General features: G+C 45.8%; 1 long non-coding RNA gene across 2 annotated transcripts; it reads left to right on the top strand.

Moving 5' to 3' along the window:
• The first annotated feature begins 128,422 nt into the window (after positions 1–128,422).
• On the top strand, positions 128,423–129,332 carry LOC119313048. Of its 2 annotated transcripts, none has more exons than XR_005151496.1 (3): positions 128,423–128,546; positions 128,628–128,727; positions 128,845–129,332. It is a non-coding gene; the product is annotated as an uncharacterized LOC119313048 (long non-coding RNA). The 2 variants fall into 2 exon arrangements; XR_005151495.1 differs by lacking the exon at positions 128,845–129,332 and adding an exon at positions 128,794–128,834.
• The last annotated feature ends 14,847 nt before the right edge of the window (positions 129,333–144,179 follow it).

Here is a 144,179-nt window from a genome sequence, read left to right as displayed (position 1 = left end):
AGAATCCGCGATCCTCGGTGACGGGAGGGGAGACCTCAGAACTCTTTAAAACCACCTTCTAGGCGTCCTCATGCTTCGTTTCAAAGAGCCGGGATAGAGTCTGGTGCCGGGCCGGGTCGAACTCCCACAAATTGAAGTCCCGTCGTTGACACGAGAGGATCTGGCGGAAGAGCATGACCTCGACCACGTTGACAAGCTTGACCTTCTTGGTCACCAGGTCTCGGACGTAGGTTTGGAGTCCGGTCACCTCTTTCGGATTGCCCCATGACAGGACCGTCTCTTTCCAAGATGTGAGCCGGGTGGGGATGCCGGATCGAAATTCGGGGGCCGCTGCCCATTTAGGGTCACGCGGCTTGGTGATATAAAACCACCCAGATTGCCATCCTTTGATGGTTTCCATGAAGGCAGCCTCGAGCCAGGTGACGTTGGCTATCTTGCCCACCATGGCGCCTCCGCATTCCGCCTGTCGGCCTTGCACGACCTTCGGCTTGACGCTAAAGATCTTCAGCCATAGGCCAAAGTGGGGCTGGATGCGGAAGAAGGCCTCGCACACGACGATAAACGCCGAGATATTAAGGATGAAGTTCGGGGCCAGATCGTGGGAGTCCAGGCCATAGTAGAACATGAGCCCCCGAACGAACGGGTGAAGAGGAAAACCCAGTCCGTGGAGGAAATGGGGAAGAAAAACAACCCTCTCATGGGGCCTGGGGGTGGGGATGAGTTTCCCCACATCTGGAAGCCGGTGCGCGATGTCGTTAGACAAGTATCCGGCCTTCCTCAGGTTTTTGATTTGTCCCTCCGTGACGGAGGAGGCCATCCATCTGCCTCCCGCTCCAGACATGGTTGGAGAAGGTTGAGGTGGGAAGTGCGGGCTTGGGCGCTGGAGCGCGAGCGCGCATGGACGAATAAGCAGAGGAGGAACAGGGCGTGAATGGAAAGGGCAGATTCTTATCCCCTTATATGGGCGGCCAAAACTACGGGCCCTCCACAGGCCTAATAAAACTCGCTTATCTCCCAAGCGCCGCGGTCAATGGCGCGGTTGGGTTACCCACACCCGTATTGATGTGAATCCCGGAATAAGGGGACACGATCTCTGCTTTGACAAGACGTGCCAGGGAAACCGCCTCACTAAACGCGCTGAGGTGGAACAATAAAATGAATAAAGAGCCTGGCTGTGGCATGATGTCACGCCACGGAATACGTCAGCAGATCCGATTGATACAAATATTATTCTCTCTACGAAGGAATGTGGAACTTATTTTGCAGAGCCGGACACTACCCTGGTGTTCAACATCTTCTATGAAATATTCGGAGGAGGAACCCGCCTTGCAATGCCGAAGACAACTTGCGCACCGGAGTCGTCATCATTGAAGCCTGGTTCAGGGGCTACTGAGGGAGTCCTAGATTAGGGGGTGTCCGGATGGCCGGACTAAGACCATTGGACGGACTCCCGGACTATGAAGATACAAGATTGAAGACTCCGTCCCGTGTCCGGATGGGACTTTCCTTGGCGTGGAAGGCACGCTTGGCGATACGATATGCAGATCTCCTCCCATTGTAACCGACTCTGTGTAACCCTAGCCCTCTCCATTATCTATATAAACCAGAGAGTTTTAGTCCATAGGACGAACAACAATCATACCATAGGCTAGATTCTAGGGTTTAGCCACTCCGATCTGGTGGTAGATCTACTCTTGTACTACCCATATCATCAATATTAATCAAGCAGGAGTAGGGTTTTACCTCCATCGAGAGGGCCCGAACCTGGGTAAAAACATCGTGTCCCTTGTCTCCTGTTACCATCCGCCTAGACGCACAGTTCGGGACCCCCTACCCGAGATCCACCGGTTTTGACACCGACACCAACCTTGTCACTTCCCCATGCATGCATGGTATATTAATGTCCTTGGTTGCTAGTACGAGGCAAACACCATCAATTTTGCCTCGATTAGTGTTAGTGGTCTTTTGCAAATTGTAATTTTTGATATAGTGGCCTTGTGTACAAAAAAATGGAGGTAGTAACTATATTTGACTTCCATCCCCATTGCGGTGGCGTCGACGATATCTCGAACGTTGTGGTTTGGCGAAGTGCGTTCGACGGAGAACACCATTGAGGGAGACCACGGTAAGTCGTTCACAGTTGTTGCCTGCAAGCCGAGACAACCGCCTTATTTGCATCCAGGAAGTCCGTTGAACCAAAGGACATGTAAATGTACTAGTACTACTAGTACACAATACCGTCATCCGTCCAGCTTAGTGCGGTGAGGTGGTTTCTTGAAGAAGACGATGGGGAAGCGGAGTCAGCGAAGAGTGAAATGATGGTTGCTTCGTTCGTGCTTTGTGATTTGACGCCTCCCTCCTTTTTGATTTGTGATAGAAAGGACAGGGGAGTAGACTCTGGGCTCTATACTATACATGCATCCAAGCACGGGAGAAAGAGGAGAGACGTTCCATTTTTCTATTCCTTCAATCAATCAATCAAGGAGCTTCGGTTCCATCTTTTTGGCTTTGGCAGCACCTCCACAATCGTTCCCACGATGCCAAAAGCTATTTTCACATTTGGCTACACATTGTGGATGCCCTTAACCGTACCACTTGGTTTTGCTCCTGTGTGCTATCTATACAAATCTCAATAATTATATTGATCTAAAAAATTTTATAATCAATATTAGTAAAAAGGAGGTGATTTTGCCACGCGGATGGCGGGGGAGGTTTCTTATTTTTAGAGGACGTTGTCCTGGCGGTTTGCTAACATGCGGTCCCACATGTTAGTGCTTTACCAAGCCGATCCGCATCCCACATGAGGCAGAACAACGACAGAAGCAACCCATGGTTAACTTGAAGAAGATGAGGGAGAAGCGGATTCAGCAACGAGTGAAATGATGGTTGCTTCGTCCCTCCAACTTATTTTTTTAGCATTATTACTTCGTCCGTCCAACTTAACTGCGGGAAAGGTGCAGCTTTGTGATTTGACGCCTCATTGCTCATTACTACGCCGGTGCCATGACTGGGGTGCTTCACCCCGGCTGCTCTGCATTGTATTTCGATATGGCACGTGGAACCGGTAGCTTGATGTCCCACATGTCGGCGAAAGGGACTATAAGATTTATGAAAGCGAGTGCTCCACTCTTACGATGGAGGAGTACAGGACACGGCGGCCCAGTGAACTGTCACTGGTACTGTATAGTACTATAATTTTGCTATTTCGCATGATCCATCGATACAAACCCGATTAAACAGGAAAGGGAGGGATTTTTCCCGCGCGGTAAATGATACTGGCCTTACATTTCAAAGGCAATTTTAACGTATGCAAACTGAATAATTAAGTAACTATATGATATCTAGTAAAACTAAAAACACATATGATTTATTGTGTTAGAGTGTAGTAGTAGTGCTGTATTGCCTAGTTGTTAGATGTAACATGCGAGAACATGTAGAGATGTAGTTTTGGATGGCTTATTGAGAGAAAAGTGTAATACGGTCACCGAACTTCAGAATAAGCTGATTACGGTCACTATATACGTTTTGCGGTGATTATACGGTCACTTGCTCACGGTTCAGCATCGGATTGCACTCTGTTGACCGCCAAATAGTCTTCATGGCACCATGTTGACTAGTTAAATTGACCATGTTCCTTTTGGGTCCCGCCTGTCTGTTCGCATAGGGAAAAGGTCAGATAAAAACAAATTTACACAGGCGCGGCAAGAGTCCAACCAGTGCGCGGGAATCACCTGGTTATGTATGTGTCTGTAAGGGCCTGATGTGTGCGCTTGCACGTGTAGGTTGAGCACTTGAGCGTGAGAGTGTGTGTTGGTCGTGTGGTGTACTGGTGTGTGCATGCATGCGTGCGTGTGTGTGTGTGTGTGTGTTGCGTGCGTGTGTGGCTGCATGTGTACGTGTGAGTGCTGCGTGTGTGCAGTTCGTGTGCATGTGTGCGTGTGTGTATAATCACCACACCAGCTCCTGTGTGTTAAAACAGACAGCTCGGCATACCAATACAAGGCCACCTTGTCTGCTGTGCCCGCGGTCATGACTTCGAACCACTGTCCCATATTTTTTTGTCATTTGTTTTCATTCTTACTAGCAAGATGCCCGTGCGTTGCACGTAACATCAAGATGCATCTGTATGACTAGTTTATCTTGTGAGAGAAAAGGATGAATGAGGGAAGGCCTTATTCGCAAATTTGGAGAGGGGTGTGGGTATCCGGAGAGGCACACCATCATCACCAACTCTGTTTTTTATAAGAGTGGTGATGATGGTGTGCCTGTCATCCTGCAATATAGGCCGCCCAATTTATATCTAACAGATAGGAAGGAAACAATGGCAATTTTGCAAAAAGATACCCACACACCTCTTCAGATTTGCAAATAAGGCCTTCCCTCGTTCATCCTTTTCTCCCACAAGATAAACTACTCATACAAATACATCTTGATGCGTGCAACGCATGGGCATCTTGCTAGTATTTTATAATAGTGTAGATGTAGAGTACATACAAGCCGACGGGTGGGCCCAATGGTAGTGAGATAATGTGATGCAAGACTAGAGGTGCCACGTGGAGCGTTTAATTGGTCAACTAGTCGTGTCTTGAGCAAACACAGAGTTGTACGGTGAGCCCGTGACTGTATAATAACCACAAAACATAAATGATGACCGTAATGAGTGGATTCTAAAGTCCAATGTACGTATCATGCTTTCGCTTCAAATACAATGATCGTCACTGTATATATCACAAGAGAAAGATGAAACATGCGTGAATGTGCAGGGGGCTTACTTTTAGAGGACCTAGAGATAGTTTGTTTGTGTACGTGAAAGGGGCGTAGAGGGGGGGTATGCAATGGAGAGAGAGATGCTCTTCGTTTCTCTTTATTATGACTAACTGTATATATATATATATATATATATATATATATATATATATATATATATATATATAAATTCATAGTGCGGAATAAATATCATTGTGGGCACCATGCAATGCAAATTAGTGTTCATACTCCTCCATATAACTTTGTAATGTTGTATATATGTAGAAATTCTAAAATAATTTTTTGGCCACACTTTATTCAAAAGGAATGTTGTACGCGAAATAAACGTGAAGAGAGGGATTTTTAGATCAATGGGGTACTTGATGTAACATGTGTGGATGTGTAGTTGATGCATTTGGCAGGGCCTAGAGAGGTATGTGTGTCTATTACATATTCGAGAGAGGCATGGATAGAGGGGCCGGTGGGGGGGCGTGGGTGAGATAGCACAAGAAATGAGAGTGGTCTAGGGAGAGAGACGAATATGACATCACGGCGAGAGATTCCCTTGAGTGTGTATATGCAAGGGGGGAGGGGATAGAGGCACAAGGAGAAATTTTTTTGTGTGGTGTCTGTGTTGGTATGTGTGGGTGTGAGAAGATAACGAGACGTGGGGGCAGAGGGTGTGTCACCGCGTGAGGTCCGGTGGGTCGAGGTGAGGCCCTTCATTCAGTTCGGTCCTGCGCCACAATGGTCGGCCCATGACGCATTTAGGGAGACCCATGGATGACTAGTCGTACAAGACAAAGATAGCAGAATTGTGAAGGACTCTGTGTCCACTGACAAAGCCGGATAGGATTTGTAACCCTAGGTTCTCAGACTAAGGTAACCCATTATCTTTGATATTACTATTCATCCAACCTAACTTTAAGGGGCATCCTACAGAATGCTCTTCTAGAATCATACTCGTCGATTAGGAAGAGAGGTGTGAGACAATGCGTGAGAGACAGGCCTAAAAACAATGTGCGTACAGGAGACACGTAGGCAGGTCTATGTATATAGAAAGGGTCGATGGGGATTGTGCGTGTGTATGCTTGCGAGAGGAGGAGTGCCTGTGATAAAGGTTAGTGAAAACAGTCGTAAATGGTTACGGGAGGGAGGGAGGGTTATATCAAGAGCATGTCTGCGAGAAAGACACCTCGGGAGAGAGTGTGTGAGCATGTGTGAGAGACCACCGATGGAGAGTGAAACTACACATAAAAGACTGTTGTACACATTGACTAAAGATATAAATTGTATCCAAATATTAGGATGGGATCATGATATTTGCAATTCGCGTATGGAACGGTCATTGATCCATCAGACATCTAGATTTTATCGAATTTGAGCATGTTTATGTTATTATTCGACACATTTGACCCACATAGTTAGTATTTTGAACTCCAGACAATGCATCGCTTTAGCAATCGAATATAAACGTGAGTATAGTTCATATTGTGTGTGTAAAGCACATTATACATACGAAAGTTACTCAATGAAAATTATAAATAGCTAACTAGCATACATTTGAATTCAACTTAAGGTGGTTTAAACAAATCGAATTCAACATGAAGTCCATTCAATTATTTGAATTTGATATCATGGCATTTGTAAATCGTACCTAAATTATGGGGGCACCAACCTTTGCTCTGATTTTGTACATAATAGCATATGTAGTCATGTACAAAATATATTCAAATTTAGCTCCTCCATTCGAAAATAATCGTAGTTATAGGATTTTCAAGTGTCAAAAATTCAAAAAGAAGCGGATAATTTAATGAGGTTTTCAGATGTACAAAGTCAAATTTAACGTTGTCTATTTAGGTCAATCCTGAAAGTTCAAGAGTACTCTAAACGTGAATGCTTATGTTTCAAAATTTCAAACGAAGCGCCAAAAGAGTCTCTACTCGCCCGAAACCGCATGAGACCAATGTTTCGTAGTACAAGGAAATTACTTTTCTAATAACTCCGACCCGTGAAACCTACCGGCCCGACGTCCAATGGTCTAAACCGGGGTAGGTTTTTAGCTTCATCTAGACGCCACGCAACCGCCTCCGAAAAACATTCATACACAATGGCTTCCTAAGCACACATGCGCGCGGCCGAAATCGCTCCTACCCACTATTTGGGACACCTGGGATTACCATCCTACCCCCGACTCACAGTAGGTCCGAAATTTAAGAGGAAGGGGGGCAAAGTTTGTACTTTCCCCAAATTTCAAACAACTGCGTCCCATCTTCTGTTCAAAAAAGCCAAAAACAAGCGCGTCCCAGACCGAAACATGGTTCTTCCTTAGCTCCCCCCTCCCCCCACCCACCCATCTGATTCCCCATTCGTACTCCATGGGTGCAAAAACTACCTCTCCACCAGCCGCGAAACCCGGCGTCCTCCGTCCACCACCCCATCCCACCCATCAACTGTCGCCCTCCTCCATCACGCCGGAGCCGATACCTCGACGTCGTCGTCCACCGCAACCTCAACCACAACGCCCTCCACGGCTAGTAGTTGAAGCCGAGGCCGAGCCGTCCGTACCCGAGCTAGTTCAACCACGCTGTCCTGCGCCTCACCGCTGCCGCTCCAACTTCGCCACCGTCCACCGCACCGGAGTTGTTCCTGCTACGCCATCCTTCGCCGCCTCGGATGTGCTTCCCATTCGATGATATACAGCCACGGCAACACAGTCAACAATTTTGCCATGGGTTTGTCCAAGGATCCACGGTTCTCCAAAACATCGGTTCCCCGGGGAGAAAAAAGAAGATCGCTGCGACATATGGAGGAGACCACACTGGCAAACAATAAGGGTACTCCTCTTCCCTTATTCATGCAAATCTTACGTGTCTACTTGCACGGTATTCATCCCACAGAAGACACTCGTTGACCGCTTCTTATTGATGCTAGATGTTCCTAGTAACTCGCGATGCACAAGGTTTCTCCTCATATACTATTTCACCTTAGCTAGAGGTCCGTCGCCCCCCCTGTATTTCAATTCCTGGTCAGTTGATTCCCAATTAATGGAAGCATTCCCCGGCGTAACAGACGCTAGTCCGCCTATTATGCCGGGGAAGCAGCGCCTCGGTGTTTATCTTAGGGGCGTGTGGGACCTAGAGTTATTGGCGCCCAATCTGGAGGTCGGCCGGTATTAAAGGGATGGCCTGGAGGCGCTGCCAAGCACGGTGGTGGTGTGAGGTCGAGGGGTGGGCGGGGCGGCGGAGGCAGGGGTCTAGGCCGGTGGTCGCTGGCGGTTCGAGAAAGATCATCAACAGTGACTGGCGGGAGGTAGACAAAAGCCATCTGCCCGTTCCTTATAGATCGGACGGTTCATTAAAAAATTGACTAACCTATTTATTTTCTGTCCACTGTTATCTTGATATGACCACATGTGGTGGTGTGCTGGAGGAGTACCTGCATTTCCTGTGCTCATATATTACAAAATCATACGGAGTAGAATCTAATTTTGTTTGCCATGCAATGTTGTAGAGCTATCATATGTCTCCTGCCATTTATTTTTCAACCACCTGCTATCTGCTACTATTACTGTTGGGGAACGTAGTAATTTCAAAAAAAATCCTACGTACACGCAAGATCATGGTGATGGCATAGCAACGAGAGGGGAGAGTGTTGTCCACATACCCTCGTAGACCGTAAGCGGAAGCGTTATGACAACACGGTTGATGTAGTCGTACGTCTTCACGATCCGACCGATTCAAGTACCGAACGTACGGCACCTCCGAGTTCAGCACACATTCAGCTCGATGACGATCCTCGGGCTCCGATCCAGCAAAGCTTTGGGGATGAGTTCCGTCAGCACGACGACATGGTGATGATGATGATGCTCTACCGGCGCAGGGCTTCGCCTAAACTCCGCGACGATATGACCGAGGTGGAATATGGTGGAGGGGGCACCGCACACGGCTAAGGAACGATCCGTAGATCAACTTGTGTGTCTATGGGGTGCCCCCCGCCCCCGTATATAAAGGAGCCAGGGGGGAGGAGGCGGCCGGCCAAGGAGGGCGCGCCAAGGGCGGGAGTAGGACTCCCTTCTTTCCAAGTTGGGATAGGAGAAGGGGGGAAGAGGAGGAAGAGGGGAAGGAAAGAGGGGGGGCCGCCCCCCTTCCCTTGTCCTATTCGGACTAGGAAGGAGAGGGGCGCGCGGCCCCCTCCTGCCTCCTTCCCTCTTCTCCCTCGAGGCCCATGTAGGCCCAATAACCCCCCGGGGGGTTCCGGTAACCTCCCGGTACTCCGGTAAAATGCCGATTTCACCCGGAACGATTCCGATGTCCAAATATAGGCTTCCAATATATTGATCTTTATTTCTCGACCATTTCGAGACTCCTCGTTACGTCCGTGATCACATCCGGGACTCCGAACAAACTTCGGTACATCAAAACTTATAAACTCATAATAAAACTGTCATCGTAACGTTAAGCGTGCGGACCCTACGGGTTCGAGAACTATGTAGACATGACCTAGAACTATTCTCGGTCAATAACCAATAGCAGAACCTGGATGCCCATATTGGTTCCTACATATTCTACGAAGATCTTTATCGGTCAAACCGCATAACAACATACGTTGTTCCCTTTGTCATCGGTATGTTACTTGCCCGAGATTTGATCATCGGTATCCAATACCTAGTTCAATCTCGTTACCGGCAAGTCTCTTTACTCGTTCCGTAATGCTTCATTCCGTAACCAACTCATTTGGTCACATTGCTTGCAAGGCTTATAAAGATGTGCATTACCGAGAGGCCCAGAGATACCTCTCCGACAATCGGAGTGACAAAACCTAATCTCCAAATACGCCAACTCAACATGTACCTTCGGAGACACCTGTAGTACTCCTTTATAATCACCCAGTTACGTTGTGACGTTTGGTAGTACCCAAAGTGTTCCTCCGGTAAACGGGAGTTGCATATTTCTCATAGTTATAGGAACATGTATAAGTCATGAAGAAAGCAATAGCAATATACTAAATGATCAAGTGCTAGTCTAACGGAATGGGTCATGTCAATCACATCATTCTCCTAATGATGTGATCCCGTTAATCAAATGACAACTCTTTTGTCCATGGTTAGGAAACATAACCATCTTTGATAAACGAGCTAGTCAAGTAGAGGCAAACTAGTGACACTATGTTTGTCTATGTATTCACACATGTATTATGTTTCCGGTTAATACAATTCTAGCATGAATAATAAACATTTATCATGATATAAGGAAATAAATAATAACTTTATTATTGCCTCTGGGGCATATTTCCTTTAGTCTCCCACTTGCACTAGAGTCAATAATCTAGTTCACATCATCATGTGATTTAACACCAATATTCATATCTGTATATGATTAACACCGATAGTTCACATCGTCATGTGATCAACACCCAAAGGGTTTACTAGAGTCAATAATCTAGTTCACATCGCTATGTGATTAACACCCAAAGAGTACTAAGGTATGATCATGTTTTGCTCGTGAGAGAAGTTTAGTCTACGGGTCTGTCACATTCAGAGCCGTATGTATTTTGCAAATATTCTATGTCTACAATGCTCTGCATGGAGCTACTCTAGCTAATTGCTCCCACTTTCAATATGTATCCAGATTGAGACTTAGAGTCATCTGGATCGGTGTAAAAGCTTGCACCGATGTAACTTTTTACGATGGGCTCTTTTATCACCTCCATAATCGAGAAGTATTTCCTTGGTCCTCACTAAGGATATTCTTGACCGCTATCCAGTGATCTACTATTAGATCAAAATTGTATTCCTTTGCCAAACACAAAGCAAGGTATACAATAGGTCTGGTTCACAGCATAGCATAATTTATAGAACCTATGACTGAGGCATAGGGAATGACTTTTCATTCTCTTTCTATTTTCTGCCATAGTCGGGTTTTGAGTCTTACTCAACTTCACAGCTTGCAACACAGGCAAGAACTCTTTCTTTGACTGTTCCATTTTGAACTACTTCAAAAAATTTATCAAGGTATGTACTCATTGAAAAACTTATCAAGCGTCTTGATCTATCGATATAGATCTTGATGCTCAATGTGTAAGTAGCTTCACCGAGGTCTTTCTTTGAAAAACTCCTTTCAAACACTCCTTTATGCTTTGCAGAATAATTCTACATTATTTCCGATCAACAATATGTCATTCACATATACTTACCAGAAATGTTGTAGTGCTCCCACTCACTTTCTTGTAAATACACGCCTTTCCAAAAGTCTGTATAAAACAATATGCTTTGATCAACTCATCAAAGCGTATATTCCAACTCCGAGATGCTTGCACCAGTCCATTGATGGATCGCTGGAGATTGCACATTTTGTTAGCACCTTTAGGATTAGCAAAACCTTCTGGTTGCATCATATACAACTCTTCTTTAATAAATCCATTAAGGAATGTAGTTTTGACATCCTTTTGCCAGATTTCATAAAATGTGGCAATTGCTAACATGATTCGGACAGACTTAAGCATCGCTACAGTTGAGAAAATCTCATTGTAGTCAACACCTTGTCGAAAACCTTTTTGCGACAAGTCGAGCTTTGTAGATAGTTACACTACTATCAGCATCTGTCTTCCTCTTGAAGATCCATTTATACAATATGGCTTGCCGATCATCGGGCAAATCCACCAAAGTCCACACTTTGTTCTCATACATGGATCCCATCTCAGATTTCATGGCCTCAAGCCATTTCGCGGAATCTGGGCTCATCATCGCTTCCTCATAGTTCGTAGGTTCATCATGGTCTAGTAACATGACTTCCGGAACATGATTATCGTACCACTCTGGTGCGGATCTTACTCTAGAAGACCTACGAGGTTTGGTAGCAACTTGATCTGAAGTTTCATGATCATCATCATTAACTTCCTCACTAATTGGTGTAGGAATCACTGGAACTGATTTTTGTGATGAACTACTTTCCAATAAGGGAGAAGGTACAATTACCTCATCAAGTTCTACTTTCCTCCCACTCACTTCTTTCGAGAGAAACTTCTTCTCTAGAAAGGATCCATCTTAGCAATGAATAACTTGCCTTCGGATCTGTGATAGAAGGTGTACCCAATAGTTACCTTTGGGTATTCTATGAAGACGCACTTCTCCGATTTGGGTTCGAGCTTATCAGGTTGAAAACCTTTTTCATATAAGCATCACAACTCCAAGTTTTAAGAAACGAGAGCTTAGGTTTACTGCTAAACCATAGTTCATACGGTGTCGTCTCAAAGGATTTAGATGTTGCCCTATTAAACGTGAATGCAGCTGTCTCTAATGCATAACCCCAAAACGATAGTGGTAAACCGATAAGAGACATCATAGATCGCACCATATCTAGTAAAGTACGATTACAACGTTCGGACACACCATTACATTGTGGTGTTCCAGATGGCGTGAGTTGCGAAACTATTTCACATTGTTTCAAATGAAGACCAAACTCATAACTCAAATATTCGTCTCCACGATCAGATCGTAGAAACTTTATTTTTCTTGTTACGATGATTTTTCCACTTCACTCTGAAATTCTTTGAACTTTTCAACTATTTCAGACTTATGTTTCATCAAGTAGATATACCCATATCTGCTCAAATCATCTATGAAGGTTAGAAAATAACGATACTTGCCACGAGCCTTAACACTCATTGGATCGCATACATCGGTATGTATTATTCCCAATAAGTCAGTAGCTCGTTCTATTGTTCCGGAGAATGGAGTTTTAGTCATCTTGCCGAAAAGGCACGGTTCGCAAGCATCAAATGATTCATAACCAAGTGATTCCGAAAATCCATCTTTGTGGAGTTTCTTCATGCGCTTTACACCGATATGACCCAAACGGCAGTGCCACAAATAAGTTGCACTATCATTATTAACTTTGCATCTTTTGGCATCAATATTATGAATATGTGTATCACTACGATCGAGATCCAACAAACTATTTCATTGGGTGTATGACCATAGAAGGTTTTATTCATGTAAACAGAACAACAATTATTCTTTGACTTTAAATGAATAACCGTATCGCAATAAACATGAACAAATCATATTCATGTTCAACGCAAATGCCAAATAACATTTATTTAGGTTTAACACTAATCCCGAAAGTATAGGGAGTGTGTGTGGCCTAGGCCCGGGGGCTCCTGTCGGTGTACTAGAGTAGGGGTACCCTAGTATCCCGAACTTGTGCACGGGCAGTTGCAGCACCCCGCGGCAAGGCTTGCCGGGCGACCGCCAAGGTCCTCCGTGGTTCCTTTGGAGCCATTCAAGAACAAAGTATTCAAACCAAGGAGACAAGGCCCCGGCAAGAGGAGCTTGCCGGGAAGGCCAACCAAGACATCTCAGGGAACTTGCCGCGACGTGCCACGCGTCCCGGCAAGGTCCGATGAGCGACAAGCTTCCAGACGCGACAAGACAACGACCGCGGCAAGGCGCTTGCCGCGGCAAGCTACCACTCTGTACCCGCGCTCCAGCACATCCACCAACGTGTCGCCCTGGGGCCTTTCCAGGCACGCGTGGCAAGAGGCTGTGCAACCAGCGGTGCGCGGTGGCAACCGACGCTGACAAGATTGCCATCATGGCGAGCGGTGGCGTCCCTGACGGTCCCTTTTTGCACTATTTGGGCGACGTAGACGGGCATTTAATGCCTTTGTCCCCTGCCGTCAGGGTTAGGTAGAATACACTATACAGGTAGTTGTACCAACCGCAATTCCTTTTCGGTTTTTACCCTTGTCCCCATTGCCACCTGTCGGTGACCCCTTTAGCTTATAAAAGGAGGCCCATGCGCAATGTAGGGGAGGGTTCGGTTCAGTTCGAAGGTAGAAAAACACTCATGCTCGGTATCGTTAGCAGCTGGTGTGTACTGTAGCACTCAGCGCTCCCGAGCAAGAACTCAATACACTCAGACATGCAGCAGTAGGAGTGTTATCTCTCCGGAGAGCTCCGAAGCTGGTTAAACTGCTCGTGTGCTTCGCCTCGATCCGCTCTTCATGCGATCTCCGCCCCCCGCCGAACCGAAAGGGGCTCGGAGCGCTGTTGGGCCAGGCCCAAAACAGGGCACGGGCACACGCGGCCTGGGTTACGCCGTATCTCACTCCGTATCCACCGCGCCCTCCTCGAAAGGCACGCGTCGAATGCGGCGTCGTGGGATAGATCGTGGGTGGTTTCTTTATTCGGAAGGACGGAACGTCCGCCCCCTCCCTCTTTATAAGCAGGGGAAACAGGGGCAGTTCGCCCATCTCGCCGGTTGCTACTCCAATTTCACAAATCTCCGCCGCTCCCCCCTTCTTCCCGAAGCTGAAAGAGAGCAGCGCTCCGCCCCCCACCGCCACCGGCACCACCAACGCCGTCGATCTCCTGCACCACCTCCACCATGGCTCCGAAAGCCGACAAGGGGAAGGGCGTGAAGTCAGCCGAGGCGCAGCGGCTCGCGGCGCTGCGAAAGGAGCGGGCAATCTTCCCCCCTCAGCTTGCCACGAAGGAGCTGAGGGAGTACTACTACCTCTTCTGGTCGACGGAGACGTGAGCGCATCCGCGCACGAAGGTACTCTCAGCTGCCGCTTCGGAGCTGGCTCCGAATGGATATCCCTTCTTCGCGTTGTTCTTCTACGGCGGGCTCTGCCCGCCTTTCTCTGAATTTTTCTATAATATTATGAACACCTACGGGTTTCGCCTCCTTGACTTCACCCCCAACGCCGTTCTGACCATGGCAGTTTTCGCACATCTCTGCGAAAACTATGTCGGAGTCCATCCAAATGTAGCTCTTTTTCGCCACTTCTTTATGCCCCGAGTTGAGAGAGGGGAGCCTTTATCCGGCGGAATCGCCTGGATTTCGAGAGTTGGCAAGAAGGAAGCTTATCTGGAGGGAGAGCTCCGCAGCAAGTGGGAGGAATGGAGAGCAGAGTGGTGCTGGATTGTCGAGGAGAACACGCAGCCATTTACCGCCCTGCACCAAGCCCCAGTAGCGCGCGGGAACGATTGGAGCAACGTGGCCCCGGAAGACGATAGGATGAAGATTGCCGTCACCCGGATCTTACGCCTTAGGCTTGCTGGGCTCACCATAGGCGCCGTTGGCGCAGATTTTCTTCGCCGCCGCATCGCCCCCCTGCAGGAGAGGAGGAGACCCGCCTGGGAGTTCCAGAACGCGGCGGATATCATGAGGCTGTGCCTGGGCCTCAACTTCAACTTCACTGTCCTGGAACTGGACGCGATGCTCCTGGAACTGTTCAAGCGCGATCCTCAACATCCATTCATGTTGCCGAGGGGTGTCGTTCCACTGTGCAACAACTCCTCGCTTGATTGCATCCGTGCAATGATGCCGCTGTGCGATTCGCATGGAATTGTTCCAACTTGGCAAGAGCCTGCAGACGACGTCGTGCAGGAGTTCTTTGACGGCTTGGTAGAAGTGCCGGTCCGCCCCGATGAACAGAAGAGCCTTACTCGCGACACCACCGATGCGGAGATGCAGCGCATCGCCACTAGGCTGCAAGAGGCGGCGGCAGCAGCTGCTGCGGGCGAGTTTGGATTCACCGTGGAGGAGGCAGAGGCAGCAGAGGCGGCAAGCCTTGCCGAGCGAGAGGAGCTTGGCGGCGAGGGAGAGCTTGTCGGGCCTGAAGCTGAGTCGAGCGAGCCTGGCGAGGGAGAGCTTGTCGGGCCTGAACATTTAGACAGCTCGCCGCAAGCGGAGCCCCCAGCTCCGCCAAGAAGGCGTCTCCGCAAGGCCGTGGACGTAGAGGGGCGGCAGACGAGTCAACAGCCGCCATGCCGCGTGACACGCTCTACCGCGGCAGGCACTGTTGCTGCGGGAGCGCCTCACGCCGCTGTGGCAACTGGAGCGGGGTCTTCCCGGTCCACCGCTACTGCTCCTGCCAAGCGGACAAGGGAACCTACTCCTCCGCCTCGTCGCACCGGAGGCGAGCCGGACTTCGATCTCTCCGCGCTCAGCTCCGACGAGGAAGAAGAAGAGTAAGATTCTTTGCTGTACTTGTAATTCTTCAATTCTTGCTGTTTTGTCTTGTATCTGATTTGCTTTACTCCGAACCAATTCCTTTTCAGGACTCTGGCCCAGAGAGCGCCGAAGAGAGCCAAGGTCCCAGTGATTGTCATTGAGGACGAACCCACCGCGACAGCAGGGGACGTGTCTGAGACCACCTTGTCGGACCCGGCAACTTTCCCCAAAGCTGCCCCCAGCGCAGCCCGCAGCGTAAGGATATAGTTTACTTCCTGCTGTCAGGCGCGCATGGGTGCTCTTTCTTTGCTGATATCTGACTGTTGGTTTGTGTAGGAGCAGAGCAGCCTCACCAGGAGTGCCAGGAAGCCGCTCCCGAAATGCCATCTGCTTCGACTACGCCGCTAAGGGAGGATTCCCCGGCAAGGGAGCGTTCTCCGGCAAGGGAGAATTCTCCGGAAAGGGATAGCACCAGCGACCCCCCGGTGGCGGAGACCGCGGCTGCAGATCCTAGTACGGGTAATCCTCTTGCTTGAAAACTTCCCTTGGGTTCTTCTTCTTCCGATTTTCTTTTTGAATATTTGCTTGACTTTTCTCCCCTCTTCGGTCGTCAGATCCATCTGTCACGGAGCCGATGGAATCTGAGGTCGCCGGCGAGGAGAACGCGCGCGGCAACAATGACGACGCCGCTGCCACCGAAGAAGAGGCCGGCGCTGATGATCCCGCCGGCAAAGAGGCCGCCAAAGCTGCCGCCACAGAAGCTGGCGAGGGATTCGGTGATCGCACTGACGGCCCCGAGGCCGCAGGAGCGTCAGGCGCTACACCGACCGCTGATCCCTCCGCCGCTGCTGCAGCGCCAGGCTCCGAAGAGCCCCAGCCTGGCGCCTATTTGAAGGCCGGCGACGGTATCTTCATCAAGCTCCCCTGGGCGTCAAGCTCTAGGGCGCCGGTCGAAGGAGAGATCTTGGATGGAGAGGTGCTCGCCTCCACTGGGCTGACGCTGGTCGACGCGCCAAGTAGCAGCAGCGACGAGCCTGAGGAGGAGCGGCTGCTGCGGAAGCTGTTGTCGCTTTACCGCGCCCGACAGGCCAAGCTGGAATCCCGAGAAGCGCTTGTCACTAAGGCGGGAGTGGACATCGAGAAGCGCACGGAGGAGCTCCAGGGTCTCAGGCAGGAAGCTCTCCGATCCCTGGCAGAGGAGCGGGAGCAAGTCGCCGGGGAGCGGAAAGCCTTCCTCCTCGAGAAGGCTGAAGTTGAAGAGCAACAGCGGCTTGTTGCCGAAAAGCTATCTGCGCAGGAGGGCGAGTTGGCGCAGCGCAAGGTCAACCTTGACAGCCACGAGGAGGAGCTTGCCGCGTGCGAGCAAGCAATTGGCGGGGCTCTCAAGGAAGCGGAGGATGCTGCCGCAGCCGCCGAGGCCGCCAAGAAGGAGCTGGAGACGAAGATGGCGCAGCTGGAGGCCGATCTCAAGGCGAGCGGCGAGGAGCTTGCTACGCTCAAGCGTGAGCACAAGAAGGACGCCGCCGCTCATGGCGAGCTGCAGGGTTGTCTCGCTGAGAGGAGCAAAGAGCTTAGCGCCGCCAAGGACTCCAACGCAGATCTTGAGTTGAAGCTGGTTACTTTGACTCAGACGCTGGACGGCGCCAGGGAGCAGGAGGTGGTCTTGAAGGAGAAGATCAAGGCCGACGAGGCGCTGCTGGCGAGTGCTGCTGCCGCCCTGAACAGTTTCAGGGAGAATGTGGAGCACTGGACCGAGGGTCTCGTGGATGTTGCCGCAGCCATCGACGGGGAGCTGGCGCAGCTGGGGATGGAGGATTTTGGGTATTCCTCCAATGAGCACCTCCAACCCAGCGCCAAGCTCAGCTTGTTCTTCAAAGGCGTGGCGACGGCCCTCCAGCGACTCCGGGAGAAGATCCCAAAGGAGCTGGCCGACGAGTCGCGCAAGATCTGCGCAGGAGCTCTTCAAAAGGTGCTTGTGAAGGTGGCCTTCCGCAACCCAGGCCTCAACCTCACCAACGTCCTCAGGTCCTTGCCGCCGGATGCTGATCTGGAAGCGCTCAAGACCCTTGTCGCACCCATTGTGGACAAGGTGAGCGGGATCAAGAGGGTTAAGGGCGATCGCGTAGATTAGGCCTCCCGTCTTCTCTTTTTCTTTGTCGCTGCTGGGCATGTCATGAGAACAATCTGTTACAGCTGTGACAAGCTATCTTGTAATATAACTCTATTTTGGGTAGAGACTGCTGTGTTATTTCCTTTACTTGATTCCTTCCTTTGTATGTTTTTGCCCCACGCTTTCAGGGAACTTGTCGGCGCAGGCACCTTGAGCCGCGAGCGCTGAGTGCGGGACGTCAGCAGCCTGCTGGCGGTGCCGCTACCAACAAGAAACCTTGTCGCAACTAGTCGCTGCTCACTTAAGTCGTTGAGCGGACTCGAAACAAAGTAAGGGCACAACTAGCTACGAGTTGGTTCCTCCGCGCACAGGTTTTCCATACAAAGCACAGTCGTTCGAGGAAAATAACTTAAAAATTTAAAACTGATTGCTCAAACTTTAGCAACTTAGCTTTTCTGTCGTTTGCTTCCCGATAAGGCGAAACTTCCTCGAGCGACGCTTGGTCCACACCATTATCTTCTCCTTTCCCCCCGGCAAACTTGTGGGCGAGGGAACCTTCCTTTTTTTGAGAAAGAGAAAGAAGAGAAAATAAAGATATGGAGCCTTATGGCTCGTTATTGCTTACCAAGGGTAGGCGCTGCTCAAAGTGTCAGATAACATATGAAAAAAGGTAGAGAGCATGAAATTAACAAGATGTGCGGAGCACATGAGCTTTACTTAGGCACAGGGTCTACGCCCGACTTTGTACAAAGGATTATATGCAACATCAGCAAGACTTGTACAAAAGGTGGTTGCCGGAACAGGTTCCGGCAACCGCGCCCTACGGGTAAAACTTACGAAGATGCTCAATGTTCCAGGAGTTGCTCACCGGAATGCCATCTTCGGTCTCAAGGCGGACAACGCCAGGCCTAGTGACTCGTTTCACCCGGTAAGGGCCTTCCCACTTTGGCGTCAACTTGTTGGAATTCTTGGCGGACTGAACGCGCCGAAGAACAAGGTTGCCCTCCTCGAGACTTCTGGCATTAACTTTGCGGCTATGGTAGCCGCGCAAAGCTTGCTGGTATCGAGCAGCTCGTATAGCAGCCTGAAGACGGTCCTCCTCAAGGAGCAGCGTGTCATCTTGTCGCAGCTGCTCTTGCTCAAGCTCATCATAAGAGAGCACTCGAGGTGACCCGTATACGAGTTCCGTGGGGAGAACTGCCTCTCCTCCGTAGACTAGAGCGAAAGGTGTCTGGCCAGTGGCTCGATTTGGCGTCGTCCTGATCGACCAAAGAACCACCGGCAGCTCCTCAATCCAGTTCTTTCCGCACTTGTGCAGCCTGTCGAAAGTCCTGGTCTTGAGCCCGCGCAGCACTTCAGCATTCGCCCTCTCCGCTTGACCATTGCTTCTCGGATGAGCAACAGAAGCAAAGCAGACCTTGGCGCCAAGATCTTGGACGTACTGCATGAAGGTGCGGCTCATGAATTGCGTGCCGTTGTCGGTGATGATCCTGTTAGGGATCCCAAAGCGGCAAACAATCGACCTGAAGAACTTGACTGCTGACTGTGCTGTCGACTTCCTCACTGCTTCCACTTCCGGCCACTTTGTGAACTTGTCGATTGCAACGTACAAGTACTCAAAGCCCCCGACAGCTCGGGGAAAGGGGCCGAGGATGTCGAGCCCCCAGACCGAAAATGGCCAGGATAAAGGGATCATCTGGAGAGCTTGAGCTGGCTGGTGTATCTGCTTGGAATGGAACTGGCACGCCTCACACTTGGTTACTTGTGCAGTTGCATCCTGGAGGGCTATCGGCCAAAAGAAACCTTGCCGGAACGCTTTGCCGGCAAGTGCTCTTGCGCCAATGTGGTGGCCACATATGCCTCCATGTATCTCTGCCAACAGCTTTTGTCCATCTTCCCGGTGAATACATTTCAATTTCACGCCGTTGAGTCTTCTTCTCTACAGTGTGTTGTCGACGAACTGGTACATACTTGACTGCCGGGCTACTCTTTCCTCTTCTTCTTGCTCTTCGGGAAGTTCTCCTGTCCAAAGGAAACGGACAATCTGCTGTGCCCATGCTAGAGCCTTTGGCTCGACAACAAGGACTAAAGGCACATCTGCTGTTGCGGGAACATCCGCTTCTACGGCAAGAACCTGCGGCTCAGCCGGAGCTTGACGTTCCCCGGCAAGCTTGCCGGAGCAAAACTTGTCGGGAGCGTCTGCTTCAACGGAACAAACCCTAAGGCTTGCCGGAGCAGACTGCTCCTCAGCACCCTTGGTGTTGATTTTGAGGACCTTCTTGGCGGCGGCTTCGGGGAGCTCTGCCGGAAAATAGTCACCAGAAATCAACTTCCTCTTCTTGCTCTGTCCAGTTGATGGTGTTATAGATGGTTGAGTCAGTTTGAGCACAAAGATCCCTGGTTCCACAGGTAACTTAAGTGCGGCGCACTTCGACAGGCCATCGGCAATGTCGTTCTGAGCTCTCGGAACATGTTCCATCTGTAGGCCGTCAAAGTGCTCTTCTAGCTTTCTCACTTCATCAACGTAAGCCTCCATCAACGGACTCTGATAATTCTTGTTCACTTGGCGGACGACAAGCTATGAGTCACCCCTGACAATGAGCTTCTTGATCCCAAGGTCTGCTGCGATCCTGAGACCGGCAAGCAAGCCTTCATACTCTGCGGTATTGTTTGTTGCTTGCTCCTTGGGAAAGTGCATCTGGACTACGTACTTGAGGTGCTCTCCGGTGGGTGCGACAAGTAGCACGCCCGCACCGGCGCCTTGCAGCGAGAAGGCACCATCAAAGTACATCAGCCACTCTTTGCTTGCTTCCTTAACGGGGATGCTCGTTTCTGGAATTTCTTCATCTTGTGTTGGCGTCCACTCTGCTATGAACTCTGCCAATGCTCTGCTTTGGATAGTTGAAGTGCTCTCAAACTTGAGGCCAAAGCTTGACAGTTCCAGTGCCCACTCGACAATCCTGCCTGTTGCTTCTGGATTTTGCAGTATCCTCTTCAGCGGAAAACGAGTGATGACTGTGATCTCATGTGCTTGGAAGTAATGGCGCAGCTTTCTCGAGGCCATGAGAAGGCCGAAAAGCAATTTCTGCACACCAGAGTACCTTGACCTAGCCCCCTGCAGAAGGGAACTGACAAAGTAAACTGGGCGCTGCACCATTCTTTTCTGCATCTTCTCACGCACCTGCGCAGATCCATCTTTGTCGGGACCAGAGCTTGCCGGTGAAGTCCCCTGCTTGTCGCTGGATGCATCTGCCGTGGTTGCTGGCTCATCATCCGCCTTCCTCTCCGCTACTAACGCAGCACTAACCACTTGATTGGTTGCCGCTATATATAGCAGCGACTTCTCTTGTGGCTTAGGTGCGACAAGTGTTGGAGTGGAGGACAGGTATCTCTTTAAGTCTTGCAGTGCAGCCTCCGCTTCCGGAGTCCATTTCATTGGACCTGCCTTTTTCAATATTTTGAAAAATGGCAGGGCGCGTTCAGCAGACCTAGAGATAAACCTGCTGAGAGCAGCTACGCAACCAGCAAGTCTTCGTACATCCTTGACGCGCTTTGGTGCTTCAATCTGCTCAATGGCCTTGATCTTGTCGGGATTGGCTTCAATTCCCTGCTGAGACACGAAGAACCCAAGAAGCTTGCCGGAGGGGACTCCAAACACACACTTCTCGGGGTTAAGCTTGAGGTTGATCTTGCGCAGATTTGCAAAAGTTTCGTCTAAATCTTGAATCAGAGTCGCCTTGTCCTTGCTGTTGACCACTATGTCATCCATGTAGGCTTCCACATTTCTGTGTATTTGCGGCTCAAAAGCGTCATGGACTACCCTGGCAAATGTTGAACCTGCATTCTTTAAACCGAAAGGCATCCGTACGAAAAAGTATGTGCCACATGGGGTGATGAATGCGGTCTTCTCCTCATCCTCTTCTGCCATGAAGATCTGATGGTATCCTGAGTATGCATCAAGAAATGAAAGCAAGTCACATCCAGCCGTGGAGTCAACAATCTGGTCGATGCGCGGCAAGGGAAATGGGTCTTTGGGACAAGCTTTATTGAGATCGGTAAAGTCGATACAAAGCCTCCATTTCCCGTTTGCCTTGCGCACGACTACAGGATTGGCCAACCACGTAGGATGGAGCACTCCTCTGACAAGGCCTGCTGCTTCAAATTTCTTGATTTCTTCTGTGATGAACTCTTGGCGCTCCACAGCCTGTTTCCTGACTTTCTGCTTGACGGGCCGCGCATGAGGACAGACGGCAAGATGGTGCTCGATGACTTTCCTGGGAACACTGGGGATGTCAGACGGTTGCCATGCAAACACGTCGACGTTCGCCCGTAGGAAAGCAACGAGCGCGCTTTCCTATTTAGGGTCGAGAGTGGCACTGATGGTGAAGGTACCACCAGTGCCGTCCTCCTTGGCGGACACCTTCTTGGTCTCTGGTGGAGCTACCATTGTCTTCTTACACTTGCCGGTGGAGCTCGATGGTGCGTCCTCGATGGTAGCGCAGCACTCCGAAGAGGTGCGCTTGCCGGAGTGGGCATCAGAACTCTTGCCGGACTTGGTCTTCTTCTTCCCCCCGGGAGCTTCAACGGCAAGTGACCTGCGATCTGTTGCCGCTGCTGCTTCCCGGTAGATCTTGTCGGCGCAGATAAGAGCATCCTTCTTGTCGCCAGGGACAGAGATGACACTTATCGGGCCTGGCATCTTCAGCATGTTGTATGCATAGTGAGAGGCTGCCATGAATTTAGCGAGTGCTGGACGGCCGAGTATCCCATTGTAAGGCAATGGAAAGTCAGCAACGTCAAAAGTGACAATCTCAGTCCTGAAGTTTAACTCGCTGCCAAATGTCACCGGCAACGTAATTTTTCCCTTCGGCTTGCTTCTTCCCGGATTGATTCCTTGGAATGTGCCGGTCTCTTCGAGCTCGCCATCAGGGATCTGGAGTTTCTGGAGTACCGCGGAGGAGATCAGGTTCAAGCCGGCCCCGCCGTCAACGAGCATCTTAGTGACCTTGAGGTTGTGGATAGTTGGTGAAACCAACATCGGCAAGCACCCGACCGCAGTTATGCGATCAGGGTGGTCCTCAATATCAAAGATGATAGGCGTGCTGGACCATTTCAGAGGCTTGCGTGACTCGACGGGTGGTTCTGCCGCATTGACTTCCCACACCCACTGCTTGAGCTGGCGGTGTGAAGTATGCAGAGAAGCACCGCCGTCAACGCACAGGACCTCTGTGGCTTTCTGGAACTCCTGCTCATCGGTCTCGTCGTCATCCATATCTTCATAATCTTCGTCATCCTCATCCTTGTCGTGGCCACGGGGAGGTCTGTCTCCTTGCCGCTGCTTGGCCTTGCCGCGGCGTCCTCCTCGGCCGGGGCGTTTCTTGCCGGCTCCTCCAGCACCTTCCTGGGCTTTTTCCTTGTCGCGTCGCTCGTATTCAGCCTTTTGCTGCTCGACAAGCTGCTCAACCTTCTTGCAGCTCTGGAGGTCATGGCCCTTGGTGCGGTGGATCTTGCAGTACTGCTTGTTGGTGCCGTCCTGCTTGTCGGCGACCGCCACAGCCTGGTAGTTGGTGCCTGCGGAAATCTCCTTGCCGGAGCTACCAGCTTTGGCTTTCTTGGCGCCACCTCCGTTGCCGAACTGCTCAACGACTAGCATATCTTTGCCTTTCTTCTTCCTGTTGTTCCGCCACCGGTTTTTCTTTGCCGGGGCAGTATCTTCACTATCAGATCCTCCTGCTTCTGTATTCTCTCCGGGGAGTTTCCTCCCTTCCTCAGCACGTGCACACTTGTCGGCCAGGGCATATAGCTCACTGACGTCTCTGATCTTGCACATCGCCATCTCCTCCCGCATCCTGCGGTTTCACATGTTCTGATGGAACACGCTGATTACCGTGGCAGGGTGGACATCTGGGATGTTGTGCTGTACGCGGCTGAATCTCTAAATGTACTTGCACAGGGGCTCTCCTTCCTTCCGGGTGAGCAGATGAAGGTCGCTCTCTTGGCCATGAGGCTTGTGGCCGCCTGTAAAGGCGCCGACAAACTGATGGCACAGGTCTGCCCAGGAGGATATGGAGTTGTCCGGCAAGTGCATGAGCCAGGATCTGACATTGGGCTTGAGCACCAGCGGGAAGTAGTTGGCAAGGATCTTGTCGTTCCGCCCCCCGGCAGCTTGCACCGCAATGGTGTAGATGCTGAGGAACTCTGACGGATGCGACTTGCCGTCGTACTTCTCTGGTACGTCTGGCTTGAAATTCTTCGTGCTAGGCCACTGGACTTGCCGCAGCTCACGAGTGAACGCAGGGCAACCTACCGCGTATGGCAAATCGCCTGGTTCCCCTGGCGCATGCATGTCGACAGAGGGCCCAGCGCGCTGGTCCGATTGACGCCGCGCTTCTCTTCGGCGCTCGATGCGAGTACGAGCGTCTTCTTGCTGTCGTTTGTGAAGAATTTGGCGCTGATCGCGACGAGCTCGTGGATCCGATGACGCAGTGGAGTCGCTGTCGAGGTGGATCGGGCGAGTCGGCGATCTTGGCCTTCGGGGTGAAGAGTGCACGGTGGTTGCACCCCCACCGGTTTTGTCGCCATCGGCTCGTGCCTGGCAGTCCTGCCGCGGCAGCGACGTACTCGGCTGCCGCGTAGTGTCGCCGTTGGCGAAGCCGATGAGACTCTGAATGGTGGCCCTCCATTCGTCGATCTTGTCTGCCATTGGAGGGTAATCTAGGAGCAGTTGAGCTCGCGCCAAAGCTTTTGCTCGAGTGGTGGGCGGCAGTGGCGAACGGAGCGAGGAGCGGGATATGCTCGGACTTCTAACTAAGTTAGAAGGAGCAGTATCTCGTCCGGGCGACCGTGTCTCGCTCGTGCCAGCATGTTGGCGTGCATGTTGGTCTTGAGCACTCCGAGATCCACCAGCTCGATCTTGGTCCAACAAACGTATGGTACTGCGAATACCATGACGCTGTCGGTCTTGCGCCTCCTGACATGGGCGCGGTGCATGTACGGATGCCGAGGTCTGCGCAGCCTTGTCCTTGGACCTGGCAGCACCGTGAGCTCCCTCGTTGATGTCCGTTCTTCCACCGGCGTCTACCCCACCACCCGTTCGCTCCGGTGGTGGTGGGATCGATGTGGACGGAACAGTTGCCGCCGAAGTCTTCTTCTTCGGTGGCATGTCGATGAAGAAAATGAAGATCTAGCTCGTGTGAACGCCGGATCAGGTTCACACAACCTCGACACCCCCTACCTGGCGCGCCAAAGATGTCGGGGAAACTGATCCACGAGCACCTATGGGACCGGCGGACCGAGCCCCTTTCGGTTCGGCGGGGGGCGGAGATCGCACGAAGAGCGGATCGAGGCGAAGCACACGAGCAGTTTACCCAGCTTCGGAGCTCTCCGGAGAGAGAACACTCCTATTGCTGCATGTCTGAGTGTATTGAGTTCTTGCTCGGGAGCGCTGAGTGCTACAGTACACACCAGCTGCTAACGAGACCGAGCGTGAGTGTATTTCTGCCTTCGAACTGAACCGAACCCTCCCCTACGTTGCGCATGGGCCTCCTTTTATAAGCTAAAGGGGTCACCGACAGGTGGCAACGGGGACAAGGGTAAAAACAGAAAAGGAATTGTGGTTGGTACAACTACCTGTACAGTGTATTCTACCTAACCCTGACGGCAGGGGACAAAGGCATTAAATGCCCGTCTACGTCGCCCAAATAGTGCAAAAAGGGACCGTCAGGGACGCCATCGCTCGCCACGATGGCAATCTTGTCAGCGTCGCTTGCCACCGTGCACCGCTGGTTGCACAGCCTCTTGCCACGCGCGCCTGGAAAGGCCCCAGGGCGACACGTTGGTGGATGTGCTGGAGCGCGGGTACAGAGTGGTAGCTTGCCGCGGCAAGCGCCTTGCCGCGGTCGTTGTCTTGTCGCGTCTGGAAGCTTGTCGCTCGTCGGACCTTGCCGGGATGCATGGCACGTCGCGGCAAGTTCCCTGAGATGTCTTGGTTGGCCTTCCCGGTAAGCTCCTCTTGCCGGGGCCTTGTCTCCTTGGTTTGAATACTTTGTTCTTGAATGGCTCCAAAGGAACCACGGAGGACCTTGGCGGTCGCCCGCAAGCCTTGCCGCGGGGTGCTGCAACTGCCCGTGCACAAGTTCGGGATAGTAGGGTACCCCTACTCTAGTACACTGACAGAGTGTGCGATGATGATCATATCAATCTTGGAACCACTTCCAACACACATCGTCACTTCACCCTCAACCAGTTTCTGTTTATTCTGTAACTCCTGTTTCGAGTTACTAATCTTAGCAACCGAACAAGTATCAAATACTCAGGGGTTACTATAAACACTAGTAAGGTACACGTCAATAACCTGTATATCAAATATACCCTTGTTTAGTTTGCCATCCTTCTTATCCACCAAATATTCAGGGTATTTCCGTTTGCAGTGACCATTTCCTTTGCAGTGTAAGCACTTAGTTTCAGGCTTTGGTTCAGCTTTGGGCTTCTTCGTGGGAGTGACAACTTGCTTGTCATTCTAGTTGAAGTTCCCTTTCTTTCCCTTTGCCCTTTACTTGAAACTAGTGATCTTGTCAACCATCAACACTTGATGCTCTTTCTTGATTTCTACCTTCGTCGATTTCAACATCACGAAGAGCTCGGGAATTGTTTTCATCATCCCTTGCATACTATAGTTCATCACAAAGTTCCAGTAACTTGGTGATGGTGACTAGAGAACTCTGCCAATCACTATCTTATCTAGAAGATTAACTCCCACTTGATTCAAGCGATTGTAGTACTCAGACAATCTAAGTACTTGCTCACTAGTTGAGCAATTCTCCTCCATCTTTTAGGCGAAGTATTTGTCAAAGGTCTCATACCTCTTGACACGGGCATGAGTCTGAAATACCAATTTCATCTCTTGAAACATCTTATATGTTCCATGACGTTTCAAAAACGTTTTTGTAGTCCCGGTTCTAAGCCATAAAGCATGGTGCACAAAACTATCAAGTAGTCATCATATTGAGCTAGCCAAACATTCATAACATTTGCACCTACTCCTGCAATAGGTGTGTCACCTAGCGGTGCATCAAGGACATAATTCTTCTGTGCAGCAATGAGGATAAACCTCAGGTTAAGGACCAATTCCGCATCATTGCTACTAACATCTTTTCAACTTAGTTTTTCTCTAGGAACACATATAAAAACATAGGGAAGCAAAAAACATAGGGAAGCAACAATGCGAGCTATTGATCTACAACATAATTTGCAAAATACTACCAGGACTAAGTTCACGATAAATTTAAGTTCAATTAATCATATTACTTAAGAACTCCCACTTAGACAGACATCTCTCTAGTCATCTAAGTGATCACGTGATCCAAATCAACTAAACCATGTCCGATCATCACGTGAGATGGAGTAGTTTCAATGGTGAACATCACTATGTTGATCATATCTACTATATGATTCACGTTCGACCTTTCGGTCTCCGTGTTCCGAGGCCATATCTGTATATGCTAGGCTCGTCAAGTATGACCTGAGTATTCCGCGTGTGCAACTGTTTTGCACCCATTGTATTTGAACGTAGAGCCTATCACACCCGATTATCACGTGGTGTCTCAGCACGAAGAACTTTCGCAACGGTGCATACTCAGGGAGAACACTTCTTGATTATTAGTGAGAGATCATCTTAAAATGCTACCGTCAATCAAAGCAAGATAAGATGCATAAAGGATAAACATCACATGCAATCAATATAAGTGATATGATATGGCCATTATCATCTTGTGCTTGTGATCTTCATCTTCGAAGCACCATCGTGATCACCATCATCACCGGCGCGACACCTTGATCTCCATCGTAGCATCGTTGTCGTTACGCCATCTATTGCTTCTACGACTATCGCTATCGCTTAGAGATAAAGTAAAGCAATTACAGGGCGTTTGCATTTCATACAATAAAGCGACAACCATATGGCTCCTGCCAGTTGCCGATAACTTCGGTTACAAAACAAGATCATCTCATACAATAAAATATAGCATCACGTCTTGACCATATCACATCACAACATGCCCTGCAAAAACAAGTTAGACGTCCTCTACTTTGTTGTTGCAAATTTTACGTGGCTGCTACGGGCTTTAGCAAGAACCGTTCTTACCTACGCATAAAAACCACAACGATAGTTCGTCAAGTTGGTGCTGTTTTAACCTTCGCAAGGACCGGGCGTAGCCACACTCGATTCAGCTAAAGTGAGAGAGACAGACACCCGCCAGCCACCTTTAAGCATGAGTGCTCGCAACGGTGAAGCCAGTCTCGCGTAAGCGTACGCGTAATGTCGGTCTGGGCCGCTTCATCTCACAATACCGCCGAACCATAGTATGACATGCTGGTAAGCAGTATGACTTGTACCGCCCACAACTCACTTGTGTTCTACTCGTGCATATAACATCAACGCATAAAAACCTGGCTCGGATGCCACTGTTGGGGAACGTAGTAATTTCCAAAAAATTCCTACGTACACGCAAGATCATGGTGATGGCATAGCAACGAGAGGGGAGAGTGTTGTCCACGTACCCTCGTAGACCGTAAGCGGAAGCGTTATGACAACGCGGTTGATGTAGTCGTACGTCTTCACAATCCGACCGATTCAAGTACCGAATGTACGGCACCTCCGAGTTCAGCACACGTTCAGCTCGATGACGATCCCCGGGCTCCGATCCAGCAAAGCTTTGGGGATGAGTTCCGTCAGCACAACGGCGTGGTGACGATGATGATGCTCTACCGGCGCAGGGCTTCACCTAAACTCTGCGACGATATGACCGAGGTGGAATATGGTGGAGGGGGGCACTGCACACGGCTAAGGAACGATCCGTAGATCAACTTGTGTGTCTATGGGGTGCGCCCCGCCCCCGTATATAAAGGAGCCAGGGGGGAGGAGGCGGCCGGCCAAGGAGGGCGCGCCAAGGGGGGAGTCCTACTCCCACCGGGAGTAGGACTCCCTTCTTTCCTAGTTGGAATAGGAGAAGGGGGGAAAGAGGAGGAAGAGGGGAAGGAAAGGGGGGGCGTCGCCCCCCTTCCCTTGTCTTATTCGGACTAGGAAGGGGAGGGGCACGCGGCCCCCTCCTGCCTCCTTCCCTCTTCTCCCTCGAGGCCCATGTAGGCCCAATAACCCCCCGGGGGGTTCCGGTAACCTCCCGGTACTCCGGTAAAATGCCGATTTCACCCGGAACGATTCCGAAGTCCAAATATAGGCTTCCAATATATCGATCTTTATGTCTCGACCATTTCGAGACTCCTCGTTACGTCCGTAATCACATCCGGGACTCCGAACAAACTTCGGTACATCAAAACTTATAAACTCATAATAAAACTGTCATCGTAACGTTAAGCGTGCGGACCCTACGGGTTCGAGAACTATGTAGACATGACCTAGAACTATTCTCGGTCAATAACCAATAGCGGAACTTGGATGCCCATATTGGTTCCTACATATTCTACGAAGATCTTCATCGGTCAAACCGCATAGCAACATACGTTGTTCCCTTTGTCATCGGTATGTTACTTGCCCGAGATTTGATCGTCGGTATCCAATACCTAGTTCAATCTCGTTACCGGCAAGTCTCTTTACTCGTTCCGTAATGCATCATTCCGTAACCAACTCATTTGGTCACATTGCTTGCAAGGCTTATAAAGATGTGCATTACCGAGAGGGCCCAGAGATACCTCTTCGACAATCGGAGTGACAAAACCTAATCTCGAAATACGCCAACTCAACATGTACCTTCGGAGACACCTGTAGTACTCCTTTATAATCACCCAGTTATGTTGTGACGTTTGGTAGTACCCAAAGTGTTCCTCCGGTAAACGGGAGTTGCATATTTCTCATAGTTATAGGAACATGTATAAGTAATGAAGAAAGCAATAGCAATATACTAAACGATCAAGTTCTAGGCTAACGGAATGGGTCATGTCAATCACATCATTCTCCTAATGATGTGATCCCGTTAATCAAATGACAACTCTTTTGTCCATGGTTAGGAAACATAACCATCTTTGATAAACGAGCTAGTCAAGTAGAGGCATACTAGTGACACTATGGTTGTCTATGTATTCACACATGTATTATGTTTCCGGTTAATACAATTCTAGCATGAATAATAAACATTTATCATGATATAAGGAAATAAATAATAACTTTATTATTGCCTCTAGGGCATATTTCCTTCATTTACAGTGCACTAGTTCTGCACACACTTCACCCATACTCTCACTATTGTGTTTTTATGCAAGGGTATTTCAGAATCTGCCTCGAGAGAAGCAGAAGAGAAAAGACAAAAGTTGCTCCAGCTTGCTATGCGGGTAGGCACGACACGTTACATCGCTATAAAGGGTGCAGCGTCAGCAGATGGAGACGGTAAACATAGCTCTGGAGTTGATGACCTCGCTCGCAATGAACCACCATCCCAGGTGCTTGCTTTAACTTCGCGGTGTCATATGTGGTTGCATGTTCCATATGGTGTCGAGCTTGTATTCAAAAGGCTGAAGTCGGTCTTTATTAAGGTAAGGAAAGATATTTTTTACATGAACCACCATCCCTTGAGCACCAGAAGACAAATATCTAGTCAGGGCACTGGCCGAGCCAGTGACAAGCCCAACAAAGACATGCATCACCTGGGAGCCAACTAAAAAGCCACGATGGTGGCGAAGCAGTCCGCCTCCCACCAGGCTCTCAGGTCCTAGATGATCATGCTCACCACTCCAGCCGGATGACTAGCTTGTATTTCTTCCAATTTGGTTAAATTGCATCTGCTTAGCTTACACATTATACCTAGAATATGACATGCCTTTCTGTTTTTGGTACATACTAGTACATCTGTCTATTAACCATGTTCTTACATCAAACTAATGTTCTTTTGTATCCCTCATCAATCACTTATGATGAGGCAGCCAGGCAAGTGGACTACTCCTCATTTAAAGAATGCAGCATCAGCCTCCCGACATGATTCTCAAGAAACAGTAAGGGTAGATGAAGGTAGTGAACGTAGTTGTGTAGTTGATTACCGCATTTCCCCTACACTAGCATCGCAGGTGCTTGCTCTAACTTGGCAGCGTGATATGTGGTTGCATGTTGCATATGGTGTCTAGATTGTAATTCTTCCAATCTGGTTAAACTGCATGTGCTATTCTGCTTAGCTTATACATTATACCTATTAATGTGACATGCCTTCCGGTAATTAGTACATAGTACATCTGTCTATTAAGCATGTTCTTACATAAAACTATTTTTTTTGTATCCCGCATCAATCAATATGATGAGACACCTTTAGTATATGCAGTGTGATATTAGTTTCATCTTTCATATGATTTATAGCATGCGCTGCTTCTAATTTGTTGAAATGCCATTTATGATGGGACGCTTTTAACTTGGCAGTGTCATATTGGTTGCGTCTTTCATGTGGTGTCTAGTTTGCATTGCTTCTTATTTGTTGGAATGGTCTCTGCTTAGTTTACACAAACAGTTGTGAACAAGCCATGCCGTCCTGTTTTTCATACATGTTCCATGCTGGTATCATGTGTTTGCCTTACATCAAAGTAGTGATTGTCAGTATCATGCATGAATGATTTCTGAAGAGAGAATTTTATTACTTTTTATTGTCAGTTTTACTTGATAATTCAAAATCAATAAAGTGGAAGGAAGTTAGCAAGGCAGCGGATAAAGGTGCTCCTTCCAAACAGAGGTTCTCAGATTCTACTCCTCCACCCCCCCAAGATGATTTCCATGACAACACATGCATAGACACTCAACGTAGTTGTGTTGATGATGAGCACGTCTCCCCCAGTGCACCATCACCGGTGCTCCCTCTAACTTGGCACTGTTATATGTGGCTGCGTGTTATGTGTCATGTCTAGTTTGTATTGCTTCTAATTTTGTTGAATTCCATCTGCTTACTTTACACATTATACTTGAATAAGACACGTGTTCCTGTTCCTAGAACATACAATATCTGTCTATCACACCATGTTCTTACATCAAATTACTACTGTTGTGTAACCTACAACAATCACTTATCATAAGACACGTTTGACTTGGGAGTGTGATATAGGTTACATCTCGCATTCTTTTCTAGCTTGTACTACTAATTTGTTGAAATGGCACTTATGACGAGAAAGTTTTAACTTGGTAGAGTGATATTCGTTGCATCTTTCATATGGTGTCTAGCTTTCATTGCTTCTAATTTGTTGAAATGCTTTCTCCTTAGTTTACACATCATAAGCTGTGAATATACAATGATGTGAATATGCAATGGCACTAATGACGAGAGACCTCTAACTTGGTAGTGTGATGTTGCTTGCATCTTCCATATGATATATTTCTTGTACTGCTTCACATTTGTTTAAACGCCATTTATGATGAGACACTGTTAACTTGGCAGAGCGATATTTGTAGCATTTTTCATATGGTGTCTACCTTCCATTGCATTGCTTCTAATTTAGTGAAATGTCTTTTGCTTAATTTACACATCACAGTTCTGGATATCTCTTCCGTCCTGTTTTTCGTACATATTACATCCTCCTATCATGTGGTTGTCTAACATCAAACTTCAGTTTGTCTGTATCACGCATCAATTAGTTCTAAAGAACTAAATTGTTATTCGTTTTTCTTGTCGTCTTAACTTAACATGGCATAGAGAAAGAGGAAGAAACACAGAATGGCAGGGAATGGGAAGTCGAAGAATCATGCAGATTCTGCTGGTACTAATGGTGTAATAGAAGGTCAAGTCCAGCGGAAAATTCTACAAATAGGGTATCCCATGCTACACGAGCTGCAGAAAAAGCCAAACAGAAACAAATAGCTGCCACCAAACAAGCAGAGAAAGCCCTAGATCTTGCAACACATTCTACAGTACTACCAGCTGCATGAGTTACTCGTGCGTCAACCGAGCTAGCAGCATGTTCCCAAGCTCCCTTGCCACCTGACACTACTTCCCAAGCACTCTTGATACAAGACGAGTTGGCAAGATTAGATGAACCTTGTGAGCTTCAACATCAATAAGGTAGTTGCATGCTTCTTTATATGTAGTCTCAAAGTTTGATGTACACTAACACTTCCTATGTTCGTTGTTGGACTAGCACCTAGGTGCAAGAGGAAACAAACATCAGGGATAATGCTCGATAGGTTAACTAAATCTAGAGGAGGAAGAATAGAGATCCATTTTGAGGCAGGTTTAAAAAGTCCACGTGATGCTACATAGTCAGGCAAGTTAGTATCAGAGGCAGTGGTTGCCATTACGTGTCATGTATGTATCCTCCCAACATGGATTCAGTACAGGAATGACAAAGACAAAACCCAGTTCAACACCTTCCTTGACCATTTATGTATGGAAACTACTAATATTGTCTTGCTCTATCCCATACTTTCTAGGTTGCTAATAATGAGACTCCCATATTTTCAACAGATGAGGTTCAAGTTGGATAGCCAAGATAATGCAACCAGACAAGCTTGCACCCATGTTTTCAAGTCTGCTCTATGACAGTATCGGTATAACTTGAGGAAAACTCACTTTGAAGGCAAGGCTAACAGTGAACTTGCCCAAACATCTCTAGTGGAAAATATATCGGATGAAGACTGGAGAGGCCTCGTTAAACACTGGTCTGATCCGAAGTATCAAGTACATTATATATATGTGATCAGATCACATGTTGAAGTCCTATTTACGCATGTGCCACACAAATCTATCTTCTTGTAGGTGAACTGTTCAAAGAACAAGGCCAACCGTACGAAAGTGAAATTCCAACAGACGACAGGATCTCGTAGCTATATTGCACACCGCGAGGCTCTTGTAATTAGCTGCTATTTCACTCTTTTCGCTTTACCATATTATCAGATCTACATTGACTTGTTCCAAATGTAGAGGAAAGCCCGCAAGGACTAAAAAGTACCTGAACCAAATGATGTGGAAATCTTCAAGGACCGTCGCACCAGCAAGAATAAGGGCATGACTAGTCAAAGCCGCTGTTGTAAGTCCTTAATCCTCATGCCTTTTAACAACTACTTAATCCGATTTGTGCCTTGAACTGCATGGTTTGCAGCCAATGTCTATTCTTTTCAATTTTATACACAATTGTTTAGTGTATCATTGCACCTTAGAAGGTTTAAAAGAGAGGAGTGATGTTCCTTTGATCTTGACCTGTAATCCAGTTCCGTGCTGGACTTGCCCACGCAATGTAACAATTGCTTGTTTGTCTATTCTCAGTCGTTTTGTGATATGAATGATGCCATACTATGCTTACCGTATTATAAACTTTGTCTCTTTATCCTTAGCCCTCAATACAATGTGAAGAAATAGACAATGCATTAGCGATGGTACATGGTCATATGTTTGGAACCTGGTTTTATTATGTACTTTGCAATAAGATACAACTAATATTTTACATGGGTTCACCAGAATAACTTCTGTATATAGACCAAAGCTATTTTGTTTGGTTTTGGTGCCTCCTTAATATCTTTTGTTCTGGTACTACTAATGTAAAAACTCAACTTTTCAGCAAGCTATGGAAAAAATGGTGGAATTCCCACCTTCTAAAGGTGGCGAGGCGACTATAACCGCAATGTCAGCTCTTGCTGTAGTGGGTCAGTACATGTCCATTAACAGTGCCAAAAGCACGTTCTTGCGTAATACTGGGTTGGTTGTTAAGGCAATCTCGTCCAAACTGCCTCATGATCAAGATATGCAAGCTTAAAACAATGTTGTATCTGCTCTCCAGACACAAGTCCATTCCCTAACAGAGACCCTTTGTGAAACAAGGAGAGACATTGTTCTATGTCTTCAAGATATGCATGGTTTTGAAACCAGACTATCAGACATTTGCTATGTTGTTCAGGAGCCTAGGAGAAATGAAGGCGAAGGTTATGGTGCTCCATCGGACAATACAGTATGAAAACGTAACAGTCAGGTCAAATGAACTGAGCTTTTGAACTTCTGGTGGTGCATTTATCTGTTAGACTGTTAACTTTTATGCCAACCTTCCTTTTGTTTTATAGTTGTAATTTGTTTTCGTGCAATACAAAATTTGTTCTTAACATGTAGCCACCGGCTGAAGAAAACAACAAGCCATTTTTGTATAGTGTAGGGTGTTCTCTATATTTGCACTGGTGGCGATCTTTGATGCCGAGTGGATGTAATCTGTGCAATCGCCTTAATAGCCTAGCATTAGTTTCGGCCTTATTTATTTCCTACTCTTCTTTTTCCCTGGTTTGCTAGTGGCCGCAACAACCATGGTCCATATACGGACCGTGGTAACCTTGACCCTGCTATGGGTCGTAGCATCCATGGGTCTACTACAGGCCGTCTATAAATGGGCCTCCAACAGGGCCGTAGAATCGGTGGGCCTCGGGCCATTGGATAAATGGGTCTACATGGGCTGTAAACATGTGTAATTGGTATTGGCCTAACATGATAACGGGCCATTAACAGGCCAGAGGACAACAAAGGCTTAATTCTGTCACAGGCATAACGGGTCATTAATGGGCCAGAATATAGGACGGCCTAGAAACGGGGCAACGGGTTAACAGGCCAGAAACGGGCCGACTCTTGCCACGGGTCGAATTTAGCCCATTAGGGGAATAGGCCAGTAATGGGCCGGAAGTAATCGAGGGCCGGAAAGGAGCCGAAGAACGTTTGGGCCGTCAATAGGCTGAAAGCTAACACTGGCTGGAAATGGCCCATGTGAATCATGGGTCGTTAATGGGTACAAAGAAATTTACTGTTCATTATGGGCTAGAGACACCGTGGGCCTCTAAAGGGCCTAAACATACGAAGGCTTCATATGGGCTGAAAGACGTCGTGGGCCATACATGGGCCGAAAGTGAAACGGTCTGGTGTTATATTCGACGGCCTACATGATGTTGTTGGGCCGATTTCCGTTAGGCCCTAACGGGCCATAAGTTACCAGGAAAATGGGCTATTTGCGAAGAGACCATTAACAGGCTTTTCATGGGCCAGCCCGTTAACTTTTGACCAAGTCAAACGGGCCAGTTTTGTAAGCTAAATGGGCCAATGGTGGGCCGTCGCACGTGTCGACATATCATAGGAGCCTATCTGACCCACTGACGAGCTGACATGTGTTTCATCCGGCCAATCAGAATTTTACACGTGGAAATTTCCCATTGGTCCGGGTTGTTAACAGGTTATCGGATCCAAAACCCGACCCGATAGCTTAACGATGTTCTATTACGATGGATGCCACGTGTCAGTCACCCTTGACGAAAGCACTTCTATGACGCGCGATTTATCGTCATAGAAGTGGACACTTCCGTGATGATAATTTTGGTAATGTCATGGAACACTTCTACGACAGCACAGGTATGACTATCTTGATTCTGTCATAAAATTGTCATGGATGTACATGCATGACAAAAAACGCGACTACTGTGACAAACACGTATCATCACGGAAGTGTATTTTTTTGTAGTGCAAGAAAGACGCATGGGAGTGATCGTGGTGTGAGTTTGTGTGGAGTGGTGGACACGGTGCTAGGATAGCAAAGACACCCGAAGATGCGAAGACCGTCATAGGACGGTGGTGCACCGAAGAGAAGGTGAGGGGCGTAGTTCCACCTAGGATGATACGGAAAATGTTAACTAGAAGGGTAGCAGTGGCAAGAGCATCAGGCTAAAACCGGTCGAGCACGTTAGAGTGAAAGAGTAACATGCGAACGCGGTCATTAAGAGTGCAAGGAATGCGCTCGGCGCGGCCGTTCTGCTGTGAGGTGTATGGGCAAGTTAATTGGAAGATGGTTCCGTGAGAGTCCAGAAGGGTGCGGAGAGCAATGTTATCAAACTCTTCCGTTGTCGATTTGGAGTGCAAGTATGGGGCGACCGAACTGTGTGGTGACATAGGAATAAAAAAGACGTGAGTGTGGCTAAGGCATCGGATTTGCGACGAAGAGGAAAAGTCCAGACATAATGAGAATAATCATCTAAAATCACCAAATAGTATAGGTAGCCCGTGTTACTTGCAACGGGAGACGTCCAAACATCACTATGAAGTAATTGAAACGGAAAAGTGGAAACAGTTGTAGACGCACTAAAGGGAAGACGAACGTGCTTTCCTAAACGGCAAGCCTCACAAGTATGCTCGTCGAGCTTATTGCATGAGAAAGAAAAAATCCTAAGAATTTTACGCAAAATGGTGGGGTTGGGGTGGCCGAAGCAAGCATGCCAGGTCGACACCGGCGGCAAGGGCGACGGGAGTGGAGGTGGATGCGCCAGCGTGCACGGGATAAAGCACATCGGGGTGTCACATCGGTGAAGTACCATCCAGGTACGAGCATCCTTCAGAGAAAAACCAACACCGTCAAATTCAACAGTAAGTGGGTTCTCACGAGTAAGATGACGAAAGAAAACTAAGTTCGTGACTAATTCAGGCGAAACAAGAACACTAGACATAGTGATGTGTGTGGAAGTGGAGGGAAAACTAGTGCTACCAATATAAGTGATAGGTAAGGAAGAACCGTTGCCAACGGTGATACGAGTGTGTGTATGAATAGGAGTGGAGGAGGTTAGGTTATTGGGATGAACTGTCATGTGCGCAGTAGCACCTGAGTCCATGTACCAGTCGCCTCCACCACCATAGTTACTCAGCGACGGCGCAGAGTGCAGGGCGGCCAGGAGGGCGGGATCCAATGGCGCAGGGACCGCCGGTGGGAGGAGACCCCTGTAGGGCGGCGACGGGGCGGGCGGACCATAATCGCCAAGAGGTGGTGGTGCGAGGGGGGCACCATAGCCGGTGCCTGTAGGCTGGTAGGGCGCGCCGAGGAACGCCTGGTGGCTGCAGGGAAAGGATCGACAAGACCAGGCGCAGGAGCCCGTGGGACAGGTGATGACCCACAAGTGGAGGGGATCTATCGTAGTCCTTTCGATAAGTAAGAGTGTCGAACCCAACGAGGACCATAAGGAAATGACAAGTGGTTTTCAGTAAGGTATTCTCTGCAAGCACTGAAATTATCGGTACCAGATAGTTTTGTGATAAGGTTTCGTAACGGGTAACAAGTAACAAAACTAAATAAGGTGCAGCAAGGTGGCCCAATCCTTTTTCTAGCAAAGGACAAGCCTGGACAAACTCTTATATACAGGAAAACACTCCCGAGGACAAATGGGTATTACTGTCAAGCTAGTTTTCATCACGCTCATATGATTCGCGTTCGTTACTTTGATAATTTGATATGTGGGTGGACCGATGCTTGGGTGCTGCCCTTCCTTGGACAAGCATCCCACTTATGATTAACTACTCTCGCAAGCTGATGACCCACAAGTGTAGGGGATCTATCGTAGTCCTTTCGATAAGTAAGTGTGTCGAACCCAACGAGGAGCAGAAGGAAATGACAAGCGGTTTTCAGTAAGGTATTCTCTGCAAGAACTGAAATTATTGGTAACAGATACTTTTTGTGATAAGGTAATTTGTAATGGGTAACAAGTAATGAAAGTAAATAAGGTGCATCAAGATGGCCCAATCCTTTTTGTAGCAAAGGACAAGCGTGGACAAATTCTTATGTAGAGAAAAGCGCTCCCGAGGACACAAGGGAATTATCGTCAAGCTAGTTTTTATCACGCTCATATGATTCGCGTTCGTTACTTTGATAATTTGATATGTGGGTGGACCGGTGCTTGGGTACTGCCCTTTCTTGGACAAGTATCCCAGTTATGATTAACCCCTATTGCAAGCATCCGCAACGACAAAAGAAGTATTAAGGTAAACCTAACCATAGCATGAAACATATGGATCCAAATCAACCCCTTATGAAGCAATGCATAAACTAGGGTTTAAGCTTCTGTCACTCTAGCAACCCATCATCTAATTATTACTTCCCAATGCCTTCCTCTAGGCCCAAACAATGGTGAAGTGTCATGTAGTCGACGTTCACATAACACCACTAGAGGAGAGACAACATACATCTCGTCAAAATATCGAACGAATACCAAATTCACATGACTACTGATAGCAAGACTTCTCCCATGTCCTCAGGAACAAATGTAACTACTCACAAATCATATTCATGTTCATAATCAGAGGGGTATTAATATGCATAAAGGATCTGAACATATGATCTTCCACGGAATAAACCAACTAGCATCAACTACCAGGAGTAATCAACACTAGTAGCAACCCACAGGTACCAATCTGAGGTTTTCAGACAAAGATTGGATACAAGAGATGAACTAGGGTTTGAGAGGAGATGGTGCTGGTGAAGATGTTGATGGATATTGACCCTCTCCCGATGAGAGGCTCGATGGTGATGATTTCCCCCTCCCGGAGGGAAGTTTCCCCGGCAGAACAGCTCCGCCGCAGCCCTAGATTGGTTCCGCCAAGGTTCCACCTTGTGACGGCGGTGTTTCATCCCGAAAGCTTGATTATGATTTTTTCCAAGGTAAAAGACTTCATATAGCAGAAGATGGTCACTAGAGGCCTGCCAGGGGGCGTGCCCAGGGGGTAGGGCGCGCCCCCCACCCTCGTGGCCAGGGTGTGGGCCCCCTCTGATACTTTCTTTACCCAGTATTTTTTATTAATTCCAAAAATAACTTCCGTGGAGTTTCAGGACTTTTTGAGTTGTGCAGAATAGATCTCTAATATTTGCTCCTTTTCCAGCCCAGAATTCCAGCTGCCGACATTCTCCCTCTTCATGTAAACCTTGTAAAATAAGAGAGGATAGGCATAAGTATTGTGACATAATGTGTAATAACAGCCCATAATGCAATAAATATCGATATAAAAGCATGATGCAAAATGTACGTATCAACTTCCCCAAGCTTAGACCTTGCTTGTCCTCAAGCGGAAGCCGATAACGAAAAGTATGTCCATATGTTTAGAGATAGAGGCGTCGATAAAATAAAATACAGACCTGAGGGCGTCATGATGATTCTTATAACAGCAACATATATAAATATTGTCATATGATTTCTTATACGAAAGTAACAATCTATTCACAATGTCAAGTATGAATCAGAAACTTCATTGAAAACTAACAAACTGTAATCTCGGTCATTGAAGCAATTGCAATTTATCATAACATCGGAAAGATTCAATATAAGAGCTTTTTAGCAAGTCCACATACTCAACTATCATTTAGTCTTTCACAATTGCTAACACTCATGCAATACTTATGGGTATGAAGTTTTAATCGGACAGAGAGAAAGATAGGGGCTTATAGTGTTGCCTCCCAACCTTTTACCTCAAGGGTAATGTCAATAATAATAGTTCATTCTAACTTACATCCAATTATATATATATATATATATATATATATATATATATATTAGGATCTTTCCAACACAAGGTGCTTGCCAAAGGATAAAATATAAAAAGGAAAGGTGAAGATCACCATGACTCTTGCATAATGTATAAGACAAGAATAAAAGATAGGCCCTTCATAGAGAGAAGCAGAGGTTGTCGTGTGCTTTTATGGTTGGATGCACGGAATCTTAATGCAAAAGAACGTCACTTTATATTGCCACTTGTGATATGGACCTTTATTATGCAGTCCGTTGCTTTTATTGCTTCCATATCACAAGATCGTATAAAGCTTATTTTCTCCACACTAATAAGTAATACATATTTAGAGAGCAATTTTTATTGCATGCAACATGACAACTTACTTGAAGGATCTTACTCAATCCATAGGTAGGTATGGTGGACTCTCATGGAAAAAACTGGGTTTAAGGATATTTGGAAGCACAAGTAGTATCTCTACTTGGTGCAAAGAATTTGGCTAGCATGAGGGAGAAAGGCAAGCTCAACATGTTGGATGATCCATGACAATATACTTTATTTCGAATGTAAGAAAACATAACCCATTACAATGTCTTCCTTGTCCAACATCAATTCTTTAGCATGTCATATTTTAATGAGTGCTCACAATCATAAAAGATGTCCAAGATAGTATATTTATATGTGAAAACCTCTCTTTCTTTATTACTTCCTATTAATTGCAACAACGACCAAAACTATGTTTGCCAACTCTCAACAACTTTTATTCATCATACTCTCAATATGTGAAGTCATTACTCTCCATAAGATCAATACGATCTCTTTTATTTCTTTTTATTCTTTTTTATTCCCTCAAGATCAAAGTAAGATAAACAAGCCCTTGACTCAACACTAATCTTTATTATATATAGCTCACGGACTCAATTACATAGTGGAATCATAAAGCAAAACTCAAAACTAGATCATTCTAAAACTTTATTCTACTAGATCAAGATATTACTAAAAGGATCGAACTAAGTAAAACGGTAAAGATAGGAGTGTGATGGTGATACGATACCGGGGCACCTCTTGGCAGTTGCCAAGGGGAGTGCCCATACCCATGTGTTTATGTCTCCTTCTTCGGAGGTGGTGATGATGAAGTTTTTGATGGTGTAGGCTTGTCGTCCATCTTCCAAGGCATAGGCTCACCATCATAGAAGTATGATCGAGTCTCCGGGATCCTCAAATCTGCAGCCAAAATCATCCTCTTGAATCTATACTCATACTCACAGTTTTGGTTTTGCAGGTCATAGATCTGGGCTTGGAGGTGCTCGATTTTCTAATAAAGCTTGAAGATGGTTTCCCCAATGTTCTTGGCATCCAGCTTGTGGTTGTTGGTAAACTCCACGATCATCATGTGGTTGGCATTGAGTCCGTGTTCCACCATCCCTTGGCACTTGTAAACTTGTTGTTCCATTGCTTCGAGCCTTGTCTCCACGCTTCCGGTCCTCCTTGGTACCTCAACATCGCGGATGTGCAGCACCCCCTCACGCATCTCAATGGGTTGAGGGTGTTGCAGCACCTCCGCGAGGTAGGGGTTGATGACCTTCTCGAAAAACTTGACCTTGGGGGCGCTTGAAGACGTCATGGTGACCTAGATCTGTCAAAAAACAACTCGAAACAAAGACAGAGGATATTTGCGTGATACGATGGTGAAAACCTTCGAGAAATTATATAATGAATTTTTATCGACCAAAAGAAGTATCGTGCAAGAAAACAGAGCCGAGAGAGCACACGAGGTGCCCACAAGGCAGGGGGCGCCCAGGGTGGTAGGGCCCTACCACCCTCGTGGACGCCTCGTGTCCTTCCCGGACTACTTCCTATTTTCCTATTTTCTTAAATATTCCAAAACGGAGAAAAAGTGCTATTAGAACTGTTTTGGAGTCGGTTTACTTACCATACCACATACCTATTCCTTTTTCGAGTGTGAAACATTCTGGAAAGTGTCCCTTATGAATTCCTCCGGGGTTACAGTTTCAACAACATTAGTTTCAACATTTATGGGATTACTTGAGATATAATGTTTGATCCTTTGACCGTTCACCACCATTGGACTTGTGCCTTTGAAGTTGTTGATTTTTATGGCACCGGAATGATAGACCTCCTCGATAACGTAAGGGCCTTCCCATTTAGAGAGGAGTTTTCCTGCAAAAAATCCTAAACGAGAGTTGAAAAGCAACACATAATCACCTACATTAAACTCACGCTTTTGTATCCTCTTGTCATGCCATCTTTTAACTTTTCTTTAAATAGTTTGGCATTCTCTCATAGGCCTGAGTTCTCCATTCATCAAGTGAGTTAATGTCAAATAACCTCTTCTCTCCGGCAAGTTTGAAATCATAATTGAGCTCTTTAATGGCCCAATATGCCTTATGTTCTAGTTCGAGAGGTAAGTGACATGCTTTTCCATAAACCATTTTATATGGAGACATACCCATAGGATTTTTATATGCAGTTCTATAAGCCCATAATGCATCATCAAGTTTCTTGGACCAATTCTTTCAGATCTATTAACATTCTTTTGCAAAATCAATTTAAGCTCTCTGTTATTCAGTTCTACTTGGCCACTAGATTGTGTGTGATATGGAGATGCAATTCTATGATTAACATCATACTTAGCAAGCATTTTACGAAAAGCACCATGAATAAAATGTGAACCACCATCAGTCATTAGGTATCTAGGGACTCCACACCTCAGAAAAATAACTTCTTTAAGCATCTTAATAGAGGTATTATGATCAGCACTACTAGTTGGAATAGCTTCTACCCACTTAGTGACGTAATCAACAGAAACTAAAATATGTGTATACCCATTAGAGGAAGGAAACGGTCCCATATAATCAAAGCCCCAAACATCAAATGGTTCAATAACAAGAGAATAATTCATAGACATTTCTTGACGTCTACTAATATTACCGATTCTTTGACATTCATCGCAATACAAGAGAAACTTACAGGCATCCTTGAATAGAGTAGGCCAATAAAAACCGGATTGCAAGACCTTATGCGTAGTTCTATCTCCAGCGTGGTGTCCTCCATAAGCCTCAGAATGACACTTGCGTAGGATCTGTTCCTGTTCATGCTTAGGTACACAATGTCTAATAACACCATCTACTCCTTCTTTATAAAGGTGTGGGTCATCCCAGAAGTAATGTCTTAAATCATAGAAAAACTTTTTTCTTTTGCTGGTACGTGAAACTAGGTGGTATAAATTTAGCAAAAATGTAATTAGCATAATTAGCATACCATGGAGCAGTACGAGAAGCATTTATGACAGCTAATTGTTCGTCACGAAAGCTATCATCAATAGGTAGTGGGTCATCAAGAACATTCTCTAACCTAGACAAGTTGTCTGCAAAGGGGTTCTCAGCTCACTTTCTATCAATAATATGCAAATCAAATTCTTGTAGTAGGAGAACCCATCTAATAAGTCTAGGTTTAGCATATTTCTTTTCCATAAGATATTTAATAGCAGCATGATCAGTGTGAACAGTTACTATAGAGTCAACGATATAATGTCTAAACTTATCACAAGCAAATACAACTGCTAAAAATTCTTTTTCAGTAGTAGCATAATTTCTCTGGGCACTGTCTAGAGTTTTACTAGCATATTGAATAACATTTAGTTTCTTATCAACTCTTTGTCCTAGAATAGCACCTATGACATAATCACTAGCATCGCACATAATTTAAAAGGGTAAATTCCAATCAGGTGGCTGAACAATAGCTGTAGAAATCAAAGCTTTCTTAAGTATTTCAAATGCTTCTACACAATCATCATCGAAGACAAGAAGAATATCTTTTTGTAAGAGATTAGTCAGAGGCAAGTAAATTTTAGAGAAGTCCTTAATGAACCTCCTATAAAAACCGGCATGACCAAGGAAACTTCTTATACCTTTAATGTCCTTAGGACACAACATCTTTTTTATAGCATCAACTTTAGCTTTATCAACTTTAATACCTCAAGACAAGATTAGTTTCTTTATATCTCTGCAAAAGTTGATCAAGGTTGCTCAAGCAATCATCAAAAGAAGATCCATAAATGGAGAAATCATCCATGAAAACCTCAACAATCTTTTCGCAAAAGTTAGAGAATATAGCCATCATGCATCTTTGTAAGGTAGTAGGTGCATTACATAAACCAAAAGGCATACGTCTATAAGCAAAAGTACCGAAAGGGCAAGTAAAAGTGGTCTTTTCTTGATCCTCTTTTGACACAGGTATTTGAGAGAAACCAGAGTAACCATCTAGAAAGCAAAAATGTGTATGTTTGGATAATCTTTCTAGCATTTGATCAATAAAAGGCAAAGGGTAATGATCCCTTTTAGTAGCTTTATTTAATTTGTGGAAATCAATTACCATCCTATAACTTGTAATAATTCTTTGCGGGATCAATTTCATCTTTATCATTAGGAACGACAGTAATACCTCCCTTCTTAGGGACACAATGGATAGGACTTACCCACTGACTATCAGCAACGGGATAAATTATACCTGCCACCAAGAGCTTTAGTATTTCTTTTCTTACCACTTCTTTCATCTTAGGATTTAACCGTCGTTGGTGATCAACAACTGGTTTGGTGTCTTTCTCCAATTTTATTTTGTGTTGGCATAGAGTGGGACTAATGACCTTAAGATCATCAAGAGTATATCCAATAGCAGCACGGTGCTTCTTCAAAGTTTTCAATAATTTCCCGTCTTCTTGCTCCGAAAGGTTAGCACTAATAATAACAGGATATATCTTCTTTTCATCAAGATAAGCATATTTAAGAGTATCAGGTAGTGGTTTCAGCTCAAACACGGGATCACCCTTGGGTGGTGGAGGATCCCCTAGAATTTCAACAGGCAAGTTGTGTTTCAAAATAGGTCCATGTTTAAAGAATACTTCATCTATCTCCCTTCTTTCATTCATAAACATATCATTTTCATTGTCTAGAAAATATTGTTCAAAAGGATCATTAGGAGGAATGGCTATAGAAGCAAGACCAATAATTTCATCCTTACTAGGCAATTCTTTATCATGGGGTTGTCTACGAAATTTAGCAAAATTAAAGTCATGAGACATATCCCCTAAACCAGTCGTAACAATATCCTTTTTGCAGTCTATCTTAACATTAACAGTATTCAAGAAGGGTCTACAAATATAATGGGACCAAAGTTATCTTGTGGAGAGCCAAGAACAAGAAAATCAGTAGGATATTTAACTTTCCCACACAAGACTTCAACATCTCTAACAATCCCAACTGGTGAAATAGTATCTCTATTGGCAAGCTTAATTGTAACATCGATTTCTTCTATCTCAGCAGGTGCAATATCATGCATAATTTCTTTGTATAAGGAATGAGGTATTGCACTTGCACTAGAACCCATATCACATAAGCCATGATAACAATGATCTCCTATTTTAATAGAAATAACAGGCATGCCTATAACAGGTCTATGTTTATTTTTAGTATCGGGTCTAGCAATTCTAGCAGCTTCATCACAGAAGTAAATAACATGCCCATCAATATTATCAGACAAGAGATCTTTAACCATAGTAATATTGGGTTCAACTTCAATTTGCTCGGGTGGTGTAGGTGTACTAGTATTACGCTTACGAACCACAGTTGAAGCTTTGGCATGATCCTTTATCCTAACATTGAAAGGTGGTTTCTCAATATAGGTAGTAGGAACAATAGGATCATTATAAGTGATAGTCTTTTCTTCAACTTTAATAGGTGCAACTACTTTTACTTCAATGGGAGGATTATATTTAAACCACTTCTCCTTAGGGAGGTCAACATGAGTAGCAAATGTTTCACAGAAAGAAGCTACTATCTCAGAGTCAAGTCCATATTTAGTGCTAAATTCATGAAAAGCACCGGTATCCATAAAAGATTTAACACAATCAAACTTAGGTGTTATACCTGACTCCTTACCTTCACGAGATCCCAATCTTCTGAGTTGCATTTAATTCTTTCCAATAAATCCCATTTTAATTCTATAGTCTTCATCATGAAAGAGCCAGTACAAGAAGCATCGAGCATGGAGCGATTGTTGAGAGAAAGCCGAGCATAAAAATTTTGAATAATAATTTCTCTTGAAAGCTCATGATTGGGGCATGAATATAACATTGACTTATGCCTCTTCCAAGCTTGAGCAATGCTTTCTCCTTAGCGAGGCCAAAAATTATATATAATTACGATCAAGATGAACAAGATGCATAGGATAAACCTTCTGATGAAATTCCAATTTCAATCGGTTGTAGTTCCATGATCCCATATCATCACATAGCCTAAACCATGTCAATGCCTTTCCCTTCAAAGATAAAGGGAAGACCTTCTTCTTGATAACATCCTCGGGCATACCTGCAAGCTTAAATAATCCACAAACTTCATCCACATAGATTAGGTGCAAATCGGGATGCAATGTTCCATCTCCTGTAGAAGGATTAGCTGGCAGTTTCTCTATCATACCCGAAGGAATTTCAAAGTAAACATTTTCAGTAGGTTCAGTACGTTGAGGAGAAACTCTTTGCTCTACTGGTCGGGGTGAAGATACCCCGAACAAACCCCTCAAAGGGTTACTTTCCATTGTAACAAGTGACAGTAAATTTCAGCACACTATATAAATTTTTCCTTACCAAGTTCCACTTACCAAAGGCGCTTCACTCCCCGGCAATGGCGCCAGAAAAGAGTCTTGATGACCCACAAGTGTAGGGGATCTATCGTAGTCCTTTCGATAAGTAATAGTGTCGAACCCAACGAGGAGCAGAAGGAAATGACAAGCGGTTTTCAGTAAGGTATTCTCTGCAAGCACTGAGATTATTGGTAATAGATAGTTTTGTGATAAGGTAATTCGTAACGGGTAACAAGTAACAAAAAGTAAACAAGGTGCAGGAAGGTGGACCAATCATTTTCGTAGCAAAGGACAAGCCCGGAAAAACTCTTATATAAAAGAAAACGCTCCCGAGGACACATGGGAATTATGATCAAGCTAGTTTTCATCATGCTCATATGATTCGTGTTCGTTACTTTGATAATTTGATATGTGGGTGGACCGGTGCTTGGGTGCTGCCCTTCCTTGGACAAGCATACCACAAATGATTAACTACTCTCGCAAGCATCCACAACTACGAAAGAAGAATTAAGGTAAACCTAACCATAGCATGAAACATATGGATCCAAATCAGCCTCTTACGAAGCAACGCATAAAATAGGGTTTAAGCTTCTGTCACTCTAGGAACCCATCATCTACTTATTACTTCCCAATGTCTTCCCCTAGGCCCAAATAATGGTGAAGTGTCATGTAGTCGACGTTCACATGACACCACTAGAGGAAAGACAACATACATCTTATCAAAATATTAAACGAATACCAAATTCACATGACTACTTATAGCAAGACTTCTCCCATGTCCTCAGGAACAAACATAACTACTCACAAATCATATTCATGTTCATAATCAGAGGGGTATTAATATGCATATAGGATCTGAACATATGATCTTCCACCGAATAAACCAACTAGCATCAACTACAAGGAGTAATAAACTCTACTAGCAACCCACAGGTACCAATCTGAGGCTTTGAGACAAAGATCGGATACAAGAGATGAACTAGGGTTTGAGAGGAGAAGGTGTTGGTGAAGATGTTGATGGAGATTGACCCCCTCCCGATGAGAGGGTCGATGGTGATGACGATGGTGATGATTTTCCCCTACCGGAGGGATGTTTCCCCGGCAGAACAGCTCTGCCGGAGCCCTAGATTGGTTCCGCCAAGGTTCCGCCTTGTGGCGGTGGTGTTTCGTCCCGAAAGCTTCTTCTTCATTTTTTCCAAGGCAAAAGACTTCATATAGCCAAAGATGGGGACCGGAGGCCTGCAGGTGGCCAATGGGGATAGGGCGTGCCCCCCACCCTTGGGGATGATGGGTGACCCCCCTCTGGTATTTTCTTCGCTTAGTAATTTTTTATTAATTCCAAAAATAACTTCCGTGGAGTTTCAGGACTTTTGGAGTTGTGCAGAATAGGTCTCTAATATTTGCTCCTTTTCCAGCCCAAAATTCCAGCTGCCGGCATTCTCCCTCTTCGTGTAAACCTTGTAAAATAAGAGAGAAAAGGCATAAGTATTGTGACATAATGAGTAATAACACCCCATAATGCAATAAATATCAATATCAAAGCATGATGCAAAATGGACGTATCAACAGGCATATCATAGGCATGCACGACACCCGTACACGGGTTCTGCCCGGCTGCCCACGATAGAGGGGGCTGCTGGTAGCGGGGCGCCCCAGCACCCTAGGCCGGCTGCTCCTGCTGCTAGCGGCGACCCCCGCCGCCTCACCGGTTGTGCCAGCCCACTCCGCCTTGTGGCTACTGGGGAGGTGCGGGGCGCGGGTGCTGCGGGCAGCAGCGGGTAATACCCGGTTGGCGCAGGACCGCGCGGCTGGGTCAGCACGACCGCTAGAGCGGGGCAGCCGCGGGTGGTGCCGGCGGTGCGGGCAGTTTGCTGGATCTGCTGCTTCACCTTCGTCATCTGGCGCTCCTTGAGCTTGAGGTACGCGATGACGCGCTGAACATTGGGCTTGCGGCAGCAATGTGAGGTTAGAAGCCCCATTGCCGAAATCCACGTTGAGGCCAGCGCTGAGGGTGCTCAGCATGAGGTCATCAGAGACTTTGGCACCAATGTCGCGAAGCTCATCAACGAGCATCTTGAGCCGCATGTAGTACTCATCAATGGTGGAGTTATCCTGGTGACAGCCGAAGAACTCCCGCTGCAAGAAAATAAGGTGCTGAAGTTTGTGGTTGGTGAAGAGCATATTGATCTTGGTCCACACGGCGCAAGCGTCGTCGTCCTCGACGACAACCATGTGGAAGATGTCCTTCGAGACGGTTTGATAAAACCATCAGATGAGCGTGGCCTCAATGGTGGACCACTCCGGATCGTCCTTCATGTAGTCACTGTCCATGGAGCCATTGATGTTCTCGGTGAGGTAGTACTCGCGGAAGACAAGGTTGAAGTAGGTCTTCCACACGTAGTATGAGGTGCTGGAGCCATTGAGGCGGATGGGGACCCGGGCCACGATGTTGAGGTCGCGGATGGCGGCGGCGGAGGGCTCAAGGCCGACGAAGGGGTTCAACGAACGGGTGGTGGAGGAGCCCGGGGAGTCCATGGCGTGGCTATGGTTATGGGAGTGGCTAGGGCTAGGGTTGGAGGGAGATGGGTAGCAGCGGGGGAGGGGGGAGTGCGGCAGCTGCGGGGGGCGGTGGCTGCATGGGGAGAGGTGGAAGCAATGGCGGGGAAGGGTGGCGGCGCGATGGGGTAGCAACAGCGGCGCGACAAAGAAGGGGCCCGGCGGCGGCGGCTGCGGTTCGGCATGGGAGGGTGAAGCGGAAGCGGCAGTGGCATTGGAGGAGAACGCGGCGGCGGCGGTGGCGGCGCGAGCGAGCGGGCGCAGCGGCAGCGGCGGCTTACCCTAGGGCAGGACCTTGAGAGATGATACCATGTAGAGAGATGGTTTGGCAATACAATTCTCATTATATTGATTGGGTTGCGGGTGCACATATACATAGAGTACAAGTAGGCCTCAATCTCAACTATACACAACTTGGAGGTGGGCCATGATATACAACACATATGTATTCAAGATATCCAAAAGGCATCACTTCAAACACAAAGTTTGATTCAAATCAAGAAAAATATAGCATGTGTTAACTTGTGAATCGAGGCCAACCAATGGCTTACGCATGAACTCAAGCAATGTCTTCACCGAAGAAATCACCACCACCACCACCGTGCATGTGGACACCACCACCACCATCCTCTCGGCCACACCCTTCGCCACCACCACCACCCTCTTCGCTACCACCACCATCCTTTTGGACACAACCTCATAGGTCAACCAGAGCATGTTCTGCACTAGAGTGGTACGGTAATCATGTCCTGGAAGTCATGTTACTACACCATGATGAACCTATGAACTATGAAGAAGTGATGATGATCCCATATTGGCTTGAGGCCATGAAATCTGAGATAGGATCCATGTATGAGAACAAAGTGTGGACTTTGGTTGACTTGCTCGATGATCGGTGAGCCATAGAAAATAAATGGATCTTCAAGAGGAAGATGGATGGTGATGGTAGTGTTACTATCTACAAAGCTCGAATTATCGCAAAAGGTTTTCAACAATTTCAAGGTGTTGACTATGATGAGATTTTCTCACTCGTATCGATGCTTAAGTCTGTCCGAATCATGTTAGCAATTGCCATATTTTATGAAATCTGGAAAATCGATATCAAAACTGCATTCCTTAATCGATTTATGAAAAAAGAGTTGTATATGATGCGACAAGAAGGTTTTGTCAATCCTAAAAGTGCTAACAAAATGCGCAAGCTCCAGCGATCCATCTATGGACTGGTGCAAGCATCTCGGAGTTGGAATATACGTTTTGATGAGTTGATCCAAGCATATAGTTTTATACAAACTTGCGGTGAAGCATGTATTTACAAGAAGGTGAGTGGGAGCACTACAACCTTTCTGATAAGTATATGTGAATGACATATTGTTGATCGAAAATGATGTAGAATTTTCTAGAAAGCATAAAGGAGAGTTTGAAAGGATTTTTTCAAAGAAAGACCTCGGTGAAGCTTCTTACATATTGGGCATCATGATCTATAGAGATAGATCAAGACGCGTAAGAAGATTTTTCAATGAGTACATACCTTGACAAGATTTTGAAGTAGTTCAAAATGGAACGGTCAAAGAAGGAGTTCTTGCCTGTGTTGCAAGGTGTAAAGTTGAGTAAGACTCAAAACCTGACCACAATAAAAAATAGAAAGAGAATGAAAGTTATTCCCTATGCCTCAGCCATAGGTTCTATAAAGTATGCTATGTTGTGTACCAGACCTATTGTGTACCTTATCATGAGTTTGGCAAGGGGGTACGATAGTGATCCAGGAGTGGATCACTGGACAGCGGTCCAAGTTATCCTTAGTTACCTAAGAGGACTAAGGAAATATTTCTCGGTTATGGAGGTGATAAAGAGTTCGTCGTAAAGAGTTACGTCGATGCAAGCTTTTACACCGATCCGGATGACTCTGAGTCTCAATCTGGATACATATTGAAAGTGGGAGATTTTATCTAGAGTAGCTCCATGCAGAGCATTGTAGACATAGAAAATTTGCAAAATACATACGGATCTGAATGTGGCAGACCCGTTGAATAAACTTCTCTCTCAAGCAAAACATGATCACACCTTAGTACTCTTTGGGTGTTAATCACATAGCAATGTGAACTAGATTATTGACTCTAGTAAACCCTTTGGGTGTTGGTCACATGGCGATGTGAACTATGGGTGTTAATCACATACAGATGTGAACTATTGGTGTTAAATCACATGGCAATCTGAACTCGATTATTGAGTCTAGTGCAAGTGGGAGACTGAAGGAAATATGCCCTAGAGGCAATAATAAAGTTGTTATTTTATATTTCCTTATATCATGATAAATGTCTATTATTCATGCTAGAATTGTATTAACCGAAAACTTGATACGTGTGTGGATACATAGACAAAACATTGTGTTCCTAGTATGCCTCTACTTGACTAGCTCGTTAATCAAAGATGGTTAAGTTTCCTAACCATAGACATGTGTTGTCATTTGATGAACGGGATCACATCATTAGGTGAATGATGCGATGGACAAGACCCATTCATTAGCTTAGCATTATGATCCTTCAGTTTTATTGCTACTGCTTTCTTCATGTCAAATACATATTCCTTCGACTATGAGATTATGCAACTCCCGGATACCGGAGGAATGTCGTGTGTGCTATCAAACATCGCAACATAATTGGGTGATTATAATGATGCTTGAAAACCCACAAGTATAGGGGATCAATTGTAGCCTCTTTCGATAAGTAAGAGTGTCGAACCCAACGAGGAGCTAAAGGTAGAACAAATAATTCCTGAAGTTCTATCGACCACCGATACAACTCTACGCACGCTTAGCCTTTGCTTTACCTAAAACAAGTATGAAACTAGAAGTACTTTGTAGGTGTTGTTGGATAGGTTTGCAAGAATATAAAGAGCATGTAAATAAAAGCTAGGGGCTGTTTAGGTAAAGAAGCAATAAAGTTATTATAGAGAGTATGGGAAAGTGGTGCTAGGAGTTGTGGAATTGTCCCTAAGCAATTGACTACTTTACTAGACCGATAGCAAGTTTTATGTGGGAGAGGCCACTGCTAGCATGTCATCCCTGACTTGGAATTCTATGCACTTATGATTGAAAATATTAGCAAGCATCCGCAACTACTAACGTTCATTAAGGTAAAACCCAACCATAGAATTAAGATATATTGGTCCCCCTTCAATCTCGTATGCATCAATTTCTATGCTAGGTTGAAGCTTCTGTCACTCTTTCCCTCCAATACATAGTCCTATCAACATACAACTAACCCTATGGTGTGATCCACGCGTGCGCTCATATGATGGGCACCAAAGGACAGCAACATAACCACAAGCAAATTAAACCAATCATATCAATTCACCAATTACCGAAAGGACAACGAAAATCTACTCAAATATTATAGGATAGCAACACATCATTGGATAATAATATGAAGCATAAAGCACCATGTTCAAGTAGAGGGTACAACGGGTTGTGGGAGAGTGGACCGCTGTAGATAGATGGGGGAAGGTGATGGAGATTTTGGTGAAGATGATGGAGGTGTTGGTGTAGATCACGGTGATGATGATGGCCCCGGTGGCGTTCCAGCACCACCAGGAGAGAGGGGGAGAGAGCTCCCCTTCTTCTTCTTCTTCTTCTTCTTCCTTGACCTTCTCCCTAGATGGGAGAAGGGTTTCGCCTCTGGTCCATGGTCTCCATGGCGTGGGAGGGGCGAGAGCCCCTCTGAGATTGGATTTGTCTCTCTGTCTCTCTCTGCTTCTGTGTTCCCAGATTCTGCCCTTTCACCGTTTGTTATATCCCCGGAGATCCGTAACTCTGATTGGATTGAAACTTTGAACATGATTTTTTCCGGATATTATCTTTCTTGTGGCGAAAGAAGGGCAACAACCGCCTTACGGGGTGTCCACGAGGGTCAGGGGCGCACCCACCCCCCTGGGGCGCGCCCCCCTGCCTCGTGGGCCCCTCGAGCATCGTCTCGCGTTGAATCCACTTCCCAAAATTCATAAATATTCCAAAAATAATCTCCGTCATTTTTATCCTATTTGGACTCCGTTTGATATGGATTTTCTGCGAAACAAAAAACATGCAACAAACAGGGACTGGCACTGGGCACTGGATCAATATGTTAGTCCCAAAAATAGTATAAAAAGTTGCCAAAAGTATGTAAGAGTTGTAGAATATTGGCATGGAACAATCAAAAATTATAGATACAACGAAGACGTATCCACATCCGCAAGCTTAATTCCTGCTCGTCCTCGAGTAGGTAAATGATAAAAAAGATAATTTTTGATGTGGAATGCTACCTAGCATAATCTTGATCATGTAATCTAATCATGGCATGAATATTAAGACACGAGTGATTCAAAGCAATAGTCTATCGTTTGACATAAAAGAATTTAATACTCAGGCATCCCAACAAACAATCATGTCTTTCAAAATATCAATGCTAAAGAACGTTATCCCTACAAAATCATATAGTCTTTTATGCTCCCTTTTCTTAACACAAGGTAACCCTCATGTTCATCCCGGTGTGAGCCAAGCAATTGCTTCATACTTTTTAACGCGCTTCAGCTTTTTCAACCCTCGCGCAATACATGAGCACAAGCCATGGATATAGCACTACAGGTGGAATAGAGTATGATGGTGGAGGTTGTCTGGAGAAGACAAAAAGGAATAAAGTCTCACATCGACGCGGCTAATCAACGGGCTATGGAGATGCCCATCAATTGATGTCAATGCGAGGAGTAGGGATTGCCATGCAACGGATGCACCAAGAGCTATAAGTGTACGAAATCTCAAACTGGAAACTAGGTGGGTGTGCATCCAACTTGCTTGCTCATGAAGACCTCAAGCATTTGAGGAAGCCCATCGTTAGAATATACAAGCCAAGTTCTATAATGAAAAATTCCCACTAGTATATGTAAGTGAAAGCATAAGAGACTCTCTCTATGAAGAACATGGTGCTACTTTGAAGCACAAGTGTGGTAAAAGGATAGTAGCATTGCCTCTTCTCTCTTTTTCTCTCATTTGTTTCTCTTTATTATTTATTTTTATTTTTTGGTGGGCTTCTTTGTTCTTTTTTTTTATTTGGGCTTCTTTGGCCTCTTTTATTTTTCATAAAGTCCGGAGACTCATCGCAACTTGTGACAGAATCATTACTTCCATCATCCTTTCCTCACATGGGACAATGCTCTAATAATGATGATCATCACACTTTACTTACTTACAACTCAATATTACAACTCGATATCTAGAACAAAGATATGACTCTATATGAATGCCTCCGGTGGTGTACCGGGATGTGCAATGATCTAGCATAGCAATGACATCAAAAAATGGACAAGCCATGAAAACATCATGCTAGCGATCTTACGATCATGCAAAGCAATATGACAATAAATGCTCAAGTCATGTATATGATGATGATGGAAGTTGTATGGCAATATATCTCGGAATGGCTATGGCAATGCAATAATAGGTAGTGGTGGCTATTTTGAGGAAGATATAAGGAGGATTATGTGTGATACAACGTATCGTATCACGAGGTTTGGATGCACTGGCGAAGTTTGCACCAACTCTCGAGGTGAGAAAGGGCAATGCACGGTACGGTAGAGGCTAGCAAATTGCGGAAAGGTAAGAGTGCGTATAATCCATGGACTCACATTAGTCATAAAGAACTCATATACTTATTGCAAAAGTTTATTAGCCCTCGAAGCAAAGTATTACACATGCTCCTAGGGGGGAGGTTGGTAGGAGTTAACCATCGTGCGCCCCCGACCTTCACGCAAAGATAAACAATCAAAATACAATGCGCGCCAATTTGGTTACATAGTTAGGAGACCATACGTGCATGCTTCGGGAATCACAAACCTTAACACCAATATTCTTACTAAACACAACCATTTACTAGAACCTCCCACATATTATCATCTCTATATCGCAAAACTATTGCAAGGAATCAAACATATCATATTCAGTGATCTACAAGTTTTATGTAGGATTTTATGACTAACCATGTGATTGACCAATTCCTGTCATCTCTCTAAATAGATATAAGTGAAGCAAGAGAGTTTAATTCTTTCTAAAAAAGATATGCCCATGCTCTAACAAATTTAAGTGTAGCAAAAGAGCATTCTACAAATGGTGGTTTTCTATGTGAAGAGAAACAGGCAATCCAAACTTCAAATGATATAAGCGAAGCACATGAAGCATTCTATAAAGCCATACTCAAAAGATTTAAGTGAAGTGTAATGAGCATTATATAAATCAACCACGGACTATCTCGTACCAGCATGGTGCATAAAAGAAAAGTGAAAACTAAATGCAAAAGACGCTCCAAGATTTGCATATATCACATGAATGAAACGAATCCGAAAACATACCGATACTTGTTGACGAAAGATGGGATGCCTTTCAGGGCATCCCCAAGCTTAGACACTTGAGTCTCATTGAATATTCACTTGTGGTGCCTTGTGCATCCCCAAGCTTGAGCTCTTGCTTCTTCTCCTTTTCCTCATATCGAGACCTCCTCGATCTTCGAACACTTCATCCACACAAAACTTCAACAGAAAGCTCGATAATATTTGTTAGTATAATAAAGCAAATCACTACTCTAAGTAATGTTGCAAACCAATCCATATTTTGTTTTTGCATTATAGACACTGTAATATAATTTTTCCATGGCTTAATCCACTGCTAGAAATTGATAGCTTCATCAAAACAAGCAAACTATGCATCAAAAACAGAATCTGTCCTAAACAGGGCAGTCTGTAGTAAAATGAACATTCACCATACTTATGCTACTCCAAAAATTCTGCTAAAATTAGGAACAATAAAAAATTTGTATAGAAAGACAGTGCAAAAGGTTTCATAACCGTTTGAAGTTCCAGTAAAAAAACGTAAAATCGCGCACTGCAGCCAAAGTTTCTGTCCTGCACCACACAAACCAACAAGCATTGTAAACATCCTAAAGGCAAACCTTGGCACGTTATTTTTATTATATAAACTTTACAAAAGCACATAAAAGAAATAAATGACTCTCTAAAACTTCTGGGTTGTCTCCCTGGCAGCGCTTTCTTGAAAGCCATCAAGCTAGGCATAAGGTGCTCAAGTAATAGATCCACCCGGATCCTAAGGTATATCAAAGCCAATTTTAATTAACAATGATTTGTGATTTAGTAGTGAGCACAAAGTAATATATATCATGTAATGACGAAGTCTAACTCTCTTCCTATGCATCGGTATGTCATAAAAGAACAATTCATGCACACATAGTAAAGGCCAATGCATAGTATAAACCATTTCTTGCAATTTTATCATATTGGAAACATAGAGAGGTGGAGATATAGTTCCTCTTGCATAATAATTGCAAGTAGGAGGAGCAAGCACATATATATTATATCTATCAAAATCATCATGTGTAGTAGTAAAATGCAACCCATCAATATAATCCTTAATAAGCACAAACTTCTCCGATATAGTGTAGCCGGGAGAATTTAAAAAGATAATAGGACTATCATGCGTGGGTCCAATAGCAACAATTTCATGTTTAACATAAGGAACTATAGCAAGTTCATCTCCATAAGCATAATTCATATTGACATCTTGGCCACAAGCATAGCAAGCATCATCAAAAAGGGATATTTCAAAAGAATCAACAGGATCATAACAATCATCATAGCAATCATCCTTCGGTAAGCACAAAGGGGAATTAAACAATGTATGAATTGAAGAGTTACTCTCATTAGAAGGTGGGCACGGGTAGCTAATCCGCTCTTCCTCCTTTTGTTCTTCGCTCCCCTCATCATCTTTTTCATCCAATGAGCCCACAGTTTCATCAATTCCTTTTTCCATAGACTCCTGCAAAACATTATTCTCTTCTTGGACAGTGGAGGACTCCTGAATATATGGTTTAACATAGGCATTAGAAGCATAATTATCATAACAATATTTGAGTATGGCAAAAAATTTAGATTTGTAAAGAGTAGCATCATACTTTCCAATCAAAGAAGCAATTTCATAAGCACCCTTAAAAGCAACAAATTCTTCAATTTGTTGAACATCATAGTAATTATAAACACCCTTAGCATACGAAGATACGATTCCATTATCACTAAACTCACATTGGTAGGGAAGGTGTTTCATAGGGTCTTCAGAACAACAAGTAAAATCATATATTTCACATAAATTCCAAGCATAGCGTAGCAAACGATGAATTTGGTCCAGTAAAAGTTTCCCTTTTTCAGATATGTGGTGTCGCACATAACAAGCATGCTCATCTAAAGATTTTCCCTCAACTAAACTAGTTGGGGTTTCATCACGAGCACATAGGGATCAAAGATGATCCAAGTAAAAACCTTCAGTAGTGTGATAGATTTCGAGTGGTTCTTCAACCATTGGTGTAGTAGGTACAACTAATTTTTTTTTGGTATTTTGCATTTACTACCCATAACTAAAGATAGAAAATAACTAAGAACAGCAAATAAAAATTACTTAGTGATAAAGCAAACAAGCACACACGAGAATATCCAGCCCACGCTATGACTCCTCGGCAACGGCGCCAGAAAAAGGTCTTGATAACCCACAAGTATATGGGATCAATTTTAGCCTCTTTCGATAAGTAAGAGTGTCGAACCCAACAAGGAGCTAAAGGTAGAACAAATATTCCCTCAAGTTCTATTGACCACCAATACAACTCTACGCACGCTTAATGTTTGCTTTACCTAAAACAAGTATGAAACTAGAAGTACTTTGTAGGTGTTGTTGGATAGGTTTGCAAGAATATAAAGAGCAAGTAAATAAAATCTAGGGGCTGTTTAGGTAAAGAAGCACTAAAGTTAGTATAGCGAGTGTGGAAAAGTGGTGGTATGAGTTGTGGAATTGTCCCTAAGCAATTGACTACTTTACTAGACTGATAGCAAGTTTTATGTGGGAGAGGCCACTGCTAGCATGCCATCCCTGACTTGGAATTCTATTCACTTATGATTGGAACTACTAGCAAGCATCTGCAACTACTAACATTCATTAAGGTAAAACCCAACCATAGCATTAAGATATGTTGGTCCCCCTTCAATCCCGTATGCATCAATTTCTATGCTAGCTTGAAGCTTATGTCACTCTTGCCCTCCAATACATAGTCCTATCAACATACAACTAACCCTATGGTGTGATACACGTGCACGCTCATATGATTGGAACCAAAGGACAGCAACATAACCACAAGAATATTAAACCAATCATAGCAATTCACCAATTACCGAAAGGACAACGAAAATCTACTCAGACATCATAGGATGGAAACACATCTTTGGATAATAATATGAAGCATAAAGCACCATGTTCAAGTAGAGGGTACAGCGGGTTGCAGGAGAGTGGACCTCTATAGATAGATGGGGGAAGGTGATGGAGATGTTGGTGAAGATGACAGAGGTGTTGGTGTAGATCGCGGTGAAGATGATGGCCCCGGCAGCGTTCCGGCACCACCAGGAGAGAGGGGGAGAGAGCCCCCTTCTTCTTCTTCTTCCTTGACCTTCTCCCTAGATGGGAGAAGGGTTTACCCTCTAGTCCATGGTCTCCATGGCATGGGAGGGGCGAGAGCCCCTCCGAGATTGGATCTGTCTCTCTGTCTCTTTCTGTTTCTGTGTACCCAGATTCTGCCCTCTCACCGATTGGATTGAAACTTTGAACATGATTTTTTTTCCGGATATTAGCTTTCTTTCGGCGAATGAAGGGCAACAACTGCCTTACGGGGTGTCCACGAGGGTCAAGGGCACGCCCACCCCCCTGGGACGCGCCCCCCTTCCTTGTGGGCCCCTCGATCATCGTCTCGCGTTGATTCCACTTCCAAATATTCATAAATATTCCAAAAATAATCTCCGTCAGTTTTTATCACATTTGGACTCCGTTTGATATGGATTTTCTGCGAAACAAAAAACATGCAACAAACAGGAACTGGCACTGGGCACTGGATCAATATGTTAGTCCCAAAAATAGTATAAATATTTGCCAAAAGTATGTAAGAGTTGTAGAATATTGGCATGGAACAATAAAAAATTATAGATATGACAGAGACGTATCAATGCTCTACAAGTATCTCCAAAGGTGTTTGTTGGGTTGGCATATATCGAGACTAGGATTTGTCACTCTGAGTATCGGAGAGGTTTCTCTGGGCCCTCTCAGTAATGCACATCATAAGAAGCCTCGCAAGCAAAGTAACTAATGAGTTAGTTGTAGGTTGATGCATTACGGAATGAGTAAAGAGACTTGCTGGTAACGAGATTAAACTAGGTATGAAAATACCGACGAGCGAATCTTGGGCAAGTAACATACCGATGACAAAGGGAATAACGTATATTGCCATTACGGTTCGACCGATAAAGATTTTTGTAGAATATGTGGGAACCAATAAGAGCATCTAGGTTCCGCTGTTGGTTATTGACCAGAGAGGTGTCTCAGTCATGTCTACATAGTTCTCGAACCCGTAGGGTCCGCACGCTTAACATTCGATGACGACATTGTATTATATGAGTTCTGTGATTTGGTGACCAAATGTTGTTCGGAGTCCCGGATGAGATCACGGACATGACGAGGAGTCTTGAAATGGTTGAGAGGTAAAGATCGATATATAGGACAGTAGTATTCGGGCACCGGAAGTGTTCTGGAGGGTACCGGGTGCATAGGGTCACCGGAAGGGGTTCCGGGCATCACATCGACAACTACATGGGCCTAATGGGCCAAGAGTGGGACAGACCAGCCCCTAAGGGTCTAGTGCGCCCCATGTAGGCCGAAATAGAGGGGGGAGGAAAGAGGAGAAGAGAGAAAGGAAGGGGAGGGATTAGGCCTCCCCCTTCCTTCTCTCCCCCCTCCCACTTCCTTCCCCCTTCGGGAATTATGGTAAGGGGGGAGAATAGGATTTGGGCCCCAAGTAGAATTCCTCCTACTTGGGCGCCCCCTTGGCTGCCCCCTCTCCATCCAACCTATATATATGAAGGGGGGAGGCGCCTAGAACACACAATATTGCTTCCTAGCCATGTGCGGCACCCCCCTCCACAGTTTACGCCTCCGGTCATATTCACGTAGTGCTTAGGCAGAGCCCTGCACGGATCAGTTCACCATCACTGTCACCATGCCTTCGTGCTGATGCCACTCTCCCTTGACACTTTGCTGGATTAAGAGTTCAAGGTACGTCATCGAGCTGAACGTGTGTAGAACTCGGAGTTGCCGTATGTTTGGTGCTTGATCGGTCGGAACGAGAAGAAGTTCGACTACATCAACCGCGTTAGCACATGCTTCCGCTTTTGGTCTATGAGGGTACATGGACACACTCTCCCCCTCTCGTTGCTATGCATCTTCTAGATAGAGCTTGCGTGAGCGTAGGAATTGTTTTAATTGCATGTTGCATTTCCCAACAGTGGCATCCGAGCTAGGTCTATGCGTACATGATATGCATGAGTAGAACACAAAGAGTTGTGGGCGGTGATCATCATACTGCTTACCACCAATGTCTTATTTTGATTCGGCGGTATTGTTGGCTGAAGCACCCCGGACCAACCTTACATGACCGTGTTCATGAGACTGGTTCCACCGATAGACATGCAACTAGTTTTGCATAAAGGTGGCTGGCGGGTGTCTGTTTCTCCTACTTTAGTTGAATCGAATTTGAATGCGGCCGGTCCTTGTTGAAGGTTAAAACATCAAACTTGATAAATCACCGTTGTGGTTTTTATGCTGTATGTAAAAACGGTTCTTGCTAGAAGCCCATAGCAGCCACATAAAACTTGCAACAACAAAGTAGAGGACGTCTAACTTGTTTTTGCAGGGCATGCTTGTGATGTGATATGGTCAAGACATGATGTGATATACTTTATTGTATGAGATGATCATGTTTTGTAAAAGTTATCGGCAACTAGCAGGAGCCTTATGGTTGTCCCTTTATTGTACGAAATGCAAATGCCATGTAATTGCTTTACTTTATCACTATGTGTTAGCGATAGTTGTAGAAGCAATAGTTGGTGGGACGACCACGACGCTACGATGGAGATCAAGGTGTCAATCCGGTGACGATGGAGATCAAGACTATGCTTTGGAGATGGAGATCAAAAGCACGAGATGATGATGGCCATATCATGTCACATTTTCTTTGATTGTATGTGATGTTTATCTTTATGCATCTTATTTTGCTTAGTACGATGGTAGCATTAGAAGATTATCCCTTAACTAAAATTTCAAGGTATAAGTGTTCTCCCTGAGTATGCATCGTTGCGACAGTTCTTCATGCTGAGACACCACGTGATGATCGGGTGTGATAGGCTAAACATTCACATACAACGGGTGCAAGCTAGTTTTTCACATGCGGAATACTTGGGTTAAACTTGACGAGCCTAGCATGTACAGACATGGCCTCGGAACAGTGGAGACCAAAAGGTCGAACGTGAATTATGTAGTAGATATGATCAACATAGAGATGTTCACCATTGATGACTATTCCATCTCACGTGATGATCGGAGAAGGTTTAGTTGATTTGGATCACGTATCATTTAGATGACTTGAGGGATGTCTATCTAAGTGGGAGTTCTTAAGTAATATGATTAATTGAACTTTAATTTCTCATGAACTTAGTCCTGATAGTATTTGCAAAGCATGTTGTAGATTAATAGCTCGCGTTGTAGCTCCCCTATATTTTTGATATGTTCCTAGAGAAAACTAAGTTGAAAGATGATAGTAGCAATGATGCGGATTGGGTCCGTAATCTGAGGATTATCCTCATTGCTGCACAAAAGAATTATGTCCTTAATGCACCACTAGGTGACAGACCTATTGCAGGGGCAGATGAAGATGTTATGAACGTGTCGCAAGCTCGATATGATGCATACTTGATAGTTTAGTGCACCATGCTTTACGGCTTAGAGCCGGGATTTAAAAAATGTTTTGAATGCCGAGCATATGAGATGTTCCAAGAGCTGAAATTTGTATTTTAGACTATGCCCGTGTCGAGAGGTATGAGACCTATAACAAGTACTTTGCCTACAAGATGGAGGAGAATAGCTCAACCAGTGAGCATGTGCTCAGAATGTCTGGGTACTACAATCACTTGAATCAAGTGGGAGTTAATCTTCCAGATAAGATAATGTTTGACTTAGTTCTCTAGTCACTATCACAATGTTACTAGAACTTCATGATGAACTATAATATGCAAGGGATGACGAAAATGATTCCCGAGCTCTTCATGATGCTGAAATCGGCGAAGGTAGAAATCAAGAAAATATGAAGTGTTGATGACTAACAAGACCACTATTTTCAAGAAAAGGGAAAGGGAAAGATAGGGAACATCAGGAAGAACGGCAAGCAAGTTGCCTCTCCCATGAAGAAGCCCAAAGCTGGACCTAAGCCTGAAACTGAGTGCTTCTACTGCAAAGGGAATGGTCACTAGAAGCGAACTACCCCAAATACTTGGCGGATAAGAAGGATGGAAAAAGTGAACAAAGGTATATTTGATATACATGTTATTAATGTGTACCATACTAGTGTTCATAGTAACCTCTGGGTATTTGATACCGGTCCAGTTGCTAAGATTAGTAACTCGAAACAGGAGTTACAGAATTGAGAGAGACTAGTTAAGGGCGAGGTGACGATGTATGTTGGAAGTGATTCCAAGATTGATAAAATCACCATCGCACACTCCCTCTACCTTCCGGATTAGTGTTAAACCTAAATAAATGCTATTTGGTGTTTGCGATGAGCATGAATATGATCATGTTTATTGCAATAAGGTTATTCATTTAAGAATAACTGTTATTCTGTTCATGGGTAAAACCTTCTTTGGTCATTATCGGTGTCAAAACCGGCGGATCTCGGGTAGGGGGTCCCGAACTGTGCGTCTAGGCAGATGGTAACAGGAGACAAGGGACACGATGTTTTACCCAGGTTCAGGCCCTCTTGATGGAGGTAAAACCCTACGTCCTGCTTGATTAATATTGATGATGTGTGTTACTAGAGTGGATCTACCACGAGATCAAGGAGGCTAAACCCTAGAAGCTAGCCTATGGTATGATTGTTGTTCGTCCTGTGGACTAAAGCCATCCGGTTTATATAGACACCGGAGAGGGCTAGGGTTACACAGAGTCGGTTACAATGGTAGGAAATCTACATATCCGTATCGCCAAGTTTGCCTTCCACGCCAAGGAAAGTCCCATCCGGACACGGGACGAAGTCTTCAATCTTGTATCTTCATAGTCTTGGAGTCTGGCCGATGATGATAGTTCGGCTATCCGGACACCCCCTGGTCCAGGACTCCCTCAGTAGCCCCTGAACCAGGCTTCAATGATGACGAGTCCGGCGTGCATATTGTCTTCGGCATTGCAAGGCGGGTTCCCCCTCCGAATAATTTATAGAAGATTGTGAACACCAGGATAGTGTCCGGCTCTGCAAAAATAAATTCCACGTACCACCGTAGAGAGAATAATGTTACACAAGATCAATCTGCTGACTTATTATGTGGCGTGACGTCACATCACTTCCAAGCCTTTAATCAAATTGTTTTTATTGTTCCACCTCAGCGTGTTTAGCGAAGTGATTTCCTTGGCACGTCTTGTCGAAGCAGAGATCGTGTTCCCCTTATCCCGGGATTCCCATCAATACGGACGTGGGTAACCCAACCACGCCATTGATTGTGGCACTTGGGAGATAAGCGAGTTTTACCAGGCCGGTGGGGACACATGTTTTTGTCCGCCCATATAAGGGGATAAAGATCCAACCCTTTTACCTGCGCCTTCTTCCTCCTTGGCTTATCCATCTCCGTGAACTCGAGCTCCAGCGCCCAAGCCTGCACTTTTCACCTCAACCTTCTCCAACTATGTCCGGAGCGGGAGGCAAGTGGATGGCCTCCTCCGTCACGGAGGAGCAGATCCAGAAGCTGCGCAGCGCCGGATATCTGTCCAGTGACATCGCGCACCGGCTCCCCGACGAGGGAGAGCTCATCCCCACCCCCAGGCCCCATGAGAGGGTAGTTTTTCTTCCCCATTTCCTCCGCGGACTGGGCTTCCCACTTCATCCCTTTGTTCGGGGGCTCATGTTCTATACGGCCTGGATTTCCATGATTTGGCCCCGAATTTCATCCTCAACATCTCACCGTTTATCGTCGTGTGCGAGGCCTTCCTCTGCATCCAGCCCCACTTCGGCTTATGGCTCAAGACCTTCAGTGTCAAGCCGAAGGTTGTGAAGGGCAGCCAAGCGGAGTGCGGAGGCGCCATGGTGGGCAGGATGTCCCACGTTACGTGGCTAGAGGGCACTTTCGTGGAAACCATTAAGGGGTGACAATCGGGGTGGTTCTATATCACCGAGCCGCGTGACCTTGATTGGGCAGCGGCCCCCGAATCCAGATCCGGCATCCCTACACGGCTCACCTCTTGGAAAGAGAGTGGTCGGATCTGGGGTGATTCGGAGGAGCTGACCGGACTCCAAGCCTGTATCCAAAAGCTGGTGGACAAGAAGCTCAAGCTTGTCAACGTAGTCCAGGTCATGCTCATCCGCCGGATTCTCCCGTGCCAACGACGGGGTTTCAACATGTGGGAGTTCGATCCGGCGCAGCACCAGACCCTGAGCAGGCTCTTCGACACTACATACGAAGATGTTTGGAAGGTGCTGTTCAAGGGCGCCGAAGCTCCCGCATCCGCTACCGAAGATCGCGGATTCCGCTCGCAGCGTCCAGCTGACGAGGTAAGTGATTATGTCACTTGTTTTCCATAGTTTGACTCTATGCGGGATCTAACCTCCCTCTGCCTTTGACAGGACTGGCTGGCGAAGGCCGAGCGGACTATCTGTCCGGCCCCATTGCCAGAGGACCCAGCGGACACCCGCCTAACGGGGCTGCTGGCTCCGGCACCCCACGTGGTGCCGGAGAAGAAGGCCAAGAAGAAGGCCATGGGGACTCGGAAGAGTTCCCGTTTTCAGGTGCTGTCGGATGATGAATCTGAGGCCGACTCCTCCCACCAAGGTGAGGAGGAGAAAAAGAAAACCTCTCCCCCAGCGGGGGGAGGGAAGAAAAGGAAGGCCTCCCCAACAAGGGAGGCCGAAGGGTCCAAGAAGGGGAAAACTCTTCCCCCGGATTACTCTGCCAACGCCAATGACGACGACGAGGACTGGCCTCCAAGGGCCAAGCCCCTGGCGAGATCGTAAGTATCCGGACTCCCGAATAACTTTAAGGTTTTTCCTTTTCGCCACATAATGTCTTTCTAATGCCGCATACAACCCTGCAGTCCGCCCAAGGATGATCTTCCTGCTTCGTTGAGCGGGTCCTTAGGTGCGTCGGATATGGATTCTCTTCCGACTGCCTCCACCCCTCGTGATGCGGACGATGCCGAGGTGGGATCCCAGGAAAGGACCCACCAGGAGGGGGAGGCCCCGGAGGTGTCGCAAGACAACCTCTCGGACTTTGCACCGGACTCGGCCACGGAACCCACAGTGGCTCCAGAGTCCGGCGGGCGACCCCTTCGTAAGAAGGGCAAGACCGTGACGCCGGCTGCCTCCGTCCAACTGGAGGCGCCGTATAATTTGCTGGAGACGCTCAATGGCGCCTCAATTGAAGAGGATTACCGCACTGTTATGAGAGCGGTGATTCAGAAGGTGCAGCTCGCCAAGAGCGGGCTGACCGAAGCCTGCAGCAGCCTTCTAACAGGCTTTGAGGTAAGAATTTCAAAATATGTAAAAAGGTACCGCATAGACAGTAGCCCCTGATGCTAGGTTCGGTGTTCGGAAAGAAAAGCCAGACTGAGGATCTTAAGAAGATATACGCAGGAGTCATAAAAAATATATCAATATGGGATTGCAGGCTGTGCTGCTGACCTCCGCTGCACTTACTGCGGAGGTCAATACTTTGAAGGAAAGCCTCGAGTGGTCCGAGAACGAGCTCGGCCATGCCAAAAAGCGGCTCGAGGAAAAGGAAGGTGAGTAATACCTTATTAAAATTGTACCTTACAGAAAAGGATTTGGTTGCAAGAAAAATGATAAGGATAACATGGGTATTGCAGGGGCCACTAACGAGGTGGCGACCCTAAAAGAGGTGGTGGCCGCGGCCGAACGCAATGCGGCCGTGGAGCGCACCGAGCGAGAGAAGCAGGAGGCGCGGGTGGCGGAGGTACAGCAAGAGGTCCAGGATCTCGTGAAAAAACATGAGAGCTTGGAGCGTGACTCGAAGACTCGAGAGTCTGAGCTTGCAACGGCTCTTGAGAGTGCCAAAGCCGCTAAGGCCGAAGCCTACAAGGCCCTCCAGAAGATTGAGGCGGTGAAGAAAATAGCAGCAGGTAAGGCATTTTTCATGCAAAGTAAGCATGTGAGTGTTAATTACCTGTTGCTTACCCGAATTCAGAGCTCTCTAGGAGCGTTCGCAGATCTTCCTCGCAGCGTGTCTAATGCTGCCGCATTCTACCGGGCCGAGGAGGGGAGCTCGACGAAGAAGGTCTTCTGGTCTCAGTATGCTGAGGCCGGACATCCGGTGCCCCTTAGCGACCAGCTGAAGCAGCTGGTCGAGCTCCACAAGGCGGCCGAACAGGCCATGAAGGGCCTCATAGTTCGGTTGTGGCCTAAGGAGGCCATGCCTGGGAGCTACTTCGGCCTGGTGCGGCGGCTGGTGGATGCGTGCGCGTGGGTTGAAGTCATCAAGCACTCCGCTTGCATTGAGGGTGCCCGTCGGGCCCTTGCCCGTGCAAAGGTGCACTGGGGCAAGATGGATGCCCAGAAGCTCGTGACGGACCCGCCACCAGAGGGCAAGAAGCATCGCACGCCCGAGATGTATTATAAGAGTGTGCTGAAGGGCGCCCGCACTATTGCGGGTGAGTGCTCCAAAGATGTAATATTTGAGTAGACTCGCATTTTGTTATCCTGTGCGTTGAAAACTTAGTTCATATGCGCTAAGCAACGCTTGTTAATTTAAAATATTACCTTCTGTGCGGCTGTTTATCAAATCTGAGAGATGGCAAGTCGTCGGCTTCAGCCCCCATGCCACGAGTGCTGGGGTGTTCGGGATAAACTTGAGCACTCTTGTTCCCATTTTTGGGTCCATCTAGGGAGGCGCTCAACACAACGAACAAGGCGACCGGACTTATAATGCTTGAACACTCTCACATAGCCATAGAATTCTATAATTTTAAATTTCGGCGAAGCCCCTAGTCTTCGGAAGGCCGAATTTGGGGCGCTATCCACGCCTGGGCCGGACAGAGTCCGGCTCCTCGCTCTAAGCGGCATAAGTCTTTAAGGACTCGCAAAAAACCTCTCGAACAGCGACCGGCTCTTGCCTCGTCATGACGGTCAGTTTTAGCTTTCTCCACTGAGGCGTTAACACAGCTCAACTGGGGCGCAATCGCAGTGGTTCTCCCAGTGCTACCTTAGCCGATATAACGGAATGTAAGGTACCAAAACATGGGAGCCGGGCAAACCCAACTATTGACCCAAGACATGATTCGGAGCCGATGCATATAGTGCTATAAGTTCGGGGTGCCGCACTTGTGAAAGTGTTCGGGCTTATCACACCATAATGCGGGAAACATAAGCCCCTGGTGTATATTATCCGTACCAAAGTGTACGGATGCAACATGCCGTAAATGAACATATGTAGAAAAAAGAAATGCAATTATAAGCAAGAAGGTGCTGCATTGTTTATTCAAGAAAGACTGTTGTAAGTGCAGAACGATACAAATGGTGGGATAAGCAAGGAATGGGACTGTTAAACATGTCCCCCTCCAGGGGTAGGCTGCCGAATGGTGCGTAAAACAGATTTAATGCTCGTAATGGAGACCACCTGGATATTCGTTGTAGCCTTTATCCTTCCCTGGCTGTTGCATCGTGAGTTCGGGAGTTCTGCTGCCGGATAGGGCCTCTGACGAACGGAGTCCTGTGGGTAAAAAAGGAAAAAGAAAAGAAAAAAGAACGACACACTTGAGAGCCCCTGGTGTGGTTGAGCCACAGTCTGGGCCCATCATGGTCGTGCCCCTCTCCCCATGCCCATGGTATCTTCAGAGCGTAATGGTGTACGCGAGGGACTTATCTTGATGTTTTATAGGGGCTGGGGTTGGGGCCGCACTGCTACGCGTGCTCGGAACGTGCCAGGTGGTCTTGTTGAATGTTACTCCGGGCGCGCTTAGCTGTGTCCGGCCGCTTAACGGCCGGACTCAAGAATTGCCTTAAGAGGCTGCATTGTACTTCTGCCGCGAGAGCCGCTCTATGTTCCTCCGTTCGGAGAGAACGTTTAGTGTTTCTGTTGACCGTGATGACTCCTCGAGGGCCTGGCATCTTGAGCTTGAGGTATGTGTAGTGACGTCCGAGCAGGGCATGATAGCCGCTGCGGAACGGGACTATGTTGAAGATTAACTCCTCGCTTCGGAAGTTATCCGGGGATCCGAAGACCACTTCCAGTGTAATTGAGCCTGTACAATTGGCTTCTACACCTGGTATGACGCCTTTAAAGGTCGTCTTGGTAGGTTTAATCCTTGAGGGGTCTATGCCCATTTTGCGCACTGTATCCTGATAAAGAAGGTTCAGGCTGCTGTCGCCGTCCATCAGGACTCTAGTGAGGTGAAATCCGTTGACGATTGGGTCTAAAACCAATGCGGTGAATCCGTCGTGACGGATGCTGGTGGGGTGGTCCCTTCGGTCAAAAGTGATCGGGCAGGAGGACCATGGATTGAACTTCGGGGCAACTGGCTCCATTGCGTAGACATCCCTGAGTGCACGCCTCCGCTCCCTTTTGGGTATGTGCGTTGCGTATATCATGTTCACCGTTCGCACCTGTGGGGGAAACCCTTTTGTCCTCTATTGTTCGGCGGTCGGGTCTCTTCCTCGTCATCACTATGCATCCCCTTGTCATTGTTTTCGGCAATTAACTTGCCTGCCTGCTTGAATACCCAACAGTCCCTATTGGTGTGGTTAGCTGGCTTTTCGGGGGTGCCGTGTATCTGGCACAAGCGGTCGAGTATTTGGTCCAAATTGGACGGACCCAGAGTAGTTCTTTTGAATGGCTTTTTCCGCTGACCGGGTTTAGAGCCTCTGAATCCGGCATTGACTGTGGTATCCTCACTATTGTCGCCGTTAATGCGGCGTTTGTTTTTGTTACGACGCGGCCTGCCATTTTGGTCCTTGAAATCCGGACTACCAGAATTTTTGCTGAGGTTGTTGCTGCGTGCTAGCCAGCTGTCCTCACCCGCGCAGAAGCGGGTCATGAGTGATGTGAGGGCTGCCATGGATTTCGGCTTTTCCTGTCCTGGGTGCCGGGCAAGCCACTCGTCGCGGATGTTATGCTTGAAGGCCGCGAGGGCCTCCGCATCCGGACAGTCGACGATTTGGTTTTTCTTGGTTAAGAACCGTGTCCAGAATTGTCTGACGATTCGTCTAGCTGCTGAATTATGTGGCTTAGGTCATCAGCGTCTGGTGGTCGGACATAAGTGCCTTGGAAGTTATCGAGGAATGCGGCTTCCAGGTCTTCCCAACTCCCAATTGACTCTGCTGGCAAGCTGTTAAGCCAATACTGGGCTGGTCCTTTAAGCTTGAGGGGGATATATTTGATGGCGTGAAGATCGTCGCCGTGGGCCATGTGGATGTGAAGGAGATAGTCTTCGATCCAAACCGTGGGGTCTGTTGTGCCATCGTAAGATTCGATATTCACGGGTTTAAACCCTTCGGGGATTTGATGATCCATTACTTCATCTGTGAAGCATAGTGGGTGTGCGGCGCCTCTGTACTGGGCGATATCACGACGGAGCTCAAAAGAGCTTTGTCTGTTTTGTTCGGCCCGGCCGGACTTACTGTGTCCGGCACGACGGTTGTCGTCACGTACCGTGGGGCGCCCACGCGATCCATAGATCGATCTTGATTGTCTTGCCTTATCCTCCAATATATCTCGCAAGTCCGGAGCGTTCCCTTGTGGCCTTGTGCTTTTCGAGCGATGCCGGGGTACGGGTCGAGTGAAGGGCCTAGAGGCCTCTCTATCGCGACCACGGGGTGGTCGGTCAGCCGTATTGTCTCCTGGTGATGCGGGTTCATACGCCTCCTCCTCTAATCGGGGGAGCAGCTTGCGTTTAGGGTAGCTTTTGGAGGGGCGTTCGAGCTCATGCTCTTCGGCCGCGAGGACTTCAGTCCATCTGTCGGCTACCAGATCTTGATCAGCTCTAAGCTGTTGCTGCTTTTTCTTGAGGCTGTTCGCCGTGGCCATAAGCCTGCGTTTAAAACACACTTGTTCGATGGGATCCTCAGGCACGACGAATTCGTCATCGTCGAGGCTCGCTTCGTCTCCGGAGGGAGGCATATAATCCTCTGCCTCTTCTTCTGCCGCTCTCTCGTGAGGGCTGGCGTCTTCGTCCTCCTGCGCTTGATCTTGCTGGAGTGGGTTGTCTTCGGCGCTGTCCGGTGTATTATTATGGGCCAGTTCTTTTGGGCAATTCTCCCAGAATTGACCCCCTCCCCAGCTTCCCCCAGAATTGCCACTTCATCTTTTTTTACAATTCCTAGCTAGTTAAGGTCTAATTAGCTAGGAATTGTAAAAAAATATCAAGTGGCAATTCTGGGAGAAGCTGGGGAAGGGGTCAATTCTGGGAGAGTTACCCAAAAGAACTGGCCCTATCTCTGGTGTTGGAGTCTTCATTCTTGCTGTGGCGGGATTTAGAGCGGCGCCGCTGACGCCGACGCTTGGGCTGCTTTTTGGAGGGGTCATCCTCCTTTGTTCCTTCGCCGTTCCCATCTTTTGGGATATCCACCATGTATATGTCATATGATGAGGTGGCTGTCCAGTGCCCAGTAGGCGCTGGTTCTTGGTCGTCTCCGACATCATCGTCCATACCGTCGATGTCTTCGGAGTCGTAGTCTAGCATGTCGGTTAGATCGTCGATAGCGGCTACCAAGTGGGTGGTGGGTGGGCTTTGAATTTCTTCATCGTCCGCATCCCAACCGTCCTGACCGCAGTCCGGCCAGGGCTCTCCTGATAACGAGAGGTACTTTAGCGAACTCAGGATGTCGCCGAAAGGTGAGTGTTGAAAGATGTCCGCTGCGGTGAACTCCATGATCGGCGCCCAATCAGATTCGATCAGCGGGGGCGCGGGAGGTTCGGAGTCCGGCGAGGAGCCGGCACCTCGGAGTCACGAGCTTTATGAGGGACAAGGTCAGTGTTCGGCTCTATCCCCGTAGAGGTTGCAGCACCCGAGGCGGTGTCTAGCCATCCGTCCTCGATCTGCGTAGCCGGCTCCGAATTGAAGATCGGAGCGGTTTCGAGTGCGGCCTCCAGGGTACTGTTCGGCTGCAGAGCTAAATCATGCTCGCCGTGACAGTGCGGCACGCTCGGCTGTCGCTCAAATCTATCAAGGATCAAGTCCCCACGGATGTCAGCCGTGAAGTTCAAACTTCCAAATCTGACCTGACGGCCAGGGGCGTAGCTTTTGATGTGCTCCAGATGGCCAAGCGAATTGGCCCGCAGTGCAAAGCCGCCGAATACGAAGATCTGTCCGGGGAGAAAGGTCTCACCCTGGACCGCGTCGTTGATGATGGTCGAAGAAGCCATCGATCCTATCGGTGACGACACAGAGGAACTCTCAATGAAAGCACCAATGTCGGTGTCAAAACCGGCGGATCTCGGGTAGGGGGTCCCGAACTATGCGTCTAGGCGGATGGTAACAGGAGACAAGGGACACGATGTTTTACCCAGGTACGGGCCCTCTTGATGGAGGTAAAACCCTACGTCCTGCTTGATTAATATTGATGATGTGTGTTACAAGAGTGGATCTACCACGAGATCAAGGAGGCTAAACCCTAGAAGCTAGCCTATGGTATGATTGTTGTTCGTCCTATGGACTAAAGCCATCCGGTTTATATAGACACCGGAGAGGGCTAGGGTTACACAGAGTCGGTTACAATGGTAGGAAATCTACATATCCATATCGCCAAGCTTGCCTTCCACGCCAAGGAAAGTCCCATCCGGACACGGGACGAAGTCTTCAATCTTGTATCTTCATAGTCTTGGAGTCCGGCCGATGATGATAGTTCGGCTATCCGGACACCCCCTAGTCCGGGACTCCCTCAGTCATACACCAAATGTTTTATTGAATCTCGATCTTAGTGATACACATATTCATAATATTGATGCCAAAAGATGCAAAGTCGATAATGATAGTGCAACATACTTGTGGCAATGCCATTTAGGTCATATTGGTGTAAAGCGCATGAAGAAACTCCAAGCAGATGGAGTTTTGGAATCACTTGATTATGAATCATTTGATACTTGCGAACCATGCCTCATGGTTAAGATGACTAAAACTCCGTTTTCCGGAACAATGGAGCGAGCCAATGACTTATTGGAAATAATACATACCGATGTATGCGGACCGATGAGTGTTGAGGCTCGCGGCGGGTATCATTATTTTCTGACCTTCATAGATGATTTGAGTAAATATGGGTACATCTACTTAATGAAACACAAGTCTGAAACATTTGAAAAGTTCAAAGAATTTCAAAGTGAAGTGGAGAATCATCGTAACAAGAAAATAAAGTTTCTACGATCTGATCGTGGAGGTGAATATTTGAGTTACGAGTTTGGCCTTCATTTAAAACAATGTGGAATAGTTTCACAACTCACGCCACCTGGAACACCACAGTGTAATGGTGCGTCCGAATGTCGTAATCGTACTTTACTCGATATGGTGCGATATATGATGTCTGTTACCGATTTACCACTATCGTTTTGAGGTTATGCATTAGAGACAGCTGCATTCGCGTTAAATAGGGAACTGTCAAAACCCGTTGAGACGACACCGTATGAACTGTGGTTTGGCAATAAACCTACGCTGTCATTTCTTAAAGTTTGGGGTAGCGATGCTTATGTCAAAAGGCTTCAGCCTGATAAGCTCGAACCCAAATCGGAGAAGTGTGTCTTCATAGGATACCTAACGAAACAATTGGATAGACCCTATCACATATCCGAAGGCAAGATCTTTGTTGCCAAGAATGAAACCTTTCTAGAGAAGGAGTTTCTCTCGAAAGAAGTGAGTGGGAGGAAAGTAGAACTTGATGAGGTAATTGTACCTTCTCTCGAATTGGAAAGTAGCTCATCATAGAAAACCGTTCCCGTGATGCCTACACCAACTAGATAGGAAGCTAATGATAACGATCATGAAACTTCCGATCAAGTTACTACTGAACCTCGTAGGTCAACTAGAGCATTTTCCGCACCAGAGTGGTATGGTTATCTTGTTCTGGAAGTCCTTTACTTGACCATGATGAACCTATGAACTATGAAGAAGCGACGATGAGCCCAGATTCCAATAAATGGCTTGAGGCCATGAAATCTGAGATAGGATCCATGTATGAGAACAAAGTGTGGACTTTGGTTGACTTGCTTGATGATCGGCGAGCCATAGAAAATAAATGGATCTTCAAGAGGAAGACGGACGGTGATGGTACTTTTACTATCTACAAAGCTCAAATTGTCGCAAAAGGTTTTCGACAAGTTCAAGGTGTTGACTATGATGAGATTTCTCCCTCGTATCGATGCTTAAGTCTATCCAAATCATGTTAGCAATTGCCATATTTTATGAAATCTGGCAAATGGATATTAGAATAGCATTTCTTAATGGATTTATCAAAAAATAGTTGTATATGATGCAACCAGAAGATTTTGTCAATCCAAAAAGTGCTAACAAAAATGTGCAAGCTCCAGCAAACCATCTATGGACTGGTGCAAGAATCTCGGAGTTGGAATATATGCTTTGATGAATTTATCAAATCATGTAGTTTTATATAGACTTGCGGTGAAGCCTGTATTTACAAGAAAGTGAGTGGAGCACTACAGCCTTTCTGATAAGTATATGTGAATGACATATCATTGATCGGAAATGATGTAGAATTTTCTGGAACGCATAAAGGAGGGTTGAAATGAGTTTTTTCAAGAAAGACCTCGGTGAAGCTTCTTACATATTGGGCATAAAGATCTATAGAGATAGATCAAGATGCATGATAAGATTTTTCAATGAGTACCTACCTTGACAAGATTTTCAAGTAGTTCAAAATGGAACAGCCAAAGAAGGAGTTCCCGCCTGTGTTGCAAGGGTAAAGTTGAGTAAGACCCAAAACCCGACCACAACAGAATATAGAAAGAGAATGAAAGTCATTCCCTATGCCTCAGCCATAGGTTCTATAAAGTATGCTATGTTGTGTACCAGACCTGTTGCGTAGCTTATCATGACTTTGGCAAGGGAGTACGATAGTGATCCGGGAGTGGATCACTGGACAGCGATCGAAGTTATCCTTAGTTACCTAAGAGGAATAAGGAAATATTTCTCGGCTATGGAGGTGATAAAGAGTTTGTCATAAAGAGTTACGTCGATGCAAGCTTTTACACCGGTTCGGATGACTCTGAGTCTCAATCTGGATACATATTGAATGTGGGAGAAATCAGCTAGAGTAGCTCCATGCAGAGCATTGTAGACATAGAAAATTTGCAAAATACATACGGCTCTGAATGTGGCAGACCCATTGACTAAACTTCTCTCACAAGCAAAACATGATCACACCTTAGTACTCTTTGGGTGTTAATCACATAGCGATGTGAACTACATTATTGACTCTAGTAAACCCTTTGGGTGTTGGTCACATGGCGATGTGAACTATGGGTGTTAATCACATACAGATGTGAACTATTGGTGTTAATTCACGTGGCGATGTGAACTAGATTATTGACTCTAGTGCAAGTGGGAGACTAAAGGAAATATTCCCTAGAGGCAATAATAAAGTTGTTATTTTATATTTCCTTATATCATGATAAATGTCTATTATTCATGCTAGAATTGTACTGGAAACTTGATACATGTGTGGATACATAGACAAAACACCGTGTCCCTAGTATGCCTCTACTTGACTAGCTCATTAATCAAAGATGGTTAAGTTTCCTAACCATAGACTTGTGTTGTCATTTGATGAACGAGATCACATCATTACGAGAATGATGTGATGGACAATACCCATTCTTTAGCTTAGCATTATGATCATTCAGTTTTATTGCTACTTCTTTCTTCATGTCAAATACATATTCCTCCGACTATGAGATTATGCAACTCCCGGACACCGGAGGAATGCCTTATGTGCTATCAAACGTCACAACGTAACTGGATAATTGTAAAGATGCTCCACAGGTATCTCCTAAGGTGATTGTTGGGTTGGCATAGATCGAGATTAGGATTTGTCACTCCGAATATCGGAGAGTTATCTCTGGGTCCTCTTGGTAATGCACATCATAAGAAGCCTTGCAAGCAAAGTAACCATGTCTGGGAAACCGATCACCTATGGGGTCACAAGGATCCCTTGTATGTTTGGCGGGGGGTCAGTTGCATGAAGAGAAGGTCGAGCTATTAGCATAGAGGGGATTTTTATCCAGGTTCGGGCCGCAAAGATGCGTAATACCCTAGTCCTGCTTATCTGGTTATAAGTGTGTTCTTGAGCTTTTGAACTAGCTATGGTGCGTGCTTTGTCCTAAAGTCCGAATCCCCTCCCTATATGCCTCGGGCCTTATTTTTATATGCAAAGGGGGTTACCACAGTGGCACACAGGAGGTGGCAAGCTACAGTTGTACGAGCTTATCGCTTGATCAATGTAGGACAAGCACACTTAATGCGTTGCCTATGTGTCCTCTCGCTTTATTGGGGACGCCAACGAGGACATCTCATCCTTCGCCGCTCCTCCTTGCCTTGACGCGTGTCCAGGTTGACAAGGCATGCAGCACCACGCTGGCCAACCAGCTTCCGCGTTGGCAAAATGGTAAGCTTCCACGAAGATCTGCATGCCTCCACACAGGCGCCTGCTTAGTTGGCCCGCCTCTCGTTGCACTGGGGTGGTGGTGAGGTGGCGAAACCTTGCGAGGCGCAGGTCTGGCCCCGTCCAGCGATCGTCCCCGGCAAGGCTTGCCGGGGGCCTTGGAGTCGTCCCGGCAAGGGTCTTGCCGGGGGTTTTCGTCTTCTGGTCCCACGTGGATCCGTGGGCTGCAAATCTTTATGAGGATTTGCACGCTATTGAGCATGCGCTTTCCAAATCTTTGTCTTAACATTGTCAATGATGTCAAAGCTCTCAGCCCTAAGGGTGATGGGCTTGCTGGTGCTGGTGCTGGTGCAGGTTGCCCCGCAAGGACCTTATCGGGGGTGGTCCAGCTTGCCCCTCGCGCTTCGAGTGCTTGCCTTGGTGCCCTTCAGGCTTTGCCTTCCTCTGCCCTACCAGGCCCTGCCGTGCGTGTGGCCACGACTGCCCGTGGCTGCGTCTATCCGTGCACTAGTAAGGGGTATAGAAGTGCCCATATTTTTGTACAGCGACATTTGCCCCCTGGGCCTGGGCCACACATAAGCGCAAGGCGTAGTTGGGCCAGGCCCAAGGCAGTGCGCGGGGGTTTGTGGCAGAGATGGATCCCCATGATCTTTCTATCAATTGCGCTTCCCAATGACCTGCGTCGAGCGCATGACGTGGGGGTCGTGCGTGGGATGGCTTCAGCATGCTTGCGTCATCTCGGAGTCGATGGCAAAGAGGCGGCCCGGGCTTCCCTTATTATTATTTTTTTTAAAGAAGGAATCTGCAGGGGTGCTACTCATTTACTAAGTGGACTCGGGTCGCAGCTTGCATGGCGCTGCACCCCACGATCGCGGGGTGGAAAACGGTCGTCCCACCTGACCACACACCCCCTTCCGCTTCACCACGTATCCCTCATGCCTTGAGAAGGGCAGGCGGTGAATGCGGAGGACGTGGGCATTAATGCCGAGGCGGGAAACCAGGCGTTTGTTGATTGGGGGAGCGGGTCGGCTCCCATTCCTCGTGCTTCCGAAGGCCGCATTGGCCGCGCGAGGCGGCCGCCCTTTGGGATGGGTGGCTCGGCCCCGGTCCTGCTCTTCTATAAAAAGGGAGAGGGACAGTGCTTCTCCGCACTTGCCTTCTTCTCTCTCTCTTGCTTAACATCTTCCTCCCACTTGTCATCGTGAAAGGGTGTGCTAGCGCCTTGACGGCGGCGACGAGGGCTTCTGCTCGACAATGCGTCCCTCCTTCCCCGGAGCCTCCGGCGGTGGAGCCCATCGCGAGGGAGAGAGGAAGGGGACGGGCCGAGGTTGTCGCGGCGCTTGGGGAGGAGGCGGACGAGGCGACGCACCCGCTGCGCTCCCGCCGGCGGCACCTCCTCCAATGGGCGGCCACATCGGGGACCAACCCTACGAGTTCTTCATCAGGCTGCATAAGCCTGTGTGCAGTCGCCTCCGGCTTTCGACTCCGTTTGCTCAGGTGATGGAGCAGGAGGCCCCGCAGGCCTTGAGGGGCTGCGGGAACGGCAGCTTGTGAGCTGACGTTGACTTCCCCACCCTCATGTGATGTATCTTCGCCAGGGGTGGAAGACCTTTGCACGTGCCCACAGCTTTTCGGAGGGGCACATTGTCCATTTTAAGTTAATGAGAGCGGCCTGCTCTCCGTCAAGGTCTTTGATACGTCTCCAACGTATCTATAATTTTTTATTACTCCATGCTTATATTAACCGTTTTGGATGTTTATGGTCTTTACTTTACACTTTTATATCATTTTTGGGACTAACGTACTAACCGGAAGCCCAGCCCGAATTCTTGTTTTTTTCCTATTTCAATGTTTCGAAGAAAAGGAATATCAAATGGAGTCCAAACGGAATGAAACCTTCGAGAGCGATCTTTTTGGAACAAACGTGATCCAGGAGACTTGGAGTGGACGTCAAGCAACAGAGGAGGTGGCCACAAGGGTGCCCGGCACACCCCCTAGGGCTGGGCATGACCCCCACCCTTGTGGGCCCCTCGAGCATCCACCGACCTACTTCTTCCTCCTATATATACCCACGTACCCTGAAAACATCATAAGCGACCACGAAAACCTAATTCCACCGCCGCAACCTTCTGTATCCGCGAGATACCATCTTGGAGCCTTCGCCGGTGCTCCGCCGGAGGGGGAATCGACCATGGAGGGCCTCTACATCATCTCCAAGGCCTCTCCTATGACTTGTGAGTAGTTTACCACAGACCTTGGGGTCCATAGTTATTAGCTAGATGGCTTCTTCTCTCTCTTTGAATCTCAATACAAAGTTCTCCTTGATCTTCTTGGAGATCTGTTCGATGTAACTCTTTTTATGGTGTGTTTGTCGAGATCCGATGAATTGTGGGTTTATGATCAAGTTTATCTATGAGAAATATTTGAATCTCCTTTGATTCTTTTATGTGTGATTAAGTTATCTTTGCAAGTCTATTCGAATTATCAGTTTGGTTTGGCCTACTAGATTGATCTTTCTTGCAATGGGAGAAGTGCTTAGCTTTGGGTTCAATCTTGCGTTGTCCTTTCCCAGTGATAGTAGGGGCAACAAGGCACGTATTGTATTGTTGCCATCAAGGATAAAAAGATGGGGTTTATATCACATTGCATGAGTTTATCCCTCTACATCATGTCATCTTTCCTAATGCGTTACTCTGTTCTTATGAACTTAATACTCTAGATGCAGGCAGGAGTCGGTCGATGTATGGAGTAATAGTAGTAGATGCATAATTGTTTCGATCTACTTGTCACGGACGTGATGCCTAGATAATCTCATAACTATGCGCTTTTCTATCAATTGCTCGACAGTAATTTGTTCACACACCGTAATACTTATGCTATCTTGAGAGAAGCCACTAGTGAAACCTATGGCCCCCGAGTCTATATTTTCTCATACAAGTTTTCCATCTACTTTTATTTGCATCTTTTACTTTCCAATCTATATCATAAAAATACCAAAAATATTTATCTTATCATATTATCTCTATCAGATCTCACTTTCGTAAGTGACCGTGAAGGGATTGATAACCCCTTTATTGCGTTGGTTGCAAGGTTCTTGTTTGTTTGTGTAGGTGCGTGGGACTTTTGAGGAGCTTCCTACTGGATTGATACCTTGGTTCTCAAAAACTGAGGGAAATACTTACGCTACTTTGCTGCATCACCCTTTCCTCTTCAAGGAAAACCAACGCAAGCTCAAAAAGTAGCAAGAAGGATTTCTGGCGCCGTTGCCGGGGAGGTCTTCACTCAAGGCAAGACATACCAAGTACCCATCACAAACTCATCTCCCTCGCATTACATTATTCGCCATTTGCCACCCGTTTTCCTCTCCCCCACTTCACCCTTGCCATTTTATTCGCCCTCCTTCCGTTCGATCTTGTGTTACCATGTACCTTCTTTTTGCTTACATCTTCGCTTGCTAAAAGTTTATGGATCTCATCCACTTGCTAATCTCTTTAAGAGATCCAATTATGATGAACCTATTGCTAGTGAGTTGAGTGCACTAGATTATCTTTATGAGGTTTTGCTTGAAATTCGTGAATCTGAAAATTGTGATGAAGTACTTTATGAAGCAATTCACGATAGATCTTTGAGTAAAAAGCATGATTGCAATGATTTTATTATAAATTCTATTGATTTCAATTGTGTTAATAATATGCAAAACCCTAAGCATGGGGATGCTAATTTTGCTATGTCTACTACTTGTTGCAATGATCATGATTGGGGTGATTCTTCTTATGATCTTGAAAATTTATTTAAACCCCATGATGAATATGAGATTGATAATAGTGTTTGAAATAGTATTGAAAGTGAGTTTGGAAGAGTGTCAACTTTAGATCCCACATATTTGGAGTATGTTCAGTCTTATGATATTTTTGATAAAAGTGGGTTTGGAGAGGTCATGACTTTAGTTAATGTTAGTCCCACTATTTTGGAAGAGTGTCAACTTTGCATGCATGTGGATCGTGTTGAGAATATGTTATGTGATAGCTATTTTTTTGAATTTGCTTATGATCCTACATGTAATTATTATGAGAGAGCAAAATATGGTTGTAGAACTTTTCATGTTACTAAATTACCTCTCTTCATGTTGAGATTGTTATCATCTTCTTTCTTGCATATGCTAGTTTTTGCTTGCCTTGATAATTTGTTTTCTTATAAAAAACATATGCATAGGAAGTATGTTAGACTTAAGTGTGTTTGTCACATGTTTTATGATGCTCTCTTTATGCTTCAATTCTTGTCTTTCATGCGAGCATCATTGAAATCTCAATGCCTAGCTGAAAAGGGTTTAAACGATAGCGCTTGTTGGGAGGCAACCCAATTTTATTTTTGTTTTTTTGTTGTTTTTGCTTCTGTTTAGTAATAAATATTTCATATAGCTTCTGTTTAGATGTGTTTTCATGTTTTAATTAGTGTTTGTGGCAAGTAGAACCTATAGGATAACCTAAGGTGATAGTTAATTTGATTCTGCTGAAAAATAGAAACTTTGCTCGCACGAAAATAATTTTAGTAATTCACATAAACGTGCTTTTGTGTTGATTCTTTTTTCTGCAGATCAATAGACAAGTTTCCCATGACTTCCTATTTTGGTAGGAGTTTTTGAGTTCCATAAGTATTCGAGAGTTACAGATTGCTACAGACTATTCTGTTTTTGACAGATTCTGTTTTTCGTGTGTTGTTTGCTTATTTTGATGCATCTATGGCTAGTATATATCAGTGGGTATGAACCATAGAGAAGTTGGAATACAGTAGGTTTAACACCAATATAAATAAAGAATGAGTTCATTACAGTACTTTATGTGGTGGTTTTTCTTTCTTGCACTAACGGAGCTTATGAGATTTCCTGTTGAGTTTTGTGTTGTGAAGTTTTCAAGTTTTGGGTAAAGATTTGATGGATTATGAAATAAGGAGTGGTAAGAGCCTAAGCTTGGGGATGCCCGTGGCACCCCAAGATATTCAAGGATGACCAAAAGCCTAAGCTTGGGTATGCCCCGGAAGGCATCCCCTCTTTCGTCTTCGTCTATCGGTAACTTTACTTGGAGCTATATTTTTATTCGCCACATGATATGTGTTTTGCTTGGAGCGTCAGGTATGATATTAGTCTTCGATTTTTAGATTATCACAATCATCTTTTGGGGGAAATCAACATGATTTAGAAATTATTAGAATACTCTATGTGCTTCACTTATATCTTTTGAGCTAGATAATCTTTGCTCTAGTGCTTCACCTATATCTTTTAGAGCACGGTGGTGGCTTAATTTTGTAAAAATTATTGATCTCTCATGCTTCACTTATATTATTTTGAGAGTCTTTTAGAAAATCATGGTATTTGTTATGGTTATAAAATTGGTCCTAGAATGATGGGCATCCAAGTTGGGTATAGTAAAAACTATCATAGAAAGTGAATTGGATGCTATGATCAATTTGATACTTGATAATTGTTTTGAGATATAGAGGTGGTAATATTAGAGTCATGCTAGTTGGGTGATTATGAATTCAAAGAATACTTGTGTTGAAGTTTGTGATTCCCGTAGCATGCACGTATGGTGAACCGCTTTGTGATGAAGTTGGAGCACAATTTTATTTATTGATTGTCTTCCTTATGAGTGGCTGTCGGGGACGAGCGATGGTCTTTTCCTACCAATATATCCCCCTAGGAGCATGCGTGTAGTACTTTGTTTTCAATGGCTTGTAGATTTTTGCAATAAGTATATGTGTTCTTTATGACTAATGTTGAGTCCATGGATTATACGCACTCTCACCCTTCCACCATTGCTAGCCTCTTTTGTGTCGCGCAACTTTCGCCAGTACCATACACCCACCATATACCTTCCCCAAAACAGCCACCATACCTACCTATTATGGCATTTCATAGCCATTCCGAGATATATTGCCATGCAACTTTCCACCGTTCCGTTTATTATGAGACGCATCATCATTGTCATATTGCTCTTTGCATGATCATGTAGTAGACATCGTATTTGTGGCAAGGCCACCTTCATAATTCTTCCATACATGTCACTCTTGATTCATTGCATATCCGGTACACCGCCGGAGGCATTCATATAGAGTCATATCTTGTTCTAAGTATCGAGTTATAATCTTGAGTTATAAGTAATAAAAGTGTGATGATCTTCATTATTAGAGCATCGTCCCAGTGAGGAAAGGATGATGGAGACTATGATTCCCTCACAAGTCGTGATGAGACTTCGGACTTTATATAAAAAAATAGGAAGGCCAAATAAAAAAAGAAGAAAGGCCAAATAAAAAAATGAGAGAAAAAGAGAGAAGGGGCAATGCTACTATCCTTTTACCACACTTGTGCTTCAAAGTAGCACCATGACCTTCATGATAGAGAGTCTCCTATGTTGTCACTTTCATATACTAGTGGGAATTTTTCATTATAGAACTTGGCTTGTATATTCCAATGATGGGCTTCCTCAAAATGCCATAGGTCTTCGTGAGCAAGCAAGTTGGATGCACACCCACTTAGTTTCTTTTGTTGAGCTTTCATACATTTATAGCTCTAGTGCATCCGTTGCATGGCAGTCCCTACTCACTCACATTGATATCTATTAATGGGCATCTCCATAGCCCGTTGATACACCTAGTTGATGTGAGACTATCTTCCTCTTTTTTGTCTTCTCCACAACCACCATTCTATTCGACATATAGTGCTATGTCCATGGCTCACGCTCATGTATTGCGTGAAAGTTGAAAAAGTTTGAGATTACTAAAGTATGAAACAATTGCTTGGCTTGTCATCGGAGTTGTGCATGATTAAATACTTTGTGTGATGAGGATAGAGCAATAGCCAGACTATATGATTTTGTAGGGATAACTTTTTTTAGCCATGTTATTTTGTGAAGACATGATTGCTTAGTTAGTATGCTTGAAGTATTATCTATCTATACCTACTAATAAAGCAAGGTGCGTTTTGCCAAAAAAATTCATCCGTTCACCGCCAAAAAAAAATACTTTTTCTATCCGAGGTGTACTAAATTCTTATGCGTCCGTCTGCTAAAAATAGGCTTTTTCAGAATTCCGTACATGGGCCATGCGCTGTGGCCCAGCGAAGCAAGCCCATTTATTTTTCTACCCACGTAGTTGTTTATTTTCTGCCCACGTAGCTGGAAAAGTTCTATTTTGCGCACATGGCAACAAAATAGTCAGAGCTTCGCACAGGACAATCGATAATTGGCTGGCCCATTTTTCTTTGTTTCTGTGTTTTACTTCTATTTTTTTTCTCCTTCCCCTATCTCCTTTTCCCTTCCAAGTTTATTTTTCTTGTAGAATTTATTTCATAAATTTAAAATTATCAAAAAACGTTCAGAATTTCAAAAAAAACAAATTTTGGAAAATGTTTAGAACTCCAAAATTTTGAAAAATATTCAAACTTGAAAAAGGTTTCGCATTTCTTCAAGAAAAATTATTGTTTTGCAAAATTGTTCATGATTTCTGGAAGTAAAATGATATTTTCAAAAATGCTTCAAATTCGAATAATATTCTTGGTTTAGTGAAATTTTCATAATTCAAAATAATATTCGTGTATAAAAGATACACATTTTTGAAAAATGTTATGAATTTACAACACATGTTTCTATTTTAATAAATGTTCACAAATTCAAATAATGTCCATGTTTTCATAAATGAAGTTGTTGTTTCCAGAAAAGGTTTATGAATTTTAAAAGGTGTTCCTGTTTCAAATGTTATTCGCTTTTTGTGAAAGTGTACAGAATCTTCAAAAACATGTCTAGGATTTAAAAAATGGTTCATGTTTAATACAATATGCAGAAATTTCATAAGTTAAAATCTCCTCGATTGGCATGAAAAGTAGGTCGAATAATTCATGGACCTTCTCTGGCGTAAGATAACGTAACAAAACTCGTAAATGACCTCAATCAATGAATGAACAAATAGCGGATTGATTACTTCACACCCGGCGAAACCGAGAAGCTAAATGTTCCCTTTTTCACGTGCACACAAGATTTTGATTGCAAATATAATTCTCACTAACTTTATATGCATATTATGTTCTCTCCCGTTGCAACGCACGGGCATATATGCTAGTACCTACTAATAAAGCAAGGTGCGTTTCGTCAAATTTTTCATCTGTTCACCGCTAAAAAAATATTTCTATCTGAGGTGGTACTAAACTTTCGTACTCTGTCTGTTAGCAAAGAAAAAACGATTTGTGGAGAATTCCATACGTGGGCCGCGCACCCTATGGCCCAGTAAACTCAGCCCTTCTTTCCTGCCGACGCAGCAATAAAAAGGAATCCTATTTTCCGCCAAATGCGGCATATAGTTTCAGCTACGCACAGGGCGACCAAGACACGGCGGCCCATTTTGGTTTGTGTTCTGTTTCAATTTTTTCTTTTTCTTTCTCTTTCTCTTTTTATTAACTGGTTCTTTTTATTTTGCCCATTGCAAGTATATTTTTCAAATTTTTCTGAAATTAAACAATTTTCAAAAAAATGTAGGTTGAATTTTTATTCATAATTTCATAAAAAGTTACGATTTACAAAAATGCGTTTCTATTTAAAAAATGTTTTTATTTTATTGTCGTGCAAAAATATGTTCAAAATTTCATAAATATTCCCATTTTTAATAAAATTTTCGTATTTTTCAAAAAATAATATTTTAAAAAATGCATTAAAAATATTCCAAATTTGAAAAGTATTCTTGTTTTATATATAGGTTTAAAAATTTAAAATAATGTTTGCATTAAAGAAAGACATTTTCTAAAATTTGTCTGCATGTTTCACACATGTTCCCATTTAAAAAAATTGTTCACAACGTAAAAATATTCATATTTTATAAGAATGTTCATGTATTTATGAAATTTATGCGAATTTCAGGAAATGTTCTGTTCAAATTATTTGGTCTTGCTTTGTCCAAAAGTGTATGGAATTTTCAAAAAACTGTTCAAAATGTGGAAAATTGTTCATGTTGCCAAGTATATTCGGTAGTTCTTGTTATGAATTCCAAAATTGTGTTCCAATTTAAAAAATGTTTGAAATTTTTAATTTTGTCATTCTGATTTTTCATAAATTTGAAAATCATTCCCTTTTTAAAGAAATGTTTGTGTTTTTCCAATTTGTTCAAGATTTAAAAATGTTAGAAATTTGAAAAATGTTCTTGTTTTAGTGATATATTCAAAAATTGAAAATAATTTTCGCATTAAAGCCACATTTTCTAAATTTCTTCCATATGTTCAAAACATGTTCCCGTTTCCAAAAATTGTTCACAACTTCAAAAAATATTGTATTTTTACAAAACTTTTATGCTTTTAGGAAATGTTTGTTATTTTATACAAATGTTCCGTTCAAATATCTTGTTCATCCTTTTACTTAAATGTGTGGAATTTAAAAAACGTAATCTGGAAAATTGTTCACGTTGCCAAGTGTATTTTGCATTTCATCGTTATTAGTTTTTGAAAAGTTCAAAAAAAAAGTTTCGATTCTGATGTTGCATTAGATTCTTTAATATTAACACTAATCATTGGTTAGCAGAACGCATTTGTTTGAGTGGGTAGCAACATGCGATCGAGACTTTGAGGTTGTGAGTTCGATCACTCCCATACCGGGTCGGCTCCGCATCAGGCGCATTAAGCTAAGTCAGCTTGTTTAGAATAAGGGACACCATAGATTATTGACAGTGGTAGCTTCCATGCGTCAATAAAAGAGAATATGCTGGTTAATTATAATTGAAACAAATTATGGGCACAAGCCAATAAAAAAAATATTGGTTTGGCTCTAATAAAGGGTGCCATGTTGAACTAGAGAATACAGACATGTGGGGGTCTTGATCCATTCTTATATTAAGCTAGAGGCATGTAATTTTATCCTCCCATTGCAATGCACGGGCATGTGTGCTAGTTATTTCTTATGTCAATATGAACTTTTATTTTGAATCATTTGGATCTGAACATTCATGCCACAATAAAGAAAATTACATTGAGAATTATGCTAGGTAGCATTCCACATCAAAAAATTATGTTTTTATCATTTACCTACTCGAGGACGAGCAGGAATTAAGCTTGGGGATGCTTGATACGTCTCCAACGTATCTATATTTTTTGATTGTTCCATGCTATTATATTACCTGTTTTGGATGTTTATGGGCTTTACTTTACACTTTTATATCATTTTTGGGACTAACCTACTAACCGGAGGCCCAGCCCGAATTGTTATTTTTTGCCTATTTCGGTGTTTCGAAGAAAAGGAATGTCAAACGGAGTCGAAACGGAATGAATCCTCCGGAGCGATCTTTTTGGAACAAACGTGATCCAGGAGACTTGGAGTGCACGTCAAGCAACAAAGGAGGCGGCCACGAGGGTGCCCGGCGTGCCCCCCACCCTTGTGGGCCCCTCGAGCGTCCACCGACCTACTTCTTCCTCCTATATATATCCACGTACCCTAAAAACATCAGAAGCGACCACGAAAACCTAATTCCACCGCCGCAACCTTCTGTATCCACGAGATCCCATCATGTAGCCTTCGCCGGTGCTCGACCGGAGGGGGTATCGACCACGAAGGGCCTCTACATCATCTCCAAGGCCTCTCCTATGAGTTGTGAGTAGTTTACCACAGACCTTGGGGTCCATAGTTATTAGCTAGATGGCTTCTTCTCTCTCTCTGAATCTCAATACAAACTTCTCCTCGATCTTCTTAGAGATCTATTCGATGTAACTCTTTTTGCGGTGTGTTTGTCGATATCCGATGAATTGTGGGTTTATGATCAAGTTTATCTATGAGAAATATTTGAATGTCCTCTGAATTCTTTTAGGTGTGATTAAGTTATCTTTGCAAGTCTATTCGAATTATCAGTTTGGTTTGGCCTACTAGATTGATCTTTCTTGCAATGGGAGAAGTGCTTAGCTTTGGGTCAATCTTGCGGTGTCCTTTCCTAGTGACAGCAGGGGCAGCAAGGCACGTATTGTATTGTTGCCATCGAGGATAAAAAGATCTGGTTTATATCATATTGCATGAGTTTATCCCTCTACATCATGTCATCTTTCTTAATGCGTTACTCTGTTCTTATGAACTTAATACTCTAGATGCAGGCAGGAGTCGGTCAATGTTTGGAGTAATAGTAGTAGATGCAGAATTGTTTTGATCTACTTGTCACAAATATGATGCCTATATACATGATCATGCCTAGATAATCTCATAACTATGCGCTTTTCTATCAATTGCTCGACAGTAATTTATTCACCCACCGTAATACTTATGCTATCTTGAGAGAAGCCACTAGTGAAAGCTATGGCCCCCGGGTCTATCTTTTATCATATAAGTTTTCCATCTACTTTTATTTGCATCTTTTACTTTCCAATCTATATCATAAAAATACCAAAAATATTTATCTTATCATATTATCTCTATCAGATCTCACTTCGCAAGTGGTCAAGGGATTGACAACCCCTTTATTGCGTTGGTTGCGAGGTTCTTGTTTCTTTGTGTAGGTGCGTGGGACTTCTGAGGAGCCTCCTACTAGATTGATACCTTGGTTCTCAAAAATTGAGGGAAATACTTATGCTACTTTGCTGCATCACCCTTTCCTCTTCAAGGAAAACCAACGCAAGATCAAGACGTAGCAGTCTTCGGAACTCAGGAATTTGCTTAGGGTGTTGTGTGGAGAGTTCCACCATCGACGAAAGCTACTCCTCAAACGACAGCGACGAGGAGGACAACGCCAGCGATGACGACGGGAGCGGGCGGAAGGACGACAACTCCGATTCCGGCTGGCCGTCAGTAGCGGCACCATCATCTGGCCCGCCTCCTCCCCCGGTAATACGCCTTGCCGAGGGCCTCGCCATGCTGTCCCTGGTGACGGCGGTTGGTGGGTTTCCTCGTCAAGCTCTCCATCGCCCAGTTCACCATGCCCGTCACCTTGCACGGCCTGTCGTACCTGGGGAGGAATAGGGCAAGAATGGGGATCACGAGGCACTTATCTTTTTCTCAATTTGTGGGCACTTGCCAAATCCTAACTTTCTAGGAAATGTAATCTACCGAGCCCATGCTTATGTTCTGTAATATCTGTACTTGCATCAGCATATCAATGAAAAAGATGAGCTTTTGTCGGGAACTCATGGACGTATGTGTTCGTGCAGAGGCAAAATGCCCCTTTAATGAAAATAAATGAGTCTCCCCGGCAAGCTACCTTGCTGGCGCTCCTGTGCCTGCCGGAGAATCACATCTGCCGGGTTACATGCGCAGGGTCCAACCCCCTGCCAAAGTCCTTTTACCCAAGGTTACCGCAACTATCCCGACCGAAGCAGCGTTCGCGTTGGGGAAGCGAGCACCCAAGTCTAAATAGAGTGACGAGGTTTTCTAATGCGCAAGTCACAAGTTACGAACACGAATGGGCAGGGGAGGAACTTTATCTAGTTGAGTTGTTGGTGGAGACGCCACGCCAAGCAGTCTTCTCAACTTCCTGCCGGGGCGTTGTTACTGTGGCCGGAAGGAGGAGAGGATAGGGGCACGGAGTCTTGGCGGTTTCCCAGCACCTGTTAGAATCTAAGGTAGCACAATATCCTGGGCAAGCACGCATGCATACATATATATTAACATGGAAACTAGCAGGAAATTGTATATGCTAAAAACTATCTGGCTGCATGCAGGATCTGCGCCTGGCTCTGTACATAGGGTTACATGCCTCGTCGGCAAGGCTAGTACAAAAAGGGGGTTGCCAGAGCTCCCAACAACCGCGCCCTATGGGTAAAATTTGCGAAGATGTTCGATATTCCAGGAGTTGCTCACTGGAATGACATCTTCGGTCTCCAGGCGGACTGTGTCGGGCCTGGTGACTCGTATTACCCGATAGGGGCCTTCCCAATTTGGCGTCAACTTGTTCGAATTCTTGGCGGACTAAACGTGCTGAAGAACAAGGTCGCCTTCCGCAAGGCTTCAAGCGTGAACCTTGCGGCTATGATAGCGGCACAAGGCTTGCTGGTAGCAAGCGGCTCACACAGCAGCTCGAAGACGATCTTCCTCAAGGAGCATTGCATCGTCTTGGCGCAACTGCTCTTGCTCAAGCTCATCATAAGCGAGCACTCGAGGTGACCCGTATATGAGTTCAGCAGGGAGAACTGCGTCCGCCCCATAAACCAGGGCAAAGGGTGTCTGGCCAGTGGCTCGATTTGGTGTCGTTCTTATTGACCAAAGAAATATTGGCAATTCATCAATCCAGCGCCTTCCACACTTGTGCAGCTTGTTGAAAGTACTTGTTTTGAGGCCTTGCAACACTTCAGCATTTGCCCTTTCAGCTTGGCCATTGCTTCTTGGATGCGCAACAGAAGCAAAGCAAACCTTGCTGCCAAGGTCCTGGATATGCATGAAGGTGCGGCTCGTGAACTATGTGCCGTTGTCGGTGATGACTCTACTTGGCACACCGAAACGGCAAACAAGTCCCTTAAAGAACTTGACGGCCGATTACGCCGTCACCTTTCTCACTGGCTCTACTTCCGGCCACTTTGTGAACTTGTCAATCGCAACGTACAAGTACTCAAAGCCCCCGACAGCACGGGGAAAGGGGCCCAGTATGTTGAATTCCCATACTGAAAATGGCCAGGAGAGAGGGATTGTTTGAAGGGCTTGAGCTGGTTGATGAAGCTTCTTTGAATGAAACTGGCATGCTTCACACTTGGTGACTAGTGTCGTTGCATCCTGGAGGGCAGTGGGCCAGAAGAAACCTTGCCGGAACGCTTTAGCGGCAAGGGATCTGGACCCTATGTGGGAGCCACATATGCCTCCGTGTATCTCCACCAACAGCTCCAGTCGGTCCTCCCGAGGAATACACTTCAATTTCACGCTGTTCGGCCTCCTTCTGTAAAGGACATCTTCCACAAACTGGTACATGCTAGACCGAGCGGCTACTTTCTCTGCTTCTTCCTGCTCCTCGGGGAGCTCCCCTGTTTGGAGGAAACATACTGTATGTTGTGCCCATGCTGGAGCCTGAGGCTCGACGGCAAGGATCAAAGGCATGTTTTCTGCTGCGGTGGCAGCCGCCTCGACGGCAAGGGACCGGGGCCCTGCCGGAGGCTGCTGCTCCTCGGCAAGCTTGGGATACCCGGCAACTTCTTTGCCGGTGGCTCCTGGGAGCTTTGCGGGAAAGTACTTGCTGGGCCTCGCATTCCTTCACATGTTCTGTCCTGCTGATGGCTCTACGGATGGCTGAGTCAATTGAAGCACAAAGGTACCTGGTTCCACAGGTAGCTTGAGGGCGCCACACTTTGACAAGTCATCGGCAATGCTGTACTCTGCCCGAGGAACATGCTTCGCTTGTAGACAGTCAAAGTGCTCTTCCAACTTCCTCACTTCATCCACGTAAGCCTCCATCAGTGGGCTCTGATAATCCTTGTTAACTTGCCTGATGATAAGTTGTGAATCTCCTCTAATAATAAGCTTCCTGATCTCGAGGTCCGCCATGATCCTGAGGCCAGCAAGCAGCCCCTCGTATTCTACGGTGTTGCTTGTCGACTGCTCCTGGGGAAAGTGCATCTGGATCACGTACTTGAGGCGTTCTCCGGTGGGCGCGACAAGCAACACGCTGGCACCAGCACCTTGCAACGAGAAAGCTCCATCAAGTACATAATCCAATGACTACTTGCCTCTTTGTCGGGAAGGGTGGTTTCTTGAACATCTTCGTCGGGCGTGGATGTCCATTCTGCTATGAATTCTGCCAAGGCCCTGCTCTCTTGATTGTCGAAGTACTTTCGAATTTGAGCCCAAAGCTTGACAGCTCCACTGCCCACTCCACAATCCTCCCCGTTGTGTCTGGGTTGTGCAAAATTCATTGCAATGGGAGCCGAGTGACGACGGTGATCTCGTGTTCTTGAAAGTAGTGGCGTAGCTTCCTCGAGGCCATAAGAAGGCTGAAGAGCAACTTCTTCATGCCAGAATATCTTGACCTAGCCCCCTGCAAAAGGGAGCTGACAAAGTAGACTGGGTGCTGCACCACCTTTTTCTTCTGCTTTTCTTCACTCATTTGCGCAGATTCTATCTCGTCGGCACTGGGCCCTGCCGGGGATTTTGCCTTGCCGGTATTGGACCCTGTCGGCTCTGGTTCCTCATCTGCTCGGCCGCCACTGCCGTTGCCTCTTCTTCAGCTTCTCTCTCTGCCACTAGCATAGCACTAATCACTTGATTCGTTGATGGCAAGTATAGCAATAACGGCTCTTGTGGTTTGGGCGCTACTAGTATTGGCATAGAGGAAAGGTACCTCTTTAAGTCTTGCAGCGCTGCCTCTGCCTCCGGAGTCCATTTCATCGGACCTGCCTTTTTAAAAAACTTTGAAAAAGGGGAGGGCACGCTCAGCAGACTTAGAGATAAACCTACTCAGGGCGTCAATGCAGCCGGCAAGCCTACGGACGTCCTTGACTTGTCGGGGCCCCTCAATCTGCTCAATGGCTTTGATCTTGTCGGGGTTCGCTTCGGTCCCGCATTCGGACACAAAGAACCCAAGAAGTTTGCCGGATGGGACGCCGAACACACACTTCTCTGGGTTGAGCTTGAGGTTGATCTTGCGCAAATTCGCAAAGGTTTCTTCTAGGTCTTGCACGTGCATGGCCTTATCCTTGGTTTTGACCACTATGCCATCCATATTCTATGGAGCTGGGACTCAAAACCGATTTGGACCGCTCGGACGAACATCGAACCAGCGCTCTTCAACCCGAAAGGCATCCGTACAAAACAACACGTACCACATGGGGTGATGAACACAATCTTCTCTTCATCTTCTTTTGTCATGAAGATCTGATGATATCCTGAGTAAGCATCAAGGAATGTCAATAGGTCGCACCCAGCAGTGGAGTCCACTATCTGGTCAATATGTAGCAATGGGAAAGGATCCTTTGGACAGGCTTTATTGATATTAGTATAGTCGATACATAGCCTCCACTTCCCATTCGCCTTATGTACTACTACTGGATTGGCCAACAACGTCAGGTGGAGAACTCCCTTGACCAAACCTGTCGCCTCCAACTTCCTGATCTCCTCGATGATAAACTCTTGTCGCTCCAAAACTTGCTTTCTGACCTTTTGCTTGACGGGCCATGCATGAGGGCAGACAGCAAGATGGTGCTCAATCACCTCCCTAGGAACGCCGGGGATGTCGGATGCTTGACATGCAAACACGTCAACATTCACCCTCAGTAAGGCGACGAGCGCGCTTTCCTATTTGCTGTCAAGGGTGGAGGTTATGACAAAAGCTCTGCCCGTGCCATCCTCCTTGACGGACACCTTAGTTTTCGCCTGGGCCGCCTTAGACTTCTTTCTCTTGCCGGTAGAGCTCTCTGGTACGTCCTTAGCGGGAACACAGCGCTCCGAAGAGGTGCACTTGCCGGAGTGAGTACAGGAACCCTTGCCGGAGCCATGAGTCTTGTCGGCGGCCGAGGCCTTACTAGTCTTCTTCTCAGCGATGGGAGCAGGTGCGTTAGCGGCAGAAGTCGCAACCGTTTCTCGATAGAGCTGAACGGTGCAGATGAGTGCATCCTTCTTATCATAGCTGACAGTGATGATGCTCATCGGGCCAGGCATCTTCAGCTTGTTATATGCGTAGTGAGATGCTGCCATGAACTTGGCCAGCACTGGGCGGCCAAGGATCCCGTTGTATGGCAGATCTGAGCGATATGAAAAACGATCCTCTCCGTCCTGTAGTTGAGGTCGCCACCAAACGTGACTGGAAGCATGACCTTTCCCTTGGGACGACTCCTCCCCGGATTGATTCCTTGGAACGTGCCCATCTCCTCGAGATCTTCATCGGGGATCTGCAGCCTCTTAATCACGTCGGGGAGATCAAGTTAATGTCGACCCCACCATCAACTAACATATTCGTCACCTTGAGGTTGCGTATCATTGGGGATACCAACAACGGCAAACACCCGACCGCAGTTGTGCGATTAGGGTGATCCTCGACGTTGAAAACGATAGGCGTGTGGGACCACCTCAACGGCTTTTGGGCGTCGACTATTGGTTCTGTTGCATTAATCTCATGCTCTCACTGTTTTAGTTGGTGGTGGGAAGAATGCAACGAAGCAGCTCCATCAACACACATGACTTAAGTCGCTTCCTGGAACTCGTTCTCGTTGGATTCGTCATCATCATCATGATCATCATCCTCCACTTTCTTGTCACGGCCTCGGGCAGGCCTCTCTTGTTGCTTCTCCTTGTTGCCGCGTCCTCCTTGGCCGCTGTGCTTCTTACCAGACCCTTCAGTGCCACTAAGGGAGTCCTGGATTAAAGGGTCCTTGGACATCTGGACTATATGCATATGTCGGACTGTTGGACTATGAAGATACAAGATAGAAGACTTCGTCCCGTGTCCAGATGGGACTCTCCTTTGCGTGGAAGGCAAGCTTGGCGGTTAGGATATGAAGATTCCTTTCTCTGTAACCGACTCTGTGTAACCCTAGCCCCCTCCGGTGTCTATATAAACCGGAGGTTTTTGTCCGTAGGACAAGAACAATCATAACCGTAGGCTAGCTTCTAGGGTTTAGCCTCTACGATCTCGTGGTAGATCAACTCTTGTAATACTCATATCATCAAGATCAATCAAGCAGGAAGTAGGGTATTACCTCCATCGAGAGGGCCCGAACCTGGGTAAACATTGTGTCCCTGCCTCGTGTTACCATTAGCCTTAGACGCACAGTTCGGGACCCCCTACCCAAGATCCGCCAGTTTTGACATCGACATTGGTGCTTTCATTAAGAGTTCCACTGTGTTGTCACTATAAGGCTTGATGGCTCCTTCAATCATCCACAACGCAGTCCAGGGTGAATATTTTCTCCCCGGACAGATCTTCGTATTCGGCGGCTTCGCACTGCGGGCCAACTCGCTTGGCCATCTGGAGCAGATTGACAGCTACGCCCCTGGCCATCAGGTCAGGTTTGGAAGCTTGAACTACACCGCCGACATCCGCGGAGACTTGATCTGCGACGGATTCGAGCCCATGACAGCCGCGCCCTGCCGACACGATGAACATGACCTAAATCTGTTGTCAGATTGTGTGCAGGAGATTGCGCCGGTAACCGCACTAGCCCTAGATCCAGAGCAGAGCACACCATCCGAGAGCGGGAGGCTCAACCTCGCCATGGTAGCCGCGGACTCAGCGATGCTAGAGCCGAACACAGACCTGACCTCCAACGAGGCCTGTGTGATCGGAACCTCGGACTCGTTTCCGGCTACAGGCTCCGAACCGCGTGAATCTGCACCCATCAAATCTGACTGGGCACCGATCCTAGAGTTCAACTCCGCGGACATCTTCCAACACTCACCCCTAGGCAACGTGTTAAACTTATTAAAGTCTCTCTCCTTGTCAGGAGATTCTTGGCCGAACTATGTCCGGCTTGAGTGGGAAGAGGACGACGAAGAACTTCATTGCCCACCCACCACCCACTTGATGGCCATTGTCGACGATTTGACCGACATGCTTGATTTCGACTTCGAAGACATCGACGGTATGGACGACGATGCCAGAGAAGAACAGGAACCACCGCCCACAGGGCGCTGGACGGCTACCTCCTCATACGATATATACATGGTGGATACACCCAAAGAAGACAATGGCGATGACATAAAAGATGTAGTCAATGATAAACTTCCTGAGAAGCAGTCTAAGCGCCGACGTCAGCGGCGCCGCTCTAAATAACGCCATGGTAAAAATAGCGATACCAGCACAAGAGAGAATAGCACTCCGGACGATGCCAAAGACAACGAAGACCCCGCCAAGCCAACTTTCGAACAAGCTGAACGGGAACATGGGTGAGCCAGCCCCGATGAACAGGCCGTGAACGACGACTCGGAGAATAGCAACTACATGCCTCTCTCCCAGGATGAGGTGAGCCTCGGCGATGTAGAAGTTATCGTGCCAGAGGATCCCGTCGAGCAGGAGTGTTTTAAGCGCCACCTTACAGCCACGACAAAGAACCTGAAGAAGAAGCAGGAGCACCTTCAAGATCAAGATCTGCTCACTGATAGATGGACTGAGGTCCTGGCAGCCGAGGAATATGGACTCGAACGCCCAACCAAAAGTTAACCGAAGCGCAAATTGTTGGGGAACATAGCAGAAATTCAAAAAATTTCCTACGAGTCACCAAGATCTATCTATGGAGAGACTAGCAACGAGGGGAAGGAGAGTGCATCTACATACCCTCGTAGATCGCTAAGTGGAAGCGTTCAAGAGAACGGGGTTGAAGGAGTCATACTCGTCGTGATCCAAATCACCGGAGATCCTTGTGCCGAACGGACGGCACCTCCGTGTTCAACACACGTACAGCCCGGTGACGTCTCCCGTGCCTTGATCTAGAAAGGAGAGAGGGAGAGGTTGAGGAAGACTCCATCCAGCAGCAGCACAACGGCATGGTGGTGATGGAGGAGCGTGGCAATCCTCGCCAAGCACCGCGGGAGAGGAGGAGAAAGAGAGGTAGGGCTGCGCCAGGGAGAAGTGGAAACTCTTGTGTCTGCAGCCCCAAATACCTCAAGTATATATAGGGGAGAGGGAGGGGGTGCGCCCCCTCTAGGGTTCCCACCCCAAGGGGTATGGCAGCCCCAAACCCATCTAGGGTGGCAGCCAAGGGGTAGAGGGGGAAACTTGCCCCCCAAGCAAGGTGGGGCGCCCCCTCCCCAAACCCTAGGCGGCTTGGGCCCTTGTGGGGGGGCGCACCAGCCCACCTGGGGCTGGTCCCCTCCCACACTTGGCCCATGCAGACCTCTGGGGCCGGTGGCCCCACTTGGTGGACCCCAGGGACCCTCCCGGTGGTCCCGGTACATTACCGATAAAACCCGAAACTTTTCCGGTGACCAAAACAAGACTTCCCATATATAAATCTTTACCTCCGGACCATTCCAGAACTCCTCGTGACATCCGGGATCTCATCTGGGACTCCAAACAACATTCAGTAACCATGTATATCTATTCCCTATAACCCTAGCGTCATCGAACCTTAAGTGTGTAGACCCTACGGGTTCGAGAACCATGCAGACATGACCGAGACGTTCTCTGGTCAATAACCAACAGCGGGATCTAGATACCCATGTTGGCTCCCACATGTTCCACGATGATCTCATCAGATGAACCACGATGTCAAGGACTCAATCGATCCCGTATTCAATTCCCTTTCTCTAGCGGTATTGTACTTGCCCGGATCGTCGGTATCCCGATACCTTGTTCAATCTCGTTACCGGCAAGTCTCTTCACTCGTTCCATAACACATCAAACCGTGATCAACCCCTTGGTCACATTGTGCACATTATGATGATGTCCTACTGAGTGGGCCCAGAGATACCTCTCCGTTACACGGAGTGACAAATCCCAGTCTTGATTTGTGCCAACCCAACAGACACTTTCGGAGATACCCGTAGTGTACCTTTATAGCCACCCAGTTACGTTGTGACGGTTGGTACACCCAAAGAATTCCTACGGTATCCGGGAGTTGCACAATCTCATGGTCTAAGGAAAAGATACTTGACATTAGAAAAGCTTTAGCATACGAACTACACAATCTTTGTGCTAGGCTTAGGATTGGGTCTTGTCCATCACATCATTCTCCTAATGATGTGATCCCGATATCAACGACATCCAATGTCCATGGTCAGGAAACCGTAACCATCTATTGATCAACAAGCTAGTCAACTAGAGGCTTACTAGGGACATGGTCTTGTCTATGTACCCACACATGTATCTGAGTTTCCTATCAATACAATTATAGCATGGATAATAAACGATTATCATGAACAAGGAAATATAATAATAACTAATTTATTATTGCCTCTAGGGCATATTTCCAACAGTCTCCCACTTGCACTAGAGTCAATAATCTAGTTCACATCGCCATGTGATTAACACTCACAGGTCACATCACCATGTGACCAACATCCAAAGAGTTTACTAGTGTCATTAAACTAGTTCACGTCATCATGTGATTAAGACTCAATGAGTTCTGGGGTTTTATCATGTTTTGCTTGTGAGAGAGGTTTTAGTCAACGGGTCTGCAACATTCAGATCCGTATGTACTTCGCAAATCTCTAGGTCATATTGTAAATGTTGCTTCCACGCTCCACTTGGAGCTATTCCAAATGGTTGTTCCACTATACGTATCCGGCTTCTCTACTCAGAGCTATCCAGATAGGTGTTAAGCTTGCATCGACGCAACTCTTTACGCCGAACTCTTTATCACCTCCATAACCGAGAAACATATCCTTATTCCTCTAAGGATAATTTTGACCGCTATCTGGTGATCCACTCCTTGATCACCTTTGTACCCTCTTGCCAGATATGTAGCAAGGCACACATCAGGTGCGGTACACAGCATAGCATACTGTAGAGCCTATGGCTAAAGCATAGGGGACGATCTTCGTCCTTTCTCTCTCTTCTGCCGTGGTCGAGCTTTAAGTCTTAACTTCATACCTTACATCTCAGGCAAGAACTCCTTCTTTGACTGATCCATCTTGAACGCCTTCAAGATCATGTCAAGGTATATGCTCATTTGAAAGTACCATTAAGCGTTTTTGATCTATCCTCATAGATCTTGATGCTCAATGTTCAAGTAGCTTAATCCAGATTTTCTATTCAAAAACACCTTTCAAATAACCCTATATGCCTTCTAGAAATTCTACATCATTTTTGATCAACAATATGTCAACAACATATACTCATCAGAAATTCTATAGTGCTCCCACTCACTTCTTTGGAAATACAAGTTTCTCATAAACTTTGTATAAACCCAAAAATCTTTGATCATCTTATCAAAGTGCATATTCCAACTCCGAGATGCTTACTCCAGTCCATGGAAGGATCGCTGGAGCTAGGATACCTTTTAGCATCCTTAGGATCGACAAAACCTTTCTGATTGTATCACATACAACCTTTCCTTATGAAAACTGGTAAGGAAACTCGTTTTGACATCCATCTGCCAGATTCCATAAATGCAGCTAATGCTAACATGATTCCGACAGACTTAAGAATCGCTACAGATGAGAAAATCTCATCGTAGTCAACTCCTTGAACTTGTGAAAAACTCTTCGCCACAAGTCGAGCTTCATAGGCGGTGACATTACCGTCCACGTCCGTCTTCTTCTTAAAGATCCATTTATCTCAATGGCTTGCCGATCATCGGGCAAGTCCACCAAAGTCCATGCTTTGTTTTGATACATGGATCCTATCTCGGATTTCATGGCTTCTAACGATTTGTCAGAGTATGGGCCCACCATCGCTTCTTCATAGCTCATAGGTTCATTGTTGTCTAGCAACATGACCTTCAAGACAGGATTACTGTACCACTCTAAAATAGTACGCATCCTTGTCACCCTACATGGTACGGTAGTGACTTGATCCGAGGCTTCATGATCACTATCATCAGCTTCCACTTCAATTGGTGTAGGTGCCACAGGAACAACTTCCCGTGCCCTGCTACACACTAGTTGTAGTGACGGTTCAATAACCATATCAAGTCTCCACCATCCTCCCACTCAACTTTTCGAGACAAACTTTTCCTCGAGAAAGGACCCGATTCAAGAAACAATCCCTATTGCTTTCGGATCTGAATTAGGAGGTATACCCAACTGTTTTGGGTGTCCTATGAAGATGCATTTTATCCGCTTTGGGTTCGAGCTTATCAACCTGAAACTTTTTCACATAAGCATCGCAGCCCCAAACCTTTTAAGAAACGACAACTTAGGTTTCTCCAAACGGTGTCGTCTCAACGGAATTACGAACGATAGTGGTAATTCGATAAGAGACATCATGGTATGCACCATATCCAATAGGGTGTAACTATGTTGTTCGGTCACACCATCACACTATGGTGTTCCAGGCGGTATTAATTGTGAAACAATTTCCACAATGTCTTAATTGCGTGCCAAAGCTCATAACTCAGATACTCATCTCTATGATCATATCATAGACATTTTATCCTTTTGTCACGATGATCTTCAACTTCACTCTGAAATTACTTGAACCATTCAATAATTCAAACTTGTGTTTCATCAAGTAAATATACTTAGTATCTACTCAAATCATCCATGAAGTAAGAACATAACGATATCCACTGCGTGCCTCAGCACTCATTGGACTGCACACATCAAAATGTGTTACTTCCAACAAGTTGCTTTCTTGTTCCATTTTACTGAAAACGAGGCTTTCAGTCATCTTGCCCATGTGGTATGATTTGCATGTCTCAAGTGATTCAAAATCAAGTGAGTCCAAACGGTCCATCTGCATGGAGTTTCTTCATGCGTATATACCAATAGACATGGTTCACATGTCTCAATCTTTTCAAAAACGAGTGAGTCCAAAGATCCATCAACATGGAGCTTCTTCATGCGTTTTATACCAATATGACTTACAACAAGGGGAAGGAGAGTGCATCTACATACCCTTGTAGATCGCTAAGTGGAAGCGTTCAAGAGAACAGGGTTGAAGGAGTCGTACTCGTCGTGATCCAAATCATCGGAGATCCTAGTGCCGAATGGACGGCACCTCCGCGTTCAACACACGTACAGCCCGGTGACGTCCCCCATGCCTTGATCCAGCAAGGAGAGAGGGAGAGGTTGAGGAAGACTCCATCCAGCAGGAGCACAACGGCATGGTGGTGATGGAGGAGCGTGGCAATCCTGCAGGGCTTCGCCAAGCACCGCGGGAGAGGAGGAGAAAGAGAGGTAGGGCTGCGCCAGGGAGAGGTGGAAACTCTTGTGTCTACAGCCCCAAATACCTCAAGTATATATAGGGGAGAGGGAGGGGGTGCGCCCCCTCGAGGGTTCCCACCCCAAGGGGTGCGGCAGCCCCAAACCCATCTAGGGTGGCGGCCAAGGGGGGGAGAGGGGGAAACTTGCCCCCAAGCAAGGTGGGGCGCCCCCTCCCAAAACCCTAGGCGCCTTGGGCCCTTGTGGGGGGGCGCACCAGCCCACCTGGGGCTGGTACCCTCGCACACTTGGCCCATGCAGCCCTCTGGGGCCGGTGGCCTCACTTGGTGGACCCTTGGGACCCTCCCGGTGGTCCCGGTACATTACCGATAAAACCCGAAACTTTTCCGGTGACCAAAACAGGACTTCCCATATACAAATCTTTACCTCCGGACCATTCCGGAACTCCTTGTGACATCCGGGATCTCATCCGGGACTCGAAACAACATTTGGTAACCACGTATATCTATTCCCTATAACCCTAGCATCATCGAACCTTAAGTGTGTAGACCCTACGGGTTCGGGAACCATGCAGACATGACCGAGACGTTCTCCGGTCAATAGCCAATAGCAGGATCTGAATACCCATGTTGGCTCCCACATGTTCCACGATGATCTCACCGGATGAACCACGATGTCAAGGACTCAATCGATCCCGTACTCAATTCCCTTTGTCTAGCGGTATTGTACTTGCCCGAGATTCGATCGTGGGTATCCCGATACCTTGTTCAATCTCGTTACCGGCAAGTCTCTTTACTCGTTCCGTAACACATCATCCCATGATCAACCCCTTGGTCACATTGTGCACATTATGATGATGTCCTACTGAGTGGGCCCAGAGATACCTCTCCGTTACACGGAGTGACAAATCCCAGTCTTGATTTGTGCCAACCCAACAGACACTTTCGGAGATACCCGTAGTGTACCTTTATAGCCACCCAGTTACATTGTGACGTTTGGTACACCCAAAGCATTCCTACGGTATCCGGGAGTTGCACAATCTCATGGTCTAAGGAAAAGATACTTGACATTAGAAAAGCTTTAGCATATGAACTACACAATCTTTGTGCTAGGCTTAGGATTGGGTCTTGTCCATCACATCATTCTCCTAATGATGTGATCCCAATATCAACGACATCCAATGTCCATGGTCAGGAAACCGTAACCATCTATTGATCAACGAGCTAGTCAACTAGAGGCTTACTAGGGACATGGTGTTGTCTATGTACCCACACATGTATCTGAGTTTCCTATCAATACAATTATAGCATGGATAATAAATGATTATCATGAACAAGGAAATATAATAATAACTAATTTATTATTGGCTCTACGGCATATTTCCAACACAAATTGCTACCTCAATTCGCTGAAGGGGCGCTGGAGCCGGCACTACCAGTGGATACTGCTGCTGACCGACAACTGTGTGGTCAAGACAAAGCGGAAATTCAGCCTGAACACCAGCCGGCACCACGTCGCCGAACAAATAGAAACACAACAATTGGGGGATACACACATGACCTGCGGTACGACTTGGAGAACAGAGCAGGCCAGACCAGATCGCTCTACGGATCGCGGGGGTGCGCCCCAATGCGCAATGATGACCACCACGCCGGTTATAACAAATACACACCTGTTCGGGCCGAATACCACAGACCGGCTCCATTCGAGCTGCGTCGCGACGTAGCCCGACACAGAGGCGCCGCACACCCCCTATGCTTCACCGATTAAGTAATGGAACATGAATTCCCAGAAGGGTTCAAACCCGTAAACATTGAATCATATGATGGAACAACAGACCCGCGGTGTGGATCGATGACTTCCTTCTCCATATACATATGGCCCGCGGTGATGATCTCCATGCCATCAAGTACCTCCCGCTAAAACTCAAGGGACCAGCTAGGCACTGGTTGAACAGTCTTCCTGAAAACTCCATTGGCAGTTGGGAGGAACCTGGAAGATGCATTCCTTGACAACTTCCAGGGCACTTATGTTCGGCCTCCGTATGTCGATGACTTAAGTCATATAATCCAACAGCCCGAAGAGTCAGCCAGGAAATTCTGGACTCGGTTCTTAACTAAAAAGAACCAAATCATCGACTACCCGGATGCCGAAGCCCTAGCGGCCTTTAAGCATAACATCCACGATGAGTGGCTTGATCGACACCTCGGCCAAGATAAGCCGAAGTCCATGGCAGCCCTCACCATACTCATGACCCGCTTTTGCACAAGCGAGGATAGCTGGCTAGCTCGCAGCAACAGCACCTCAAGTAAACCTAGCAGTTTTGAAGCCAGAGATAGCAATGGCAAGCCCCGACTCAACAAGCATAAGCGTCGAAATAATAGTGATAATGCCGAAGACACAACTGTCAATGCCGGATTCAGTGGCTCCAAGTCCGGTCAGCAGAAAAAGTCATTTAAGAGAAATAATCCGGGCCCGTCCAGTCTGGACCGCATACTCGATCGTCCATGCCAAATCCACAGCACCCCCAATAAACCAGCCAATCATACCAATAGAGAATGTTGGGTCTTTAAACATGCCCGCAAATTAAACGCCGAAAACAAGGAAAAGGGATCTCAAGGAGATGACGACGAGGAACCCCTGCCACCGAACACAGGGGGACAAAAGAAGTTTCCTTCCCAAGTTAAAAGATGAATATGATATACGCTACCCATATCCCAAAAGGGAGCGGAAGCACACACTAAGGGACGTCTATGCGATGGAGCCAGTCGCCCCAAAATACAACCCGTGGTCCTCCTATTCAATTACTTTTGATCGAAGGGACTATCCGACTAGTATCCGTCATGGCGGTTTTGTCGCACTGGTGCTAGACCCTTTCATTGACGGATTCCACCTCACATGCGTCCTCATGGACGGTGGTAGCATCCTGAACTTGCTCTATCAGGATACAATGCGCAAAATGGGTATTGATCCCTCAAGGATCAAGCCCACAAAAACCACCTTTAAAGGTGTCATGCCAGGTGTAGAGACCTGCTGTACGGGCTCAATCACACTGGAAGTGGTCTTCGGATCCCCGGATAATTTCCGAAGCAAAGAACTAATCTTCGATGTTGTCCCGTTTCGCAGTGGTTATCAGGCACTTCTTGGACGAACCACATTTGCTCGTTTCAATGCAGTGCCGCACTATGCATACCTTAAGCTCAAGATGCCCGGTCCTCGCGGTGTCATAACAGTCAATCGAAATACTGAGTGCTCCCTCCGTACTAAGGAGCACACCGCGGCCCTTGCAGCAGAAATACAAAATAGCCTTCTTAGGCAAAACCTTAATTCGGCAATAAAGCCCCCAAACACCGCCAAGCGAGTCCGAGCTACTCTGCAACAGGACCGTCCGGCTCGTCCAGAGCTTAGCTAGCAATTCGGCCTCCATCCCAGCCCCAAGAAAGCGGTGAAATTCATGCCGCATGTACACAACTACGCACTTAAAATACCATGGGAACGGACGGAGGCACAACTAGGTCGCGGTCCACAATGCGGCTCAACCGCTCCTGGATCCGCATACCTTCACTTTTTCTCTTTCTTTCAGGTTTCTTCTCTTCTCGAGGCCTTTCCCGATAAACCTGATCATCGGACCCGTAGCAGGACGGATATACCAAGAAAGCTAGGGGCTTGGACATACAAGGGAATACCCAGGTGGTCTCTGCTAATGATCGTCATACCTGTTTTAAATACTCGCACGCAACTCGCTCTTGGTCATGGCATGTTAAATAGCCTTATTTGCTTATTGCACTACTTGTACACATACGCTTTGACACATTAATCAAATTACAATGAAAAATAATTGGCAGTGTTTGCTTATTACCTAAATTTTCCTTGTCTATCTATTTTCAATTGCAGCCGTACATTCTGGTACGCCTTAATTCGTTAGGGGCTTCATTGTACCCCATAACACGGCTAGAAAGTCCGAACACTTTTATAGTACAGTTCGGCACCCGAACTTATAGCATTATATGCATCGGCTCCGAATCATGTTTTTGGTCAATAGTTGGGTTGCTCGGCTCCTGTGCTTGCTACCTTATGTTCCGCTATATCGGCTAGGGTAATAAAGGGAGAACTACTATGATTGTGTCCTGGTTCTTCCGGACGAGCACCTCAGTAGAGAAAGCCGAAAACTGACTGTCATGATGCGGCGAGAGCTGGTCAGCTGTTCGAGAGGTTCTCATATCGTTGGAGATTTCTTCTGCTTTATGCGAGGAATCGGTCTTTATCCGATTATGCGTGTTTAGTTCGCCAACTTCAGCTTTCTGAATACCAGGGGCTACGCCAAAATTTAAAATTATAGAACTCCTATGGCTAAGTGAGGGTGATAAAGCTGTATAGTCCGATTGCCTTGTTCGTTGCGCTAAACACCTCCTTAAAGGACCCAAAAACTTGGGTAAACAGTGTTTAGATTTATCCCGAACACCCCTGTACTAGCTACATGGGGGCAGAAGCCGACGACTGGCCAACTCTCAGATTTTATAAATGGCCGCACAGGAGGTAATATTTTAAATAACAAGCATTATATTACATAAGGACCTTGTTCCATATTACAAGACAGGATAAAATAATGCTTTCAGGGGAAAATGATATCCTTCGCACATTGCTCCGCCACAAGGCGGGATCCCTTCATGACACTGTCATAGTACATCTCGGGCTTGCGGTGCTCCTTGCCCTCGGGCGGACCCTTGGTCATCAACTTTCTGGCATCCATCTTCGCCCAGTGCATCTTGGCACGGCCGAAAGCCATCTGCGGACCCTCAATATAGAACGACCGCTTGACGACATCAAGCCGAGGACAGGCACTGACCAGCCGCTTCACGAGTCCGAAGTAGCTACTGGGCATGGGCTCGGCAGGCCATAGCTGGACTATTAGGTCCTTCATGGCCAGTTCGGCCACCTTGTGCAGCTCGGCCAACTATTTTAGCTAGTTGCTAAAGGGCATCGGATGTTCTGGTCCAAGGTATTGAGACCAGAACAACTTCTCCGAAGAGCTCCCTTCTTCAGCTCGAAAGACTTCTGCAACATCTGATACATTGTGCGGCAGATCCGCAAATGCTCCTGGAGAACTCCAAATTAGGGTAAGTAAAAAGTATGTTTCTTTCACATACTTGCTTGGCATAATAAAAACCTTACCCGCCGCGATCTTCTGGGCCGCCTGGATTTCCTGGAGGGCGCTTTGGGCTTCGGCTCAGGCATCTTGCGCGATCTGGTGGGCCTTGGCAAGTTTGGACTCTTGAGTCTTTGAATCACGCTCCAAGGACTCGTACTTTTTGATGGTGTCTTGGAGCTCTTGCTGAACCTCGCTCACGCGGGCCTCCTGCTTCTCGCGCGTGGCGTGTTCCTTAGCCGCTTTATCCTCGGCCTCGGCCAACGCCTTCTTGAGGGCCGCTACTTCGGTCGCGGCCCCTAATAAAGTTTGTGACACTTTAGTCAGTACGAACTTTTCATCCTTCCTAAATATAAAGATCTGATTAGTGCATACCTAGGCTGTCCTCCAGCTGCTTCTTCATGAGGCCGAGTTCTTCCTTGGCCCGCTCCAGATTCTGCGTCAAGCTGGACACCTCCGTAGTATGAGCAGCAGCGGCCAACAGAGACGCCTGCTTATTCACGTAGACATGTTATGTTAGACTCCTGTGAAAAATATTTTGATCCTCTGTTTGGTTTTTCTTTCCGAACACCGAACAGAACATCAGGGGCTACTGTCTACAAGGTGATATTTCTTTTACAACTATATTACTTACCTCAAATCCTGTTAGAAGGCTAATGCAGGTTTCGTTCAGTCCATTTTTGGTGGATTGAACTTTCTCAATAACCGTACTCATAAGAGTACCATGTTCTTCCATAATGGAAGCGCCTTGTAGCACTTCCAACAATCTATCCGGTGCCTCTGGATGGACAGAGGTCACCGATGGAGGCGGCTTGCCCCCCTCGTTCGGGAGAGGCTGCCTGCCTTAATTCGGAGCCACTTGGGTCTCCTGAGCTGTATTCGGCTGAGGGCCGAACTAGATGCGGCCCCCATCGCTGGGGTGTGTAGGGGTCTTTCCCCCCATGTGCTCGGCAACCGGGGTGTTGTCCCCCGGCATCATCGGAACGGTCTCCCCTTGGCTTGGTATCCTTCGAGATAACACCTCAGTGTTGTCTGCGGCCTTGTGGGAGGTAGCCGTCGGAAGGGACCTATTGTTCATCTCCGACGGGTCCAGCGACCCCTCCGAAGAGGAGGATAGCTCGATGTTGGACTGGGCCAGACTGCAGATGCATGGTCTAACACATTAAAAACAATAAAGTTAAAAGACCAGAAATATTACCGTGTCCGGATACTTACGATTTGGCCAGGGGCTTGACCCTGGGCCCCCACTCCCCGCTGCTATTGGTGGCTGCGGCGGAGTAGTCCGGAAGGGGAATTTTTTCCTTCTTGGACGCCTCGGCCTCCCCATGTGTGGAGGCCTTCCTCTTCTTTTTCTCCCCAGTGGGAGGGGAACGGGTCTCCTCCTCCTCCTCCTCGTCTTCAGCGGAGGAGTGTGTCTCGGCGTCTTTGGATGTCACGTCCGAAACACCCTTGCGACGGAGACCACCTCTGGTCCCCTTGGATGCCTTCTTCGCTTTCTTCTCCGACACTTCATAGGGTGCCGGAAACAGCATCTTCGCCAGAAGAGGCCTTTCTGGATCTTCAGGTAGCGGAGCCGGACATTCAATCTCCTCCTCTATCATTACCCAGGCCTGAAAGATTGGCATGGAGGCTTAGGCTCCTCCCGTAGATATGCCAGTGAAAGATATACCTTGCAAACATAAAAGAACTTATCGGATTAGCCCGGCGTTTCGCGCTAAGCCCGCGATCTTCGGACGTGGGCGGTGGTACCTCGCCGGTCTTAAAAATCACCTTCCAGATGTCTTCGTGTGTCGTATCAAAGAGCTCCAGTAGCGTCTGGTGCTTGGCCGGGTCGAACTCCCACAAATTGCTAGTCCGGCTCTGGCACGGAAGAATCCGGTGGAAGAGCATTACCTGGACCACATTGACAAGTTTGATTTTCTTGCCTATCATGTTCTGGAGACATGTCTGGAGCCTAGTCACTTCTTCCGCTGAGCCCCAGGCTAAACCCTTCTCTTGCCAGGAGGTGAGCCGCATGGGGACTCCGGATCAGAATTCGGGGGTCGCCACCCAGCTGGCGCTGCGTGGCTCAGTGATGTAGAACCACCCCGATTAACACCCCTTTACCTTCTCCACAAAGGAGCCTTCGGACCAGGTGACATTGGGCATCTTGCCCACCATGGCACCTTGGCACTCCGCTTGTTGACCGCTCACCACCTTTGGATTCACATTGAAGGTCCTCATCCATAACCCGAGGTGAGGTAGGATGTGGAGGAAGGTCTCACACGCGACAATGAATGCCGAGATGTTGAGGATAGAGTTGGGGGCCAGGTCATGGAAGTCCAGCCCGTAGTAGCACACCAGTCCGCAGACGAATGGGTGGAGGGGGAATCCCAGCCCGCGGACAAAGTGGGAGAGAAATACCACCCTTTCGTGGGGCTCCGGGGTAGGAATGATCTGCCCCTTGGCCGGAAGCTGATGAGCGATGTCTTTGGACAACTACCCGGCCTCCCAGAGCTTCTTGACATACTCCTTCTTGACGGAGGAGGCCATCCACTTGCCTCCAACTCCAGATCTGGACATCATTGTAGTGCTTTTTGGGTGGATGAGATGGGTGCTTGGGCGCTGGATCTCGAGAATGAATGAGCAGAGGAAGTGGGTGGAAGAGGGGAATCCTTATCCCTTTATAAAGGCAGTAAAAATCGTGCGCCTCCCAACTCGCCCTAAAACTCGCTTATTTCCCAAGTGCCTTGCTGATGGCACGGTTAGGTTACCCATGCCCACACTGATGAGAATACCTTGATAAGGGGACACGATCTCTACTTTGACAAGACGTGCCAATGAAACTGCGCCTCGAAATATGGAAGGGCAGGATGAAAACGGTTCGAATAAAGACCGGGCTGTGGCGTGATGTCACGCTATGCGTTGTCAGCAGATTGGACTCGTGGGATATTATACTCTCTACAGTTGTATGTGGAAAAAAATTTGCAGAGCCGAACACGATTCTTATGTTCAAGGTCTATTTTGGAATAATCGGAGAAGGAACTCGCCTTGCAATGCCGAAGATAATCTGCGCGCCAGACTTGTCGTCATTGAAGCCTGGTTTAGGGGCTACTGAGGGAGTCCTGGATTAAGGGGTCCTCGGACAGCCGGACTGTTGGACTATGAAGATACAAGATAGAAGACTTCGTCCCATGTCCGGATGGGACTCTCCTTTGCGTGGAAGGCAAGCTTGGTGGTTAGGATATGAAGATTCCTTTCTCTGTATCCAACTCTGTGTAACCCTAGCCCCCTCCAATGTCTATATAAACTAGAGGGTTTATCTCATAGGACAAGAACAATCATAACCATAGGCTAGCTTCTAGGTTTTAGCCTCGACGATCTCGTGATAGATCAACTCTTGTAATACTCATATCATCAAGATCAATCAAGCAGGAAGTAGGATATTACCTCCATCGAGAGGGCCCGAACCTGGGTAAACATTGTGTTCCCCGCCTCCTGTTACCATTAGCCTTAGACGCACAGTTCGGGACCCCCTACCCGAGATCCGCCAGTTTTGACACCGACAGCCACCTTGGCCCTTCTCTTTGTATCGCCTCTCGTACTCAGCCCTTTGCTTTTCCATCAGCAACTCCACTAGGAGGCAATTCTGGAGATCGTGGCCCTTGGTAAGGTGGATCTTGCAGTACTGCTTGTCGGAGCCCTCTGACTTGTTGGCAGCCACCAAGGAACAGTAGCCATTGCACGCGGCAATATCCTTGCCAGGGTCATCAACCTTGGCCTTCTTGGCGGTGTCGAGGTCGCCGGATTCCTCCACGGCAAGCACGGTCTTTCCCTTGCGCTTCCTGTTGCATCGCTGGCCCTTCTTTACAGGGGCGACAACGTCTTCGTCTTCTGACTCACTTCCCGCATCGGCATCCTCGCAGGGGTACTTCCTTCCTTCCTCAGCTCGGGCACATCTATCAGCCAGGACATACAGCTCAGCAACATCTACAACCTTGTTCATGGCCAACTATTCACGCATCTTGCGATTGCGCATGTTTTGATGGAACACGCTGATGACAGCAACGGGATGAACATCGGGGATGTTGTACTACACACGGCTGAACCTCTGTATGTACTTGCGCAAGGATTCGTCGTCCCTTTGAGGGATCACATGCAAATCACTTGCCTGTCCAGGAGCTATGTGGCCGCCCGTGAAGGCACCAACAAACTCGTGGCACAGATCGGACCAAGAGAAGATGGAGTCTATCGGCAAATGCATCAACCATGACCTGACGTTGGGTTGGAATGCTAGCGCGAAATAATTGGCGAGTACCTTGTCGTCTCGTGCCCCGACAGCTTGCATCGCAATGGTGTAGACGCTCAGGAACTCAGACGGATGAGTCTTGCTGTCGTACTTCTCTGGGACCTCTGGTTTGAACACGCGGGTGTTGGGCCATTGGAACTGCCGCAGCTCATGGGTGAGCGCTGGACAGGTTATTGCATAGGGCAAGTCACCAGCGTCCCCCGGCGCAGGCTTGTACGTAGTAGGCCCAGCACGCCTATCAGACTGGTGACGTGCCTCCCGTCGCCGCTTGATAGTAGTTTGGGCGTCCTCCTTGAGGCGATCTCGAAGAACTTGACGTTGGTCACGGCGCGTCCGTGGGTCTGACGATGCCGTGGACACGTTGTCCCGGGCGTCACCCCGACGGGCCGACCGTGGTGTAGCAGAGTGCATCGTGGTTGCGGTGCCCTCGACCCATCCACTGCCTACACGCGCCGGCTCGTCATTCCGGCGCCGCGAGGGGCTTGATCACCGGTGGCCATCCCCGTTGGCATGGCCAATATGGCTTTGGATAGCAGCCCTCCACTCTTCTTGCTTCTCCAAGGCAGGAGGAAAGTTGAGGAGCAGCTGCGCTCGCGACAGCGCTTCTGCTCGTGTGGGTGGCAGCGACAAGCGTGAGGAATGGGAGGAACTCGGACTTCTAACTATGTTAGAAGGGGTCCCATCACGATTCCACGGCCACGCGCTCTTTTCGCCAGCATCATGGCGTGCATGTCGGCCCTGCGTGTCTTGAGAGTGACGCTGAGGGCTTTTGCCGTGGCGATGCCCGGGGTCTTCACACTACAAGAAATATGTCAACTTGTGACCTTGACTATTGGTCACTGAAAGGTCATTGTTTTTCATTTGCGACCTTTTTGTGACCAAAAACAGAAGGTCAAAAGTTGACGGTCGTAAACTGAAATTAATGACCTTCTCTGTGAGAAGGTCGGAGACGTTTACGACCAAAATAGAAGGTCATTGAACCCATGACCTTTTGTTTTAGTCACTGGCTGTCTGCCCAGGCCACGTCGGATCCGACGTGGCAATCTGACTTGGCAATATTTGACCAATTCATAAGGTCGTTCCTTAGAATCAGCCCGGTCCATTTCGGTGCTTTAGATGGGCCGAGCCCATTAATTCAGCCTTTTTAATAATTTTTCCTGTCAATTTTTCTTCGATTTCATGGGCCTAGCACAACATTATAGCCTTTTTATTTTATGGGCCATGGCCTTTTTGGCTCAACAATTCTAGATTTTTTTATAATTACATTTTTCTTTTCTTGTTTTAAGATGGGTCAATTGAGATGGGTCCCAATTGTAAGTTCTGGTAATTGGTCCCAGTTGTCAGGTTCTAGTAAGTGGGTCCCAATTGTCAAGGTCATATTCTTCGGATTTCAATTTCATAGTAAATAAATAGCCAGTATTTAAATTGGCACCGACAAAAAAATACAAGTAGTACTTAAAATAACAGCAGCCAAAATCAGTATGGAGCTGCTACTCTATAAATAACACATAATACATCTTCAATCACTGTTTTACAAGCTCTATATGTAACAACTACAGAATCAGTATGGAGCTCTATGTGTAACAGCTACAGGATTTACAAGCTCTATGTGTCTTCAATCTTCTTCAACATGGAGCTCCTTCGGTAGCAAGCACAAACTGGGCACCTACAACATCACAGGAAGGCAATTTTAGTGCTCCATCAAAGAACCAAGTAAATTGCCCTCAATCATACAAACAAAGTAATATTGTTGAAGAATAGGTTCAAATGAGAAGGCAGCATGAAACTAGTGATACAACAACATACAGAAAACACTACAATGTAATATTGCTGTAAGTTCATATCAACACAAAATCAGCACTATTATATAGAGCAAATGATATGCCCCCCTTTTAATAAAACTATAGTGTATGCTAGTGACAGAACAAGGGATTGCAGTGTATGCTAGTGACAAAAAAAGGGATAGGACTAATATGATGTGCCAGATTGCCAGCAACAGTGCATGCATCTTCATATTTCAAAACAACCAATAGACTAGTTAGCTGGCAAAACACTAAACAAGGCATAGACAGAAACGAAGGTAACATGCATCACATCAAAAAATAGTAAGCACTGAACCTACATCATATCTACAGTAACATCACCAATCAGGTTGCATGTGTATGCTAGAAATCAAGAATCAAAAAGACTTCAACTTGTTTTGAATATCTTGCCTCTGTTGCTCCCAGTTTAGTAAAGAAATGGTCAAGCAGTGAGCGCTTCGCCTCATGGACTTAGCAGTGCATAATAGATTTCGGGATGGAGCTTAAAAAGAATTCTTGGAAAAGAACAATAAAGTGCTATACAGTTAAGTAAGCATCCTTGGCTGTACAAATAATTGAAGAGAACAATAAAGAGCTATACAGTCTAGAATTTCAGTTGAGAAACGGTAACTTGATGTAAAGTCGCTTGAAAACAGAAAACACCTTACAAGCTTGTGAAGCTTACCATGATTTCAAAAGCAGGGGTTATCTAATATTTTATGCCATCCTCCCAAAATTTGGCTAGATGATTCTGCAACTGTAGTTGTACCCAGCTGCTCAAAACATAAACATATAGATGAGTGCTTCACACATGTCACCAGAGGTAAATAGCAATACACATAAATGAATAAACAGGGGCATATTCTACAGCAAGATGAACCAACAGAGATATATCTTGTAGCCTAAAACAATCAAGTTAGAAATAACATCCATTTTCTAATTAAACAACACCTAAATATATACATGCACTACTTCAGGAAATTTATGACTAGGAGATGTATTAATAGCAGATTATGAACTAGTGTACTTGTACTTGATCTAGTTGAATAAATGCAGATTAAGTGCCTGGTATAGCCAGCTCCAACTTATGCTACTAGTTATTGACAGAAAAACACACAGAGAGAGGGGGTAGGAGATCCAGCGACAGTATGACTATCGTAGGCGACCCCGAGGGAAGATCTGGTACCCCGTGGATTGGTCAACCCCAGGATCTCAAGCGCGCCTCTGTTGCCCAGGTCATCCATCTCGCCCACGAGCTTGATGGTCCAGGCCCCCACGACGACCAAGTCATGATCCATGCGGAGCTCCACCACCTACACGGCTGATCCATGCTCTAGTGGAGGCTCGGGCTCCACCCTCAAATCCGGCAGCGCCTACAGAAAGATAGTGTAAGCTCTGCTAACAAGAAAAGAAACTTAGGAAAGTCAAACTGGTACAAATCAAATTCAGAAGAGAGTTTACATTATACCTAGCATAGCAAATGAGGATGGCCAAAGCTGACTATGGTTTTTTAGGAACTATGTACAGTGGGGGAAAGCACCCACTGACTTTAAATTAGCAAGATTGTAGAGTGAAAGCTGAATAAGTTACGTGGCTTGATACGTCCATTTTGCATCATGCTTTTATATCAATATTTATTGCATTATGGGCTGTTATTACACATTATATCTCAATACTTATGGCTATTCTCTCTTATTTTACAAGGTTTACCATGAAGAGGGGGAATGCCGATAGCTGGAATTCTAGCTGGAAAAGGAGCAAACATTGGAAACCTATTCCGCAGTGCTCCAAAAATCCTGAAACTCCATGAAACTTATTTTTGGAATTAATAAGAATTATTGAGTGGAAGAAACACCTCAGGGGGCCCACACCCTGTCCAGGAGGGTGGGGGCGCGCCCACCCCTATTGGGCGCACCCCCTGTCTCCTGGGCCCCTGGTGGCCCTCCGGTGTCCATCTTCTGCTATATGAAGGCTTTTACCCTGGAAAAAATCGTGAGCAAGCTTACGGGAAGAAACTCCGCCGCCACGAGGCGGAAACTTGGTGGAACCAATCTAGAGCTCTGGCAGAGCTGTTCTGCCGGGGACACTTCCCTCCGGGAGGGGGAAATCATCACCAACGATTCTCTCATCGGGAGGGGGTCAATCTCCATCAACATCTTCACCAGCACCATCTCCTCTCAAAACCCTAGTTCATCTCTTGTATCCAAACCACAAATTGGTACGTGTGGGTTGCTAGTAGTGTTGATTACTCCTTGTAGTTGATGCTAATTGGTTTACTTGGTGGAAGATCATATGTTCAAATCCTTAATGCATATTATTACTCCTCTGATTATGAACATGAATATGCTTTGTGAGTAGTTACGTTTGTTCCTAAGGACATGGGTGAAGTCTTGCTATTAGTAGTCATGTGAACATCGACTACATGACACTTCACCATTATTTGGGCCTAGAGGAAGGCATTGGGAAGTAATAAGTAGATGATGGGTTGCTAGAGTGACAGAAGCTTAACCCTAGTTTATGCGTTGCTTCGTTAGGGGCTGATTTAGATCCATATGTTTAATCATGTGGTTAGGTTTACCTTAATACTTCTTTTGTAGTTGCGGATACTTGCAATAGGGGTTAATCATAAGTGGGATGCTTGTCCAAGTAAGGGCAGTACCCAAGCACCGGTCTGCCCACATATCATATTATCAAAGTACCGAACGTGAATCATATGAGCATGATGAAAACTAGCTTGACGGTAATTCCCATGTGTCCTCGGGAGCTCCTTTCTCATTATAAGAAATTGTCCAGGCTTATCCTTTCTACAAAAAGGATTGGGCCACCTTGATGCACTTTATTTACTTTCATTGCTTGTTACTCGTTACAATTTATATTATCACAAAACTATCTATTACCTACAATTTCAGTGCTTGCAGAGAAAACTTTACTGAAAACCGCTTATCATTTCCTTCTGCTCCTTGTTGGGTTCGACACTCTTACTTATCGAAAGGACTACGATAGATCCTCTACACTTGTGGGTCATCAAGACTTTTTTCTGGCGCCGTTGCCGGGGAGTGTAGCGCTTTTGGTGAGTGGAACTTGGTAAGGAAACATTTATATAGTGTGTGCTGAAATTTTCTGTTACTTGTCACTATGGAAAGTAATACTTTGAGGGGCTTGTTCGGGGTATCTTCACCCCGACCAGAAGAGCAAAGAGTTTCTCCTCAACCTACTGAACTTTTTGAAAATATTTACTTTGAGATTCCTTCGGGTATGATAGAGAAACTGCTAGCTAATCCATTTGCAGGAGATGGAACATTGCATCCCGATTTACACCTTATATTTGTGGATGAAGTTTATGGATTATTTAAGCTTGCAGGTATTCCCGATGATGTTGTCAAAAGGAAGGTCTTCCCTTTATCTTTGAAGGGAGATGCATTGACATGGTATAGGCTATATGATGATTCGGGATCTTGGAATTATAAACGATTGAAGTTGGAATTTCACCAGAAGTTCTATCCTATGCATCTTGTTCATCGTGATCGTAATTACATATATAATTTCTGGCCTCGCGAAGGAGAAAGCATCACTCAAGCTTGGGGGAGGCTTAAGTCAATGTTATATTCATGCCCCAATCATGAGCTCTCCAGAGAAATGATTATTCAAAAAAATTATGTCCGGCTTTCTCTCAATGATCGCAACCTGCTCGATACTTCCTGTGTTGGTTCTTATATGCTGAAGACTATTGATTTCAAATGGGACTTATTGGAAAGAATTAAATGCAACTCTGAAGATTGGGGTTCCGACGATTGTAAGGAGTCAGGTATGACACCTAAATTTGATTGTGTTAAATCTTTTATGGATACTGATGCTTTTAGTGGATTTAGCGCGAAGTATGGACTTGACTCTGAAATAGTAGCTTCTTTCTGTGAATCTTTTGCTACTCACGTTATTCTCCCTAAAGAGAAGTAGATTAAATATAATCCTCCCATTGAAGTAAATGTAGTTGCACCTATTACAGTTGAAGAAAAGACTGTCACCTATAGTGATCCTATTGTTCCTACTACTTATGTTGAGAAACCTCCTTTTCCTGTTAGGATAAAGGATCATGCTAAAACTTCGACTGTTGTTCGTAAGAGTAATACTAGGACTTATACACCTCCTGAGCAAATCAAAGTTGAACCTAGTATTGCTATGGTTAAAGATCTCTTGGATGATGATTTAGATGGGCATGTTATTTATTTCTATGGTGAGACTGCTAATATTGCTAGACCAGATACTAAGATACATAGACCTGCGGTAGGCATGCTTGTTATTTCTGTTAAAATAGGAGATCATTGTTATCATGGTTTATATGATATGGGTGCTAGTGCTAGTGCAATACCCTATGATTTATATAAATAAATTATGCACGACATTGCACCCGTTGAATTGGAAGACATTGATGTTACTATTAAGCTTGCTAATAGGGATACCATTAAACCAATTGGGATAGTTAGAGATGTTGAAGTCTTGTGTGGGAAGGTTAAATATCCTGCTGATTTTCTTGTTCTTGGTTCCCCACAAGATGATTTTTGTCCCATTATTTTTGGTAGACCCTTCTTGAATACAGTTAATGCTAAGATTGATTGTGAAAAGGATACTGTTACAATTGCCTTAGAGGGTATGTCTCATGAGTTTAATTTTGCTAAGTTTCGTAGACAACCTCGTGATAGAGAATCACCTAGTAAGGATGAGATTATTGGTCTTGCTTCTATTGTCGTGCCTCCTATTGATCCGTTAGAACAATATTTGCTTGACCATGACAATGATATGTTTATGAAGGAAAGAAGGGAAATAGATGAAGTGTTCCTTAAACAGGAACCTATGCTGAAACACAACCTTCCCATTGAAATTCTTGGGGATCCCCCTCCATTGAAGGGTGATCCCGTGTTTGAACTTAAACCATTACCTGATAATCTTAAGTATGCTTATCTTGATGAAAAGAAAATATATCATGTTATTATTAGTGCTAATCTTTCAGAGCAAGAAGAAGAAAGATTATTGAAAACTCTGAAGAAGCACCGCGCTGCTATTGGATATACTCAGGATGATCTTAAGGGCATTAGTCCCACATTATGCCAACACAAAATTAATTTGGAGGATGATGCCAAACCAGTTAGAGATCCTCAACGACGATTGAATCCTAAGATGAAAGAAGTGGTAAGAAAGGAGATACTAAAGCTCCTTGAGGTAGGTATAATTTATCCCGTTGCTGATAGTGAATGGGTAAGCCCTGTCCACTGTGTTCCTAAAAAGGGAGGTATTACCGTTGTTCCTAATGATAAAGATGAATTGATCCCGCAAAGAATTATTACAGGTTATAGGATGGTAATTGATTTCCGTAAATTAAATAAAGATACTAAGAAAGATCATTACCCTTTACCTTTTATTGATCAAATGCTAGAAAGAGTATCCAAACACACACATTTCTGCTTTCTAGATGGTTATTCTGGTTTCTCTCAAATACCTGTGTCAGCGAAGGATCAATCAAAAACTACTTTTACTTGCCCTTTCGGTACTTTTGCTTATAGACGTATGCCTTTTGGTTTATGTAATGCACCTGCTACTTTTCAAAGATGTATGATGGCTATATTCTCTGACTTTTGTGAAAAGATTTCTGAGGTATTCATGGATGACTTCTCCGTTTATGGATCCTCTTTTGATGATTGCTTGAGCAACCTTGATCGAGTTTTGCAGAGATGCGAAGACACTAGTCTCGTCTTGAATTGGGAAAAGTGCCACTTTATGGTTAATGAAGGCATTGTTTTGGGGCATAAGATTTCTGAGAGAGATATTGAAGTTGATAAAGCTAAAGTTGATGCTATTGAAAATATGCCATGTCCCAAGGACATAAAAGGTATAAGAAGTTTCCTTGGTCATGCCGGTTTTTATAGGAGGTTCATTAAGGACTTTTCTAAAATCTCTAGGCCTCTGACTAATTTATTGCAAAAAGATATTCCTTTTGTCTTTGATGATGATTGTGTAGAAGCATTTGAAATACTTAAGAATGCTTTGATCACTGCACCTATTGTTCAGCCACCTGATTGGAATTTACCTTTTGGAATTATGTGTGATGCTAGTGATTATGCTGTAGGTGCTGTTCTAGGGCAAAGAGTTGATAAGAAATTGAATGTTATCCAGTATGCTAGTAAGACTCTTGATACTGCCCAGAGAAATTATGCTACTACTGAAAAAGAATTCTTAGCAGTTGTGTTTGCATGTGATAAGTTTAGACCTTATATTGTTGATTCCAAAGTTACTATTCACACTGATCATGCTGCTATTAAATATCTTATGGAAAAGAAAGATGCTAAGCCTAGACTCATTAGATGGGTTCTCCTGCTCCAAGAATTTGATATGCATATTATTGATAGAAAGGGAGCAAAGAACACCGTTGCAGACAACTTATCTAGGTTAGAGAATGTTCTTGATGACCCACTGCCTATTGATGATAGCTTTCCTGATGAACAATTAGCGGTTGTTAATGGTTCTCGTACTGCTCCTTGGTATGCCGATTATGCTAATTACATTGTCACTAAATTCATACCACCTAGTTTCACATACCAGCAAAAGAAAAAGTTCTTTTATGATTTAAGACATTACTTCTGGGATGACCCACACCTTTATAAAGAAGGAGTAGATGGTGTTATTAGACATTGCGTACCTGAGCATGAACAGGAATAGATCCTACGCAAGTGTCACTCTGAATCATATGGAGGACACCACGCTGGCGATAGAACTGCACATAAGGTATTGCAATCTGGTTTTTATTGGCCTACTCTCTTTAAAGATGCTCGTAAGTTTGTCTTATCTTGTGATGAATGTCAAAGAATTGGTAATATTAGTAGACGTCAAGAAATGCCTATGAATTATTCTCTTGTTATTGAACCATTTGATGCCTGGGGCTTTGATTATATGGGACCTTTTCCTGCCTCTAATGGTTACACTCATATTTTAGTTGCTGTTGATTACGTTACTAAGTGGGTAGAAGCTATTCCAACTAGTAGTTCTGATCACAACACTTCTATTAAAATGCTTAAAGAATTTTTTTTTCGAGGTTTGGAGTCCCTAGATATCTTATGACTGATGGTGGTTCACATTTTATTCATGGTACTTTCCGTAAGATGCTTGCTAAGTATGATGTTAACCATAGAATCTCATCTTCTTATAATCCGCAGTCTAGTGGTCAAGTAGAGTTGAGCAATAGAGAGCCCAAATTAATTTTGCAAAAGACTATCAATAGATCTAGAAAGAATTGGTCCAAAAAACTTGATGATGCATTATGGGCCTATAGAACTGCATACAAAAATCCTATGGGTATGTCTCCGTATAAGATGGTTTATGGAAAAGCTTGTCATTTACCTCTTGAACTTGAACATAAAGCATATTGGGCTATTAAAGAGCTCAACTATGACTTCAAACTTGCCGGTGAGAAGAGGTTGTTTGATATTAGCTCACTTGATGAATGGAGAACCCAAGCCTATGAGAATGCCAAGCTATTCAAAGAAAAAGTCAAACGCTGGCATGATAAAAGGATACAAAAGCGTGAGTTTAACGTAGGTGATTATGTGTTATTATTCAACTCTCGTTTAAGATTTTTTGCAGGAAAACTTCTCTCTAAATGGGAAGGTCCTTACATTATCGAGGAGGTCTATCGTTCTGGTGCCATAAAAATCAACAACTTCGAAGGCACAAGTTCGAGGGTGGTGAACGGTCAAAGAATTAAACATTATATTTCAGGTAATCCTATCAATGTTGAAACTAATATCATTGAAACTGTGACCCTGGAGGAATACGTAAGGGACACTTTCCAGAACGTTCCAGACTCCGAAAAGGAATAGGTATGTGGTACGGTAAGTAAATCGACTCCAAAACAACTCCAATGGCAATTTTTATCAGTTTTGAAATATTTAAGAATTTTAGGAAGAAATAAGTAGTCCGGGAAGGACACGAGGCCTCCACGAGGGTGGAGGGCGCGCCCACCCTTACTGGACGCGCCCCCCTGTCTCGTGGACACCTCGTGTGCCTCCCGGACTCTGTTTTCTTGCACGTTACGTATTTTGGTCGGTAAAAATTCATTATATAAACTCCCGAAGGTTTTGACCACCGTATCACGCAAATATCCTCTGTTTTTGTTTCGAGCTGTTTCTGTTTCAGATCTAGAGCATCATGGTGTCTCCAAGCGCTCCCAAGGACGAATTTTTCGAGAGGTTTATCAACCCCTATCTCGCGGAGGTGTTGCAACACCCTCAAACCATTGAGATACGTGAGGGGGTGCTGCACATCCGCGATGTGGAGGGACCAAGCGTATCGGAAGCATGGAGACAAAGCTCGAAGCCGTGGAGCAGCAAGTTTTCAAGTGCCAAGGGATGGTGGAGCGTGGACTCAACGCCAACCAGATGATGATCACGGAGTTCACCAACAAACACAAGCTAGATGCCAAAGTCATTGGGGAGACCATCTTCAAGCTTCAAGAGAAAATCAAGCACCTCCAAGCCCAGATGTATGACATGCAAAACCAGAACTGTGAGTATGAATATAGATTCAAGAGGATGAGTTTGGCTGCAGATTTAAGGATCCCGGAGACTCGATCATCCTTCTATGATGGTGACCCTATGCCTTGGAATATGGACGAAAAGCCTACATCATCAACAACTCCTACTTCACCATCTCCGAGGACATAATCACATGGGTATGGGCACTCCCCTTGGCAACTGCCAAGCTTGAGGGAGGTGCCCCGGTATCGTATCACCATCACACTCCTATCTTTACCGTTCTACTTAGTTTGATCCTTTTAGTAGTATCTTGATCTAATAGATTGAAGTTTTAGTATCAAGTACTTTTGAGTTTTGCTTTGTGATCTCTTTATGTAATCGAGTCCGTGACCTATCTATAATAAAGATTAGTGTTGAGTCAAGGGCTTTGCTATGTTGCTATGATCTTGAGAAAGTTGAAAGAATAAAAGAGTTCATATTGATCTTATGGTTAGTGATGACTTCACACATAGAAAGTATGAGGCATAAAAGTTGTAGAGAGTTGATAAACGTAGTTTTGGTCATCGTTGCAATTAATAGGAAGTAATAAGGAAAGAGAGGTTCACATACAAATATATTATCTTGGACATCTTTTATGATTGAGAGCACTCATCAAGTATGACATGCTAAAAGAGTTGACGTTGGACAAGGAAGACAACGTAATGGTTTATGTTTTCTCACATCTCAGTTAAAGTATATTGTCATTGACCTTCCAAACATGTTGAGCTTGCCTTTCCCCCTCATGCTAGCCAAACTCCTTGCACCAAGTAGAGATGCTACTTGTGCTTCCAAATATCCTTAAACCCAGTTTTGCCATGAGAGTCCACCATACCTACCTATGGATTGAGTAAGCTCCCTCAAGTAAGTTGTCATGTTGTAGGCAATAAAAATTGCTATCTAAATATGTATGACTTATTAGTGCAGAGAAAATAAGTTTTATACGATCTTGTTGTGGAAGCAATAAAAGCGACGGACTGCATAATAAAGGTCCACATACAAGGGGCAATATAAAGTGACGTTCTTTTGCATTAAGATTTTGTGCATCCAACCCTAAACGCACATGACAACCTCTGCTTCCCTCTGCGAAGGGCCTATCTTTTACTTTATGTTTTTACTTTATGCTTGAGTCAAGGTGATCTTCACCTTTCCCTTTTTTGTTTTATCCTTTGGCAAGCTCCTCGTGTTTGAAGGATCATGATATATATATATCCAATTGGATGTAAGTTAGCATGGGCTATTATTGTTGACATCACCTAAAGGTGAATGCGTTGGGAGGCAACACAATAAGCCCCTATCTTTCTCAGTGTCCGGCTGAAACTCCATAACCACAAGTATTGCGTGAGTGTTAGCAATTGTAGAAGACTACATGATAGTTGAGTATGTGGACTTGCTGAAAAGCTCTATTCTTGACTCTTTCTGATGTTATGATAAATTGCAATTGCTTCAGTGACTGAGATTATAGTTTGTTAGTTCCCAATGAAGTTTCGGAACCATACTTGACATTGTGAATTGATTGTTACTTAAGTATAAGAAATCATATGAAAAAATATATATATGTTGCTGTCATAAGAACTAGCAGAGTGGCCCTCGCAAATGCGAGGGCGTCATCTTTCAAGTGGTTAAACTTCAAAGTGATTTTAAAATAAATATAAGTTTTTTTTATGTTATTAGTATGGGTAGGAAATAATATAGATGTATAACCACAACTAATATCATGCTAAACAACCTATCATAATTCAACAAAGGAAATTAATTATGCTTACTTTTTTAGATGAATGCCTATTCATTATGGCATTTCTATAAGTACCTTAGTGATCACATGTTTGTATGTGTGATATTGATTCACTAGAGAGAGATAAAGTTAGGCCACAAGCAAGCAGTTAGTTTTATTGTTATCTTAGATTGGTATGGATGTTAACATTCAGGTCAAGGGTAGCTTTAGTGTCTCATCTACTCTACCAACTAAAATTGTTGTTTGGATGATCTTACAGTCGGAATTTATCGTGAAGTGAAATCATGAAGATTTTATCGTTGGTAACACGTAAAACTTCCAATTTGACCATGAGTTTGGGTACACATGGATATCCAACCCTCTTCCGAATGGTGCGGGTACGATTTTCTTGCCCATGAGTTACTATTTAAAATACCTAATTCCAATATTTATAGTCATTGTACAAAAAGATACCTGGCTTTATTTGTTGCGCCGTATATGTACGTTGTGGTCCATAATTAGATTATCCAGATGAGTGCTTGAGGGGTATCTTAGCGGATAGTGGCGTCGCGATGGCTGATGAGGGGGAAGCGCAAGAGGTGCTGTCTCTCATTCGTGCGAAGGAAATCGCGCAGGCTGCGCTTGCTAAGGCAGCGCAGGCCCGCGCTGCGCCGGTAGCAAAGGAAGCAGGGGCTCCTCTGGTGCCAGGTGTGTGGCCCGAACAGGAGGACCAAGTAGCAGGGGCTGCACCGTCCTCCCCCAACCGTCGTCCTGCCAAGACACGGCGCGTGGCCAAAGCGGTTACCGCTCGCGGTATCCGTCTACGAAACCGCATCATCTAATGCGTTTCATCTTCTGGAATATCCGAGGCTTCGGCCACGCTGGGAGGCGGACCCAGTTACGAGAGTTCATTAGGAACGAGGAAATCGACGTGGTCGGATTGCAAGAGACTATCAAGGCCGATTTCAACCACCGGGACTTGCTTGCGGTTGACCCGTTGGAGCGTTTCGTCTGGCACTGGGTGCCTGCGGTAGGACACTCCGGGGGTTTGCTGCTAGGAGTTAACCTAGTCTGCCTTGAAGTGGTGGCTTGGGATGCCGGCCGCTTCTTCCTGTCGGCCCACGTGCGGCACCGCGCCACTCTTCAGGAGTGGGTGGTGATTGCCGTGTATGGCCCGGCCAATCACTCGCTCTCGCTGGAGTTCTTGGAAGAGCTTCAGACAAAGGTGAGGGCTGTTGGCGTGAGCAACCTTCCTCTGTTGGTGGGAGATGATTTCAACTTGATCCGCTCGGGAGCGGACAAGAACAACGGTATTATTAACTGGTCAAGGGTGGCCATGTTTAATAATGCTATTGCTTCCATGGCCCTTAGGGAAGTGGCTCGCGTGGGGGCTCGATATACCTGGACTAACAAACAGCTTACGCCGGTGCGTTCGGTCTTGGACAGGGTTTTTATGTCCTCGGAGTGGGAGGTGCTGTTCCCCCTGTGCTCTCTACACGCAGAAACTAGGATCGGGTCGGACCACGTCCCCCTCATCCTTTCCTCGGGGGAGGAAAGGCTTAAACGTAGCCCGCGTTTCTTCTTCGAAACAGCATGGCTGGAGTCTCCGGATTTCGAGCAAACCTTCCTTTCGAAGTGGGCGAATTGCGTTGCTCGCATCGGGCGCGTACGCGGCCCCATGGAGTTCTGGATTGCCGCAGGGGCGGGTATGCGAGCGGCTCTCAAAGGGTGGGGAGCTAATCAGGGTGGGGCGGATAAGCGGTTAAGGGTGCGCCTGACTGAGGAGCTAGCCCAGCTAGACGCAGCGGCAGATCTGCACATCTTTTCCGCGCAGGACTGGGCCCAGCGCTACGCGCTTGAGGCCCAAGTCAAATCCCTCCTCAGGGCCGAGGAAGAGTACTGGCGTAGGCGCGGTGGAATAAAGTGGACGCTCAAGGGCGACGCGAACACAAAATACTTCCACGCATACGCAAATGGCCGACGCCGTAAGTGCGCTATCCTCCGTCTTCAATCGGAGCAGGGGCTCCTACTGCGGCAACAGGATATCATCCGGCACATCTACGAGTTCTACATCCAACTCATGGGTTCCAGGGAGGAACCCAGGGCTCGCCTGAGGGAGGATGTGTGGGAACCTGCGTTGCGGGTCACGGACGAGGAAAACGAGAACCTGAGCTTAGCCTTCCTCCCGGAGGAGATTGACAAGGCGACGCTGGGTATGAAATCGGACACTGCGCCGGGGCCGGATGGGTGGCCGGTGGCGATGTTCAAGCGGTTTTGGCAAGTGCTCAAAAACCCCATTTTTGACGTGTGCAATGGTTTTATGCGCGGTACGGTAGACATTTCCCGCCTGAACTTTGGGGTTCTCTCTTTGATCCCCAAGGTCCCGGGTGCGGATCACATTAGACTTTTTCGACCTATTGCTTTAATTAACGTCCCGTTTAAAATTTGTGCTAAGGCTTGTTCTACTCGCATGTCCCCGATAGCCCACCGCATTATTAGTAGAACCCAGTCCGCGTTCATTCGGGGCCGAAACATCTTGGAGGGGCCGCTGGTCCTTCAAGAAATTATCCACTCCCTTAAGCGCGCTCGACAGCCAGCGATTATCCTCAAACTCGATTTTGAGAAGGCGTACGACCGCGTGAACTGGGAGTTCCTCCGACAGGTACTCCTGGACAGAGGTTTCTCGTCGGTTTGGGTTCACCGCATGATGCAGTTGGTCTCGGGAGGCCAAACGGCGATCGCGGTGAGCGGAGAAGTAGGGAACTTCTTCCGCAACAAGCGCGGGCTGCGTCAAGGGGACCCAGCATCGCCGTTGCTTTTTAACTTCGTGGCGGACGCTTTAGGCGCCATGCTAGACAGGGCTCGTCTAGCCGGCCACATTAGGGGTGTCGTGGACAACCTAATCCCGGGAGGAGTGTCTCACTTGCAATACACGGATGACACCCTTCTTCTTTTCGAGCCCGACACACATAGTATCGCTTCGGTCAAAGCCATACTGTTGTGCTTCGAACTCATGTCGGGACTAAAAATTAACTTCCACAAAAGTGAGGTGGTGTCCATAGGGATGGATGCGACAGAAAGTCAATGGGTCGCCAACCTGCTTAACTGCAAACTAGGCCAGTTCCCGTTTACTTACCTCGGGCTCCCAATAGCGGCAAAGAAGTGTACAATCGCTGACTGGGAGCCCCTCTCCTCCAAGGTGGCGAATAGGGTTTGCCCGTGGAGGGGCCGTTTTATGTCTTCAGGGGCAAGACTAATCCTTACCAACACCAGCCTCTCATCTTTGCCCATGTTTGCCATGGGTCTGTTCTTGCTGGCGGACGGGGTACACTCTAAGTTTGACACACCGCGGTCCCGTTTCTTTTGGGAAGGAGCGGGACCGAAACGAAAATACCACATGGTTAAATGGCAAGCCGTGTGTCGTCCCAAAACCCAGGGGGGTCTCGGGATCATCAACTCCAAGTTGATGAACATCGCACTAATGTGCAAGTGGATCTGGAAAATGACTCAGGGGGAGACTGGCCTCTGGATCGACCTCCTCCGGGCAAAATATTTCCCGCAAGGGGCTTTTTTTTGACGCGGCTCCCAGTGGGTCTCCTTTCTGGAATTCCATTCAATCCCTTAAACCCCTCTTTGCCAGGGGCGCAAAGTTTGCGGTTAACAACGGACGCTCTACGCGTCTCTGGCTTGATCACTGGATTGGCCAGCGCCCATTATGGGCGGAGTTTCGACAACTATACTCCTTAGCGGTCGAACCCGAACAACGGGTTGCCTCGGCTCTTAACACCTCCCCCCTGTATTAACTTCAGACGTGAGCTAATCGGGCCGGAGTTGGCAGACTGGGACCGCCTTCTGACGCTACTTGCGGACGCCCGACTGTCGGAATCCGCGGACCTGATCTCGTGGAGACTTGCGAGCTCCGGCAAATTCTCTGTCAAATCCATGTACAGAGAGCTATGCCACGGTCAGATCCCGGCGGCGGCCACGGGGCTTTGGAAGGAAAAGATCCCGCTCAAAATTAAGGTCTTCCTTTGGCAACTTTGTCAAGATCGCCTTCCTACCTCTATTAACCTCGCTAAACGCAACGGCCCCGCCTCCGGCCCCTGTGCGCTATGTGGGGTCCCGGAAGACGCTGACCACACCTTCTTCCTTTGCTCCCTGGCTCGTTTCGCTTGGAGCGCGGTCCGGGAGGCCGCGGGAGTGGATTGGGATCCACGCTCCCGACCTGAGCTCGTATCTTCCTTATCTGGGTTTCAAGGCGCGTCTCGTAGGGTCATGTGGACTTGTGCGGCGGCTATGCTATGGGCTATTTGGAATACCCGTAACAAGTATACTATTGAGGGGGTGTTTCCCTCGCATCCCGCTGACGTTATCTTCAAATGCATCATTTTCTTGCAGCAATGGGCATCGCTGGGAAGACAACAGGACTCTGATCTCCACCGCCAAGCTATCTGTCGTCTCCACGCCGTCTACTCTGAGGCTCGAGCTCCGTCGCCTGCTCAACTGGGTGCCGCATAGGGATGGGCAACCCCCCTTTTTTTGGTCTTAGTACCTTCCGAGCCTGCGTGCTCGTTGCTTTTGGGCCGTTCTCCGCCTTGTGACGCAACTGTGCGCTCATTTAGCGGCCTAACCTCTTATCAGTCGTGTTAGCTTATGTTGTTTCGGTCGGTGGTTGTGCTACTCTGCCTAAGTTTGGGGGCTTTATTAATTTAAAGCCGGACGTCTCTGACGTCTATGTTCTAAAAAAAAAAAATTACCATTATGACCACCCAATATGAGTTCTATTTTCAATTTTACCAAGTAGACTCACGATGATCATTTTTGTGACAGTCATAAATGCATAAAAACCCTTTCATGAAAGAATTACAAAGTAAATGGAAATATAACATAAATACAGATGTTTTAACAACTTATGTATTAGAAAGCAACATAAGATTATGCAATGAAGAGATTTACTATCAACTAATGTTGAAGCATGACCCGGGAACACCAGTAAACCTAGAAACTAAATTGTTGCAAACGGGTGGATACACTCATTCAAGTATATCTATAGATTTCGCAATTCCTAGAAGTACAAAGAAATACAGTAGGATATCCAGGCCGGTTGGAAGATATATAATATGCCAGAAGTCCCATCTCTTTCTTCAGTCACTCCACCCATGCAAATATTTAAGACAAAAAAATGAAGTAATGTCATTATTAGTTTGTAAAGCCGACCAGCAAAGCAAACACTCTCTGCAAGCGCATACAACGTATTCATGCAAACGAAAGTATTGAAATGGCAAACATTTTGTACTTTTTTTGCTGACAGTAGGTTATCACGTGGAAATAAAACTTGGATTCGGCATAACTTTACATATATTTTTCTTAATAAAGCTAGATGTTATATCAATAAATCTTTATATCATGGTATGCCCTTTAGAAAAGAAATATATTTGTGTGGACGTCATTCAAATATTTTAATTTTGTACTCTATTAATATATCCTAAGAACATTGTATGATTATAATATAAGGGTCCTCCTACCTGATCGAGCTGATACAAAAACCAATCTAAAAAGTATGTATCTTTGTATAATAATGTATTCATCCTACAAAAGGGTAGAAGGATCTGGCTATGGTTGAGCGGCTGAGGAAAACATATATTTCTCAGTTGACTTTACAAATTTATTCATACATATCTAAAAGTATGGTCACACCGATGCATACATTTATACATCTAATGCAAAAGAAAATGTAAACAAATTTGTAATAGTTGCAAAAGCGAGGAATCTTACATAAATCTCAGTGTTGGGTGGACAACTCTCACCAAGTGAGAAATTAGGTAAGCTCAGGTGTATTAGAATAGCGAGTCTATACGTATGAAGAGTCGTGTTATTTTCCGTTAGTGCACAGGTATGTTCAATTCACTCGTTTCTTTGGTTCGACGATGCAGTAGTACCTATGAAATTAGCGTTAGGTTCCTTTTATCCCCTCCACGCCTTGATGGCTTGTATATGTTTATTCATTAACTGTAACTGGAAAAATATGTAACTATATTACTGTACATTATGCAGAGATCAGACTTACATGCCCATACTAAATTACCTATCGATGCTTGGATGCATGCAGCTGGACGCTCATGCCTCTCAGATATTTATAACATGGACGAGCCTGTTAATTTGTGGAATCTTAAAAATCAGTGATAGAACTTTCGCTCCTTGGATAGACCCTTCACAGTCCTTTTAGCAGTTATTTGCAGGACCAACAGTAAATTCTTCTTCACCCTTCCTACGTACACATGTTGAATCTAGCTACTGTCGATGGAAAATCACACATGCAGGGAGTAATTATTGCCAGTTCAACTTAGCTAGATGCCAGGATCAACCCAAACTCCAATCTAGCAACTTGGCGTGGTCTCCATCTTGTACACCGCTCATGTATGAGGTCTGCATCCTCGTGGCCTCGTCCGCCGACAACGCCCGAGTGATCATGAAGCCAGCTTTGTACTATGTCCCTGGAACGCCACCGCATGCATTGCGGCTGAGGGCCGGAGGCTAGTGACTTTTTTTTGCGTGCTAGGGCTCCCTGTAATGGCAGCTTCGCAATCTACGCGTGGTGCAGCTTCTCAATCCGCTGTGTATTCGTTTGTTTAGTCATAGGCAGAAGTAGGTCGAGGAGGTTTGTGGCGCCTCATCGCAGCTGTCACCAGATGTAATTCTCAAGTTTACTGGGATCAGGGATGTAGTGCACGATCTGTTTTCAGAGTTGGGGCAGGGCACATAAGGGATTCTCGTGGTAGGTTTTCTATTTTATTCAGAGTCGGGTAGGGATATGTGGGTTGACGTAAATTATGTGTCAATCTCTATCTCTATCTCTACCTACTAATAAACCACGCATCGCTTCTGGTCGTACGTCGCTGGTGTTTTTGCGAAAAAAACCCGCTGTTTCTTTGAAATCAACCCGCGGTCCTTGTTTAAGTGGTACTCAGGAAAAACGATTCATTTTTGTGTAAAACCCCCTGTCGTTTGGACTATTCAACGCGCGGTCCAAGCAGTTCTGTAAAGAAAAAAGGAAACACAACCACACACAGAGCACACGGGCTCGCCTCCTCTCCCTCTCGCCTATGAAGTCATCGCCGGCGCCGCCGCCCATGCCGGCTGCTTCCGGCGCCTCCGGCGCAGCGCGGCACACCCCAAGCTGCCGACGGTCCGCGCCTCCCTCCCCTCCACCCAGACTCTCTGCTCCCGGCCTCTACAGCCCGCTCGCAACCACACACCCATGGCTAGGGTTTCGGGCATGGCTTCGCCGGCGTGTCTCCGGTGGTCCCAGGTTCGTCCTTCCTTCCTTCTTGGCCGAGATTCGCTGCCCATACACCTCACCTTCTCTTCATATTCTCTGCTGGAGATGCAGTTGGGGCACGCCATGGGAGTTCCCCATCCATCACGGTCGCCGTTGTCAAGGGATTCTTCAAGGAGATGTCAAGGACGCCATGGACATGCAGCTCCTCAAGGTTTTATCCCTCCTTTCCTCTGACATCAAGTTGTAACAGTACATTAATCCAAGCAACTGTTTTCAGATCAATTAAGGAATCAATCTCATGATGGTTGATGCTTGATGCTTGATGCAGCGGAGGATTGGGCCTCGCATTATTTTTTCCAGAATTGGGTGTGGGTACTCTCTAAACTGGATTGAGTGAGCTAAATCTGTGCATCAAAATTGTAGTCTGTAGCTTTATGTGTTACGTCTTAAGATTGAACTTGAAGATTGCTTTTGGGAGTAGTTTTAGTTGGTAGATGTTTCAGGCTCCAAATACGCACACATTATGTGCTTAATGTGTGGCATAAACATGATCAGTTTTATGCTTAGAAACCAAACCACTTTCCACCCATTTTATTTCTTCATGAGTATTTTGTGTTGAAATCAGATCACCGTTCACCTGTTCTCGTACTGTTGTCTTTAACTTATTTTGCCGATTCTCAATAAAATGCTCAGTTCAGGATGTGATTTTCAGTTTTAGGCATTTGATACTTTTGGCACTGAGCAAAAAAAATTCCTCTGAGCGTGTACCTTCAAATGCAAAGTTCTGACTATGATTTCGCATGCGATCACACCGCCGTCGGTCGCTCTACCTACCGAGTGCCACCCCGCCGCCTCCCCCACTCCCCCCACCTGGGACCTCACCGCCCGCTCTATCTAATATATTTTCCAGTTTTCTTATAGTCGCCAATACAAATGTCCGCTTGAGTGTCAAAAGGCAGCAGGGATAATGAAAAAAGTGTATGGGTTCGTTGCTACATTGTAGTAGTTATGTACATCTCAAATTTTCAGCCCAGGATTTTTATTTTGACTGATGTGAGTATTTCTTAGTCAGTCTTCATCTTCCAGCTTTGACTGAAAATAACTCTCCTGAAAACTGTTGGCAATACTCACAATGTGATCTACAAAGAAACATTTGATGATCTTGCTTGATAACTTACCGGCGGGCAGAAAATATATCATGTTAGTACCATTCGTAAGCAAACATGTACCTTATTTCTGCTTAGATGTTCTCTGTTTCTTATTTCATAAGTGTTTTGCATTCCCTATAGAAGCTGACCGGCCAAATTTATGTTTACTACACTAGCATAGTCTCTCAAGTACTGCACTCCAGCAGGCCACCCAACCCATATTTAAAATCAGGTACTTTTAGTTCTGACTGCAGTCATATAGATATTCATGTATAAAATTGTTTGCCTTTTGTTCTGGTTAAATCCAGTGATGGCACTCTAGGTGATCATGCTTCTTAGCCGCTATTAGCGGGCGAAGGCGCAGCGTGTACAAGTATATCTTTCCACATAGAAAATAATTCATCTACACAAGCCTTCAGAACAGGGTAGATTTCCTAGAAGGCGACACCAAATAGACCATTTTTGTACCCAGGTTTCCTTTCAAGCTTAGAATTATCAAATTCTACTACAGTTTATATTTGATGCATGAAATTGACCTCTTAGCAATCACCGGTTCAACAATCTTTGTATTATATTCAACCATCAGGCTTATGCATATAATCATTCAGGTCCTGATTTTTTAAATTAAATATTCTTAATGTTGAGCATTTTTTTTACAGATTCAGTTCATTATTCAGGATCATAAGAGTCCAATTCTTATGTGGTTCAGGAAGCACCAATGATAATATGAGTTAGACGGCTATACAACTCGACTTATCTACTGAAACAAGATGCTTAGCGGATCAACAAGATGCTTACAGATATAGAATAGCAGGAGGGTGAGGTGTGCGTATAACATGGCAAATGATAGACCCAGTGAAGAAGGAATGACAGTTGTGCAGAGGGTTAAGGGGTGTGGTTACAACGTGGCAATAAGAGAAAGACCCGGTAAAAAAGGATTGAACGTTGTGTGGGCTTTCCATGTATGAATACTACTGGCAGTGTTACAGTGTGCTGATATGTGCTTTGTAAACAGCAGGCCAAGTGGTCCATTAGAAAAGGGCTGCATAGATTATCAAACAATGAGGGAAGCAAGGAAGAGCTCGGGACGACGGCGTAATGATTAGCCGTCTTCAAGTAGAAGATCCGGACAACCATAAGGGCGTGTGATTTTTTTTCTGATGCAATGCATGGGCGCCACGACCGACCTCAACCTTCGGATTTTACAGTACTGTAGTATTCATAGAAGTCTACTTTTTTGTTTGTATTCGTAGTAAATTATAGTTAATTGATGACTAACCTGATGAAGGATTTACTGTCCTATAGCTTCTATAATTTACCGCACTATAATTTTTTTGATTGTTTGAATTTACAGCGACCTTATGTTTGAATTTACACTACCCTGTAACTTCTGTAATTTATAGTAGTAGCCTAAAGGTTGTGATTTTTGTATTTTACAGTGATAGATTTTACACTATACAGTTACCTGAATTTATAGTGCTACACTTTTTACTGGAAGAACTATTTGAAGGATATTGTGAGAGTACTGACCTACAGTTTGTCTTCTTGGTGTGACTGTAGTTTCCTGATTGTGTAGCTATTCTGTCCCCTTCTTCCTCCATCCTCTTTCTCGTTCTTATCTGATCATAAAGCACACATTGTTACTGGTTGTTTCTCCTTATTTTTACTGAAGTTCCAGTATCTTTGTTGTGATCTGGTTGTTACTAACTGGAATTTTAGTAAAATGAAACACTGTAAAATTCATCAAAGCTGAATATGTGATACACATTAAAAGTTACTCTTTATTCGTAGTGAGATGACTGTAAATTTCAACTGAAGCCACTGTATTTAAAGCTTCATGACGACGAAATGTTTAGTATGTGATTAGTTCATCTTGTGTTGGTCATTGTACAGCAGGTTGATGATGACTTTACGGCAGCCTAATTATGAATTTATACTATGTTTGTGTTCAGGAGTTTCTTCCACAAGTATCAACTTCAGATCCTTGAGAATGCCATGAGAATTTCAGGTTTTCTTCCAATAGTATTATGAAGAAAACAAAACTGTCAATAACCTGGAGAAGTTCGTGAGAGTACTGTCCTGGCAGTGTTGCTTTTTGGGCCCTTTCATTGCTTGCTCATGGATCATAGAGCGCATAGGTCATACACGTTCCATGTTTGTAATGCCTGAAAAAATTGGTTGAATGCCCCTTTATTTTCAGTCAAGTTTTTTTTTCAGTTGGTGTCAGATTTTTACTGGTTGGTATATTTGATTGAAGGCCAATTCAATTTCAGTGGATTGTAATATAGACACTCCTTTTTTTTTAATACCAAAGTGTTCTCTATGGGGGAAGCCTATACGGCGCTTCCGCGCGCTGGGCGTTCTCATGCGCAAGCCCATTTTTTATTTTTTTATTCATATTTTCTTTTTCTTTCTTTTTTCCTTTCATTTTCTTTTCTGTTTTCCTTTTTCTCTCTTCTTTTCTCATCTTTATTTTTCACTTTTTTTGTGAAATTTCTTTTCAAATTCGCAAAGATTTTTTTGTTCATCGAATTTCAAAAAATGTTCATCGATGTAAAAAAAGGGTTAATCGAATTCAATTTTTTCATCGGATTTAAAAAACGTTCATCAAAATTTGTTCACCGACCTCAAAAAAATTCATTAAATTAAAATTGTGTTCATCATTTTCGAAAAATGTTCAACAAATTCATTTTTTACCGAATTAAAAGTTTTTATTCAAGTTTAAAAAACGTTCATCATTATTAAAGAATGCTTATAATTTTTTCCAAAAAATAAAAAATTGTTCAAATTTTTTGAAATCATGGACGTTTTTTGAATTAAAGAACTGTTTTTGAGAAGTCAAAACGAACAATGTTTTTTGCAATTTTAGAACCTTTTTGTAATCGCAAATCATTTTAACATAAAATAAAAATGAAAAGTACAACAAACGTATATATCTAAAAATACCCAACATAGTAAAAATCGTTTTATAATAAGCACACAGTTATATGTATATATTCACACTTTTTAAAAACTGGTCAAAATTCCCAAGAGTTGTTACATTTAAAAAATGCATTTAGAAATGTTCAGAAAAATGCTTTTTTTTATAAACCATTTTGTTTTATTAAAAAAGTTCATGTTTGCCGAAAAGAAAAGAAAAAGATTTAGAGACTATTCCATGAATTATTCTTCAATTAGCCGAAGAATGTCGAGGTGGCTTCTTAACGACCAGTATTCAGCCGAGAAACAATAATCATGTTTATTAGAACGGAATATAAGAAATGGTGCGTAATGATAAAGAACTTCAGGACTTCATGGAGTCCAAGGTTTGCTGGGTGCGACGTTCGGCGAATAAAGTTGCCCATGTTTTATTTTCGAGCCTACCAGCGTGATAACTTCAATAACTCACAATGATTCCAACCCAAAAGTTGTACCTATTGACACATTGAGTAGGTTTTGCAAGATTCCATGCCCATTGCAACGCACGGGCATTTGTACTAGTAATATACATGTTACAAACTCGTGGTGGTACGTTGCCACAATGCTACCATATATGTTACGTATATCCGACAGTTACATATTCATAATTTAAAGGACCCACCAGATCGAAGGCTAGTGTTTTCTAATTAACGTGGAATTTTCTATTATTATTTTCTTGACTCTGGTTAATCCATCAATTACTTTTTATATATAAATAGATGATCATGATACCCTCATGTCCGTATTTTATTTTTATCGACACCTCTATCTCTAAACATGTGGACATATTTTTCGATTTCGGCTTCCGCTTGAGGACAAGCGAGGTCTAAGCTTGGGGAGTTGATATGTCCATTTTGCATCATGCTTTTATATCAATATTTATTGCATTATGTGCTTTTATTACACATTATATCTCAATACTTATGGCTATTCTCTCTTATTTTACAAGGTTTACCATGAAGAGGAGGAATGCCGACAGCTGGAATTCTGGCTGGAAAAGGAGCAAACATTGGAAACATATTCTGCACTGATCCAAAAATCCTGAAACTCCACGAAACTTATTTTTGGAATTAATAAGAATTATTGAGCGGAAGAAACACCTCAGGGGGCCCACACCCTGTCCAGGAGGGTGGGGGCGCGCCCACCCCTATTGGGCATGCCCCCTGTCTCCTCGGCCTCCTGGTGGCCCTCCGGTGTCCATCTTCTGCTATATGAAGGCTTTTACCCTGGAAAAAATCGTGGGCAAGCTTACGAGACGAAACTCCATCGCCACGAGGCGGAACCTTGGCGGAACCAATCTAGAGCTCCGGCAGAGCTGTTCTGCCAGGGACACTTCCCTCCGGGAGGGGAAATCATCACCATCGTCATCACCAACGATCCTCTCATCAGGAGGGGGTCAATCTCCATCAACATCTTCACCAGCACCATCTCCTCTCAAAACCCTAGTTCATCTCTTGTATCCAATCTTGTATCCAAACCACAAATTGGTACCTGTGGGTTGCTAGTAGTGTTGATTACTCATTGTAGTTGATGCTAATTGGTTTACTTGGTGGAAGATCATATGTTCAGATCCTTAATGCATATTATTACTCCTCTGATTATGAACATGAATATGCTTTGTGAGTAGTTACGTTTGTTCCTGAGGACATGGGTGAAGTCTTGCTATTAGTAGTCATGTGAATTTGGTATTCGTTCGATATTTTGATGAGATGTATGTTGTCTTTTCCTCTAGTGGTGTTATGTGAACATCGACTACATGACACTTCACCATTATTTGGGCCTAGAGGAAGGCATTGGGAAGCAATAAGTAGATGATGGATTCCTAGAGTGACAGAAGCTTAAACCCTAGTTTATGCGTTGCTTCGTTAGGGGCTGATTTGGATCCATATGTTTAATGCTGTGGTTAGGTTTACCTAAATACTTCTTTTGTAGTTGCGGATGCTTGCAATAGGGGTTAATCATAAGTGGGATGCTTGTCCAAGTAAGGGCATTGCCCAAGCACCGGTCCACCCACATATCAAATTATCAAAGTACCGAACGCGAATCATATGAGCGTGATGAAAACTAGCTTGACGATAATTCACATGTGTCCCCGGGAGCTCCTTTCTCATTATAAGAAATTGTCCAGGTTTATCCTTTGCTACAAAAAGGATTGGGCCACCTTGTTGTACTTTATTTACTTTCGTTGCTTGTTACTCGTTACAATTTATCTTATCACAAAACTATCTATTACCTACAATTTCAGTGCTTGCAGAGAAAACCTTACTGAAAACCGCTTATCATTTCCTTCTGCTCCTCGTGGGGTTCGACACTCTTACTTATAGAAAGGACTATGATAGATCCCCTACACTTGTTGGTCGTCATGGCTCGAATGATCGGCATCCCTCGGATCTCATAGCTACTGGACATCACGGATGAACTACAGCAAACTAGTTATAGCCGCATGCCACATGTATAAGAATATACTAAAATGGCTTGTAGCTAAAACTAATCGACCATTCATCTTCGGTACTGCAATTTTTTATTATGGAGTACAAATATTATTATGCAGCATCTAAAATTGGCCACAGCCTTAAAGGTTATTATGCAGCATCTAAAATTAGCCAACTCTACAAAACAGTGGAGGAAGCATAGGTTCCCAGAATTCAAACGATGGAAAGTTCCCAGAATTCTGAAGTTGCAACATTTCAAACGGAACTCAACCCGAAACAACTCTTCTGCATTTGATTAGTTTCCGTGTTCTATCAAAGCACATAATTTCCAAGTTCAGTGATTAGTTTACATAGCTGATCAGATGATTAATGGAGCTGGTTACTAAAGTATGTGTGTGAACAGATCTAGTTGATAGTACCTCGGCATCTTAATTAATGAGTTAACTATTCCCTGAAGTATAGAGCATAAAACAACATCAAAACTATTGGCATACATATGCTTTTGACATAAACTCAACCAATGATTCAGGCCCAAAAGATTCTACACAGCATGAGCCCATTCCTGGGTCCTGACTAATCATGCACCAGCTTATGTTTGATGCTAAGTTGTAGCATGTGAAGAAAACCATACCTTGAGAGCCCAGCTTCTTCAATCGCCCAGCCTTTGCGCAAACCATCCTGCCCTGGCTGTGTCAAAATCGAAAGCACATATGTTTATTAAAATTCAACAAAAATCATTTCAGTGGAAAGAAACATGCTCAAAATAAGCCTCAAAGGAAAACTCTACCATACACATTCCACAACATAATAATGTTGTAGAAGCTAAAATAATTTCCCCAAAGTCCTGTTCAGCAACTGTAATTCAGTACTGAAATGCTACACTGATTCAACAACAGTGTTCCAAATACATCTCTGACATGGTTATACTTATACTACCAGTTATGAATACGGGGAATTCTTGTCTAGCAACAAGGTGACACTACATCCTAGGCTAAGCCAAGTTTCAGAAACATAGTAACCAGCATCCCTGACAGATTTCACCCAATCCACTCACCTAATGATCGTGTTCCCAAGTCCGAAACCAGCGGCGACGGAATACACCCGAACCGCGCCACCATGAGCCCTGCAGAAGGAATTACACTCCATCACTGAACCTCCCGAAACCAAACCACACCCACCGCTGCAGTCTGCAGAAGCGCGCGCGGGCTTACCAGATGGAGGAGACGGTGCGGTGGCTCGCCGTGTCCTAGACCCTGAGTTGCCCGTCGGCCCCGCCGGCCGAGAAAAACCAGAGACCACGCATTAGAGCACAGCAGAGTAGCATACAGCAGGGTTCATCGTAGGCGGCTGATGCTGTGGGGATAATAGAGGGGTTCAGGAGGGAGTACCCGGAGAAGAGGAGCGGGAGTGCAGGGTGGAAGCAGGCGTTGCTGACAGCAGCGCGGTGGCCCCACAGCACCGCCCGACGGCCGCCGACGCGGCGGCCTCTGCCCGCCCGATGAGCTCCGACACCGGGGAGAAGCAGCCCCCTCCCTGCAATAGCTGCTGGCCGCTCTCCGCCAGTGTGTAGCTCGCTGCTCCGGGATTGCGCCCCTCCCAGTCGACCTCGAGGTCGACTGAGCGACAAATCTCGTAGCTCTGGATCTACGAGGATGGGAGGGGGAGGCCCAGCGGCGAGCTATGGTGGGAGGACGTGGTCTGAATCGGGGAGAAGGGGGCGGCAGCGGCGACGGCGGTGGGAATGGATCTGAATCGGGGAAAGGGGAGAGAGGAGTGGATCTGCATCGGGGGAGAGGGGAAAGGATCTGAGGGGGGGAGAGAAAGAAAGAAAGAAAGGAGGCGGCGGTGGATGGAAGATGCCAGCTAGGGTTTCGCCTCAGGTCGGGTTGGTGGGGGAGACGAGGAGTGACGGCTATCGTTTGATCCGGGAGGAACCAATGGTCTTTCGTGCATGATCCGTGTGCCTTGTCCACGGACCAATCAGAACGCAATACAATATTATGACAAATTAAATTGGTCATGATAAATTTAAAAATAAGATGTTAGATCATCTCAGCTATTTACTTGACCTGAGAAATTGGAAAAAATGAAACAAATAAAAACCTTCTCATCATGTCATCAAATGTGACCTAGTTTTTAGAAGAAGAAAAATAACAAAATAGTAATAAGGAACTTTTCATTTTCTTTGCACGAAAATCATTTTCCATTTTTCGAGTGCCCAAAATGAGTTTTTTTGTGAAGGACATACCAAATATTTGTTGCAAAATTGTATCAAATCATTTTTCTAAAATAGTATACCATATTTAATGTACAAATAACCAACTGGTTGGGTGTCAAAACTTTTGATCCACCTCTGGTGAAAAAGACAAATTTCGGCTGATTCAGAAGGAAGCGGGTAAAATTTGAACTGCAGCTCCCTCATAGTTTGCTCTTTATTTTTTCCAAAAATCATTTCTATGTACATAAGTATCTATTTAATCATAGAAACACAAAAAGTTTTTCAAGATTTAACAACTAGCTAGGAACGGCCATGCCTGCCGTTTTGACCGCATTTTGAAACGGGCATAAAAAATTAAAAAAAATCAAAAAATTGGATAACCTTCGCATTGTGTCATTACATGTGACCAAGTTACCAGAAAAAATTATAAACTTGAAATACGGCGATTATTTTTAAAAATGTTCTCAGAAACGAGCTATCAAGTGTGAAGATGCATGGCTTTCAACCCAAATGCTCTATCTTATGGCCACATTCATGGCATAGTTGGTTCAAATGATCTCATATTGTGCACAATGGTGCATATTGGAATTCCAAACTATGTTGCCAAAGGGATTTTTTATTTTCTTTGCACGAAAAATTCATTTTCCATTTTTTGAGTGCCTGAAATGAGTTTTTTTTTGTGACAGACCTATCATATTTTGTTGCAAAATTGGACCAAATCAATTTTCTAAAATACTAGGCCATATTTAATGCACAATTGACCAAATGGTTGGGTGTCAAAAGTTTTGATCCACCTCTGGTGAAAAAGACAAATTCCCGCCGATTTAGTAGGAAGCAGGTCAAATTTGAACAGCAGCTGCCTCATAGTTTTCTCTTTATTTTTTCCAAAAATCATTTCTAGGTACATAAGTATCTATTTAATCAGAGAAACATCAAAAGTTTTCCAAGATTCAACCACTAGCTAGGAACGGTCAAGCCCGCCGCTTTGACCGCATTTTGAAACGGGCATAAAAAATTAAAAAAAATTAAAAAATTAGAAAACCTTCGCATTGTGTCAAAGATGTTGCCAAGTTTCCAGGAAAAATAATAAACTTGTAACACGGAAATTATTTTAAAAAAGTGTTCTCAGAAACGAGCTATCATGCGTGAAGATTTATGTCTTTCAAGACAAATGATCAATCTTATGGCCACATTCATGGCATAGTTTGTTCAAATGATTCATATTGTGCAAAAGGGTGCATCTTGGAATTCCAAACAATGTTGCCTAAGGGAGTTTTCATTTTCTTTGCACGGAAAATTCATTTTCCATTTTTCGAGTGCCCGAAATGAGGTTTTTTTGTGAAGGACCTACCATATATTTGTTGCAAAATTGGACCAAATCAATTTTCTAAAATACTAGGAAATATTTAATGCACAATTGACCAAAGGGTTGGGTGTCAAAAGTTTTGATCCACCTCTCGTGAAAAAGACAAATTCCCGCTGATTCAGTTGGAAGCGGGTCAAATTTGAACTGTAGCTGCCTCATAGTTTGTTCTTTATTTTTCCCAAAAATCATTTCTAGGTATATAAGTATCTATTTAATCAGAGAAACACAAAAAAAATTCAAGATTCAACCTCTAGCTAGGAACGGTCATTCTCGCCGTTTTGATCGCATTTTGAAACGGGCATAAAAAATTCAAAAGAAAATCAAAAAAAAAATAGAAAACCTTCGCATTGTGTCATTATATGTGGCCAAGTTTCCAGGAAAAATAATAAACTTTAAATACGGAAATTATTTTTAAAAAGTGTTCTCAAAAACGAGCTGTCATGCGTGAAGATTCATGGCTTTTAAGCCAAATGATCAATCTTATGGCCACATTCATGGCGTAGTTTGTTCAAATGATCTCAGATTGTGCACAAGGGTGCATCTTGGAATTCCAAATAATGTTGCCTAAGGGAGTTTTCATTTTCTTTGCATGGAAAATTCATTTTCCATTTTCCGAGTGCTTGAAATGATTTTTTTTTGTGAAGGACCTACCATATATTTGTTGCAAAAGTGGACCAAATCAATTTTCTAAAATACTAGGACATATTTAATGCACAATTGACAAAATTGTTGGGTGTCAAAAGTTTTGATCCACCTCGGGCGAAAAAGACAAATTCCCGTCGATTCGGAGGAAGCGGGTCAAATTTAAACTGCAGCTGCCTCATAGTTTGCTATTTATTTTTTCCAAAAATCATTTCTAGTTACATAAGTACCTATTTAATAAGAAATACATGGTGTCGGTGTCAAAACCGGCGGATCTCGGGTAGGGGGTCCCGAACTATGCGTCTAGGCGGATGGTAACAGGAGACAAGGGACACGATGTTTTACCCAGGTTCGGGCCCTCTTGATGGAGGTAAAACCCTATGTCCTGCTTGATTAATATTGATGATGTGTGTTACAAGAGTAGATATACCACGAGATCAAGGAGGCTAAACCCTAGAAGCTAGCCTATGGTCTGATTGTTGTTCGTCCTATGGACTAAGGCCATCCGGTTTATATAGACACCGGAGAGGGCTAGGGTTACACAGAGTCGGTTACAATGGTAGGAGATCTACATATCCGTATCGCCAAGCTTGCCTTCCACGCCAAGGAAAGTCCCATCCGGACACGGGACGAAGTCTTCAATCTTGTATCTTCATAGTCTTGGAGTCCGGCCGATGATGATAGTTCGGCTATCCGGACACCCCCTAGTCCGGGACTCCCTCAGTAGCCCCTGAACCAGGCTTCAATGATGACAAGTCCGACGCGCATATTGTCTTCGGCATTGCAAGGCGGGTTCCTCCTCCGAATAATTTATAGAAGATTGTGAACACCAGGATAGTGTCTGCTCTGCAAAAATAAATTCCACGTACCACCGTAGAGAGAATAATATTACACAAGATCAATCTGCTGACGTATTCTGTGGCATGACGTCACGCCACTTCCAAGCCTTTACTCGTTTGGCGAAGCGGTTTCCTTGGCACGTCTTGTCGAAGCAGAGATCGTGTTCCCCTTATTCCAGGATTCCCATCAATATGGACGTGGGTAACCCAACCGCGCCATTGATTGTGACGCTTGGGAGATAAGCGAGTTTTGCCAGGCCGGTGGGGACACATGTTTTTGTCCGCCCATATAAGGGGATAAAGATCCAACCCTTTTACTGGCGCCTTCTTCCTCCTTGGCTTATCCATCTCCGTGAACTCGAGCTCTAGCGCCCAAGTCCGCACTTCTCATCTCAACCTTCTCCAACTATGTCCGGAGCGGGAGGCAATTGGATGGCCTCCTCCATCACGGAGGAGCAGATCCAGAAGCTACGCAATGCCGGATATCTGTCCAGCAACGTCGCGCACCGGCTCCCCGACGAGGGAGAGCTCATCCCCACCCCCAGGCCCCATGAGAGGGTAGTATTTCTTCCCCATTTCCTCCGTGGACTGGGCTTCCCACTTCATCCCTTTGTCCGGGGACTCATGTTCTACTACGGCCTGGATTTCCATGATCTGGCCCCGAATTTCATCCTCAACATCTCAGTGTTTATCGTCGTGTTCGAGGCCTTCCTCTGCATCCAGCCCCACTTCGACTTGTGGCTCAAGACCTTCAGTGTCAAGCCGAAGGTTGTGAAGGGCAGCCAAGCGGAGTGCGGAGGCGCCATGGTGGGCAGGATGTCCCACGTTACGTGGCTGGAGGGCACTTTCGTGGAAACCATAAAGGGTTGGCAATCGGGGTGGTTCTACATCACCGAGCCGCGTGACCCTGACTGGGCAGCGGCCCCCGAATTCAGATCCGGCATCCCTACATGGCTCACCTCCTGGAAAGAGAGTGGCCGGATTTGGGGCGATTCGGAGGAGCTAACCGGACTCCAAGCCTGTATCCAAAAGCTGGTGGACAAGAAGCTCAAGCTTGTCAATGTAGTCCAGGTCATGCTCATCTGCCGGATTCTCCCGTGCCAACGACGGGGTTTCAACATGTGGGAGTTCGATCCGGCGCAGCACCAGACCCTGAGCGGGCTCTTCGACACTACGTACGAAGATGTCTGGAAGGTGCTGTTCAAGGGCGCTGACGCTCCCGCATCCGCTACCGAAGATCGCGGATTCCGCTCGCAGCGTCCAGCTAACGAGGTAAGTGATTATGCCACTTGTTTTCCATATTTTGACTCTATGTGGGATCTAAACTCCCTTTACCTTTGACAGGACTGGCTGGCGAAGGCCGAACGGACTATCTGTCCGGCCCCATTGCCAGAGGACCCAGCGGTCGCCCGCCTAACGGGGCTGCTGGCTCCGGCACCCCACGTGGTGCCGGAGAAGAAGGCCACGGGGACTCGGAAGAGTTCCCGTTTTCGGGTGCTATCGGATGATGAATCCAAGGCCGAATCCTCCCACCAAGGTGAGGAGGAGAAGAAGAAAGCCTCTCCCCCAGCGGGGGGAGGGAAGAAAAGGAAGGCCTCCCCAACAAGGGAGGTCGAAGGGTCCAAGAAGGGGAAAACTCTTCCCCCGGACTGCTCTGCCAATGCCAGTGACGACGACAAGGACTGGCCTCCAAGGGCCAAGCCCCTGGCGAGATCGTAAGTATCCGGACTCCCGAATAACTTCAAGGTTTTTTCCTTTTCACCACATAATGTCTTCCTAATGCCGCATACAACCCTGCAGTCCGCCCAAGGATGATCTTCCCGCTTCGTTGAGCGGGTCCTTAGGTGCGTCGGATATGGATTCTCTTCCGACCGCCTCCACCCCCCGTGATGCGGACGATGCCAAGGTGGGATCCCAGGAAAGGACCCACCAGGAGGAGGAGGCCCCGGAGGTGTCGCAGGACAACCTCCCGGACTTTGCACCAGACTCGGCCCCGGAACCCACACTGGCTCCGGAGTCCGGCGGGCGACCCCTTCGTAAGAAGGGCAAGACCGTGACGCCGGCCGCCTCCGTCCAACCGGAGGCGCCGGATAATTTGGTGGAGGCACTCAATAGCGCCTCCATTGAAGAGGAACACCGCACTATTATGAGTGTGGAGATTCGGAAGGTTCAGCTCGCCAAGAGCGGGCTGACCGAAGCCTGCAGCAGCCTTCTAACAGGCTTTAAGGTAAGAGTTTTGATATATGTAAAATAGTACCGCATAGACAGTAGCCCCTGATGCTTGGTTCGGTGTTCGGAAAGAAAAGCCAGACTGAGGACCTTAAGAAGATATACGCAGGAGTCATAAAAAATATGTCAATATGGGATTGCAGGCTGCGTTGCTGACCTCTGCCGCACTGACTGTGGAGGTCAATACTTTGAAGGAAAGCCTCGAGCGGTCCGAGAACGAGCTCGGCCGTGCCAAGAAGCAGCTCGAGGACAAGGAAGGTGAGTAACACCTTATTAAAATTGAACCTTACAGAAAAGGATTTTGGTTGCAAAAAGAATGACAAGGATAACGTAGGTATTGCAGGGGCCACTAACGAGGTGGCGACCCTGAAAGAGGCGGTGGCCGTGGCCGAACGCAATGCGGCCGCAGAGCGCACCGAGCGAGAGAAGGAGGAGGCGCGGGTGGCGGAGGTACAGCAAGAGCTCCAGGATCTCGTGAAAAAACATGAGAGCCTGGAGCGTGACTCGAAGACTCGAGAATCTGAGCTTGCAACGGCTCTTGAGAGTGCCAAAGCCGCTAAGGCCGAAGCCTACAAGGCCCTCCAGGAGATCGAGGCGGTGAAGAAAATAGCAGCGGGTAAGGCATTTTTCATGCAAAGTAAGCATGTGAGTGTTAATTACCTGTTGCTTACCCGAATTCGGAGCTCTCCAGGAGCGTTCGCAGATCTTCCTCGCAGCGTGTCTGATGCTGCCGCATTCTATCGAGCCGAGGAGGGGAGCTCGACGGAGAAGGTCTTCTGGTCTCAGTATGCTGAGGCCGGACATCCGGTGCCCCTTAGCGACCAGCTAAAGCAGCTGGTCAAGCTCCACAAGGTGGCCGAACAGGCCATGAAGGGCCTCATAGTTCGGCTGTGGCCTAAGGAAGCCATGCCTGGGAGCTACTTCGGCCTGGTGCGGCGGCTGGTGTTTGCGTGCCCGTGGGTTGAAGTCATCAAGCACTCCGCTTGTATTGAGGGTGCCCGTCGGGCCCTTGCCCGCGCAAAGGTGCACTGGGGCAAGATGGATGCCCAGAAGCTTGTGACGGACCCGCCACCAGAGGGCAAGGAGCATCGCACGCCCGAGATGTATTATAAGAGTGTGCTGAAGGGCGCCCGCACTATTGCGGGTGAGTGCTCCAAAGATGTAATATTTGAGTAAACTCGCATTTTGTTATCCTGTGCGCTAAAAACTTAGTTCATATGCGCTAAGCAATGCTTGTTAATTTAAAATATTACCTTCTGTGCGGCTGTTTATCAAATCTGAGAGATGGCAAGTCGTCGGCTTCAGCCCCCATGCCACGAGTGCTGGGGTGTTCGGGATAAACTTGAGCACTCTTGTTCCCATTTTTGGGTCCATCTAGGGAGGCGCTCAACACAACGAACAAGGCAACTGGACTTATAATGCTTGAACACTCTCACTTAGCCATAGAATTCTATAATTTTATATTTCGGCGAAGCCCCTAGTCTTCAGAAGGACGAATTTGGGGCGCTATCCATGCCTGGGTCGGACAAAGTCCGGCTCCTCGCTCTAAGTGGCATAAGTCTTTAAGGACTCGCAAAAAACCTCTCGAACAGCGACCGGCTCTCGCCTCATCATGACGGTCAGTTTTAGCTTTCTCCACTGAGGCGTTAACCCAGCTCGACTGGGGCGCAATCGCAGTGGTTCTCCCAGTGCTACCTTAGCCGATATAACGGAACGTAAGGTACCAAAACATGGGAGCCAGGCAAACCCAACTATTGACCCAAGACATGATTCGGAGCCGATGCATATAATGCTATAAGTTCGGGGTGCCGCACTTGTGAAAGTGTTCGGA

The sequence above is a fragment of the Triticum dicoccoides genome, chromosome 1B (genome assembly GCF_002162155.2).
Source record: "Triticum dicoccoides isolate Atlit2015 ecotype Zavitan chromosome 1B, WEW_v2.0, whole genome shotgun sequence".
In the NCBI taxonomy this organism is placed as follows: domain Eukaryota; kingdom Viridiplantae; phylum Streptophyta; class Magnoliopsida; order Poales; family Poaceae; genus Triticum; species Triticum dicoccoides.
The sequence above is the reverse complement of the archived record's forward strand: the minus strand, read 5'-3'. Positions and strand labels throughout refer to the sequence as shown.